We start from the raw sequence: 136,844 nt of genomic DNA on the forward strand, positions 1-136,844 counted from the left end.
CACTGATTGGCTAGACTGGCTGGCCCTGGGGATCCCCTTGTTCTGCCTCCCGATGACAACATATACATTAGTGCCTGACTTTTGTTTTTTGGTAACATGGTTGTTGGGGATCCAAAGTTGTATCCTCTAAGCACTCTACTAACAGCCATCTCTAGCCCCATAAACTGGGTATTTGATTTTAAAAAGAAAAAAAATGTTCTTTGCTAGCTGGGGATTCAGCTCAGTGCTAGATCACATCCTTAGTGCCCCCACCAAAAAAATGTTTTAGGAGAATACGTGCTGGATATTTATACATGAAATGTTTCTGGTATTTACTTCAAAATAACAGTCAGGAGCCTGGATGGGAGTAGCAATGAAAAAAGAAAACATTGTTTGGACTAGAAAATTACTCTTATGAGCCAGATTCCAGTGATGAACCGCCAATTCATGAAGACATGCAAGAATGCATGAAGACAAGACTTATTTTTTAAACATGTTGCACTCTTTTAGGCAGGCTGTCCCAGACTGGCTTTGAACTACTGAGTTTCCTGTCTTAGCCTCCTCGGTGCTGGGATTACAGGCATGAACACCACACCCAGCTCAACCTTTTTCATTTTGAATGTGTGTTACAGGGAATCAAACATGGCCTTGTACAAGCACTCTGCCACTGGGCTACATCCCCAGCCATTAGGCTCATAGATTACCCCAGCACTTGGGAGACAGAGGCAAGGATAGAGGATCAGGGCTTCAAAGACAGCTGTGGTTAATACCACAAGTTTAAGGCCAGCCCGGTCTCAAAAAGAAAAAAAGGATCCCAGATTTTGATGATCTGAAGTGTAGCTAGCATCCAAATTCCTTTTTTTTTTTTACTGCCTTCTGGGAAGGTTTGGGCAGTTTTTGGACAACACACATTCAAAAGTCTACATCTGCCTCAGTCTGCTTCCTCGAAGCAGAGACAGCCAGATAAGTATCTGTGAAGGCCCGGCTGACTGCCTGACAGGAAGGCAGGGTCTCCCCCCCCCAACCCTTGTGCCAGGCACCTCGCTGGAGAGCTGGCGCTGAGGCAAGGCCAGTCGGCAACTGAGCAGTCTGGTAGAACAGAGGCTGTTGGCCTGGGAACAGTCACGAAACAGGCAAATCTGCTTTTAACATTTATTAATCCAAAAATATATTAAAATCTACTTTCTACCCCAGCTTCTTAGACTCTGAAGGAGGGCAGCTGTCAGCACAAGCCTAGTGACGTCCTTGTCAGAAGGAAGACGAGAAAGACTCAAACTAGGGAACCCCCAAATCAGGTCCATTCTCTGCAGAAGCCCCAACAACACTCCTTGGCCCTTTTTGCTAGAGAAATTGGGGCAACCATAAGAGTTGGCTACCCTGGGGTAACTGGACCTGTGTATCTAGGCTCCGGGCTAGTGATGTTCCCTCCCTCCCGCTGGGGCTGCTGGCCACGTTTCTTCAGAGCCAAACAGATCAGAGAAATCACCGGAAGACAGTGCTCAGATTGAATTTTAGGGAGAATGTGGCCTGGGGCCTCTTGTGTGTCCTTGTTGGCCCTACTCTCCCTCCAGGAGACTCAGAGGTAGAACCCTGCAGCCAGCCAGGCCAGCTGGGGCCACTCCATTGCCATGTCAATCTCCACAGTTGCTCCAGGAGGCCCAGGACAGCCACCATCTGCAGCCTTGTTACTGCATGCCAACTGGGTGCATGGGCCAGGGCCCTTGGCCGGCACCAAGGCCTGCCACAGGAGGGGCCTGGACCATAGGCTGCAACCGCTGCTGGGACTGCCAGATGTGATGGAGCTCTTTGAACTGCTCCACCATGTGGTCTTTGAGATCTGGGTTTGAGATCTGCAGCCGGATGCTGTCTGCTGACCAGGAAAGCTCCCCAGAGAACATCTCCAGCAGCAACCGGGCTGCAACAGGTACCACCTGGGGAGCAAAGGGAAGAGGGCATGGGGAATTGTTGCAGGGCTGTTCAATCACGCTGGGCATGAGGACATCCAGAGGCAGATGTGGACTGTCTCCTCCAGCCCTAGCAACCAAGTCCTCGTGGCCCGGAGGGCCCCACCTCTACCCTGGGCCAAAGGTCCAGCCCCATGTCTCCTAATATTGAAGCCGAGTTGGCTAGGGGCACACCTGTACAGTAATGAGCTTCTTCTCTCGGGGCTTGAGGTCAGGCCATTCTTCTCCAAAGCAGAAGAAGATCTCAAAAGGTGGTGGAGTGTTGGTCTGACCCTTCTGGAACAGGATGAGTTCTGCATCAAGATTAAGGCCTCTAGTTAGAGGTTAGAACCCTGAGTGAGGGACAGCCAGGAGGAGCATGGAATGGACCTCACCATTGAGAAACTGCTCTAGGCTAAAGAGCTTTGTCTTGACTTCTCGCTGGATGGGGTTGGGGCGTGAGCCATGGGCTAAGGCGCAGGGCCCACTCCAGAACACCTTACACTGGCACAGACGGATGGCATACAGGTCCTGGCCCTGCAGCTGGAGGATGAGCCCACGGTCCAGGACGTCTAGCAGCTGGTTTGTATAGAAACGCTGCTTGTCGCTGGGGATCTCCTCCGGGCTAGGGAAGCGCACTTGCTCCAGGCTCACGGGGCCAAAGAGTTCCACTTGTTCCTGGGTAGCCTCTAGCTGGCTATAGAAGAGCCTACAGCCTTGTGGGTTGCTGATGGTGAGGGCACGAGGTGGACGACCACGGTACTGGAACTTGATCTCCAGGTCAGTCACTGTGAGCAAAGCATTGGGTTGCCCAGGCTGTGAGCCCCATGGCTCTTTGGGCAGTCAGGTGTAGGCCCAGCCTCCCCAGCCTCCCCAGTTTATCCCTGGCCCAGGAAGACTGGCCTAAAAGCTTATTTTCTTTGTCATCCTTCCGTATCAACCCTGCCCCATTCCCACTTCCGCTCTGCCCTGCCAACCTGCCCAGCCCACCCGAGTTCTTACAAGGCAGCATGTGGGGGCTGATGAGCAGGTCAGGCAAGAGTTGTTCTGGAGGGGCCTGGCTGGGAGCCAGCGGTCCAGGCTCCAGGTCCTCGGGGAGAAGCTGCCTGAAGCCAGCAGGGTTTCCAGAGGGAGGGGCCAGGAGATTTGGATCTGGGGCCGGGGGACCCAGCCCTACAGATGGCTGGAGAGCAGGTGGCCACTTGACGCCTTCTTTGGGTAAGGAGTAGGGTGCTATGGGAGGCCCAGGTAGCACAGGATCTGCAGAGGATGTGGTGAACGCAGCTGTTAATGCCACCTTGAAGAACTCTTCCAGACCTGATCCCCAGACTTGCCCCCCCCATCCTCCCTCAACACCCTCCCAAGTACCTAGGATACCTGTCACTTCTTATACTAGACCCCACCCCACCCCACCCCCAACCACACCACCTCCCAGCCCCACCTGTGATGGTCAGGCTTGGCAACATTCTCTGGAGCTGAAGGGGAAACAGGCAATGGACGAGGGAAGGCAGGTTAGTAAATCTGTATGATGCTGAGAACACAATGCTCAACAGACACAGCGTCAGTCCAGTGGGGGCCAGACCCCACTGCTGGTCCCAGATCTGCCTTCTTCAGCAGTCATGAAAGCTGTCAGAGTCCCCATTTCCAAATGTGCGTTCTGCAGGCAGCAGGTACCCACCAAGCCCAACTGTTGTGGAGGTCAGGGAAACCTGCCACTGTGAAACAACAAAACCCTGGGAGGGACAAGATGGGCACTCTGTCTTCCTCAGAATCGTCAAAGGACAACCCGGAAAAGAGCTGCAGAAGAGCATGAGCTCCAGAGGAAGGGGCTTCTCAATCCTAAGGTGGGTCAGGGCAGCAGAGACCCCACCAGGGCCAGCCAGCCCCATCAGCTTAGTGCAGAAGCTTGGTAAATAAACACTGCCCCTCTTCCCACCACCCAGCCCCACACACCTCTTCCTCTTCCTCCTCCTCCTCTTCTCCAGGAATGTACTCGTCAGTGGGCTGGGACTCTGCATGTTGAGGGAGACAGCAAGACAGGAGGTCAGTGGCCAGGCCAGGCTTTGGCTCCATCTGAACAGCCAGAGAAATGGCCTCAATCTCCTGGGGTTCCATGATGCATAAAGCTGCCCAAGTACGGCTGAGTCAAAGGACCGAGCATCAAGAAGCAGCAAAGAGACCTCCCCCGAAGCCAGGAGCCCAGAACAAGGGCAGTGGTAAGGAGCAGCAGCCGGGGTCCTTGCCCCACTCCCAGATCCTCCTTAGGAGCCCTGGGATTATGACCTAGCACAGCACTCCCTGGAGCACTTGGCTGGAAGGTCCTTGGACTTTCTTGCACCCAGAGGTCACAGCTTCCCAGGTGTTCGGTCGCACAGGGCCAAGCATCATACCTGTGGGAGCAGGGCCATTGGAGCAGACCTCGTAGATCTTGTAGGGCTGAGGTGGCATGTCTCGAGGGCCGTCGTAGAACAGACGGAAGTCACGGCTTTTGTTAAGCGCGCAGCGCAGGTTGGCCTTCCACTTGGCTGGGTCAGCCTCGTCCACCCCCTCGGTGTACTTCCCTGTCTCTTGAGCCCAGGCCTACGGAGGGAAAGGAGGACTGCAGGGTACAGGGCACTGTACCTGTCACGGAGGCCCCAGCAAGTCTCTTTTCCTACAGGAGTCACGGCTGAGAATCTGGGCCACTAGGCTAAACCTTGCTAAGGCTTCGTCTGTGTTAGCTGATATGACCAAGCCTTGTCCAGGCCTCAAGAGTTCAAACAGGCTCAATGAATTCTCTGTGCTACTCGCTGCTGCTGGGAGGGCCATAGGTACAATCTCAAAGGAGCACAAGAAACCATGGCAGATATGAGCTCGTGACTTGGAGCCAGGCTGGGTTTGGAGCCAGGCAGGCCAAATCAAGCTGCCTCTGTTTTGGACCCTCCTTGACAGTGCCTGGAAAGACTCAGGGAGTCTAAGCCTTTAAGGGACTCCGAACTGTGCCTACATGTGGGTATGCTTCAACAACTGGTGTTATTCTTGTTGGTTTTGTTCTTTTGAGACAGGGCCCCATGTAGCCCAGGCTAGTCGTAAACTTGCTAAGTAGCTGAGGATGAGCTTGAACTCTTGATCCACCTGTCTCCATCTCCCAAATGCTGGCATTATAGGCCTGCAGCATCATTGTCATCGCTGTGGTGAGGACAGAACACAGAGCCTCACACTGGCTAAGCACATTCTCTTTACCACTGACCCTCGACCTCCAACTGACATTATTATTTTGCATGGCAATCTGGTGACGTCAGGATTATAAGTGTTTCTTCTCTTTAAACTAGCAACTTAATTCCAATAGAATTATATAGAATATAGAAATATCCACACAAATTGTGATAAGAATCAAGTATAAAAGCTAAAAAATACGATTTCAAAGTTTTTTTAGAATCAGAACCTCTTTGGTCTAACTCCGGACTGCAGACCTAAACCCACCATTAAAACAAAGGGTAGAATTTAGGAGGAATTATGTTGTTTTTTTTCCTAACAGAGAAGCACAAACAGTCCGAAGTGTCCAAAAACGGAGACTAGGTGAGTTATACCAAATCCTTCTGGTGGCTACTCAGTGGTCACGCAAAGAGATGCAGACGTATGCTGGAAAGCAAAGCTAATCCTGATGCTGGGTGAGAAGGCGCAGGTTACCAATCAATACCTGTAGGCCAGCGAAATGGCCTACTCATGGAAGAAAGCACTTGCCACGGTGTTTGTAAGGCCTGACGAGCCGAGTCTGATCCCTGGAATTCACACTGTGGAAGGAGAGACCCAACTCTTGCAAGTGGTCCTCTGACCTCCACACACATGCTGTGGTACTTGCACACTCCTCACAGATAAGTAAATAAATAAGAAAAAATTAAAGCATAAGTGTGGGTTGAATGTCTTGGTACACATCTGTCATCCAAGCACTTCAGAGATGAGGACAGGAGGATCAGAAGTCTAAGGCCAGAATCAGCTATACATCGAGTTTGAGGCCAGCCTGGGCTATGTAAAAATATTTCAAGAAATATAAAATAATAAATAAATAAAACACAGGGTGGGGCTGTCCCTAGTGGCTGAAAGTGTGCATAGCATGAGGCTTGCCTTGATCTCTAGCATAAAGATTTCTTTGAGCCGGGCGGTGGTGGCGCCTGCCTTTAATCCCAGCACTCGGGAGGCAGAACCAGGTGGATCTCTGTGAGTTCAAGGCCAGCCTGGGCTACCAAGTGAGTTCCAGGAAAGGCGCAAAGCTACACAGAGAAACCCTGTCTCTAAAACACACACACACACACACACACACACACACACAAAAAAAAGATTTATTTGAAAAGTCAGCTAGGTATTGTGGTACATACTTGTAATCCTGACATTCTGGAGGCAGAGGTAGGAGGATTTCCACAAGTTTAAGGCCAGCCTAATCTATACAGTGAGTTCTAGGCCAACCAAGACTACACAGGGAGACTCTATCTCAAAATAAAACACATTAAACATTCTTAAAATATGACTAGATTCCAATTTTGCCTCTCATATACAGAAACCTTAAGACATTACAATTATATATTCTATTGTAAAACTATTGTAGTGGGGCCTGTCCAGCATTAGGATTAGAAATTGTTGGACATGGTGGTACATGCTTTTAATCTCAACCCATTTGAGGCTGAGGCAGGAGGATGACAAGTTCAAGGCCAGCCTTGACTACAACAGAGAGTCTGGCCAGCTGGGCATTATACAGTGAGACTAAAACTAAAAGATTTGGTGTTTAAAAGCTGAGTTGGTGGCTTCATTCACATGTGTACTAAATGTGTACTTGTATGTAACAGTGAGTCAAGAGCAAGGAGCATTACAAGGAGTTACAGGAAGGTCTCCTAGGGACCTTGAATGTCCACCCTGCTCTCGGCTACAGGTTAGAAGAGATGATCCTGTGCCTAGGTGTTGGATCCCCTGAGCACTGTGGTGGGCAGAATGGACAACCTCCAGGAGATGATTGTGAATCTCTTTACTGGGGAGCGGCTGCCCCAGAGAGGTCTAGACAGCACCTTATACAAGGCTTACCTTGAAGATGGTGTTGTCTCCATCCTGGCTGGGACCATGCCTTGTGGCATGGCGCCAGGGGATATAGAAGAGTTTCCTTTCCCCATTGACCCACTGAAGTCCTGGGTACTGGCAGCTGTTCACCTGGGCCACCAACCAGGGCTTCAGCCTCACACGGCGTGGTGGTGGGGCAACCCCCGGGGCTGGCTGGTTCATGGCAAAGGGCTCTGCAGGAGAAAGCAAAGTGGAGTTCAGCAGATTCACATCAAGATGCTCCATGCCCTGAGGAGGCGTCATGGGGATGTCTCTCCAGTCCATTTGGGTATCTGAGGCCAAGCCTGCTTTCCAACCATCAGCTTTCTCGACAAGGCTCACTCAACCGATGATTTCTGTTAGGGGAGAAGGAGATTTCTGTGCTAGTGGGTACTGTGGGTCCCTTCCTTCAATGGACCATCCGTTTTCCAGGTACGATCAGTACCCAGCTGCTGCTTTACTGGAGGATCGCCCCAGTTGTCCCAGGTGAAGCCACCCATCACTCTGGAGTCACACACAGTCAAAGCTGGCTCCCTTGCGTGGCGGTGGGCTAACAGGCGACGGGCACTGGGGTTGGCTCTTCCGCCACGCCCCGTCCCTCCTGTCGCTGTTCAGCCTTTCCCTCTGCAGCTTATTCAAACCCCTTCCCCCGAACTGCCCTTCCCCATGCCCAACAAATCCTCTAAACTAGAGTCCTACCTCAGGCTTCTGACAGAGGCCCGCTTCAGACAGAGGCAGACCGTGTGGATGGGGGGGGGGGTGGGGAGCTCATGCCCAGCTCACAGAGCTCTTCCGTCACTTTTTGGCCTTTTGGCCAGGACCGCGTGCCGCACGGGTATTGCTCCTCAGTGTCTCTCAGGGATGACGCTTTCTTCCCCCTTGACCTCTACAGAAATCCCACTAATCCACAGATGTCACTGGGCACCCAGCTTAGATGGCACCACCCTGAAGCCATCCATGTCCTAGCTTCGGTTCCTGCTGCTTTTCTCACATCGTTCGGTGCTCAGGAAGCCTCTAGAGCAGAGGTTCTCACCCTTCCTGGTGCTGTGACCCTGTAACACAGTTCCTCACGTTGTGCTGACCCCTCCCCCCATAAAATGAGTTTCCTTGCTACTTCAGAACTGTAATTTTGATACCATTGTGAACTGTAATGTAAAGCTCTGCTATGCAGGATATCTCACATGGGACCCCTGTGAAAGGGTCGTTTGATCCCCAGAGGGGTCACAGCCCACAGGTTGAGAAATACTGCTCTAACGTTTACAGACTTGTGTCACACACATGGTGGCAGGAAGTACAGCCCAAGGCCTACACTGGAGGCAAGCCCCCACGCAGGCCACAGTCTCTGCCTCCCTAGAGTCAGGTCCCCAGGACACACGCACCCTGGTGCCCTCCCCTTCACCTGCTCACTCTCTTCTAGACAGAACCTGAGACTTGCAACAGTCTAGTGCTCCCTCTTACCCACCCTCACTCCTGGGAAGGTCTCTCCCTCCCTTGTCCAGGCCTTTGGTCTTGAACTCTTGAACCCAGAGGCAGAGGCAGAAAAGAGGGAGGCCACCGTGCCACCAGCTCCTTAGAAAGGAGTCACTGTTCAGCAAGTTAAGGAATAAAATTGAGCAGGCTTGCTTGGGATTTGCAGTATGGAGCCTCAGTTTCCCCTGCAATCCCCGGCTGCTGCATGCCACATCCAGGCCAGCAAGAGTGTCACGCTACAGACTTGAGAGCAGTGCATAGCTCAACTGTCAGTGACCCGTGAAGAGCAATGCCAGCTTTGGACGGGCAGGGTGCAAAGGCTCCCAGCCCTGCCCCCAAGCTTAAGAAGACAGTGGCTTAGTTCCTCTTTCTACACCAGCCTCCACCCTGACCTAAGGGAAATGAAAGTGGCCTAATGGGACAACTCAGAAATCTGACTCACTGGACTGACTTGTGGGCTGGCGGAGGGAGGGGACGTAGAGAATATTCGTGAGTCTCTGCAAGCCCATCTCTGGATCATTCCCTGGCTCTAAGCCTACTGACCTTCACCCGTGTCTCTAGTTAGCTCTCAAGAAGCTCTGATCCTCGAATGGAGGGAGCAGCCGGCAGTTATGACCACAGGAAAGTGGACACCAGGATAGGCAAGTTACCCTTAAGACACACACACACACACACACACACACACACACAGAGTCCAGCCAGCTGGCCAAGGGTGGTATGAATAGGGAGACCAGAAGGACTCACTCCCCTGCTCCATGCCTCAGGGATCAAGGAGCCAGGGACCACTGCGGCTTTCTGCCCCAGCCTGATGTTTAATTCAGAGAAAGGTTTTGAAATTGTTACTCTGGCCTCAGTGCTAGGAAGGGACAGTCCCTTCAGATGGAATAGGGACACAGAGAAAAGACCCCACAGCAAGCCAGGCCACCAGGGCCAAGAGAGGGTGTATTCACTTAGCCACAGAAGGTTCCACCTGCAGCTAGGTCCACAGGATCCTTCCCCTGAGCAGGACCAACTTCAGCATCCATCCCCCGAAAATATCCCTTCTCCCCAAGAGAAGGCTTAGATCTGAGTCTGATCCTGTTCTCAATTTCAGTGTCTAAACATGGCTGCCTTCTCCTGGGTTTGGAGGAAGATGGATGCAACACCCAGACTGAGATTTGTGACTATCAACCTGTAAAGGAGAAACCAACAGAGGCGCTACCATCTTCCACGGAAGTGTCAAAATGGGTATAGCCTGCTGAAAACCCAAGGGAGCATCCCACATATAACTAGGCACGGAGGCATCCTGAGAAGCAGTCCTTGAATTCCAGCTAAGATGAGGAGTCCCCCCAGCTCACTCCAGGGTCCTGAAGTCCCAGGAGAGGCCACCTGGGCAGTCAGCTCACTGAGAGTTCCCGAGGGCTGGTGGGGAGAACTTCAAACCCCTCCTGTCTCTCGGATTGTCTGGTTCTAAACCCCACACCCAGTTCAAGGAACCTGCAAGGGGTTACCTGTATCAGCCTAAGTCCCGCCCTCTCCAGGTGAGTGACACACCCGGGCCCTGCCCCTACCGAGTGCAGACAGGCTTGAGATTCTGGGGCAGCAGGTGCGGCAGGAAGAACCCTCTCTCAGCTTCCTCCCAGGGGCAGGTTGGGGGAAGGCCAGAGTGCAAGGGAAAGCCCCGAAGCAGCATTTTTAGTTATAAGGGGTGGTTTCCTACCTCTTTCCTAGTCCTAAACCAGGAGCGGAAGGAGTAGGGACGGATACAAGGTCCTCACCTGAAGGCCCCCAGCTTCTCCAGCTTCCTCCGTCAGCCCAGCCCACGTCCTTTCTGGTCCCTCGTGATCATCCCTGCAGGTTCCACCCGGGACAGAACGTGGGGGCTCTCTGAGTCAGCCCCTGAAGTCACCTCAGGGTTCTGGCTTAGTATCCGTTCCTGGACCGTTCCTCTGGTTGGGGATGCCCCATTCTGCTATGCCAAGAGGAGGCTAGGGAAGCCCCAACTTCCACCCCTGCTCCTAGGTACCCGCTCTGGGCCCTCTAGGGGTTTGAGACACCCGCGCTGCGGTTGGATGCCAACCCAGGCCATCTCCCCGCCTGCGTTGCGGCCACACTGCTAACACTTCTCCACTTTCAGATTCTTAGTTGTTTCCTTCTTAAGTTTAGGGGCAGGCCGTCAAGAAACCAGACCAAGCATTTGCGCCCCCGATTCTTCTTGATTGCTAAGAAAATTGGCGTCCTTTTGGAGCCACGAGTCAAGGGGTGGCGCCACTATTTGACACCATCTCCCCCCAAACCCTGTTTCCACAAATTCCTGTCCTGGCGTTTAAGATCCTAGGGAGGGGTGACTGTTGGAACCTCCACCTCTTACTCGAAAAGGTGAGGTGCGGCAGGGGAGGAAGGACGGACTGAAAGGGGTCAGGGCCGGAGCCTCGCTCCTCGGTGCCAGACTGGGGCCCTGCGCCAGGGCGCTTCGCATCCTTGACCCTGGCCTGGCGCGGCAGTGATGCGCGCTCGTCCCTCGCCTCTCGGGGCTTTCCCTGGGCCGGTGGGACGATGGAGGCCGGAGCCCTGCACCACGGGCTGGCCAAGGTGTGGGTCGCCTTGGAGACTTTGGCGTCGGTGGGCGCTGCCCACCGCGAAGAAGCGGGATCGCGACCCCGCCGGCCCTCCTGGCAGGCGTCCCCGGGGGCACAGGCCACCTCGGGGCGAAGCAGTAGCTCGGGACGGTTCCCACCGCTCTCCGGGCGCGGGACCCAGCACAGCCCACAGCTCCCGGACCTACCTGTCTGCGGTGCGCCCGCGGGGAGCCAGGAGCCCCGGCCGGGCGCTGCGGCCGGTCTGAGCCCTCGCCGAGCTGCGTCTCCCGCGGGTCGTCGAGCCCGCCCCGCACTTCCGCATCGTGCCGCCCCCGCCTCGGGCAGAGCCCCGCCCCGCCCCACGCAACCACCCCGGGTCCCCTGCACCGACCCGGCCACCGCCCACCGCGAGGAGCGCTAGCCAGGCCCAGGGCCTCGCCGACCTCGTAGACAGCTCGGCGGCCCGCACGGGGCTCCTTCGGGAATCCGGAGACAAAGTCGCCCATCACCCGGTAGCCCGTCCCCACCCAGTCCGCGCCCGCCTGGAGCTGGAGATCCGCTGTGCCCAGGCGTCAATGGAGCCACACTCCAGGGCGTTTCGAGGCGACTGAAAGCACCCCCCACCCCCGGCCCTCCGCTCCCTGTTTCCCACCGCGACCAAGCCGCAGGCTGCGGTACCCAGAGCCCCCTTTCAGCATACCCTGGGTCACTGTCTCTTTTCAGCCTACCAGCCGGCTCCGACTCAGAATGTGGCTGCTGCGATCCCGCCTCTTCTTTGGCCCCGACCTTCACCATGGGTTTGCATTTGAACTTTTTTTTTTTTTTCGGTTCCATAAACCCGCCTCGCGGCCGATGCCCGCCTCGCGGCCGATGCCCGCCTCAACCTGCACACATCCTGACTTTCACTCTTCAGCTTTGGGGTCAGCATCACATTGTCTGGGAGTCTAGGTGGCTTTTCTGGAAGGTTCTAGGCTTTGAGTCAGCTTCTGGTTGTGTTGTGTTTGGTGTTATTTGTTGGTTTGTTTGGGGGTGGGGGTGTAAATCAAGGGACAACTTCTCAGAGTCCTGGGGATTGAACTCAGGTTGTCTTGCTTTGTGGCAAGTGCCTTTATCCAATCAACGATCCATTTCACAGGTCCCAGTTTGTGATTTTAATGTCCGATTTCCACTGAAATTCAGCTTAATGGGGACCAGTCCTGTCTTGCACCATTCATGACCTGTGGTAATTTTTATTTTTATGTTTATTTGTTACTGATGGTGGACCTTCACATGCTTGGCAAGTGAATACCTGCCTGCTCTGCCCACCATCATTTTAAAAGGTTATTGTGTTTGTTTGTTGGATTTTTTTGTTTCTTTTTTCGAGACAGGGTTTCTCTGCAGCTTTGGAGCTTGTCCTGAAACTCACTCTGTAGACCAGGCTGGCCTCGAACTCACAGAGGTCCACAGAGGTGCTGGAATTAAAGGCGTGCGCCGCCACCGCCTGGCGGACTTTTTCTTTTCTTTTTGTCTTTTTTTAGGAAAAAGATCCGTTGCCTGTGCTGCTCTCCAACTCCTGGAATCAAGCAAATTTCCTGGCCCAGATTCCCTGAGTAGCTGAGATTTCCGGTGCAGCATCACAAGAAGCTTAACTAAAGATAGATATACGTATGTATGTATATTTAATTGTATATATATTTTACCATCTTAATACTTTTTAATGATTTGTTTATTTTTATTTTGTGTGTGTGAGTATTTTGTCTGCATTATTCACATCATGAATATGCAGTGTCTGCAGAGACCAGAAGGGGAGTTAGACCTGTGGAACTGGAGTTACAGACAGTTGTGAGCCAACAGGTGGGTTCTGGGAACTGAACCCAGGTCCTCTGCAAGAGCAGCAAGTGCTTTTAACCACTGAGCCACCTCTCCAGCCCTGAAGAAGATACTTTTAATAAAGAAATGTTCTGGCCGGGCGGTGGTGACGCACGCCTTTAATCCCAGCACTCGGGAGGCAGAGCCAGGTAGATCATTGTGAGTTCGAGGCCAGCCTGGGCTACCAAGTGAGTTCCAGGAAAGGCGCAAAGCTACACAGAGAAACCCTGTCTCGAAAAACCAAAAAAAAAAAAAAAAAGAATTTAATAAGGGACTCAGAAAAAAAAAAAAGAAATGTTCTGAATTAATTGTTAAACTACATTTTTGTTAAATTTATCTTGTATGTTTATCTGTGGGTGCACATGAGCATGCATAAGTCAGAGGACAGTTTGTGGAGTTATTCAGCACCCTCCTTCACCATGTGGGGCCCAGGGATTAAACTAAGGCTGTCAAGCTCAGCAGCAGTCTCTTTTGCCTGCTGAGCCACCTTGCTAACGTGCCCCACCCTCGTTGTTCACTTTCAGATAGCAAATAAAATACATACGTTCGAGATATGCTGTTTACCCTTTACATTTCAGAGCCTTGAGTTGCTAACAGACACAGTGGCACTGTTCAGCTGAATTAGAATTTTGGCTTCTCGTCCACCTCTGCTGGCTTTCCAGGAATGTCTGGACTGGGCTTCAGTGAGTAGAAAGAATCTTTCGGGTTTATTTTGCGTTTCCTCCCCTCCCCTCACTGTAGCCCGAATATAAAGTGGAAATATGTACTATTTGTATCTGCCGAATACAGCACTATCTCAGGTATGCTAGGCACCCTACCATTGAGCCACACCACCTTCTGTTTCATATTTTTAAATTTAAGCCATGTGTGGATCCAGTCGTGTGGGCAGCAGCTAAGCCAACCTTGGACTGCAGAGAGAGACCTTTTCTCGAAAAGTAAGTAGTGAAAGGGGTGAATGGGTCGGTTTTCTTTCTTTTTCTAAAATTTCATTCATTCTTTCAAATTTCTTTTTATTGCATTTATTTATGTGTGTGCATGTTCCTATATGTATGTGTGTATGCACACAAGCATGCATGCCGCAGCGTAAGTGTGGAGGTCAGAGGACAACTTTCAGGAATTGGTTCTCTCCTTCCACAATGCGGGTCCCGGAGATTAAAATCAATCTGTCAGGTTTGGTGGCCAGTACCCTTACCTGCTGCGTCATCTCTCCAACCACCACACCACCTCTTCCCCCCTCCTCCGATTCCTTCTTGTCCCCTTTCATCTTAATAAGAGAGAGTTTCTATGCAGCCCAAGCTGAGGTGGAACTTGCAACCCTCTTCTCTCAGCCTCCAGAATGCTAGCATTGCAGGCGCCACCACATCCGACTTTTTCACTAGAACAGAGAACATCTTAGGCAGGCATGAGCAATACCAACATGCAACAGGGTGTCAGAAGTTCCGCCGTCATCCCTGACTATGTAGTGAGCCGGTGGCCAGCTTTAGCTCCATGAGAGCCTGGCTCACGGCAAACTGCTGGCGTCCTGTGGGGGCATTTCCCCACACCCCAATAGTTGGAGGGCTGAAGAGAGGATGGCTGAGGGTCCGAGGACAGAAAAACTGCTACAGAATTGAATGCTGTCCTCCACAAAATAAGAATCGCTTTCATTGGAGGTCAGTTACATCTGGCTGTGGTAGGGACTGAACTTTGTGCATGCTAGGCAAATGCTCCACCACAGGGCATTCTCTCTTTTTTCTCTTACGTTTAAGAGAAAAATATTCTGTTGGTTTAGAAATGTGTCTGGGGTAATGGCCAAGAAAAGCCTTTTTATTGTCAAATGTTCCCAACACACACACAGCCCCGGGGACCATGAGCTTCCAGGCATTCTGTACCATGTCCCCATCCACTCTCTATTTTTCCCAGTTGAGGCCCACCCATAGAGCCTTGGAACGCCACCAAGAAGCAGCAGGGACTCTGTGCAGCAGAGGCGCCATTCATAATACACATCCTTGGACAGACCTTGCGTGTCGGGAGGAAGGAGGGGTAGTGCTCGTTCAGCGAGCAGAACTCCAGCGCTTCCAAGAAGGAAGGCTGGACTTCTCTAGACTTCTTGCAGCATCACAATCGAAGGGGAAGTGAAGCCCCGCTCTGCTGCTCGAGACCAATCTCAGTTCCTGTTGCTCAGTCAGGGGCCGGGGAGGGTGCAGAGAGACTTGGCCTCCGCAGTCCCCCGAGCTCATGAAGAGCCCTGGTGACTCCCCACCAGTGACATGACCCTCTCACTCACTTCCTCTGAGCATGTGATAAGAGGTACGTTTGTGTGCTTTGGACAAAGCCATGGTATGAGTAGAGGCACAAAGTGGGTTAGAGGAAGCCATGCCACCAGAGGGAACCGAAAGAAACCCAGGGTAGCGGCGACGGAAGGAGAGCAGAAGCACAAGGAGAAGCCAAACTGACTCCCACCGCCGCCGCGGCCCACTGCAGGTAGGGCCTGGCAGATGCCGGCTGCCTTTGCTGCCCAGCACCTCCCTACAGGAACCCCAGGCTTTGCAGGGTCTCCAGGCTAGCCTGTTTGCCAGACACACCACATTTCCGAGAACTCACGAGCTGGACATCAGACTGAGTCCATTTGGGGATCGAATCCCAGATCTACCCTCCAGGAAGTGTGAGACATGACACACCTCCTCTGCTGGACCCCCCTCTCCATAAGTGAGAAGACACACTCCTCTGCTGGAGGCCCCTCTCCATCTGTAAAGTGAGATGGTCTTATCCCTGTCACAGATGGAGAATGTCAGGTTGCTTGCTAAATCAAGCACCTTGCGCCTGCCAGGACAGAGTGTGGTAAACAAATCTATTCTGTCCCAAACCTACTGTCCCAGAGCTTCCAGTCTATGGGTTGAGACAATTAGATCAACCCCTGCCGGGCAGCGCCCTGGGAGAAGTGTTGTGGGCCACCGCAGGGGCGGCTTTGCTCAGGGTCAGCGGAGAACTCAGAGCTGAGACAGATGTAACCCAGCTGCTCTGGCCTGGAACTTTCCAGTGGTTTTATGACCTGTGCTGTGGACGCTGCTGTCAGAGCTTCCTCTCTGTTTTTACTAACTGCTGCCTCCTCTGAGCCTTCTGAGGTATGACTTGGAAGTCCCCCATTCAGTCAGAGCTGTCACATGGGCCCTCCAGACCTGAGGTCCTCACCTTTGCCAACCCACACTCAGTCTCTCTTCCACAACCTGGGGCCTAGGAAGTTGTGCAGACACCACTTCATCCCGGGGCTGGCTCTCTGTCTTACTAAAAAAAGAAATGCTACTTCCCTTTCTTTCCCTAGCTGGTCGCTTCTCCTCTCCCTCATGTCCTGAGCGGACGCCATTTTGACTTTACCCCTTCGCCTGGGCCTGGGACTTGCCAGCTCAAGTTGGCCCTAAGCCTTCAGGAACACACCCCCCCCAACTCCAGTATTCCTGACCTCACCTCTTGGAGCTCCCAATTTAAACTCCCACATCCAGGGTTGTTTTTTTATTATTCCCTTTAATGGCTGTGGCAGAGATGTCTCCCTTTCCCCTGGGATTCCTCTCCTGTTGCCCTTCCTTGGGCCACCTAGCGTTAGCACCCTCCCCACTTTTGACCTGCTTAGAAAGGCACCCAGACTCCGGTGGGTTAGATGGCCACCCTTCCCACACTCCCTGAACTTGGTCATAGAATCTGCTAAACTCAGCATAAGCATTGCCCCACACACTTCCCTCCCCATCGCTGGACTCTGTCATCGAAGGGACAGGGCCTCCCTGTTGGCACCCGTCTAGAGGACAGGCTGTGGTTCATGCAGCAGGTACCCAGCAGGGAGGAAAGGGGAGAGGAGGAAGTCCGGATGACCTTCTGGGACACCTGCAGTGGTCATGGGTGGGCCTCACACAGGAACCGGCTGAGGAGCTCCTCAGAGTGAAGAAAGCAGAGAACCTGGGAGCTAAAGGCCCCGGGGAGGCTTGCAGCCAGGGCCCTCTCCTTTCTTTGGTGCTTTACAGGAAGAGGAGGGTGCCAGGCCTCACTAGAGTGGACTAGAGTTGAGCCCTTTGAAGGCCAGTGTCCTGCATCCTCGGTGTTTTTTGCAGTTTTCTAAGCTAAGATCCTGATGCCCAACCAAACTGTGGTGGTGTGGACACACTGGACCATGAAGGAGCTGAAGGGCCTAGAGAATAGGGAGACCCTTTGCCCATGTGGGTGGGTCCTTCCAACAAGGCCTTTCCTGTTTCCCAGGCTCCATTTCCTCACCAGTACTTCCGAAGTCACAGAGGTGCTGCCAGGCCTGGATGGCTTGACCAGGAGTCATTTCTGGAAGATGGAGATGCAGGGAGGGTGGGAAGAAGAGACTTCCCCGGCTCGGGCCTCTTCCACAGGCCTCTATACCAGCTGCGCGGGGGGGGGGGGGGGGGGGGGGGGGGGCTGCCCCCCCCCCAGCCAACTCTAAGAGCTTTTCTGTGCAGTAGCAGATTATAGGAGGCCCGGGCCTGGGCACAGGAGCAAAGGCAAACATCCCCAGTTCCCTTGGGTCTTGGCAAGTTTACTCCATCCTGGGTGCCTGATGCAGTTCTGAGGTTCAGGGTGGGCAAAGCAACAGTACAGAAGTGGTGACCCTTGCACACGACAGCCTGTCCTAAACCACCCAGAAGCAGGCATGAGCCCGACGCCTTCCCTCCACCCCCAACCCACACCCTCATCAGGGGGAGGGGAGAGAGGATTGCTGATGAAATCAGATGCTGGGTTTTGAAGTCAACTAAACCATAAGTGACATTTTAACCCTTTGGAGTCAGACAGATACACGGTTACACTAATAAGATCTCAACATATGCCAGACACACGTTAAGCTCTTCTGACATCTTAATGCAGTTAATTGTAGCCAGTCACTAGACAGTGGATGTTATTTGTGCCACATTTACCAAAGAAGTAAGCTGAGTTCCCTGGTAAATAACTTCATGGATTTTCAATTTACTTCTGTGAGGGTGATGTGGGGGAGGGGTGGTAAATTTTATTGCTGGGTGGTGGTGGCCACACCTTTAGTCCCAGCACTAAGGAGGCAGAGGCAGGAGGATCTCTGTGAGTTTGAGGCCAGCCTGGTCTACAGAGTGAGTTCCAGGACAGCCAAGGTTACACAGAGAAACTCTGTGAAAAAATCAAAACAAAAACTGTTATTAATTTATGTTTTTTTTTTTTTTTTTTTGAGGCAGGGTTTCTCTGTTTATCCTTGGCTCTCCTGGAACTCGATCTGTAGACCAGGCTGGCCTTAAACTCATAGATTGACCCGCCTCTGCCTCCCAAGTGCTGGGATTAAAGGCGTCCACCCAACTAAAATAACTTTAAAAGTTTGTTTACTATTATTGCTATGTGTGTTGAGTGTGTGTGTGTGTGTGTGTGTGTGTGTGTGTGTGTGTGTATGATATGTACACAGGGAAGTGCATGATGCCGTGATCTTGTAGTCAGAGGACATCTTTCAGGATCTTGTTCTCTCCTTCCAGCATGGATTCCAGGCATCGTACTCAGGTCCTCAGGCTTTGCCCCACATGTGTGTGCACTGGGATTTCTACCTCAGGTCCTCACACTTGTGCAGCAAGTATTTTGACCCACTAATATTGCTCCAGATCCTTCTTTTAAAATGGTGTTGAGGACAAAGCCTGGACCTGGCTGTACACCACTGAGCAAAGTCGTCCACCTCATCCTGCGCATTCTCATTACTGTCTCTGAAGACCCTCTGCTGGTAGACATGTCACCAGACCTTCGCCTTCATCCTCAAAGTCCAGGCATCCTCTCTGTGGACATGACTCTGCACCCACGTGTCCGCCTTTTGCAGCACTTGGGATCACACCAGGGTCTTGTGCGTGATAAGCTAGCACGGTACCACCGAGCTACACCCTCAGCCTCCAAAATGCCCCCTTTATAAAGACACCAGTTGTAGTGGAGCACAGCCCCTCTGATGACTTCAACTTAATTACTTACATGTGCAGTGACCCTGTTCCCAAAGACAGTCACGTTCTGAGGCATTAGAGGGTAGAACTTTGATACACGAATTCGGGGAAAAAGGGCGCAACTCGACCTATGAGAATATTCCACACATCCACTGCCGTTAAACCTGAGGCCATATTTCATTCTCATGCACAGGGCAGGGTCTGCTTGCTCTTCACCTGAAGACACCGAGACTCAGCAAGACGAGGTAGTTAACCCGAAGGCACATGGCAACAGGGCAAGGAGACACTGGGACCTGATGCCAACTGCACCGTAAGTGATGCCAGCGCTTGACCTTAGCTTCCCTTGCAGCCTCTCTGCATCTCAGTCTTCTCATCTGTAAAGTGGACTCGATACACTGTCAGCAACAAAATGCACTGCTCGGGATGAAGATGTGGCAAGTCCAGGGCCTTGCACACAGTGCAGGTGACAAGAATAAGCACATCAGCAGTTATTCCATAGGGCGAGTCCTACATTCTGTTGCTTCTCAGCTGCTTTAGTGACCGCCCATCCTGGCTGTCTTAGTTAGGGTTTTATTGCTGTGAAGAGACACCATAACCACAGCAACTCATAAAGGAAGATATTAATTGGGGCTGGCGTACAGGTCAGAGGTTTAGTCCATTGTCATCATGGCAGGAAGCATGGTGGCACACAAGCAGACATGATGCTGGAGAAGGAGCTGAGAGTTCTACATCTGGATCCTCAGGCAGCAGGAAGAGAGAGCAACACTGAGCCTGGCTTGGGCTTTTTTTTTTTTTTTGGTTTTTTGAGACAGGGTTTCTCTGTGTAGCTTTGCGCCTTTCCTGGAACTCACTTGGTAGCCCAGGCTGGCCTCGAACTCACAGAGATCCGCCTGCCTCTGCCTCCCGAGTGCTGGGATTAAAGGCATGCGCCACCACCGCCTGGCCTGGCTTGAGCTTTTGAAACCTCAAAGCCGGCTCCCAGTGACACACTTCCTCCAGAGGCCACACCTCCTAATAGTCACTCCCTATGGGCCTATGGGGCCATTTTCTTTTTTTTTTCTTTTTTTATTTTATATAAAAGATTTTCTAGTCATGTTACATATCAACCACAGATTCCCCTATCCTCCCTCCTCCAACCCCCCAGCCCTCCCCTCCAGTCTACCCCCCATTCCCACCTCCTCCAAGGCAAGGTCTCCCCTGGAGAGTCAGGCCAGCCTGGTAGATTCAGTTGAGGCAGGTCCAGTCCCCTTTTCCCTGCACCATGGCTGAGCAAAGTGTCTCAGCATAGGCCCTAGGCTCCAAAAAGCCGGCTCATGTACCAAGGACAAGTCTCGGTCCCACTGCCTGGGTCCCTCCTAAACAGTTCAAGCTAATCAACTGTCTCACTTATCCAGAGGGCCTGGTCCAGTTCCATGGGGGCTCCTCAGCTATTGGTTCACAGTTCATGTGTTTCCGCTAGTTTGGCTATTTGTCCCTGTGATTTTTACAGTCATGGTCTCGATATCTCTTGCTTATATAATCCCTCTTCTCTATCATTGATTGGACTCCTGGAGCTCCACCAGGGGCCTGGCTGTGGATCTCTGCATCTGCTTCCATCAGTCACTGGATGAGAGTTCTATCATGACAGCCAGGGTATTCGGCCATCCGATCACCAGAGCAGGTCAGTTCAGGCACTCTCTCAACCATTGCCGGTAGTCTACAGTGGAGTCATCTTTGTGGATTTCTGGGGACCTCTTTAGCACTCTTTGGGGCCATTTTCATTCAAACCACCACACTGGTTGTATATCCAGAGGAGGTGGAACCAAGGGGGCTTGCAGATCCCCACACTCTGAGAGCCTAGAGCTTCCTGACCCCATGACAGGCTGCCCCTGAGACATGCCCCCACCTTTTGCTCTCTTTTCCTTCCCTTGAGCCAAACATAGCAAGAGAGAGGCCAGAGGGACCCAGCTGCTGGCAGCTGCCTTCCCCACATTTGGGACCCAATATTGTCTGTGCATCGGAGGTGGCTTTGTGTCCTTGAGATGCTGTGGCAAGTAAGAGTGAGCTGCCTTAGCTAGAAAGAGACCCTTGAGAAACCAGAGAAACAAAAAGAGACCCAGGGAATATGGGATTGGCTGATCTCAAGGGGAGAGTCCGAAGTGACCAGCATGGTTCCCATGTCTTAACATAGCTGTGCCTTTGCAAAAACTCAGGTGGTGGGGAGCACACCTTTAATCCCAGCACTGGGGGCAGAGGCAGGCAGAGCTCTATGAGTTCGAGGCCAGCCTGGTCTACAGAGAGAACTCCAGGACAGTCAGGGCTACACAGAGAAACCCTTTTTCAAAAAAGCAGCAGCAGCAGCAACAACAACAACAAAAACCCCTCAGAACTATAATCGACAAAGGGTGAATTTGACAATAAGTAAACTAAAAATAATTCATTGAGACAGGGTTTGAGACCAGGCTGGTCTCAAACATATCTGCCTTCTGAGTGCTGGGATTACAGATATGTGCCACCATACCTGGTTCTGGGGATCAAACCCAGGTCTTCATGTGTGATGGGCAAACATTGCAACTGAACTAAAACCCCAAACCTAAAAAAAAAAGTGAAGAAATTTGTCAGGCAATATGGCACACCCTTGTAATCCCAGCAGTTGTGAGATAAAGACAAAATGATTGTAGTTCAAGGCCAGCTTTGGCTACATGAGGCCTTGTTTCAAAAAGAAAAGAAGGAAAAGGAGGAGGAGAATAAAGAAGAGGGAAAAAGTTAAAAATAAAAAAATTAAAATAATTCTACCTGGCTTCTCTGGGTTATACTTCAACTTGCTTCCCTATGACTTCCTCCCCAAGGATTTCCAGGACTCTTGAAAGTTCCAGAGACCCAGGCCCGCCCTCGTGTGGTGGCTTTAGCTGACAGGCACTTGAATTGAGGACTCAGAAGAACATGGGTGATATTAAATGGAGGTGAGTTTTGTGAAGGGAGCATCCACGAAGGCATGCCCAGGGAAACAAAAAGCACGTCGGAAGTCCTGTGAGTGGAGAGCCAGGCCTCCCCCGGAAAGGCTGCCCTCAGAAGCTGGGGTCCAACCAGATGGCGGCAGAGAAAAGAAATTCTACTTGGGCTACTCTCTTGTGCTCCTGACTACAGCAACTGTCTCTCATGAGCCAGACCCAGAACCCACAGGGCATCTGGCATGTAGGCCACTTTGAGTAGGAGTAAGGCAGGAAAAGGCAGAGGGTGGCACAGGGAAGGATGGCAGATGGAAAGGAGCTGAAGCCGCATGGGGAGAGACCTTAGGACCCACTGTCACCCCGAGCTTCACCCCAGGAACAGCCAAATATGCCAGCTTTGTTCAGCCTGGGAGTTCCTGAACGAATGATAAACTTGTGAATGGAAATATGACACACGGGTGAGGAGGGCCTGATTCTCACAGGCTCTAAGAACCAGGTGAGTAGTTCCCCAGGCCACTAAGGACAATTTTCTGCGACCTCGCTCTGGGCCTTACGTAAACTGTGGACATGAGAAGGGGTCACGGTGGAATGGGGACCAGGGTACCTGCACTAGGGGGTTTATTTGCTGCCATGACTGAATATGCGATGGTTTGAGGGTTCAGTCCACCGTGATGGGGAAGGTGGAGCGGCAAAAGGGCAAAGTGGCTGAGACCTCACGGCATCCACAAGCAGGGAGGGGGTAGTGTCAAAATGACCCCGGCACACGGGATGATGCCACCCATATTGGGGACAGATCTTCCCTCTCCGGTTAAGCCTTTCTGCAAACAGCCCCGCAATTACACCCAGAGGTATGATTCCTGGTGATTCTAAACCCAGTCAAGTTAACAAGGAAGATGGGCCACCACGGTACCCCTGCCAGGCACCGGGGAACCTGTAAGCCCTTCCCGGACACCTCCTCAAAGGATGGGTCCCTAAGAACGACCTCCTCCATCTGGGTTTCTGGGATTTGGCTGGGTGTGAGTTCCTCAGGAGGTAGGAGGGACAGCTGTGTGCAGAACTGTGGTTAGCACAGTGTGCACATCTGCAGGGCAGCTGCTGAATTCCCCCACGCACGCCTCCTGGTGGGAGGAACAGAGAATGACCACAAATATTTTCAGACTGCCACGGAGACAGGGCTGGTGGCAGCTGGTGGGACAGACTTGCCTCCCGCCCCTGGCAGGACAGGGAAGGGCCTGGCATAGTGATCGACACGTGCAGAGGTGTGCAGGTGTATTCTGTCTACCACATCTCCACAAGTCCTGCTCGGCTTGTGAGTCACACCTCCAGACTTACTACAGGAGGCGCCAAAGCTTTGAGGCATAAAGGACAGCCCTATGACCAGGAGGGAGGGGGAGGGACAGAATGGGAGGTCGACGGCCCAAATCTAGTCTCCCCCTTAGGGGTCTCTCCCCTGGGTCCTCAGACTGTGTGCCTCTTCCTCTACCTTGAACCAGACCTTGGCCAGTAGCAACTCTTGTTGCTGGATTTCGCATTCAGGAAGCTGAGCATCACTAAAATGAGGGGCAGGGGCCTGGCTGAGGGCTGGAGGACAGAACCCCAAAGAATAAAGAAGTCAGGAACCCTCAACAGCCCCTTAATTCCAATGCTCCCTACACTCAGACCCCATGGTGTGCCCTTCATTCCCCTACCTGCCCTCCAGCGTGTCCCAGCTCCGCCCCATGTTTTACAGTGCTCAGGAAAGGAGGCGCCCGGCTTAGGTAACCTTGTTGGACAGCTCAGGGGTCCATTCTGGTACATGGTCGGGCACAGGATAGCAGGAGTGATCACCAGGGGAACCTGACAGCAGCCATTGCTGCAGTCAACACATGTATTTCCAAGGACATCGACACTGTCCTTACTCATACGATCTGGGGTGATTCCTTGAGTTGTAGAGCTCTGTGAAATCTCACCAAAGCTACCGCTCCTGCATCCCTAACTTCAGCATCTCATGGGCATCTCAGTGTCTCAGTCCTACTTCCTGGGGACCTTTGACCCAAGGACAGTTTGCCTAGATGGGACAGGAATGTAGTATAGTACACTGTCCATGGGTAAACGCAAAGGAAGTCACTGAAAAAATAACTGATATACTTGGATCTTAAATGTGCCCCCAAAGCACATATGTTTAAGGCTTTGGTCTCCGGGTAATGGTGTGGGGAGGTGCTGGAAACTTGAAGGACGAGGCTCATTTAAGGGTATGCCTATCTGGACCAGAGTGCCTTCCACTCACCAGCATGCCTATACACCTGGCACTCAGGGGTAGAGACAGGAGGCTCAAGGCTAGTTAGGGTCTAGCCTGGTCTCCATAGTGAGCTCATCAAGAAAGTTAAAAGATCTTGCTAAGATGAGGAAATGACAGGAAGTCGTCTCTCTCCACTTCCTGTCAGCGCTGTCCTAGAAGTCTTAGTTAATGTGGCAAGATGAGGAAAGGGTATAAAACACACACAAACCAGGAAGGAAAAGATAGCATTGTCCTCGCCTGCGGATGACGAAATTGTCTCTGTCTAAAATAGGAGACATTAAAAAACTGAGACTGCTAACTGCTTATAAGACAGGATAGAAAAGCCAGGAAAATCTTGGGGAAACGAGAAGGGGCAAGAAGATCCCAACCTGCAACCCAACTGAAGCCTCTACCAGCAGCAGGGAAGAATTATTATTATTATTATTATTTTTTAGAGATTGATCTTTATTCAAAACTCTGATCTACCAAGTTAGCATTTTCCACCAACTCGGGGAGCAGAGACCTTCACAGGCTTCACAATCTTTTGTTTAGGTGCTGCTTTGGTAGGGGCCTTGGCAGCAGCCATTGCTGTCTTCTTGGACGCCTGCTTAGCCGTTTTTGCTTCCTTGGCAGCCCTGATAGCCTGTTCCCGCTGAGCTTTCCTAACTTCGGGTTTCTGATTCCTCTTGGCCATTATATCAGCAAGAGATGCACCAGTGATAGCTCGCTGGAATTTGACTGCACGGCGGGTTCTTTTCTTTTGAATTTCTTCCGACTGTCCCTTCTTGTATTTTCTTCTGTAGAGGACAGTCCAGTTTATCTGCCGAGGATTCCTTTTGGAAAGGAACGCGGACTCGCATTTTGCATTGAGAAACTGGAAAACCTTCCCGTCGGTCCTGGCCTAGCGCCGCCCGTGTCTGGGGTAGATCTTGTAGCCACTGAAACTGCACAGCTTGACCTTCATGGCGAACGCTGCTGGCCAGCCGGAGGAAAGATGGCCGCAGCAGGGAAGAATTCTAACACAATTAGCAACTACTTGAGGCTGTCTCCCTTCCCAGCCTTGAGCCTACAGTTTTCTAGGAACCTCACCAAAAAATCCCACTTAGAAGGAAGAGATGTATCCAAAACCCCTTAAACAACTCGTGTGCCTTCTGGCTTTACCTTGTCGGGTCATAATGCCATCAAGGTGTCTCCAGGGCCGCCTCATGTGTCTCTCATCAAATGAGAAAGAGAAGGGAATCGGCTCAGCAACCTTTTGAGATGTAACTTAAGAGTCAGTTAATGACATGTACGGCCAATGCTAAGACAACTAACTACTTACACTTTTTTGGAGATGTCTGTTAAACCCCATTGAGTATGTCTCTCTTCAGGTCTGACTTCTGCGGCTCCAACCGGGCATCCCAGGTTAGGGATCAGAAGAACCACTGAGTTTCAGGATCCCCACTTCATCCTCGGGCTTAGGGGCAATGAGAAGAAAGGCCCCATCCAGGGAGGGGCAGATGGCAAAGACCTTTAAGGGGTTCACCCCAGCCAATGGGGTGGGGTGAACCCAGAGGGTCAGCCAGGATCCCCAATAGAGGGATGCATGGTGTTGGAGAGCTGGGAATAATCACAGAGACAAAGCCATTGATATAAACTATCCTGAGAATTTTATGAATGCACACAAGTTGCCTTATGGTTAAAATATGAATATAGCTATTTACCTTGCCATAATTTAATTATAACGTAAAACACAGATTCTCCATGCAGTAGCCTATTACAGGCACTCCATAGCATCACTTGGCCACACTATTGCATAGCCCAGATACAGAACATATCTACCAGCACCGAAAGTTCTCCTGGGCCCCCAGGAGGCATTGCAGAAGGCTGAGAGCAGGGCCTGAGGGATGAGAAGGAAGTGGAGGGAAGGAACAGGAACTGTGTAGACAGCCATGTCTTAGCCATTAACGGATCTAAACTCCAACGGATCACCAGTGCCCAGTCCCTGGGAAAATAAAGTCAGAAGGGACGGGAAGAGAGTGAGATTGGCACCAGCCACCAAGCCTGACAACCCAAGTTTAATCCGCAAGACCCACATGATGGAAGGAGGGAACTGATTTCTGAAAGTTGTTCTCTGACCCCCATGTGCATGCTGTGGTACACACCTGTCCCCACTAACAAATGAATAACTATTTAAAAAGAGGAGAGAGATAGAAACAGAGATACAGATAGAGAGAAAAAGAGAGACAGAGACACAGACAGACAGACAGACAGAAGCCTTGGGTGGTGAAAGACCCTAACCCTTCAGGCTTACACCCCCAAGCCCCAGGAGAATAAGGAACTAAAAAGAAAATCTAGTTCCAAGGGCAACCTGACTCAGCCATTATTCAACCACCCCTGCCACAATGTAACAACGTAAAGAGATCCCTGGGTCTGGGATCTATCAGTGGGAATAGGCATGCAGCTGACTGACCTCCTGGGCTGGTGAAGCTTGCCTCCAGCTTCAGAACCCAGGGCTTGGAGGTCACTGCCAGCTCTACAATGTGCCCACCCACCAGGGTTGGCTATAATGTGAATTTCAGCCTGACTACATTGTTCTCTCACGAAAGCAAAAAAAGCAAAAAGCTCAACCACACTCCTAAAATCCCAACAGGTTCTAGGTGACAGAGAAGGACAGCCCTAACTATATTGTCCCATGAACAGCGGCTGGTGGGGGCACGGATTGATTTTCATACGTCAGCGGACATCCTGAAGCTTGGCAGTGTTCCTGGAGTCCAAGATGGTGGACCTGAAGTCTGCACCGGGAAAGGGAAGCAGGCAGTTCAGCCATGGGAAGCTCATCCGTAAGAGAAAGCTCAATTTGAGCCCCAGTTGACTGCTCAAATTCTCCATCGGTTTCTGCTGGGTGTGTCTGAGTCGATAATGCTCCCTCTCTGCCGTCATTGTTGTTTGACTTGGAAACCTGGCCCAAAGGGACACTCGGCTCCCGAGGGGACACCCGGCTCTGCCCAAGGCCCTTTCTATCGTGAACTCCAGCTGACTGCCTTAACAGGACTTCCCGGCTGATATCCACTGGATGTCTTCCTATCTATCGATTGGTGTATTTATCTGTATACTTAATAGATTCGCTCATTCAGAATGAAAAGATGGCGGTTCTAGAACACTTTTTGAATTGCACAGCACATAATGGACATAATAAGTAGGCTCTACGAGATGCCATTTCTGTTTTGAAGGAGTGACTCTTAAAAAAACGAAAGGTGGCTTACGGGATGACGGTAAGGCTGCTGGTGAAGGGAGAAATGATACCCGTGACCCCCAGCCTCCTACACGTCAGCAGCTGGGTTAACAAGGGGATCAGTGTGCGTCTGCAATTCTGCAGTTACTGAGTTGGCATGTAGAGGTTTGGGGATCTCTGTGCACTTCCTTTTCTGCTTTTTCTTGTTTACAAAGACTGTTCATTGATCAGGATCACTGATATCGTCACAGACACTTGCTAGGATGTAAAACTTCCTGTGTATATCAGACGCTGTGAGACCACAGTGGGGAGACAAGAAAAGGGGGGGATGCTGTAAAAATCAGGGGAAAAAAAAAGAAAGAAAAAAGCTTGGTAGCTTAACAATGTCTATGGGCAGGTGATCTTAATATGCCACATTGTGCCAACTTGGATTCGACTCTTGTTTTAAAAAATGAAGTAAGAAAGAAGCAGTAGAGGCTGGAGAGACGGCTCATCAGCTAGAACTGACTTTGATCCCAGCACCCACAAGGCGGCTCAGAATCATCTGTAACTCCACTTCCAAGGGATCCAGCGCCCTCTTCTGGCCTTCGAGAGCACTGGGCACACACACGGTGTACAGACAACAGACACAGCATGCAGTTAAAACACCCACACACACCAAATAAAAATAAATAAACCTCAAAATTAATGTTAACTAAGAAACAGTGTGTGTGTGTGTGTGTGTGTGTGTGTGTGTGTGTGTGTGTGTGTAGAGAGAGAAGTTGAAAGGGAGATAATATGAGGCATACTTTTTATAAAAGGAGGAAAAAAGAAAAGAGAACAGTTTAGAGTAGAAAAGAGTTTGTCTGGTAAAAGATAAAATGATGGAAGTTTTTCAAAATGGAAAAGAAAAGATAAAAAGAAAACCAAAATCCTTAAAGCCAAGTTACAGAAAGATTAAGTTATACAAGATCTGTGGGGATGGGACAAAAGATGATATATATTTTATAATTTAAGGATATAAAATACCTAAATCAACTCAAGTTAACATTTATAAAAGCTGGCTTAAAAGAACAAATGATGTATATCTAATAGAGATAACTTCAGGGAAACTGAGTCATGACAAAACTCAAGACTGATTTAAAACTGTTTTTTTTTTTCTCTAAGCATTATCCAAATGTCACACTGACATTCCAGAGAAGTTTCAGCATCTACCAAGATCACTCAGAAGGGCCAGACTACTAGGCACAGGAGTTGCTTGTGTGAGGAAGGGGGCGGGGTGCAGCTAGGGACCTGTCCTTGAGCCTGGGCTCTGTGACTTGTGCTCAACAGGACCTTGAACAGCTTACTCCAGACCTCTCAGATAAATGGGGAAGAGACACTGCCCCCGAATTGTTGGAGTACAGATTAGAGATCATAAAAAAAGATGGGTACTTGTTCCAGGATTAATGTGTGTGTGTGTGTGTGTGTGTGTGTGTGTGTGTGTGTGTGTGTGTGTGTTGTGTTTTGTTTTGTTTTAGAGACAGGGTTTTTCTGTGTAGTCCTGGCTGTCCTGGATCTCACTCTGTAGATCAGGCTGGCCTTGAACTCACAGAGATCTGCCTGCCTCTGCTTCCTGAGTGCTGGGATTAAAGACGTACACCACCACAGCCAGGTTGGGATTAATATTTTTCAGTTGAACAAATAGTTTCTGAGGAGAGTGATTAGAAGTTAGGGCCAAAGATAAGACAAATTGGCTTCTGTGGGCTGGCGAAATGGCTCTGCAGATTAGAATGCTTACAGAACGAGCCTGTTGATTTAAATTGGGTCCACAGTGGAGAGAGAAATCTGATTGCTGCGATTGTTCTCTTAGGTCCACACACATGCCATGATGGTGTGGTGTGCACATGCCTAAACACATGTCTCTCTGTGTCTCTCTGTCATACACACACACACACACACACACACACATACACACACTAATAAATACATCTTAAAAGGGACAGAAATCAGTCACTGAAAGTGACTCTCTTGTCTGAGGTCACACAGCAGTGAGCAGTGGACCAGACCCATTATATGGCCTGGCATCCCTGCTCCTGACAGGTCTGGGGTCCTAGCCCCGTGACTCTCCCACTGCTTTGCAAGAGGCACCCAGTAGATAGAAACACTCCATTTTCCCGCTGCAGATGTGGCTTAGTTGAAAGTGCTTCTTTGCATGCATGAAGCCCTGGGTTCCATCTGCAACACTCAGTGTAATCTTCATGGTTGTGGGTCCCTGTAATATCAGCACCCAGAATGGAGGCAGGGGAATCAGAAGTTCAAAGTCACCCTTAGCTATATGTGGAGTTCGAGGTCAGTCTAGACCGAAGATTTGTCTCAAAGATTTTCCTTTCTCTGTCTCTTCTCTCTCTCTCTCTCTCTCTCTCTCTCTCTCTCTCTCTCTCTCTCTCTCTCTCTCTCTCCTTTCTCTCTCTCTCCTCTCTCTCTCTCTTATTACTTTCGGGATTGGACAGGAGCTCCTAATTCCTGGTTCTGTTGGCTTCGCTGGCTCTGGCTTTTCCTCTGCTCTGTGACCCGAGCTCCAGGTCACAGAGGCAAGGTTGATTCACAGCCTCTCTTCTCCTCGCTCAGCCCCAGGAGCCCCCCCCCCCCCCCCCCCCCCCCCCCCGCACATCTGGGGAAGAGACCCTGCCCTCTTTTCACTCAAGCCTTGACCCTGAGGGAGACCTCCAGTTCCTGCCCTGCCTCAGCTGGGGGAGGCTGGCTTCACATTCCAGGTCTTCAAGGCCTTTGGCTGGATCCACAGCCCCACCCTCGATGTCCCTCTGCCTGTGAACATGGGGCCCCATCCTGGCTCTCCAGCTGCACTGAGCTCTTTCCCAGTCCTAGGCTCCGGGGACAGTTTTTCCCATTTGCTCACTTAGGTCTCCTCCCTGCTAAGGAAGCCCAGGGCCCACCCCTGCTCCCAACTGGGGCTGAGCCCTGAGGCCTGCCTGAGTTCAGTGTCCGGAAAGGGGGCTCACGCAGCCAGAGAAGAGAGGCCTAGGCATTTGGGGCCAGGCCTGGGTCTGGGGTAGAAGTGGTGGGTGGGGTCCAGGAAAGAAACGTGTAAGTGAAGAGTGGGTACTCCTGATTGAAACTGACCATCATCTGTCCACTCCCCACAGTTTTTCTCCCTCTCCGTGTGTGTGTGTGTGTGTGTGTGTGTGTGTGTGTGTGTGTGTGTGTGTGTGTGTGTGTTGCTTGTTAGGATCTCGTTCATGTGTCCCAGGCTGGTCTCAAACCTGCTATGGAACCTTGGAACCTCTGATCTTCTTTCCCCAACTGGGAAATCGAGGATTGCAGGTGTGAGCCACCACACCACTGTATACCCAGGCTTCCTGCATTCCACCCCCCCAGATTCTTCACTTGAGTGACGTCACTTGCTCGTCCCTGTACAGTTTTAAGTGGGTGACGGGTGTCACTGCTTACAAACAGGAAAGCAGAGGCCCCGAGGGAAGGAAAGGGTTATTTAAAAGCGCTTGGAATTGACTACATAGGAATTGAGTGGAATAATATTCGTTTATTTTATTTTAATAAATACGTATTTATTTTATTTTATACGTATGAGGTGTTTTGCGTGCATGTATGTATTGCATGCCTAGTACTGGAGAAGTTAGACATTGGATTCTCTGGAACTGGAATTACAGACGATTGTGAGCAGCCATGCGTTGGGAACCAAACCAGGTCCTCTACAAGAGTAGCAAGGGCCCTTAACCACTGAGCTTTCTTTCCAGCTTCTTGCTTAGAGTTTTGAACCCAGCTCGGCCTGCTGTTCTTACAACTCCATAAGGTGGAGGAAGAAAAGTCACTCGGAGCCTTTGAAGGATGAGCAGGGTTGGGTGGCTCTGACCCCCCGACCCCGCGCTCAGCTTCCTGCGGAGCTTGGAAGGCTGCTATGGGTCAGGACCCGCAGGGGCCCGGGGGCGAGAAGCCCACGGTGGGGTGGGGGAGCGGGCACCAAGGGGCGGAGAACTGCCGAGCCCTTCCTGAACAAAGACTGGGTGGGCGGCGGCTTGAGTCTCGGCAGCCCGCCTCCCGCAGCGCCCGCAGCACCGACCCAGAGCGAGGCCGGCGGAGGGAGCATGGCGGGGGCCAGGGCGGCGCTGCCTTCTCTGCTCCTGCAGCTCGCGAGCCTGGCGCTGGCCGCGCGCGGTGAGTCGGGGCGTCCAGCGTGTGCCCCCACTTCTGTCTCAGCCCCGCAGTCCGTCGGACGGGGCCAGACCGCTTCTCCAGCCCCGCCTGGGCTGCCTGTGCCCGGCCGGCCTCGGAGCTCTCTCTCTCCGTACTCCCCGTCGGTGGGCGAGCAGAGTCGGGGGAGGGGAGGTCAGGCAGGGGATCCTGGATCGGGCCGGGTCCTCATGCCGTCCCTGCCAAGGAGTCCTGAGCAGCAGCGAAGCAGAGGCTGTCCTGGTATCTGGGTGTCTGAAGTTAATTATTTGTATTGAGAAGGGGAGGGGGAGGGGGCAGTGCTCTCTGTGGGAACTGACTTTGTCCTGTCAGGCTTTGGGGCTTGCACGAATGGATGGTCTCTGCAGGAAAAGGGTTAGGAGGAGGCTAAGGGGGAACCCGGATTCAGTTTCTGGGGTGCCGCCAGGCTTGTGCCACATCCAGGAGGACTTCCTGCAGATCTTCGAGGAAAAGGACCAGCCCTGTTTTCAGCTGAGGATTCCAGAGGACGACGTCCCCCACACATCACCGCACACACTGCTTCCTTGACTCCTCTGTTGTGCCTGCTTAAGCAGAAATGGGGGAGCTGGCTGAGATGCTGGGGCTGTGGGGGTAGGGTAGCTGGAGGAGGTCATGCGTGGGTGCAGGTTTTCAGATACTGAGACCCCTATCCATGAGCATCCTTCCTGGGGCTGGAAGTTGGGCAGAGGGACAACAAGACAGTGCGGATTTCTGGGGCCAGGATCTCCTGCACAGGGCAGGAGATGAGGACAGGCTGGGTGGGCTGCTTATGGTGCTGAGGCAGGAAGGTTAGGACCTCTGGTGGAGAGAGCTGCAGGGCAGGATGGAAAGCTGGGCAGTGCTGTGGTGACAAGTGACATCTTAACCTGCTCTGGGAGCCTTGTACTGTGTGAGAGAGGGGAGCAAACTGAATTATGGGGCTTTCTCTTCCGGCTCGTGAAGACGGTGGGGAAAGGAGAGGATGGGGTGGGTTACGCGACAGCTGAGAGGGGACAGTGGAGTCGTACTGAGTGAGCTGGAGTGGTATTAATTGAGACATGGACTGGAATGCCCCCCCCCGCCCCCCGTGGTGACAGTAAAGAAAGAAGTAGGTGACGTCTTTCTGCCTGGTGTCCCTGGGAGAAAGGCCGTCGTTACTCCAGCTTGTCCTGATTGAGTTCCCACTGTGGGACACTCACAGCCACCTCCTTCAGCCTCCCTCATCGGCCTCCCACTCCCCGGATGTCTGTGGGAAGAGGCCTTTGCCCCTACCTTCCTGACTTAGTGGGGGTGAGGTGAGGGGGGTTGGCTGTGCCCACCCCAGGCCCAAGCTCAGACGCACATTCTTCCTTCCTGGACATAGTGTTATCTAGAACCAGGGACAGCTGTCTTCCCCATGCCTGGAGTGCACAGCACAGCTGCGTTCTGCTTTCCAGAGCCCACCTCATCCAATACGGGGGCTCCCGAGCTTCTGCCACACACCCACAAACAGTGGGGTGGGGAGCCCCTTTTCCCAAACCAATGCCTTTACCGACAGGTATAGGTGTAGACCGGTGGGGACATGAGTGAGCACACACACACACACACACACACACACACACACACACACACACACACGACCCCCAGCTAATTAAAGAGCCCTCCTTGCACATATCCAGCACCCTCCCTGGCATTTCAGCCTGTGTTGGTCTCTTGTTAAACATAACATGTCAGATCTACCTCTGGCCACAGTGGATGGATGGTCCAGACACCACAGCTCCACGACTCAGGATCCCCACAGAGTCCGAGCAGGTTGCAGGGAGGCCTTGGTCTGGAGCCTGCTTCGTGTCCCTTCAGGAAATTGATGTAGGTCCCCAGGGTGCTCTGAGGGCTTCTACCTCTGATTTGCGTTGCCGTGGTCTTCCTCCTACCTGCATCTGTGCCAGCCCCTTCACAGACCATGTCTCCTCCCCGCCCCCCACCCCCGCCATGGTGGGATAGGGGGACAGGGTGGGACACAGGGTGACTCTTCTCCCATGTGTGGTTTAGAGGACAGAACCCAGGAGACCTTCCCAGCCCCTGCCCACAGGCCAAGCTGGCTTCTTGTGCCCTTTAGGTGGAGAGGTCTCCAGAGAGCGCCCTAGGCTCGCTGACATTCTTGACTATCAACAGCAGGCCCCCTCCCGCTCCTTGGCCCCTGCTGGGGCCCAGCAACAGCAATGGTGCCCCCTGGAGGAGAGGCTGGAACGGCTGGAAGCTGAGGTGACTGACCTCAGAAAGCAGGTACCATGGAGGCGGACTGGTGGGGATGGGGCAGGAGGGGCTTGGTTTGGAGGCCCCAAGGACACTAAAAGAGGGTTTGTTTGTTTCATTTTGTTTGAGATGGGTCTCTCTACATAGCCCTGGCTGTCCTGGAACTCACTATGTAGACCAGGGTAGCCTTGAACTCACAGAGATCCACTTGCCCTTGGCTCCTGAGTGCAGGAATTAAAGGCATGCACCACCGTGATCAGCTTTTGTTGTTATTTTTTTAAATTTATTTTTATTTTACATGTATGGGTGTTTGTACATGTGTTTGTATGTACAGCATGTGTGTGCCTACGGCTTGTCGAGGCCAGAAGGGGGCTGTAGTGGGTAGCTGTTCTAGCTATGACCTTGAAGCACTGCCTCTAGTGAGGTAGCAGGTAACTGTTACACCTGCCTATGACCTTGAAGTACATGCCCCTGGGGCGTGGCCACCACGTGACCCCTCCCTTCTCTCTTTTAGCAAATCCTACCAGTGGGCACCACCACAACCTGCTTTTTTTTTTTGAACAAAGGAATTTATTTAGGGTTAACTCACTATCATGGGAAATTGATTGTAGGGTCTGGGAAAGCTGAGCTTTGTGCCATGCTGATTTGCCTGGTCCAAGATCTCAGCACCCAATACCATGAGGAGGCAAAGAGAGACCCGAGTACATACATTCCAGATCTTAAGGGTCCCAAGTGGCATGCACTTCAAGGTCTTAGGCAGGTGTAACAGTTACCTGCTAAAGAGGGGTGCAGTTAAGAGCACTGACTGATGTTCTAGAGGAGCCGGGTTCAGAGGGTGTCAGGTCTCTTGGAACTGGAGTTATACGGACCGTTATGAACCGTCATGTGGGAGCTGGGAACCAAACCCAGGTCCTCTGCGTGAGCAGCCCGTCTTGTAACCACTGACCCATCCCCAGCCCTTGTTTTGTTTATTTGTAATTGTTTTGACGGTGCTTGAGACTGAACCCAGGTCCTCACACAGGCTAGGCAAGGGCTGTGCCACTAAGGTATATGTCCCCAGCCATTAGAATTCTGTTGCAAATGCACATAGAGAGGTTCTTATCTGACTAGTCCTGATACCTCTTCTTCTTGGAATGTGGAGCCTCCAGGTATGTGTTTTTGACCCAGGTTTACGTATTTGTTCATGCATTTGGCAAAGAGAATGGAATACTCCAGGTGGCAGTGGCACACATCTTTAATCCCAGCACTCAGGAGGCAGAGCCAGGTGGATCTCTGTGAGTTCAAGGCCAGCCTGGTCTACAGAGCAAGATCCAGGACAGGCACCAAAACTACACAGAGAAACACTGTCTCAACAAAACAAAACAAAACAAAATAACCTTAAATTTTGGGCTAGAGAAATGATTCAGAGATTTTAAAAAAGAAAAGAAAAAAGAAAAACAAACCAAAACACTGACTACTCTTCCAGAGGTCCTTAGTTCAATTCCCAGCTACCACATGGTGGCTCACAACCATCTGTAATGAAATCTAGTGCCCTCTTCTGGCCTGCAGGCATACATGCAGGCAGAACACTGTATATATAATAAATAAGTAAATCTTTTTTTTTTTTTTTTTAAGATTTATTTATTATGTATACAGCATGTACGACTGCAGGCCAGAAGAGGGCACCAGATCTCATTACAGATGGTTGTGAGCCACCATGTGGTTGCTGGAAATTGAACTCAGGATCTCTGAAAGAACAGTCAGTGCTCTTAACCTCTGAGCCATCTCTCCAGCCCAATAAGTAAATCTTTTTAAAGAGAGACAGAGAGAGAGAGAGAGAGAGAGAGGGAGAGGGAGAGGGAGAGGGAGAGGGAGGGAGGAGGGAGGAGGGAGGAGGGAGAGGGAGAGAGAGAGAGAGAGAGAGAGAGAGAGAGAGAGAGAGAGAATGGAATGCTCCCTAAGCGTAAGATACCACTAGGGAAGGTTGTGAGTGGTAATACTGACTTTAAAAGCCAGGCAAAATGGTGCATGCCTGTAATCACCCGGAAGACTGAGGCAGAAGGGTTGGCATGAATTTACAACCAGACTAGGCTTTATTACAAGTAACCACCAGCCAGGGTTTTATCCTCCACTCCAAATTACTCTTTAATTACTAGGGCAGGGAATGAGTCCTGGGTTTCTCTGTTCAAGCACCAGTTTTACATTCCCTGGAACATGCTCATGGAAGGGCACTCACCTTTGCTCAGGAGTCCTCATTCTGCCTCAGTTTCTCCATCTCACAATCCTTGAGGAATTACCCATGAAGGAAGCTGAGCCAAGCCTGCCCCTCCACTCTGTTTCCCCAGAACAGGGACCTGCAAGCCAGGGTGATGCAGCTGGAGTCTTGTGGCTGCTGCTCAACTGCCCCCCAGTGTTGGGGGCTGGGACGCGCCTGTCCTGAAGGGGCTCGCTGGGAACCTGACGTCTGCACGGCCTGTGTGTGCCGTGATGGGGCCGCACACTGTGGCCCTCAGCCCAACCTGCCGCACTGCCTCGGTCAGTATCACCCCACCCACCCACTGCAGCTGTTTGGGGGCCTGGAAAACACACTAGGGTCCCAAATGACATTACTGTCTCCGCCTCAGGCTGCAGCCACAATGGCCAGTCTTATGGTCATGGGGAGACCTTCTCCCCAGATGCCTGCACCACCTGCCGCTGTCTGGTGAGTGCTTGAGAGCCACTTGGCTATCCCACAACTGTCTGTCTGCTTCTCTCTAGCTACTTGTCACTGACATGCTGTGCCCGTTGTGTTATGGAGTCTCTCTGCCCTTCCTGGCCAGACTTTCATCCATGACCTTGGGATTCCAAATGGTTCGACTTTGCGGAGCTCAATCTCCTCATGCTTGTTGGGCCCCCAAAGCTTCCTGGTGGAATTGCACTAGAAAGAGGAATGCTTAAGAGTCCTCTGTATTCAGGAACAGAGGTGAGAGAGACATGTGGCAGGAGTCAGTCTAGGCAGAGCCAGGATACTGCCAGCCATGCAGTTTGGATTTCCTTCTGTGGCTCTGGGATGCCGCTGAAGTCCACAGAGCCAAAGAAGAGTGTTAGGAATACCCCCTAGTATGGGATGGATGCAGAGACCAGCTGGAAGGCTGCTTCAGCTACTGTCTAGACACAGGGTCGGAGAGGGCAGGGGCCGCAGGCAGGGTCTGTTTCTACAGAGCAGGCAGGGGCTGGTGACCAGTTAGATCCCATGGAATAACAGAGGTCAGACAGGAAGCTAGGAGGACAGTGATGTCAGCGACTTGAAGAGAGCTGTGGCTCTATGGGAATCGTTTGTTTGTTTGTTTGTTTGTTCGGAGACAGGGTCTCACTGTGTAGCCCTGGCTGGCCTGGAACGTGCTATGTAGAGCAGGCTGACCTCAAAGTCGCAGGGATCCTCCTGCCTCTGCCTCCCAAGTTCATTGTTTCTTCTTTAGCTAGTCTTTGCAAATCTGAATTTCAAATAACACATGATTTAAACACACACACGCATGTATACATATATATGTGTGTGTATATATATATATGTATATGTATATAAAGTATACTCCATACAATATTTAGGACATTCTCTTTGTTCTTGTTCTTTTTTGTTTGTTTGTGTTTTAGACTGTTTCATGTTGCTGAGGCTGGCCTTGAAGTCCTGATCCTCCTGTCTCCACCTCCCAAATGCTGGGATTCTAAGTGTGTGCCACTGTGTTTGGCTTCTTATTTGTTTCTTGAGATAGGCTCTCACACTGTAGTCGGAAACTTACTGGGTAGCCCAGGCTGGACTCAACTCACAGCAGTCTTCTGTCTTGGCCTACAGCGCAGGAATTATAAGTATGAGCCACCACATTGGGCTTGGATGTGTGTGCGTGTGTGCGTGCGTGTGTGAGTGCGTGTGTGCATGCGTGCGTGCGTGCGTGTGTGTGTGTGTGTGTGTGTGTGTGTATGTGTGCACATGCACACACTCAAGCACAACTGGCCATTAAACCAAGAGCATCGGCGTGCTAGGCAAGCACTCTACCACTAATCTGTATTCACAGACCTCCTTTTTTGTTGTCTTTGCTCGCTTGCTGCTTTTGAGTCACAGTCTTGCTGACTTGCTCAGGCTGACCTTGGACTCATTCTATAGCCCAGGCGAGTGTTGAACTGTTGATCCTCCTGCCTCAGCCTCCAGAACACCTGGAATGAGAGAGAGACCTGCATCACCAGGCCAGGCTGGGACATACTAAAAAACACAGAGTGTCACCTATCTGGAATTCCGTTGTTTGAGCGCCCTGTACTTGGTCTGGTATCCTACCAGGAGGGGCATCCCAGTTGGTGGTCAGTTAGGAGGGACAAGGACTCCAGCCAGCCCTTGGATAGAGACCAAGACTGGAGTCCTGGGAGTGGATGGATTTTAAGGGAGCTCGCGGTGTAGCTCATTGGCAGAGTGCTTGATGAACACCCAGGGGGCACTGGTTTAGAGCCCTGGCATCCTTCTCATGTCCCAAACTGTGTAGTTCATAGACATGGACACAGAGAGGGTGCCTCAGGGCCACCGCTGCTCTGTATGATAATAGCCTTTGACGATGGTGTCCCGTGCGGTGCAGAGATGGAGTGGGGGGGGGGCAGGCTCACCTTTCAAGACACTTTCCTCCCACCTATTATAAATAGAGGCAGGGCACTGTGTCAGAGTCAGACCCTTGGTTGTCTCTTGCTGGAAAGGTGAAGGAACTATAAAATTAACCCATCCAGCTGTTTGATGTAGTCCCAGGCATCTGGGTCTCTTACTTGGGGATCCAGGCCTGGTTTTGAAGGCTGCTCTGGGGGCCACAGGGCTGTTGAAATGTGGTATCCAGAGACCTGTGTCATCTTCACTTGCCAGGTAAGAGGACTAAGGTATAGCCCCCCATCACTGTTCAAACCCCCACTGCTCTGCATTACCCGAGGCCTGGCCGTGCCTCTGGGCATCCTGGTCTGGAGCCTGCTAGGCCTTTGAGGTCTGCAGAGTACCCCAGCTTGGACAGTGGAGAGGGCTCAGGGGAGGACTTGGTGTCTGCTCTGCAGGCAGGAACTGTGCAGTGCCACGGGCCCTCATGCTCTGAGCTCAACTGCCTGGAGACCCTCACCCCACCTGGGGAATGCTGCCCTGTCTGCCGGCCAGGTGACAGCCTGATCTTACCCATGGATCCCCTCAGCCTCAGTGGGTCCACACCTACTTGGGGCCATGCCTTCCCTTGGGTATTGTCCCCCACCCTGCTCTCTGGTGACCCTTGCCATCCTGGCAACCTTCCAGGCTGTGAGTATGAAGGACAGCTTCATGAGGAAGGGGCCAGCTTCCTGTCCAGCTCCAATCCATGCCTCCAGTGCTCTTGCCTGGTGAGTCGCTGCAGCCTCTGCCCAGGCCCGCTTCCTTGGGCCATCTCTGCCCCACCCCGCCACGTCCGTCACTGTTAGCCCTGTACATGCCTTCTGAGCCTGGTGCCACTGACACTCTCCTCCGTCCCCGCTGGACACCTGCCCACCCTGAGCCTGCTGGAAGTCACACCCCGGGCTGTCACACTGTCCATTGTAGAGGAGCCTGGTTCGATGCGTACCGGTGAAGTGCCTGCCAAGCCCCTGCCCTGAGCCAGTCCTGAGGCCTGGACACTGCTGCCCAGCCTGCCGAGGTGAGAACCCGCGACACTTTATTCGTTGATTTGTTTGCTGTGTATGGGTGTTTCGTCTGCACGGCCATCTGTGCACCGTGTGTCTGCAGTGCCCGTGGGGGGTGCTGGGGATCGAACTCAGGTCCTCCCAAACACTGGACTGTCTTTCCAGTCCCCGTGACTCTCTCTTTGTAGAGTCCCCAGCAGACGGTCACACTGTTTCTCCAGAGCCCTCCCTTCTAGACCGATGTTTGATCAGTGGGCAGGCAATGCCAGGCCAAACACTCTGGAGCTACAGTACCCGAGTCCAGATGTTTCCGTTGTCTCTTAGTCATTGTTTCTCTGTGTGTTTCCCATTTGTAAGGTGCACGTGATGTACCTTCTAGTATTGTCTAATAAATGACTATTAGCTACCTGCTTTGGGCACCCAGACGCAGAATCCTCCCTCGGGGATTACCACTAGAGGGGACCCTGAGTCACAGCCACAGGATAAACTAGTGTGACAGAGGCAGGAGCAGAAGCCCCTAGGGACCAGGTACACTTAAGGAGACCAAGTCCATCTGGGCCCAGAAGGGAAGGCATTCCTGGGGGATCCTTGCTGGAGGGTGTGCTGTGCTGTCTAGGAAAGGCATGGAAGAGCAGGCTGAGAAGCAATGGGGGGACCCTACCCCCAGCCCCCACCCCACCTGGGGTATTGAGAGTCTCTGAGAGTCTAGACCAGTGGTTCTCAACATGTGGGTCGCGACCCAATTGGTGGTCCTCTATCTCCAAAAATATTTACGTTGTGATTCATAACAGTAGCAAAGTTACAGTTATGGAGTAGAAATGAAAATAATTTTGTAGTTGGGGGTCACCACAACACGAGGACTGTATTAAAGGGCCCGCAGCGTTAGGAAGGTTGAGAACCGCCGGTCTAAACAGAGGTGAGCACATGAGAGGAGAGTGGAGAGCAAGGCAAGATGGGGCCCCGGATGATTCCCATTCCCTGTTCTCTGTCCCCAGCCCCGGGCTGCACAGAGGGTAGCTCTCACAGGGACCATGGCCAGGAGTGGACCGCTGCTGGAGACCCCTGCCGCATCTGCCGATGCCTGGTGAGCCTGGGGCTGCCCTCGACTGTTCCTCACCCTGCCTGCCATCGGGCCTGCTGATTTCATTCCGTGGGCCACATCCGTGGGCACCGAGAAGAGACAGAGACAGAGACGGTTGTATTGTGGGCCCCGTGAGCACGTGACCTGGTGGGCTTGCCTGTTCGCCGCTCTATTCAGCAGGCTGGTCATTTTAGCTCAAGAAGTTCATGGGTGGGTGGAGAGCCAGCAGGGCAGGGCACGCTGGGTGGTCAGAGCTCCAGAGAGGGAGGAATACAGTCGCACTTGCAGAGGCCAATCCTGTGACACCAGAGCCCTTAAGATGTGGCTGGCCAGAACTGCTGTGGGCTGGATGTGATGGCAAAAGGCTTTAAACTCAGCATTTAGGAGGCAGAGACAGGAAATTCGTGAATCTGAGGCTAGCCTGGGCTACATAGTAAGACCCTGTCTGGAAGTAGTTACATCTGCCTGTGATCCCCGTTCTTAGGAGGCCGAAGCAGGAAGATCATGACTATGTGAACAGCGTAGATTATGCAGTGAGATCTTGTTACAGCTGTCCTCCCTCAAAACCAAAACCAACCAACACACACACACACACACACACACACACACACACACACACACACACACACACGCAAAAAAAAAAAAAAAAAAAAAAAAAAAAAAAAAAAAACCAAAAACAAAAAAACCGAAGAGAGGCACAGTAGGATGAAAAAGGAATGCAGAATATCTCATTGGTACTCTGTGTTGATTACATGTTGAAATAGTATTTTACATGTGATAGATAAATGGATTATAATATAAAATTTTAATTTCTTCGTTTCCATTTACATTTTAAAAGTTGGCCTTGGAAAAATAATTTACACAGCTTAATGTGGCTTGTGTTATCTTGTTCTTCCGAAGCTTGGATCTAGAATTTCATGGGTGGGGGTGCTGTCCAACTAGGCCTTGAAGGGGAAGTGGGGAAAGATGTCCTAGGAATAGGCAGAGGGCAAAGTTGCAACAGGTTTTAAGTACCAGCTTCCTGAGGTAGATGCCCACCTACACTTTTCATTTCAACCCACAAGCCCATGAGCAGCGGACTACTATTGTCTGTTTTGGTTTTTTTTCCAGATAGGTAGACTGAGTCACAGATAGTTAAGTAACATGCTAGGTTGTCCGTCTGTGCCAGCTTCCTAAGGCTTCTGTAATTGAGGATTACATACTAAGTGACTTAAAACACAAATATTATGCACAAATATACTCCATGTTTCTGGAGGCCAGAGATCAAAGACCAAGGTGTGGCAGATTTGGTTTGCATAGACAGCTGTGAAGGAGAATTTTTGTGCCTTTCCTGGCTTCTCATCATTGCTGCCATTCTTTGGCTTCTATAGCATCCAAGTATTTTTTTAAAGATTTTATTTTTCATTTATTAAAAAAATTTTTTTTGAGACAGTCTCACTATATAGACCAGACTGGCCTTGAACTCAGAGATCTGCCTGCTTCTGCCTCTCAAGAACTGGCATTAAAGGCGTGCACCACCACAGCTGGCCTCATTTTTCTTTTTAATGATGTGGATACATGTGTGTCTGAGTGTGGGTTTGTGCATGTGAGTGCAGTCCCCATGATGACCATTGACAACAGGTCCTTTGGCGCTGGAGTCCCAGGTGGCTGGGGCCACCACTTCCCCTACGATAGCAGGAAACACTCTTAACTGCTGAGCCGTCCCTCAGCCAGCCGCAACATCCAAATCTGGTTTTATCTTGTGGCTCTTTATCTCCCTATGTGAATCTGAGTTCCCCTTTATATAGGGATGCTAAGTCATAGTGGGTTAGGGGAACGACCTACTCCAGTAATACCTCATTAACTAACTACATCTTCACCAACTCTGTTTCCAAAAGAGAAAATAATCTGAGGCTCCAGGGGCAACCACTTCAACGTATGAACCTTGGGGGTGGGGGTGCATTTCATCCCATAGGAACATCCAATGAGTGGATGGCTGGGATTCTAATGCCATTTCTGTTTCTTGGCTGAACCCTGGGGGTGGGTCTTTCCTTTGCCTTCCCTTGCTAGGAGGGCCACATCCAATGCCGCCAGCGGGAATGTGCCAGCCTGTGTCCATACCCTGCCAGGCCCCTTCCGGGCACCTGCTGCCCAGTGTGTGATGGTGAGTCAGGAGTCGGGAGTGGAACGGGAACCCTAGAGAGGTCGGGAGTGCTGATGGCTGCCCAACATGAGTTATCTGGACTGGGGTGGTGGTGTCCCCTGAAGAACATCTGAGGGCGCCTGTTTTCCCAATAGGCTGTTTCCTAAATGGGCGGGAGCACATCAGTGGGGAGCCTGTGGACTCCCAGGACCGCTGTTCCAGCTGCCGCTGTGCTGTGAGTATGGCGGCCTGTCAGGGAGGGCCTGGCTTCAGGGTCTGTTCCCTGCTGACTGGGCCCTGTTGGCAGAATGGGAGTGTCCAGTGTGAGCCTCTGCCCTGCCCACCTGCACCCTGCAGATACCCGGGCAGGATTCCCGGGCAATGCTGCCCTGTCTGTGACGGTGAGTGGGGGCAGGGTCACCATTCACCACCTAGGGACAGGCTCTGGATGATGGTGAGCTTTGCTTTCCTGCACCCACGCCCCTACCCCACAGCTGAGTCCTCACCTCACTTCTCGTGGCACACGTCTCCGTGGTGTGTGTGGTGGGTGCAGGCAAGGGCCTCCTAGAGGACATGCCTAGGTGATCTTCCTCAAGGTGGGGGTAATATGCCTTGGGGTGGCATGATGCTTCCTGCTCAGCAACTAGTTCTGTCCCCCAGAGCCCTGTCCTCCTGTCCAGGCTGTCAGTACCAGGGACATGAATATCAGAGCCAGGAAACCTTCACCCTCCAAGAGAATGGCCGCTGCCTTCGGTGTGCCTGCCAGGTGAGTGAGTGAGTGGGCCCACCTTCCGCCCAGGTCTGTGGCACCCCTTAAGGGCCTCTCACTTGGCCCTCTTCCTAGGCCGGTGAAGTATCCTGTGAAGAACAGGACTGCCCGGTCACCCCCTGTGCACGGTCTGCTTCTGGACCCCAGCTCTGCTCAGGTGTGTATGGGGTGGGGTTCAGGGGAGAACTGTACCCCAATAACGAGGGCCTACCAAGTATCTCAGGGTTTGCTCAGAGGCTATGGTGGCGTGCAAACCAGGGCCCCCATGGGCTGGGAAGGACAAGGACGGAGGAAGCTATTTAGGTTGCCATGGTGACAGACCCTCTTGCTGTAGCCTGCGTGCTCCATGGTGAGGAGTTTGCCGAGGGGATCCAGTGGGAGCCGGATGGGCAGCCTTGCAGCACCTGTTCCTGCCAAGACGGAGTGCCTGTGTGCAGGGCTGTGCTTTGTTCTCCCGTACCCTGCCAGCACCCTACCCAGCCACCTGGTGAGTGCCCACCAGATCTCACCCTTCTTCGCTGGCTTTGACCAGCCCACCTTGACCAGCCCGTCCCACCTAGGTACCTGCTGCCCTAGCTGTGAGAGCTGCACCTACCTTGGCCTAGTGTATGCCAATGGGCAGAACTTCACAGATGTGGACGACCCTTGTCATACCTGCCACTGTGAGGTACGTCCCGGGCTGAAAGCTGCCCGCGGAGCCCCTCCTGGGCCCTCTGCCACTGTCCCTCCCCTGCTCCCAGGATGGGACTGTGAGGTGTTCCTTGGTCCACTGTCCTTCCACAACCTGCGCCAAGCCCCAGAATGGACCAGGCCAGTGCTGCCCCAAGTGCCCAGGTATGTGTGCATTGTGTCTGACTGGACCGAGGACAAGGACTCCGTTGTCACACAGCCAGGTGGGACCAACAGCTGTCTTCCAAAGCTGTGGCTTTCAGAACTGTTTTTGGTCCTACACAACTAAGAACCCTACGGAACTCAAGAGGGCATGGGTGGGGGGAAAATGAAGACTTTTGTGTTACCAGACCACCTTTCTCTGGGACCCTACATTCCTCTCAGATAACACAGGTTCCTGCAATTCGGGGGCTTGGGGCATGGTCCCTGCATGCATGGATCTGTGTCCTAGGCACACACATGTGTAAGCTCTCCTTAGCATCCTCAGAGACACACGTCCATCTCCATCTGCTAGTAAAGGAACTCAGAATTTTTCACACCAGTGAGAGAGAGAGAGATGCATTGCTACCCCAGCCCCCTTCCTCCTCTCCCTGATTGGAGACAGCCTCCACACTGGCTCTTCTCAGTTACTGTGGTGGCTCTGGATTCTGGGAGCATTGGAGAGGCTGCAGGCGGCACCTAGCACCGTCAGCCTCTGCCAGAACTGCTGTCTCCACTGCCTGCTGCCCAGACTGCGTCTTGGAGACACAGGTGTTTGTGGATGGAGAGCGCTTCCCTCACCCAAGAGACCCCTGCCAGGAGTGCCATTGTCAGGAAGGCCAGGCTCGCTGCCAGCCCCGTGCCTGCCCCAGCGCCCCTTGTGGTCACCCTCTGCCCAGCACCTGCTGCAGGACAGACTGCCAAGGTGAGGTGGCCCAGCTGCGGGAGGGGTGCACCTGGCATGGAGAACTCCCCGACAGGTCCTTACCCCTGGGGACAGCGGCCCATAGCTGCCCCCTCTTCAGGCTGTGCCTTTGGTGGGAAAGAGTACCCCAACGGAGCGGACTTCCCTCACCCCACTGACCCCTGCCGCTTGTGTCGCTGCCTGGTGAGTGTGTGAACCGGAGGAAAGGGGGTGTGTAAGGGGTGGGGACCACTTCGCACTAACCTGACTTGGCTCCGTCTGTCTGTCCATCCTCAGAGCGGCAACGTACAGTGCCTGGCACGTCGCTGTCCGCCGCTGTCCTGTCCCGAGCCAGTCCTGCCCCCGGGAGAGTGCTGCCCGCAGTGCCCAGGTAGGCACCGCTCCCTCGGGCGCCCCTCCCCGCGGCTCCTCCTGCCCCTCGTGCCCGTGCCCGTGACCGTGACGCACTCTCTTCGCAGATGTTCCTGCTGGCTGCCCACGGTCAGGGGATGCGGTCCCCGCCCGCCACCAGGAGCACTTTTTCCCATCGGGAGACCCCTGCAGCCGCTGCCTCTGCCTGGACGGCTCGGTGTCCTGCCAGCGACTGCCCTGCCCGCCCGCGCCCTGCGCCCACCCGCGCCAGGGCCCCTGCTGCCCCTCCTGCGATGGTACCTCCTCTGTGGCACCCTTTGAGATCCGGGTGGCACCCCTTACCCCGCTTTGCCATCTGCTACCCCTCTCCCAGCCTCGATGTCCCTGCTCCCCAGTTGTGCCTTCCCAGGGGTCCTTCTTCCCCGGACGGTCTCTCCTGCCTGGGGGCTATAATAAGAATGTGAGGAACAGGTCCAATAGCAGGGTCTGGCCACCAGCCACCATGGTTCCCGGTCCCCACTCTTCCCCCTAGGCTGCCTGTATCAGGGGAAGGAGTTTGCCAGTGGGGAGCGCTTCCCATCTCCTAGCATCGCGTGCCACGTGTGCCTCTGCTGGGAAGGCAGCGTCAAGTGCGAGCCCAGGGCTTGTGCCCCTGCACCATGTCCCTTCCCCACCAGGGAAGACTGCTGCCCTGCCTGTGACAGTGAGTTGGGGATTGGGGGACAACAGGACACACTGCTGGGGCGGGAGGGGTGCTGGTGAGAGAGCGGGGTGGGGGTGGGGAGCCAGCCTGCTCTTTACTGCTCAAAAGCAGATCAAAATAGTAAAACAGTGTTTACTGTGAGGAAAAGGGGAGGCGGTGGTGGTGGTGCATGCCTTTAGTTCCAGCACCTGGGAGGCAGAGGCAAATCTCAGAGTTCGAGGCCAGTCTGGTCTACCTAGAGACTCCCAACAGCCAGGGCGACACAGAGAAACCTTATCTGGAAAAACAAACAAACACAACAACAAAGTCCTGTGCCGACACCTGCATTTTCTCCTGTCCTTGAAAAAATTTAGGAGCGTGAACTTGGGCAAATTACAAAATCCCATGCAGTCTAATTTTTAACTCCTTAAAAAATTTTTTTTCTTCACTCTTTGTCACTTTTGTATTATCTCAGTAATCTTTAATGTTTGAAACAGGGTCTCATGTCGCCCATGTTGACCTCCAATTTGCTGTATAGCGGAGGATGACCCCGCTTCTCCTTCCTCCCAAATGCTGGGAACAGGCTGTAACCAGCAAACCCAATCTATTTTAGCATCTTCTACCAAATGTAATTTTATGTATTTAGTGCCTTTCTTCACATGAACGTACTAGTTATGTAGCTGGAGGTCAGAGGACAACTGTCAGGAATCAGTTCCCTTCCCACCAGTTCCGGGGGACTGAACTCAGATTATCAGGCATGGTAAGGAGCCCTTACCTACGGAGCCATCCCACCAGCCCCCAGAGGGGTTAAATGAAAAAATTAGACTTGTAGCAAATAGGAGATTTTACCATTAAAATGAATACAGTTAAAGCACAATGCTGTTAAGTTCTACCTGGGTGTGGTGGCTCATGCATGTGATCCTAAGACTGAGGTGGTTTAGACTGCAAGATCAGGAGTTCAAGGCCAACCTCAGCAATATGAGATCCTATTTTAAAAAATTATCTATCTATCTATCTATCTATCTATCTATCTATCTATCTATACATACATACATACATACACACATATGACATATATATGTCATATGACATGTGTGTATGTGCATTCAATTCTAAACTCTTAATTTTGTGTGTATGAGTCTACTTTATGTGCATGGGTGTGTAGAGTCCAAGCACTATCATGCTCTGCCTTTTTTATTTGAGACAAGATCTCTTACTGAAACCCCGAGCTAAACTGGCCAGGTCAAGCTCAGGGAATGACTGCTTTCCTCTCTCCGCCTTCCTCTTTGGTTCCCCTCTCTGGCAGACTGTGAGTATCTGGGGGTATCCTATCTGAGCAGCCAGGAGTTCCCAGATCCCCGGGAACCCTGCAACCTGTGCACCTGCCTTGGAGGCTTTGTGACGTGCACCCGCCAGCCCTGTGAGCCTCCTGCCTGCAGCCACCCACTCATCGGACCTGAGCACTGCTGTCCAACCTGCCAGGGTAGGAGCCACCCGCCTCCCCCCTACTCCTGCTGGGGCTCCCTGGGGCTAGGCACCAGTGGACAGGAGGTTTGTCTACAGTTGAATCCTGTCAACTCAGCCCTGAGATGGACACAAACAGATTCTCTTACCCCAGAACCCCCATATGCATGATCTGCCCTCTTCCCTGTCCCCACTGTCACCTCACCAAATGGTCCCTTGTGTTCTAAGCTTTCCTGCTCTCAAATTGTCTTGCTGCCTTCCTAAAATGTCACCCTCTTGAAAACTGTACAGTGGTTCCTGAGTCACCAACCAGGATGGGCAGCTTTTCCAGCCCACCCCCTCTGACCCAGCCCACCCCCTCTGACCCAGCCCACCCCCTCTGACCCAGCCCACCCCCTCTGATCCAGCCCACCCCCTCTGACCCAGCCCACCCCCTCTGACCCAGCCCACCCCCTCTGACCCAGCCCACCCCCTCTGACTCAGCCCACCCCCTCTGATCCAGCCCACCCCCTCTGACTCAGCCCACCCCCTCTGACTCAGCCCACCCACTCTGACCCAGCCCACCCCCTCTGACTCAGCCCACCCCCTCTGATCCAGCCCACCCCCTCTGACTCAGCCCACCCACTCTGACCCAGCCCACCTGGCCACATATCCAGGCTGCCTGTGCCACCCTGTCCCCTCCCATGCAGGCAGGACATTCTCCTTGGTCTTTCATCTCCGTTCCATATCCACTGTCTTCCAGCCTCTTCATGCATGCAAATCTCTGTGCAAAATCCTGCAGCCCTGATGATAGCTTTCCTCACACACACCCCTTCCCTGCCCCTCTCTGCTACACTAGCTCTAGCTCAGCTGTGTGTGTGTGTGTGTGTGTGTGTGTGTGTGTGTGTGTGTGTTCATGCATGTGACAGGGAGGGCTCTGTTGACAGTGGCCTACCTATCACATTCCCACTCTGCCAGGATGCCTGTACCATGGGATCACTGCTGCCCTTGGAGAGACCCTTCCTGATCCTCTTGACCCCGCCTGCTCCCTCTGTACCTGCCAGGTGAGGTGACTCTTTGGGGTCTTGGCATCTCTTCATTCCTTACCTTCCTCTCTGGCCAGGAAGGAGCTGTCCACACCTAGGTTGCAATAAATATACTTTGCTTGTGATATCTGATAAGACAAGGGTGGGGTCTGGTCTCTCTGGAAGAGGGGCCCAAGGCCTTATAAGCTCGGTAGGGTACCTGCCAACCAGGTAGTGCAGCCTGATTGCAAGGTGACAGGGAGGTCCAAGTAACAGTGCGCTCTCTCCCCCAGGAAGGTTCTATGCGCTGTCAGAAGAAACCGTGTCCTCCGGCTCTCTGCACCCACCCCTCTCCAGGCCCCTGCTTCTGCCCTGTTTGCCGCAGTGAGCATAGTTAGCCTGCACCTTTCTGTGTGCCTGGCACCTGTGCCCTCTAACTCCCCTCTCCTCTGCCAGGTCGGAGGTAGGCCAGGGTGGCACAGACCCCCACCCCACAGAAAGTGTGTCTCCCATAGGCTGCGTCTCTCAGGGCCGGGAGCACCAAGATGGGGAGGAGTTTGAGGGACCAGAGGGCAGCTGTGAGCGCTGCCGCTGTTGGGTATGTAGTAACAAGGCTGAGCAAGGATGGCCCTGTGCTTCTGGGTCCAAGCCTCCATGGCAAGCCCCCGACCTGCATCTCCTGTCTGCAGGCTGGCCAGGTCAGCTGTACCAGGCTTCAGTGCCCGCCCCTGCCCTGCTTGCTTCAGGTCACAGAGCCAGGGAGCTGTTGTCCTCGATGCACAGGTACCCAACCTCGTACCCACACTTCAGCCCCTGACCTTATAACCTCCCCTTTACCCCTCCCATGCCTCAGTTCTTGGCTGTCCCCTTAATCCACATTCAGCCTTTCTCTTGCCAGATCAACACGCCCTTAGTAGGCCGGCTAGATTCCTCTCAATGCAGTCTCTCTCCCTATTTCAGTAGTAATAATAACCATGATTAATAACGCTTATTGGAACTGTATATATACAGTGTACCAGACCCCCCCCACACCTCATTTTTTTTTTTTTTTTTTTTTTTTGGTTTGGTTTTTCGAGACAGGGTTTTTCTGTGTAGCTTTGCACCTTTTCCTGGAACTCTCTTGGCAGTCCAGGCTGGCTTTGAATTCACAGAGATCTGCCTGGCTCTGCCTCCCGAGTGCTGGGATTAAAGGCGTGCGCCACCACTGCTGCCGCCACCCGGCACACCTCATTTTTTAACAATTTATTTATCTTTATTTTATGTGCATTGGTGTATGCATGTATGTCTGTGTGAGGGTGTCAGATCTTAGAGTTACAGACAGTTGTTAGCTGCCATGTGGGTGCTGGGAATTGAACCCAGGTCCTCTGGTAGAGCAGTTGGTGCTCTTAACCACTGAGCCATCACTCCAGCCCCCACACACCTCATTTTAAGAGCAGAGCGAGCCTGGGCTACCAAGTTCCAGGAAAGGTGCAAAGCTACACAGAGAAACCCTGTCTCAAACCCCCCCCCCCCAAAAAAAAAGAGCAGAGCAATCTTAGCTGGATATGTTGTCCTCACTCTCATTTTTTAATAACATTTATTCATTGATTTTGGTTGGGGAGCACATCACAGCCTGCATGTGGGGATCAGAGGCCACTTTACGGGCATCCTTTTCTCCCTTTACCATGTGGGCCCCAGGGACCCAACTCAGGTTGTCCAGCTTGGTGGCACGTGCGTTTATTGGCTAAGCCATCTCCCTGGTCCTCTTCTTCCCACTTTTTAAGGATGAGAAAAGGAGACACAAGGAGGTAACATAATTTTCCTGGCTGCTGAGCTTGCAGGTAGCAAGGTCAGGATGTACACTCTGGCCTCTGGCTCCAGAGTCTCAGGCTTTCTCAGCCGGACTGCTGCCCCTCACCCCACCCTGTGTAGCCCAGAAACCACCTTGCCTTGTAAACAAGACAGGACAGATACAGTCCCCACTGGATACAGGAGAAGACTGAGGCTTGGAGAGCTACCTGGGGTGCATGGGTAGTAGTAGAGCAGTTCATGCCATGTGCAGCTATTAAATGCCTGCTGCATACCAGCAGTGCTCGATGGACTTCCATCAGCAGCGCCTGCTGCTCGCAGCTTGATCAAGCAAGCAAATGGCTCCCTACACCCCCACAGACATGAGTTCTGCCCTAGCCCAAATCCGTGCCACATCCCTGCCATATTCACGCCACACCCCTATCCTGGTGCCCCCATATCTTGCTGATCGCAGGTGGGATTGGGGGGTTCAGATGTGCAGATCTCAGACTCAAAGCTTATGCCTGCCTGCCTGGGACCCAGGCTGCCTCGCTCACGGGGAGGAACACCCTGAGGGTAGTAGCTGGGTGCCTGCCAACAGCCCCTGCTCCACCTGCGTGTGCCACAAGGGCGTCATCACCTGTGCCCAAGTCCAGTGTGTCAGCGCCTGCATCCGGCCCCAGCAGGGGCCCAGTGACTGCTGTCCTCGCTGTTCTGGTACTTGGAACCTGGCGTGGGAGAGAGCCCTGGGCAGGAGCGAGCACCTTCCTGCTTTTGCGCTGGGCTCGGTGGCAGGGGTGGGTGAGGGGGGGCTCCAGGAGAAGTAGCCTTCATTCTTGTACACTCCTCAGCCCCCGGGTGGGGGATGGGAGCTGGAGGGTGGGGGGGCCCCCACCTGGCATGGGTGCCGGCCCGAAGGTTCCTCCTCCTCCTGTGTTCTCATCTCACCTCAAGGCTGTGAGCATGAGGGCCGGAAGTATGAGCCTGGGGAGAGCTTCCAGCCTGGAGCAGACCCCTGCGAAGTGTGCATCTGTGAGGTAGGAGAGGGCAGAGTTTGGGGCTGGCCACTTCATGGAGCATGACCATGGGGATCAGACAAAGTGTGTCTTAGTCTCAGGACTAAGGCTGAGCTTGGCCAGTGGGACCGGGTCTGGATTTAGACAGAGCACAAGGTCAGGATGGGGAGGCTGTCAATGGACCCCCTGGCTGGTCTTTGGGGGCGGTGCTCAGGGGTAGTGAGCGACCCACATACAAAGTGTTTACATTCTACTTTAAAAGTAATGGTGAGGGCTGGGGCTGTAGTTCAGTTGGTAGAGTGCTTGTCTGGTATGCCCAAAGCCCTGGGTTCAGTCCTAAGCACCACATAAACAGGGTAGTGTGGCATATGTCAGTAATCCTAGCACTGGGGAGGTAGAGGCAGGAGGACCAGGAATTCAAAGCCAGCGTTGGCTACATGTCAAGTTTGAGGCCACCCTGGGCCACATGAGACCCTATCATCAAAAAAGAGATGATGAATGGTGTCATGGGTTAGGAGACAGGCAGTGTGTGTGTGTGTGGGGGGGGGGGTATGAAGAGCGCCAAAGGGTTAAAGGTCACATGATGGTTGAGGCCCCAGTCAATTGAAAAAGTAAGGGGCATCATCTCCAGATTAAGAGCAAGGTGACATGCCCACAGTGCCCGAAGACGGGGATCCTGGCGTCCAGGAGCAGCAAGCAGTTCATGGCCTTGGACTCACCTCTGCTCATTCACTCTTGCTGTAGCTGCAGCCCGAGAGGCCTCCCAGCCTTCACTGTCGCCGGCGGCAGTGCCCCAATCTGGTGGGCTGCCCACCGGGCCAGCTTCTGCCCCCTGGACCTCAGCGCTGCTGCCCGACCTGTGCCCGTGAGTCCTACAGTGTGGGGTAGATAAGCCAGAAGGGCCGGGCTGCACCCTTAGAGACATGCTGAAAGAGCCAGCTAGCTCTCCCCGCTCACCTCAGCCCTCTCCTGACTCAAGTGTACTGTTTTGGAAGCTCTTGCCTAAGTGGTGAAGCCTGTTCTGCTCCTAAGTGAGCTGCACGGGAAGCTGGCGGGGACTGCGGGCCTCCGCGGCCAGGTGCGGGGTGTGGAACATCCTGCCCAGCAGGTGGCGCTGCAGGGTAGCAGTTGTCTGCCTGCTCTTTGGGAGCTGCAAGGCAAAGACCATACCGGGAATTGAATGGTTCAGCAGCAGGGACAGGGAGAGCCATTCTGTTTCTTTTCTTCAAATAAGAATCGATAAAGATATGTGGGAGCAAAGAGAGTTGTATTTTTATTATAAATATTGGAAAACAGCGCACTAGTCTCCTCGATTTAAGACTTGATGCTTACCCAGCCATCTCCTCTTTGCCTGTGTCGTCCGTGGAAGTCCAGCGCCATAGACTCGATGGCTCGGCTTTGCTACGCACACTCACATCTTCCTACATACAGACAGGAGTCTCCGGTGGGGACTGCTTGCCCCTCTGTCCTCTTTTCAAGTTCTTATTGTAAAGACGAACAGCTCTTGGGTAACATACAGTTTACCACTTGGCTGTGTTTAAGTTACAGCTCAGGGGTGTTCAGTACATTCATAGTATTGTGAAACCATCATGGCCTTCCATCGGGGTGATAGATTCTTATGGCACTGTTGTTGGGTTTTTTTTGAGGGGGGCTCTTTTTGGGGGGGCCTGCTACTCAGCTCCCAAACAAATCACACACGGAGGCTTATTCTTTTTTTTAATATTTTCTTTTCTTTTTTAAATAATTTATTAACTTTTATTTTATGTGCATTGGTATAACAGTGTCAGATCTCCAGGAACTGGAGTTTCAGACGATTGTGAGCTGTCATGTGGGTGGTGGGAATTGAACCCGGGTCCTCTGGAAGAGCAGTCAGTGCTCTTAACCACTGAGCCATCTCTCCAGCCCCATGGAGGCTTATTCTTAATTATTAATGCCCGGCCTTAGCTTGGCTTAGTTTCCACCCAGCTTTTCTTAACTTTAAGTTAACCCATCTACCTTTTGCCCCTGGGCTTTTCCCATTCTCTTACTTCTGTAAATCTTACTCTTACTCCATGGCTTGCAGTGTAGCTGGGTGGCTGGACCCTGGAGTCCTCCTCCTCCTCTCTCGTTCCTAGATCTCCTTTTCCTCCCAGATTTCTCCTTCTATTTATTCTCTCTGCCTGCCAGCCCTGTCTATTCTTTCTCCTGCCTTGCTATTGGCTGTTCAGATCTTTATTTAGACCATCAGGTGTTTTAGACAGGCACAGTAACACAGCTTCACAGAGTTAAACAAATACAACATAAACAAAAATAACACACTTTAAAATAATCTTCCCCAACATAGCACTTGCTAGGATGAATTGCAAGGGGTAAGAGGAAGACTCCTTTATTAAGCACCTAATGTATACCACACACTACTTGCTGCTTCTAATAAGCTGCATCTCATTTAATTTTCACAGTGACCCAGTCAAGTAAAGTGGTATTATTTCCTTTTTACACTTGAAAAAACTGAGTCTCGGAGAGGTAGAAGCATTTGTCCATCTAGTGTGGAGCCAGGACTGGAACCTGGGATGCCTCACTACCTCCCCCTTTGGCCAGTTCATATGAAGGGAAGTAACAAGAAGAATAGGCCAGGCAGCTTGGTCATGATCCATGCTTGGTGACCCCAGGTTGAGGAGCCACGCTGAGCCCTACCCCCCTTAGTATCGAAGTTCTCCCAAGGGGCTAACCGTCGCTTGCTTCAGCAGCACATGTACTAAATTTGGCTTGGTGAATGACAAATACATTGCTGTGGGGATTGTCATGGCCCCTGTTGCAAGGATGATGTGCAAATTCGTGAATAATTCTGCTTTTTCTGTCTCATTGAGCTAACCTACAAAAACCACCACACAAAAACAGGAGGTCCAAACTTCTTTGTGTGGAGAGAGCTAGGACTGCGGTTTCTGTCCCCGACCCCTTCACCCCACGCTGGCTTCTTGCCTTCGCAGAGGCGCTGAGTAACTGCACAGAGGACCTACTGGGGACTGAACTGATGCCACCAGACCCCTGCTACACCTGCCGCTGTCAGGTGAGTCCTCCTGCTGGGGGGACTCTCAGAGCCCCCTTCCTCCTGGCCTCTCCCCCACGGCTACTCCTGAGCTCTTGCTCACTCTGACATTTGCCCGTTTGTCCTGAATGCCTTCTCCCGCCCACACCCTACTCCCGACTCTGCCCCCACACCTCCATGAGATCTGCTGTCTTCTCCATATCGTGTTTACATAACCACAATAGGAGCTGACGTGGCTCTGTACTCGCCGGGCTTGTCCTGAGCTCAGCTGTTCTCCGTCGGAGCACCACACCCCCCCTGGCAGCTGCTGCCCCGTGTGTAAGGGTAAGTGGCCAGGCTTGGTCTCCCCATCAGAGAGGAGCCTGGGGATGGAGGAGGGAAGGCTTGGCATGTGTGCGTGCCCTGGGGGCTGAAGGCAGAATGCAGCTTTCATCCTTTTGTAGAAATGGAGGCACTATCCACTGGGGGAGACCCATGACGCCTACATTCTCAAGTGCATTGCACTATGCAGTTGGGAGCTGGCCCAGTAGAGGGTTCCAGGGACTGGCATTTTGGGTCTCCAGGACTCCATAACCAACCAGCCTGAGGGCAAGGCCTACTACCCAGCTGACTTGCCAGGCTTGCTGAGCAAGTTAACATCTTCAGGGTGCTTGTGGAATGGGACGATGAGTTCTGAGAAGGGAGAGTGCCCGGGGAGGGCATCCACTTTTCCTCCTTAGCCTGAGCGATGGAAGCTTCCGGCAGGAGCATGGCAGATGGAGAGCTGGCAGGACCCCCGGCAACACTTGCATTACCTGCACCCGTCATGTGACCTGGGGACAAGGACATAGATAGGTAAAGGGAGGAGGAGGGCCCAACACCCACCAGCAAACCTGGGCCGTGAGTGGCAGCTGCAGTGTTCTGGACGAGGCCTGAGGCCTGGGCTTCATTCCCTCCTGCACTGTTGGGGGCAGACAGAAGGGACAGATGGAAGAGACACCGCCTAAGACCCTCCCAGAAGGCCCACGGAAATTGCAACCTTGGTTCCTGCAGGAAATCCCTAAACGATAGTATCTGTCTTCAGCGGGGCCATTTGGAGAATCACCTCAAGGAGTGCCAAGAGCAGACAGAAGGGATCAGCTGTCACCCGTCCTCATCACAGCAGGTGCCAACTTTAGGCACCCCGGCCAGCTGATCCCTTCTGTCTGCCCCACAAGAACACCCAACATCCCAACAGCGCAGATGGGAATGAAGGCCTTGCTCCTTGTCCAGCACAGCAATGCGTCTACCACTCTCATGGCCCCTATTTGCTGGTGGATGCTGGACCCTCCTCCTTTTACACACCCACTTGTCTCCAGGTTACCTGACAGGGGCAGGTAATGCAAATGTTGCAGGGGTCTTGCCAACTCTCCATCTACCAGTCCCCTGTGGAGCTCCTCCACCACCCAGTCTGAGAAGGAGAAATGGCTGTCTTTCCATCAGTACTGAAGAGTTTGAGTAGGGCCCTGACGCTGTCCATCTCATTTCCTCTCAGCTCCTACCCAGTCATGCATGCATCAGGGCCGCCAGGTAGCCTCTGGGGAACACTGGGCCGTGGACGCCTGCACCAGCTGCTCCTGCTTGGCTGGCACTGTGCGCTGCCAGAGCCAGCGCTGCAGTAAGCTCGCGTGTGGCCCGGTGAGTGTCTTGATCCAAGGTGGTAAGAGCCGGGTGCTCAGGGCCCTGCTATCCCAGAGCCACGAGAGGGGGCTTGGGCTTCTGTTGCCGTTCATGAGCGGTTAGTGGAGACAGAGATGGTGCTGTTCCGGGAGTGACCACCAGAGGGTGCCCTGACCCTCTCTCAGTGAACCTGGGTTCAAGGGGTCAGAGAGAAGATGGGCGGATGCTCAGACTTCTATGAGAGCCAGCTGAGACTTGACTAGGGAGTGTGTCCTGTGAGTGACCGTGTTTGGGTCTGAGACCAGGATGAGGCTCCTGCCCTGAGTCCCGGCAGCTGCTGTCCCCGCTGTTTGCCCCGGCCGGCTTCCTGCATGGCCTTCGGAGACCCCCATTACCGCACCTTCGATGGCCGCCTGCTGCACTTCCAGGGCAGCTGCAGTTACGTGCTGGCCAAGGACTGCCAAGGCGAGGACTTCAGGTATGCACCCTTCTCCCTTCCCCCGACACCTAAACCTGACGCCTCTGACCTCCGGCACCCGGGCCCTTCCTCCCCATAGTGTGCACGTGACTAATGATGACCGGGGCCGGAGGGGTGTGGCCTGGACCCAAGAGGTAGCGGTGCTGTTGGGAACCGTGGCTGTGAGGCTGCTGCAGGGCAGGACAGTCATGGTGAGCCAAGGGCCCAGGGAAGGTCAGTCCTGCACAGTTCACCTGTCTGCCCCAACATGGCCCCTCCCTCCTCCCTCTCCTTTCCAGGTGGACCAGCACACGGTGACCTTGCCCTTCCTTCAGGAGCCTCTGCTGTACATTGAGCTTCGTGGGCACACTGTGATCCTGCATGCCCAGCCTGGGCTTCAGGTGTGGCCAGAGGGCAAAGCTGGGTAGGCCTGGGAGCCTATGCTTCTGTAACTACAAAGACAGGTGCCCGCTCCCTCCCGCCTGGTGGAAGGAGGAAGCAGAAGTGAGAGAACGAAGCTACATCCTCAAAAAGCTCTGTCGCTAGCCTGTTTTCACTCAGCCATCCATATACTGAGACTCTGGGCCTCAGTTTGCTTGTCTGTAAAGTGGGGAGTTGGTAGGAATGGGGAGGCTGTCAAGTGAGGTCTAGGTGGTCTCTGGAAAGGTGACTTGTTCTCTGCTTCCAGCCAGAGTCATAACTTACAAACCCATGCTTGTGTGCACGCGATCCAGACTCTGGGCCACAAGATGGTGATTCTCAGGAAGTGGGTTTTGTTCTACCTGAAACCCATGGAAAGATGCCTGGGGGTAGTGGGCAGGTCTCCCCACCATCAGCATTTGGCCAGGCTGCACAGCGATGTGCATGGGCTAGGGAAGTGGTCCGCCAGTGTGCACTGTGCACCTGTCCATCCCGCAGCAGGGGGACTACCAAATTAGCACATGAGCTCCTTGGGGTCTCTCTCCTTCCCCTCTCCTAGCCCCAGGCCTCTCGCACAGGTGCTGTGGGACGGGCAGTCCCAGGTGGAGGTGAGAGTTCCCAGCTCCTACCGGGGCCGGACTTGTGGTCTCTGTGGGAACTTCAATGGCTTTGTTCAGGATGATCTGCAGGGTCCAGATGGGAGGCTCCTGCCCACAGAGGCTGCATTTGGGAACAGCTGGAAGGTACGTGACTTGGGAGTGAGGAGCTGGGGCAGGCTAGAGGAACTGGGCACAGGCCTTGCTGTGAAAAGGGACCCAAGGTAGATTTTTGGGGTTTTCATGGCAGTTGGAGGCTTAAAGCCTGTCTTGATTAATAGCGGAGGTAGGATGGTCTGTTGGAAGCCTCGTCACCTGAATCCCAAAGCCCACTCTCATTCACTGGCTGTGTGACCTTGAGCAAGTCATCTACCTACTCTAGTCTTAGCTCATCTCAAAAAAGAGGCGGCAAACACTCTTCTTTGTCTTTTGGTTGTACGTTTGCTTTTGATTCGGGGTCTTGCTAGGGAGCCCACACTGGGCTCCAGCCTATGACTCTCTTATCCAGCCTCCATTGTACGGGATTACAGACCTGAGCGATGGACACTTTTGACTTTCTGTTTTGTTTTGAGAAAGGGTCTCAGGTGACCCAGACTGTCCTTGAACTCAACTCTCCGTGTAACTAATCCTCCTGCCTCTGTCTCCTGAGTGCTGAGATTACAGACGTGCACCACCATTACGGGTTTTTGGTGGGGTGCAGAGTATCAGACTCAGGGCTTTGTGTGGGCTAGACAAGCACTCTTGAAGGAAGAGCTTTGACGTATTTGCTCGCTCTCTCTTTCTTTCTTTCTTTCTTTCTTTCTTTCTTTCTTTCTTTCTTTCTTTCTTTCTTTCTTTCTTTCTTTCTTTCTTTTTTCTTTCTCCTTCCTTCCTTCCTTCCTTCCTTCCTTCCTTCCTTCCTTCCTTCCTTCCTTCCTTCCTTCCTTCCTTCCTTCCTTCCTTCATTCCTTCCTTCTTATTTGGCTGGAGAGACAGCCATGGGTGCTGGGAACCGAACTCTTACATTTTTAGTTGTGAGCCTGGCCTTTAACGGCTGAGCCATCTCTCCAGCCCCCTCTTTCTTTTTTGATAGAGTCTCACTATGTTGTCCAGGTTGGCCTGGGCCTTTCTGTCTGGCCCAGGATTCTTCTTCCCCAGCCTTCTAGTGCCGGGATCATAGGTGTGGGCCACTATGCATTGCTCTTTAAAAAACAGTTTCCAGCCGGGCAGTGGTGGCGCACACCTCTGATCCCAGCACTCGGGAGGCAGAAGCAGGTGGATCTCTGAGTTTGAGGCCAGCCTGGTCTACAGAGTGAGATCCAGGACAGGCTCCAAAGCTACATAGAGAAACCCTGTCTCAAAAAAACAAAACGTTTTTATTAGCACATATTAATTATACATAGTAATGTGTTTCGTTTAGACATTTTCATACATGCATATACTGTATCTTGATGACCTCCCTATCACCCTCTGTTGGTCTCCCCTGTTTTGACTAATCCCCTCCTCTTCCCAGCTGGCCCCCCCACTTCCACTTTCTTGTCTTTTTGATTATTTTTCTCTGTCCAGTGAGTTCCGTTTAAGGTTGTGGGTAAGAATTGGTTTACAGGAGCATGGCATGTCCTGCTCGAAGGGAGATTTTGGCCAGTGATGCTTTCATAGCATGGCTGCTCTCTCCATGTAGGTCCCCGAGGGGCTGGGTCCTGGCCGGCCCTGTTCTGCAGGCCGAGAGGTGGACCCATGTCGGGCAGCAGGCTACCGTACCAGGCGTGAGGCCAATGCCCGGTGTGGGCTCCTGAAGACCTCGACGTTCAGTCAGTGCCATGCTGTGGTGCCCCCAGAACCCTTCTTTGCTGCCTGTGTCTATGACCTATGTGCTTGTGGACCAGGCTCCTCAGCTGACGCCTGTCTCTGTGATGCCCTGGAAGCCTACGCTAGCCACTGTCGCCAGGCTGGGGTGACTCCCGTGTGGAGAGGCCCTACACTCTGTGGTAAGGGGGTGATACACGTTTGCGTTGAATGAGGGCCCCGTACAGAAAGGAGGGGGGGCCTGACAGACTCAAGTCTGGGCAGGGAGGGTACAGGGAGACGGAACACAAGTATGTCGTAACGAGCGGAGAGATGCTGGGGGACCTCTGTGACGCGGCTTTCCTCTGCCTGCAGTGGTGGGCTGCCCCACGGACCGTGGCTTTGTGTTTGATGAGTGTGGACCGCCTTGTCCCCGTACCTGTTTCAACCAGCACATACCCCTAGGGGAGCTGGCCGCTCACTGTGTGAGGCCCTGTGTTCCAGGCTGCCAGTGCCCTGCAGGCCTGGTGGAGCATGAAGGCCACTGCATCCCATCTGAGGCCTGCCCGCCAGTCCTGCTTACTGGCAACTAGCTCACACGCTGTCCAGTCCCCGTCAGGAGCAGCCTCTGGTCCCACCCTGAGTTAAGAATGCCCTCGGCCAGGACTTGTCTGGTCAGAGGTCACCCCTGGGTGAGCAGCAACCTCTACAGGCCACAGCTGTAGAGACAGTGCCCTGCTCAGACAATGGGATCCCAGGCCTGTCCTCCAGACATCCAGAGTCTCAAAACACAAGAATAAACTCTATACATTTGCCCATGACTTCCTTGCGTGTGTATTTCTTCATGGCACTCGTGTGTTGGCTGGGCTGCTTGGAACGTGGGGCCTGGTGATCAGAGTCATGTATCCCTGGGCTGCCCCAACTGGCCACTTCCTGATGCTGTCTGGGAAACTTTGAAATGAAAAAGGTGACCCAAGTGCCTTGGTCCCCGCCCTGTGCCTAGTCTGTGTGGTAGGCATGGCTGACACTCTTTTTTTTTTTTTTTTCTGAGACAGGGTTTCTCGGTGTAGCCCTGGCTGTCCTGAACCCACTCTGTAGACCAGGCTGGCCTCGAACTCAAAGATTTGCCTGCCTCTGCCTCCTGAGTGCTGGGATTAAAGGTGTGCACCACCACCACCTGTGACTCTTACATGAGACCCTCTGTGGATCCTTGTGGGACCTTGCAGGGGCTGAAGAGCCAATGAGAAGAGGCAGAAACCATGTCTCGCCTTCCTGTTTCTTCTGGGTTTGGTAGTACTGGGTGCTTCAATATCTTCTTGGTCACACTAAGAACTGGAGACACAGGTCTCCATGCCTAGGGAGAGAGAGATAATAGGACAGCTTCCTGTGCATTTGTGCATATACATGAGTACCCTTAGACACAAGTCATGTGTGTGTGCATCTGTGTTCACAGCCACAGCATCGAGGGACATGTAGACAGTAAAAACAGCTTGCCAAGCCAGGTGGTGGTGGCGCACGCCTTTAATCCCAGCACTTGGGAGGCAGAGGCAAGTGGATCTCTGTGAGTTCGAGGCCAGCCTGGGCTACAGAGCTAGTTCCAGAACAGCTAGGGCTGTTGCACAGAGAAACCTTGACTTGAAAAACAAAAACAAAACACAAACAAAACAGCCTGCCAAGATGTCATTGTAGGGGAGGGAACATAGAAATAGTCCAGAATGCCATATATGAGCTGTGTGACCTTAAGAGTTTTGAGAATCTTGGTTCTAAGATCGGGGGAGTCTATAGTCATTAATGGCTCTAATATTCTAAGGTAAGTGAGGGCTCAAGGCCCCAGGAAAGGAAGCAGCCTGCCCTTCATTAGTTACTTAGGCAGCAGAGTACTAAGTTGAACTGGAGCCCACCCACCCTTCCAGCTCAGCCTTTTGTAGAGAGAGGCCATTTTCATTGGGGGGCCAGAGAGAAAAGTTTGCCCCGGCAGGCTTGGCGAGGCTGTAAGCAAGCCATGCTGCTCAGGACAACACAGACTGTCAAGATCCCAGGCTCTCTTAGTCCGCTTTCCATTATTAGAATGAAATGCCCAAAGCATTTAATTTATAAATGAAAAGGCTTCTTTTGGCTCACAGCTCTGGAGGCTCCCATCCAAGACCGGCTTGCTCTGTTGCTTTAGGCCTTTGGCAAGGGCGGCAGATGGCAACAGCAGGGATTAGTCATTGGAGCAAACTTCTTACACCATGAGCCAGAAACAAAGACAGGACAGGGCAGGGGTCCCAACGTAGACTTCAATTGCCAATGACCTAAGGATTTCCTACAATACTTCATCCTTTAAAAGCCCACAGCATCTCCCAACAGTGCCAGCCTGGGGACCAAGCCTCTGACACATGGGTCCTTGGGGGATAGCGGACATGCCAAGTGTAGAGCAGACCTTTCCTCTGCATTTGGTCCTTTTCTTACTATAGTTTACCTGTGTCACGTGAGTATAGCAACAGCATGTATCTCGCAAGGAAGAGGAATGGGTGGGATGACCTCGAACAATGTTGAGCAGATGGACAGGGCTGTACTATTGCTGGACCCCCTCTGCTCCCACGCACCTCTTACTGATTGTCCCTGGACCATGCTTTCCCAGAGTGTGTTTGTCATGTCCCTCCAAGTGAGGGACCCGTTGCCGTGAATTATCAATTGGAACCAGTCTCACGATGTGTGAATAAGGATGAGCGTAGCGTGGGCTGTGAGAAGGAGTCACATGCAGAGGTGTGTGCGTCCTGACACGTGTTAGGACTGCCAGGAGCTGCCACTGACACCATGACCCATACATGGCATATTTATATGGAGGCCATATGGCACAGTTGGAAAATTCTTGTAAGCATGGATGTATTCACGTGATGATTAATTCTAATTTTCAACACAACCTACAATCACCTGGGCAGAGCACCGAAATGAGGGGCTGTCTTGATCAGGGGCCCTGTGGGCACGTCTGTGGGGTACTGTCTTGATCGGGGCCCTGTGGGCACATCTGTGGGGTACTGTCTTGATCAGGGGCCCTGTGGGCATGTCTGTGGGGTACTGTCTTGGTCAGGGGCCCTGTGGGCACGTCTGTGGGGTACTGTCTTGGTCAGGGGCCCTGTGGGCATGTCTGTGGGGTACTGTCTTGGTCAGGGGCCCTGTGGGCATGTCTGTGGGGTACTGTCTTGATCAGGGGCCCTGTGGGCATGTCTGTGGGGTACTGTCTTGATCAGGGGCCCTGTGAGCACGTCTGTGGGGTACTGTCTTGATCAGGGGCCCTGTGGGCACGTCTGTGGGGTACTGTCTTGGTCAGGGGCCCTGTGGGCACGTCTGTGGGGTACTGTCTTGATCAGGGGCCCTGTGGGCACGTCTGTGGGGTACTGTCTTGATCAGGGGCCCTGTGGGCATGTCTGTGGGGTACTGTCTTGATCAGGGGCCCTGTGGGCACGTCTGTGGGGTACTGTCTTGGTCAGGGGCCCTGTGGCACATCTGTGGGGTACTGTCTTGGTCAGGGGCCCTGTGGGCACGTCTGTGGGGTACTGTCTTGATCAGGGGCCCTGTGAGCACGTCTGTGGGGTACTGTCTTGATCAGGGGCCCTGTGGGCACGTCTGTGGGGTACTGTCTTGGTCAGGGGCCCTGTGGGCACATCTGTGGGGTACTGTCTTGATCAGGGGCCCTGTGGGCACGTCTGTGGGGTACTGTCTTGATCAGGGGCCCTGTGAGCACGTCTGTGGGGTACTGTCTTGATCAGGGGCCCTGTGGGCACGTCTGTGGGGTACTGTCTTGGTCAGGGGCCCTGTGGGCATGTCTGTGGGGTACTGTCTTGGTCAGGGGCCCTGTGGGCATGTCTGTGGGGTACTGTCTTGGTCAGGGGCCCTGTGGGCACGTCTGTGGGGTACTGTCTTGATCAGGGGCCCTGTGAGCACGTCTGTGGGGTACTGTCTTGATCAGGGGCCCTGTGGGCACGTCTGTGGGGTACTGTCTTGGTCAGGGGCCCTGTGGGCACGTCTGTGGGGTACTGTCTTGATCAGGGGCCCTGTGGGCACGTCTGTGGGGTACTGTCTTGATCAGGGGCCCTGTGGGCATGTCTGTGGGGTACTGTCTTGATCAGGGGCCCTGTGGGCACGTCTGTGGGGTACTGTCTTGGTCAGGGGCCCTGTGGCACATCTGTGGGGTACTGTCTTGGTCAGGGGCCCTGTGGGCACGTCTGTGGGGTACTGTCTTGATCAGGGGCCCTGTGAGCACGTCTGTGGGGTACTGTCTTGATCAGGGGCCCTGTGGGCACGTCTGTGGGGTACTGTCTTGGTCAGGGGCCCTGTGGGCACATCTGTGGGGTACTGTCTTGATCAGGGGCCCTGTGGGCACGTCTGTGGGGTACTGTCTTGGTCAGGGGCCCTGTGGGCACGTCTGTGGGGTACTGTCTTGATCAGGGGCCCTGTGGGCACGTCTGTGGGGTACTGTCTTGGTCAGGTGCCCTGTGGGCATGTCTGTGGGGTACTGTCTTGATCAGGGGCCCTGTGGGCACGTCTGTGGGGTACTGTCTTGATCAGGGGCCCTGTGGGCACGTCTGTGGGGTACTGTCTTGGTCAGGCTGCCCTGTGGGCATGTCTGTGGGGTACTGTCTTGGTCAGGGGCCATGTGGGCATGTCTGTGGGGTACTGTCTTGATCAGGGGCCCTGTGGGCACGTCTGTGGGGTACTGTCTTGGTCAGGCTGCCCGTGGGCACATCTGTGGGGTACTGTCTTGATTGCTGTAACTGCTGTAGGAAGACATAGTCTGAAAGTGGATGGCATTGTTCCCTGGTTTGAGGCTCTGGACTGTATAAAGGTAGAGAAAGCTATCTGAGTACTAAGCACAGGTATTTCTCTTCTCTGCTCTTGACTATAGATGTGATGTGAGTAGACATCTCCTGTCATTGTGACCTCCCCACAGTGATGGGCTGGAACCTGGAACTTTTCTCCCTGAAACTGTTTTTTTAAGATGCATTTATTTTTATTTTACGTGTATGTGTTTGCCTGCATGCTTATAAGGGCGCTGCGTGTGTGCCTGGTGCCCACAGAGATCAGAAGAGGGTGAAGGATCATTTGGGATTGGTTTTACAGATGGTTGTGAGCTGACATGTGGACGCTGGGGGCCTGACCTGGGTCCTCTTCAAGGACAGCAAGTGATCTTAGCTGCCGAGTCATGTCTGCAGCCCCCCTAAGTGGCTTTTAGTCAGGCCATTTTATCACAGCAATATATAACGATGCATATGTAAGACAAATATTCATTAGGGTTACAAACAGGCACGTGTCCTGAGGTCTCTGGTGTCATGTTCTGCATTCCCAGCAACCTATTCGAGAGTGAGCTCCGTGTCTCCAGGAGGCTCCTGCACAGCCTGGCCTGCTCAGGTGTCAGGGCCCTGCATTATTGAGATCCCAGCTTCTGTTCCTTGTCCTTTGTCCCCCCACCTCTCTTGAGGCCTTTGTGGCAGATACAGATATGGAGGAGGGAGAGGACATTTGTCCTGTTCTCTTCCCCATGGCACAGGCAACCACTCCTGGGGGCCCACCACTCCCCTGCAGCCCCAAGCAAGCCTTGACCCTGTACCAAGTTCTCTTCCAGCGCCCTGCAGGTCTAGGCCAGCTCCAGACTGCATTACAGCAGGTACGGAAGGCCACAGGCTGCCTCCAAGGGACAAGCAGACAGAGGCCTGACTCCACCCTTGATCCCTACTCCAGGTTCATGAGGGCCGGGACTGTCCCCCAGGACTGGAGCTACCCATGATACTGCTGGAGATGGAGCAGAGCCTACGGGCCCAGGAGAAGGTAGGGGCTGATACACGGGGAGGCAGATGCAGAAGGCAGAGTGGATCCCCCCATTTCCTGGCTTTCCATTGTCCTGCAGCTTCTCTGGGACTTGGAACTGCTGACTGGGCTTGGGTTGGGCCTCTTCTGGCCCCCCTGGGCTAGATTCTGCGGCCAGAGGGACCAGACTCAGCATGCATGGAAACAGTGCACCCAGTCCCGGGGCAGGAATCTCCAGGGGGCCTCTGAGCAGCTGGTGAGCGGGGTGAGTAGGGTTACCATGTAACACTGAGATGGTCAAGAGTGAGGGGAAGTGGAAGATGCATGGGCTTTGAGGACTTACAGGCCTAGGTTTAAATTTCTGCTTTGTGGTTTCCTGTGGACTCCAAGCTTCCAGTGCCTCAGCTATAAATGTGGGTGATGATAGGTCTTTCTAGATCTTTCTTCAAAGGCCATTGGGAGAACCACTGGACTCACTGGAACAAAAGGGTTCCCACCATACCCAACAAACACCATGTTCTCCTGACTGGAAGACCACACAGTTACCAAGCAGCTGGTGAAATCTACTGGGGGCCATATGCAAAGCCTTTCCATGTGGCCCCAGAGGGAAGGGCGCCACCTGCCGGTCCAGGAGGGTAGAGGCACTGACGCCCAGCATGGCCCTGAGACAGAGATGCTGAGCATCCTTTGCCATGGGCTCCTCCATGCAGGCTCAAGCTGGGCTGATCCTTTGGATAGGTGACCAGCCCCAAAACAGAGCTGAGAGCTGGGGAAGGCATCACAGTCCTGTCACTGAGGTCAAGCTAGTGGCTTCTCAGGACTGAGGCATCCTCTGTGGTAACAAAAGGTTTGTTAGTAGTGACCACTAAGGAAGAGTTTAGCCAGCCTTGAGGAAGAGGTGTCACCAAGGGCATGAATGCTAGGGGGCAGGAGACATGAGGGCCTGCTGGAAGCTTCCCTCCACCCTCGGGGAATGCTACCCTATGGGTCTGGGCTCACTTAATCCTTGCAGAGTTCCAAGCTGCACCCTCCACCCCAGGCTGGGGAAACCCCGAGTGACAGCCATCAACTAAAGGGGTGAGTCTTGTTCCCTGGGGACTCTGTATTCTCAGTGCTGCTTCACAGTGACAGAGAAGCCACCTCCTGTCACAGTCCTCCTAGGGGCCCTCCTCCTGCCTCCACTTCCTTCTAGACCCTTGCTCAGTTGTACCCACACTCAAGTCCCTGGAAGATCCCCTGGGTGCAGGGCTTAGGATTGGAGTTGAGTTACTGGGCAGCCTGAAGGGTCCAGGGAGTCTGGCAGGCAGGCTGCTCCCCACTGCAGCTGCTGAACTCCCGCAGGAGGCAGACCACAGATCCTTCGTGTGCCTCAGATCTGGGGGAAGCCGGGAACGATGCAGACCCAAGGCTGGAGGGCCCCATTATGCCTGTAGACATGGAGCCTGGTACACCAACAGGCGTGTGTCAAGAAGCCAAGGGAGCTGGCACTCCTGGAGCTGGCACTCCTGGAACTGGTAAGGCAGACTAGACTGGGAGGCAGGGGCAGCCTCATCCCAGGTCATTCTTCATCTCATCCTTTTCACTGAATGTCAAGTCAGCTGGGGATGGCAAATAGTATTTTTATTTATTTATTTATTTATTTATTTATTTATTTATTTATTTATTTATTTATTTATTTATTTATTGAGACAGGGTATTGCTGTATAGGCTATCTTTTTGGTTTGGTTTGTTGTTCTTTCCACCCCCTCCCCCCCAGCAGCCATACCCCACCCCCACCCCACCCCACCCCCCAAGACAGGGTTTCACTGTGTAGCCCTGGCTGTCCTGGAACTCATTCTATAGACCAGGCCAGCCTCAAACTCAGTGATCTACCTGCTTTTGCCTTCCAAGTGCTGGGACTAAAGGCATGTGCCACCACTGCCCAGCTTTGTAGAGGCCATCTTAACCCGGAACTTGCTGTACAGTCTAGGCTGATCTCGAATTCACAGTCCTCCTGTCTCAGCCTCACAAGTGCTAGGATCACGGGTGCACCACCATGCTCAACTGAAGTAGGTTTTATTTGCAATTTCTCAGTTGGCACCAGCTGTCCAGGCACTGTGTTCAGTGGGATTCTGAATTGAATTGGGGCTCAGGCAGGAAGAACCAGCAATTGAAGGAACAGGGAAGCTGGAAGGAACAGATAGCAATCCAAGGCTATTCACTGCTGCCCTTATGCCGAGCACAGGGGCCACACAGAGACATGGAGGACTTGGGCTAGTCTTTGCGATCACAACCTTATGAGCGAGTAAGGCATAAAGTAGGCAGACAGGACTCGGTGGGACAGATGCCCTGGCCTCCCCTCCCTGAGCCTGTTGACTTGATTGATTCTCAAATTATGCATCAAACAATACATCTGTCAAATCTATATCCTTCCAACTCTTTTATCACTTGGAAGAGTGATAATGGTTCTTTTTTTGATTGACAGAGTTTTTACAAGCATGTTGTCTCTTGGGAAGATATGGATACAAATTACACTGTATTACCTAGAGGGGGGGTGCTCTACACTGTATTACCCAGAGGGGCGGTGCTGTCTACACTGTATTACCTAGAGGGGGGGGTGCTGTCTACACTGTATTACCTAGAGGGGGGGGTGCTGTCTACACTGTATTACCTAGGGGGGCGGTGCTGTCTACACTGTATTACCTAGAGGGGGGGGTGCTGTCTACACTGTATTACCTAGGGGGGCGGTGCTGTCTACACTGTATTACCTAGAGGGGGGGTGCTGTCTACACTGTATTACCTAGAGGGGGGTGCTGTCTACACTGTATTACCCAGAGGGGGCGGTGCTGTCTACACTGTATTACCTAGAGGGGGGTGCTGTCTACACTGTATTACCTGGAGGGGGGTGCTGTCTACACTGTATTACCTAGAGGGGGGGGGTGCTGTCTACACTGTATTACCTAGAGGGGGGGTGCTGTCTACACTGTATTACCTAGAGGGGGGGTGCTGTCTACACTGTATTACCTAGAGGGGGGGTGCTGTCTACACTGTATTACCTAGAGGGGGGGTGCTCTCTACACTGTATTACCTAGAGGGGGGGTACTCTACACTGTATTACCCAGAGGGGGCGGTGCTGTCTACACTGTATTACCTAGAGGGGGGGTGCTGTCTACACTGTATTACCTAGAGGGGGGGTACTCTACACTGTATTACCTAGAGGGGGGGTACTCTACACTGTATTACCTAGAGGGGGGGTGCTGTCTACACTGTATTACCTAGAGGGGGGGGGTGCTGTCTACACTGTATTACCTAGAGGGGGGGTGCTGTCTACACTGTATTACCTAGAGGGGGGTGCTGTCTACACTGTATTACCTAGAGGGGGCGGTGCTGTCTACACTGTATTACCTAGAGGGGGGTGCTCTCTACACTGTATTACCTAGAGGGGGGGTGCTGTCTACACTGTATTACCTAGAGGGGGGGTGCTGTCTACACTGTATTACCTAGAGGGGGGGTGCTGTCTACACTGTATTACCTAGAGGGGGGGGGTGCTGTCTACACTGTATTACCTAGAGGGGGGGTGCTGTCTACACTGTATTACCTAGAGGGGGGGTGCTGTCTACATTGTATTACCTAGAGGGGGGTGCTGTCTACACTGTATTACCTAGAGGGGACGGTGCTGTCTACACTGTATTACCTAGAGGGGGGGTGCTCTCTACACTGTATTACCTAGAGGGGGGGTACTCTACACTGTATTACCTAGAGGGGGCGGTGCTGTCTACACTGTATTACCTAGAGGGGGGGGGTGCTGTCTACACTGTATTACCTAGAGGGGGGGTGCTGTCTACACTGTATTACCTAGAGGGGGGGGTGCTGTCTACACTGTATTACCTAGAGGGGGGGGTGCTCTCTACACTGTATTACCTAGAGGGGGGGTACTCTACACTGTATTACCTAGAGGGGGCGGTGCTGTCTACACTGTATTACCTAGAGGGGGGTGCTGTCTACACTGTATTACCTAGAGGGGGGGTACTCTACACTGTATTACCTAGAGGGGACGGTGCTGTCTACACTGTATTACCTAGAGGGGGGGTGCTCTCTACACTGTATTACCTAGAGGGGGGGTACTCTACACTGTATTACCTAGAGGGGGCGGTGCTGTCTACACTGTATTACCTAGAGGGGGGTGCTGTCTACACTGTATTACCTAGAGGGGGGTGCTGTCTACACTGTATTACCTAGAGGGGACGGTGCTGTCTACACTGTATTACCTAGAGGGGGGGTGCTCTCTACACTGTATTACCTAGAGGGGGGGTACTCTACACTGTATTACCTAGAGGGGGGGTGCTGTCTACACTGTATTACCTAGAGGGGGGGGTGCTGTCTACACTGTATTACCTAGAGGGGGGGTGCTGTCTACACTGTATTACCTAGAGGGGGGGTGCTGTCTACACTGTATTACCTAGAGGGGGGGTGCTCTCTACACTGTATTACCTAGAGGGGGGTGCTGTCTACACTGTATTACCTAGAGGGGGGTGCTCTCTACACTGTATTACCTAGAGGGGGGTGCTGTCTACACTGTATTACCTAGAGGGGGGTGCTGTCTACACTGTATTACCTAGAGGGGACGGTGCTGTCTACACTGTATTACCTAGAGGGGGGGTGCTCTCTACACTGTATTACCTAGAGGGGGGGTACTCTACACTGTATTACCTAGAGGGGGGGTGCTGTCTACACTGTATTACCTAGAGGGGGGGGGTGCTGTCTACACTGTATTACCTAGAGGGGGGGTGCTGTCTACACTGTATTACCTAGAGGGGGGGTGCTGTCTACACTGTATTACCTAGAGGGGGCGGTGCTGTCTACACTGTATTACCTAGAGGGGGGGTGCTGTCTACACTGTATTACCTAGAGGGGCGGTGCTGTCTACACTGTATTACCTAGAGGGGACGGTGCTGTCTACACTGTATTACCTAGAGGGGACGGTGCTGTCTACACTGTATTACCCAGAGGGGATGGTGCTGTCTACATTGTATTACCCAGAGGGGGCGGTGCTGTCTACACTGTATTACCCAGAGGGGGCGGTGCTGTCTACACTGTATTACCTGGGGGCCTCTCTACACTATTTTACCTGGGTGGGTGCTCTCTACAACAAATTACCTGAAGGAGCTCTCTACATTATATTTCCTGGGGGGGGGTGCTCTATCACTATATTACCTGAAGGGGTGCTTTCTACACTATATTACCTTGGTGGGGGGCTCTTTAAGACCACAGCTCAGAAGGAAGAGGGTAGGAGGCTGTTTCCCACTTTTTGGCAATGATTTCTAAAGCCAAGAATCTTAGAAGACTCCTTTGTTCAAAAGGCCCTTTGAAGCCGCATGTATTTCCATAGAAAACACACCCCTGTGGTTACTGTTGTGAATGTTCTGTTTTCCTAGCAAGAGAAAGATGTACCAGTCTTGCAAAGGAGCTGGATTGAGGAGCTATGAAATGCGGCCCTGGAACCGGTTCTGTGGCTCTTTCCCACAGCTGCGGGGAGCAGCAACAGCGCTTCCCTCTTTTTAGATTTCTTTTGTTAATTATGAAGACTTGGCAGTTTTTAAGCCAGGCTCTGGTTTAAAATTTCATCGTGAATTTCCTTTGATTTTATTGCCAGAAACAAAAAGCTAAGTAGGATTTTCCTTCGTAACAGGGAAAGTATGGCGCACACAGTGGGGCTCTTCTGTGGGCCTGAACCAGCATACTGGGACAAAGTTGGGGTCCTAAGAGGACCTCAGCAAGTGGGCCCTTCTAGTGATGTTCTTGGGGGAGGAAGTGCGCCGGTCTCTGAGCTAAAAGGATGAGGAAGTTGGGGTTGGCTGTTTGCAGACACAGGTAACAACAGGGTCTGCAGAGGGAATGAAGGTGTGTGAATTGTGAAGCGCCGCCCTTGGGACTCCTCACTCACCCCTGCATAGGGCCCGCCCACCCCCGCCCACCCCCGCCCACCCCAGCCATCATTCCAATTCAGGTGGAATGGGTGAAGAGGCTAGACACCAGTAGACATTAGTCAATGTCTGGCTTTTCACCCTAGGTTGCTCCCTCACCGGCAGCAGCTTCAAGGAGCCAGGAAACTCAGAACTTAAGGTGAAAGGGTCAGAGGGTCATGGGCGAGGGCCTCTCTGCCGGGGCGAAGGCTGTGGAGGGGGGGTGGGGCTGCCTCCCACAGCTAGGTGGAAGGAGGGGCTATTGCTGAGACCCTTTACACCACACAAATGGGTTCAGCGCACTCGGGGGTCGGCAAGAGTGGGTGGGTGGGCAGTGGTGGTGATAGTGAATGTGAGATGGAATGCCCCGGGGGAAGAGCACAGACTTTTTGGGCCCCAAATGTTTTTCCTTCCCAGGACCCAGGCAAGATGGAAGAAAGCAGTCAGGAAGAGCCAAATGTCCCGAGTTCCTGTGGACAGACTCTCAGAAGCCCACAGGAGGGAAAGCTGGGCCACGAAGCCCCAGAGCCCTCTGGCCTGGCTTCCCAGGGCTTGTCAGCATCCCAAGATCCCTCCGAGGGGCTTGGCGCTGGCCTGAGCCCTGAGAGCGCAGAATCCCAGACACTGCTGACCCACTCTCCTCAGGGTCACCCGGAGAAGACGCCACAGGGTCAGCATGGGCAGTGGCCTCGGGGTTATAACGGAGAGTCGATCCGGGGACCAGACAAAGGGGCTCCTCAGAGTCAAAGAGAAAGGAAGCGGGCTCAGCAGGGCCAGGAATTCAAAACCCCTCAGTTTGGGGAAGGCAGTAATGTAGAAGTCTGCGGGGACGCTCAGGGAGAAGCGACAGCGTGGCGCCAGGAAGAGGGCGACTCTCAGGGCCATTCCAGGGACTTCTGCAGGTCCCCAGGAAAACCGACCCTCCAGCGTGTGGAATCGGGGATACCAGGACCCCTAGGTGGTAGCACCCAGCTGACACAGGCGGTGGCCATCCAGGAAGGGGCGTGGGCCCCTCCCCCTGCCGCGGTGCCTCCCGCCCCGCCTGTGCTCCGAGGCCCTGAAGGTGGAATGCCGGCCTCTGGGGCGCAGGAGCCCCAGGCGAGGCTCCCTGGTGCACTCTGGGAGCAGAGAGGCCCTAGGGGTCCCAAATCCTCGAAGGCCGCGTGGCCCGAGCCCGGGAGCAGGGAGGATCCGCTGGCCCTCGAGGAGCAGGAGGCTCTGCAGCGGCTGCTGGAGCTGCACCGCGCGGCCAAGGAGAAGCGGCGGCGGGACCGCGAGCAGCAGAGGCTGCGGGTGCGTGCCCAGGCCCCGCCTGCCGGCGGTGGAAGCAGTGGGAGGGTCGCCGAGGCGGAGCCCGGCTGACTGCAGCTTCCCCAGGTCCTGGAACGACTCCGCATCCTCGGGAACCACCATCGTCGGGTTCACCCGCTGGGGTTCCCTCCCAGGGTGGCTCAGATGGCACCACAGGCAAGAACCTGGGGAAAGGCCACTTGGTCACCATGTCTCTGCCCCTGGAGGGGAGGGCAGGAGTCCGCGGCTTCCAAAGGTGCTCAGCGGGAGAGGGGAGGGAGCCGGGCTGCACCCTGCTGGCGGTACCGCGGGCTCAGAACTTTTGCCACCTAGGAGGATGCGGCAGGTTGGAGACACATCTTGCGGGAGCGGCTGGCACAAGCGCACCGAGGCAGGACTCAGTGGCTGCGGGCACTCGGGGCCAGGTGAGGGGCAGGCAGGGAAAGGCAGGTGCTCCTTTGCCCTAACGTCTGACTGACAAGCCACTGTCTTCCCAGGAACACCCAGAACTTCCAGGAGCTACTGTCCCCTGGCACCGAGGAACCTAGTCCCGGAGAATAATGCGCACACCCCCGGGCCTGCTCTCGCCCTTGCTGGGTCCCCATGGAGACAGGGAGATGATGGTTAAGGAAAAGGTTAAAAGGGTGACCTCAGATGTGAGGTAGTTTCAGAAAGGTCCAGAGGAAGCATCCAGGCCAGGGGGAACAAAAACACACAGCAAGGCAGCTGCACCAGAAACCCTATTATTTCTTCTTTCTGCACCTAAGTCACTGCCTGGCCCAAGGTCAGAGGGCCAGGTCTCGGGGGTCCAGCAGTGCAAAGGCCCCATTCTTCCGGAAGAATGACTCAATGCGGCACATCTTGCAAGAGACCATTTCTTGCTTTGTGGCGGGGCCTGGGAAGAGATGTCAGATACTAGGATTGGGTTTCCGGGGGAAGGGTCTCAGAGCACAGTCACCCTGTCACACAGCCCCCGACTCTGCCCATGTTGTATCTACTCCGTGTGAATAAATGAAAAGGGCTTCTGGACAACTGGACTCAGCAGTGACAGCAGTGTGGCCTGAAGCTGTCTGCCATGGTCACCCAGTTCTAAGATGTTCCACCAGGGCCTTCTTTTTGGTACCTAGATAGGTGACAGACCACTCTCTCCCCAGGGCCACCAGGTCAGAGTGTGCTTCTAGCTATGACTGTCACAGGGACAGACTGTGGAGACATGGGACCTCCTTCTACCTGCACCCCCTTCTGGGGCTTCCTCTTGCTTTTGTAGGGGAGCTGCTGCCCTTACTTGCCGGGGGTGGGTGGGGTGGGTGAGGGAACTGTGTCGCTCTCCAACCACCCAGCTTTTCTGCACACACTCGGGACACACTGCCTAGAAATTCCCGACGGGCAGTAAACAGACACTCCAGAGCCCGCATCAGTGCGACAACACCCACGGCCTCATTGCTTTCCCCACACTTCTGAAGAACCACTGGCTTCTCTGCCCCAGCTGATGACCTACCTCCAGCCTCAGGGGGGAAGAAACCTCAGGTGGCTGCCTTCCTGCCAATGTCTTCCTCACCTTCTATCCTTTGCTTTAAATAGCTCTTACACTCTAGTGACTCCCTCTGACCTAACTCCTGAAGGCCATGTCTCCACACACAGCTGCCTCAGTGGCATCTGGAACCTGCCAGGACCAACCCCCATCTGTCTTCACCCATCTCCAGCCCTGTCTCTTCTAATCCTACCAGCAAGTACGACGAAATCTGTGTATTGCCATTGCTGTCCCTGTCACATTTAAACCATCAATGAGCTCCACTGAGCTTTGTCCAAAACATCCTTGATTTCAGTTGCTAATCCTAACCACATCTTGCCAAGATAACACAAAACAAATGCCTAACTCATCTGCTAGATGCTTCAGTTTCCCAAATCCAGTATGACTCATCTGCTTAAAACTCTCCAATGAGGATAAAATCCAAAGCCCTTCCCACATCATTTACCCTCAGCCTCAAAAGCCTCAAGAAAGGCCTTGGCTGACAATCCAACCCGAGGCCCCTCCTCCCTTCATTTCACGGGGCTTGTCCCTCCCAGGTCTATCTCCTCGCCCTGTTTACACAATCTGGCATTCCCCTAGAATGTTGTGAGGTGACTTATTTACGGGAGGTCGGGGCTCACCCAGCTGCCAGCCATATGTGAAGTTGGTGGTGATGGGGAACAGGTAGCGCGTCTCTGGCAGGTGCAGTTTTCGGGTGTTGAGATACTGGTAGCGCCCCTGAAAGTCATGGGAGATGCCTTCATACAGCAGGGCTTTGGTGTCGGGTGACACTGGGTACATTTCTGACTGAAAATGAACCTCTGGGACAGGGCTAGGGGCCTTAGAAGGGGCTGTTTTGGAGACAGGCGGTGGTGAGTCTGGGGCCTTAGGCATCAGGGTGGGCAGTTTGAGGGGAAGACGGGCCGCAGCCTTGGCTTTCTGCTTGGCCTTCACCAGAGTCCCATACTTGCGATGCCATTCACAGCGCAGCTTCATCTCTCTGAGGTATTCCTCCTTCCAGAAGTTTTGCCGCAGAGTGTCCATGTTGAGTTGCCTCGACATGGTGACAGGGAATGAGCAGTATGGGTGGCTATTGCTGAGTGAGCACAGCAAGCAGAGACAGAGGGTGGATGCCCTGGGACAGTCACCTGGCAACCAGCCTCACCTCACACAGGGCCAGGGTTCTACCTGCCATTGCCCTCAGCAGATCCTGTGTTGCCCTTTCTGAGGCAGCCAGGGCAGGGCTCACTAACGAAACACCTGGGTCCTCAAACCCGTAGGCCTCAGCCTCTATCTACAACAGTGGTTCTCAACTTTCTTAGAGCTGTGGCCCTTTTATACAGTCCCTCCTGCTGTGGTGACCCCCAACCATAAATTGATTTTGTTGCTACTTCGTGACTGTAATTTTGCTGCTGTTAGGAATCATGATGTAAGTACCTGTGTTTTCTGATGGTCTTCGGTGACCCCTGTGGAAGGGGTCTCGACCCACAGGTTGGGTGAGAATGCCAACCTAGATGACAATCCTCTGCAGTCGCTTTTGTCCCTTGGGCAGGGCCCCTCCCAGCACCATGGAAGCTGAGTGACGGCACAAAGGTCCCCACTGGGCTCAAGCTCTGTCCTCCTCCCTGAAGCCAGTCTATGATCCAGGTGACCAGTCCTTGAATTAGACACCCCCCACCCCCCTCAACTCTTCACCTGGATCTCTGGTAGCCTCCTCATATTCGCCAATCTCATGTCCCCCAACACTGCACATTCCAGCGTCCACCTGGAGAGAATATTCCTTTAATACCAACAATGACACGTTTAACAGTGCAGGGACTGTGGAGAGAGAAGAGGGTGGGGCTCTCTTTCCCTAACCAGCATGGACCTCAACAGCAGAACCCCACAGCCTAGGAGCCCCTCAGTGAAGAGGGAGGGAGGGGCTGGAACTGGCAAACTGGGAGAGGCCGGGCAGTGAGAGCGGGGTTGGGGCTGAGGAGCCCTAGCGCAGGTCTTCAGCCGTGAACATGCCCTTGGCCCTGCGCAGGATGGAGTCTTTGGCTGCATCGTAGGGATGCTCCTTCGATGGGATCTCCAAGACAGCTGGAATGGACCGCTGGTGGGCATCAAGAGCATGCCGGACCATCTCTGCGATGTACTGGTTGATGAGGATGATGCCAATGTCATCCCTGTTTAGAAACTGCCTGTTGGGGAAGAGGAGGAGAATGCCAGTGACCTGGGGGCACAAGGGTCTCAACCTTATCGTTCTTGGATGAACCACTTGGACACCCATCATGTACTCATGGGGGGAAATGGTATGAAGACCAGGGTGCATGTCAGTGTGGCCTATACACTGCCCCTGGGTAGGAAAGGGGAGGAGAGGGAAATAGTATGAGGCCCTTTGTATCAGCATAAGAAGATTCTAGAAACATAAGAATCTTACTATTGAGGGAGGTGGAGAAGGGAGAAATATTAAGATATCGGGTTGAGGAGACCACCAAAAAGTCTGTGCTGGTAGGGGCAGGGATGGGCCAGGGCCAGGATGACATTTGCCATAAGCCAAAGACAAGATGGAAAGAGGAAACCGAGCAATGAAGGAATCACAGTTTCCAGACAGAAACCACCGTCATTATGGCCTTCCTCTCATGTGATCACTCCCCCAAAGATGTACACATTCATTCAGCCATTTACTCATTACGAATAATTTACTGGGGAAAAAAAAAAAAGAAAGCCAGGCGGTGGAGGCACACCCTTTTAATTTATTTATTTTCTCCTTTCCGAGACAGGGTTTCTCTGTGAAACAATCCTGGCTGTCCTAGAACACACTCTGTAGACCACGCTGGTCTCGAACTCACAGAGATGGCCTGCTTCTACCTCCTGAGTGCTGGGATTAAAGGTATGGCCACCACCACCTGGCTGAGGCACACCTTTAGTCCCAGGGCAGCCAAGGCTACACAGAGAAACCCTGTCTCAAAAAAACAAAACAAACAAAAATAATATACTGGGCACCTACTTTATGCCAAGCATGGAATAGATTTGACTTGATCATTTCAGGATTCCTTCTTGTTGCAAACATGGAAAATTCTTGGAAGTAAAAATCTCTCCTCCAGTGACAATGGAGGTCACTTTTACCATATTGCTTAGAGATCAGCTGACCGCACCAGGTCAGAGCCTGCCACATCGCAGGCAGTGGGAACTAGTCTCAACCAGCATCCAGCTGGGCTATTTAGGGAAAACAGGTGAGGGCAGTTGATTCCTGAGACTTGGCAAAGTAACCCTGAAAAGGGAGAAAAAGAATTGGGAGTTGGCACCCTCGATTGCTGTCAACCAGGACACTTCCTGGCTTAAAGGAATGCCTGCACCCACTTTTTTGAAACTATGATCTTTGACCCTGGGCACAAAGTGAGGGCTTGAAGTACAAGGTCTTTGTGCAAGGCCATGCTTTCCAGAGGGTCTGCCCACCGTACTCAAGACAAATGGAAACCCCAAGGCAGACTGCAGAAAGCTGCACAAACAGAGGAGCTACTAGCTTAAGAAAAGCAGAAGGGCTATCAAGACGGCTTGGTGGGTGCAGGTGCCTGCTGGCTACGTTAGTTCTGTCCTCAAAGCCCATGGAACGAGAAAATTGACTCCACAAAGTTGGCTTCTGACCTCCATATGTGTGCAGTGACAAGCACGCCTCCCCACGGACACACATCACACACACAGACTCAGTAATTAAAAATAAAAGAGATGGGAAGTGGTGGCGCAGGCCTTTAATCCCAGAACTCGGGAGGCAGAGCAAGGCGGATCTCTGTGAGTTCAAGGCCAGCCTGGTCTACAGAGCGAGATCCAGGACAGGCACCAAAACCACACGGAGAAACCCTGTCTCGAAAAACTAAAAAATAAATAAGTAAGTAAATTTAAAGAGAGAGAGAGAGAGAGAGAGAGATGGGTAGTGGTGGTGCAGGCTTTTAATCTCAGCACTCAGGAGGCAGAGGCAATCGGATCTCTGCGTTCGAGGGCAGCCTGGTCTACAGAGCGAGTTCCGGGACTACACAGAGAAATATTATGTTAAATAAACAAACAAATAAAAGAGAAAGAGTTTGATCTAGGTTCTGCCTCTTACAGCTGGCCTGTCTATCTTTGTGCCTGTGCCCTAACCTATCCCTTCCTCATTTTTCTCCCCAGTAAGGGGGAATAACCACTACCTTACAGGACAGTTGTAAGCCTCTAAGATAAATGAAGCATGTATACACACACACACACACACACACACACACACGAGCCCACTGTCCAGACCCACACTGGATGTGGTTTGTTTAGGGTACGACTCGAAAAGACTACAAGGTCCAGAGAATGCGCTACAGGTGAGGGTCAGGGACCCCGGAAGCGGCGCTGCGCCCGCGGGTCTCCACGGACTGGAGGCTCCAAGCATCTAATCACAGCAGGGGCGGATCACAAGCTCGGATCACGTGACTGGGCGCTCGGGAACCTGACTTGCGCCGGGCCCCTCGGAGCCCCAAAGGGAACTCAGGCTGCGGAGGCCTCTGCTCCGGATGGGCTGACGGCTTCCAGCACCACCCCGATCCCCATCACCGCTTGACGCCCATCTCCTCGCGCCTGTACCACGCAGAAGGACCCATTTAGGCCTCCCGGGCTACCGTACCTGAAGGTGTCTTCGATCTCATTGATGGTGGTGTCCTTCTCCACTACCAGGAAATTAGGGTGGCGGTTCTTGTTGAGCTCCCCTATGCCACCCAGCAGGAAACCCGTCACCGTGTCCTCGTCTCCAATCACCGCGATTAGTTTACCCCTGCCCGCCATTCCGACAGCCGAGCAGGCCGCTCCCCAAACACCTGAGATGCTCCGCCCCGCAGCCGCCCCTCCCTTCGGTCATGCGCGGGTCCCCGCCCCCGACATGCGCATTAGCCGGAACACGCTCGGCGGCGCCATAGGGGACGGAGCCACGGAACTACGTCTCCCAGAAGGCTGAGCGGCACAGCACCCTCGCTGGCGTTCTGTCCTTCGTTCCTTCCTTCTTCTGGAAGAAACGTTTTTTTTGAACCTAGAGTTATTAGAGGACGAGACTTCAGGGAGCAGACCCAGTTTTTTTGTGTATATTTATATTGTTTTTTTGGCTTTTTGAGACAGGCGTCATTTAGTCCAGGCCGGTCTTGAACTTGCAGTGTAGGAGAGGATGGCCTTGAATTCCTGATCCCATTGCTACTTTCCACACAGAACAGAGTGTGTATATAGTTTGTTTGGTTTAAAAAAATTTTTTTTGGTTACATAAGTTCTTTCGGAGGCTCGCGTGGGGCGGCGGTGGTGGAGGGTGCGTGTGTGTGAGGTCATAGAACACCCTGTGGGAGTCTCTTCCATTATGTAGGCCTTTGGGTCATCTGGTTAATTTCGGTGTGTGTTTTTTTGGTTTTTGTTTTTTGTTTCTCTCCCTCCCTCCCGCCCTCCCTTCCTCCTCTCTCCCTCTCTTTCTCCCTCCCTCTCTTCTTCTCTCCCTCCTTCCCTTCCTCTCTCTCTCTCCCTCCTTCCCTCTCTCCCTCCCTCCCTCCCTCCCTTCCTCCCTCCCTCTCTTTCTCTCTCCCTCTCTTCCTCTCTCCCTCCCTCCCTCTCTTTCTCCCGCCCTCTCTTCCTCTCTCCCTCCTTCTCTCTCCCTCCCTCCCTTCCTCCCTCTCTCCCTCCCTCCTTCCCTCTCTTCCTCCCTCCCTGCCTCCCTCCCTCTCTCCCTCCCTCCCTCCCTCTCTCCCTCCCTCCCTCCCTTCCTCCCTCCCTCCCTTCCTCTCTTTCTCCCTCCCTCTCTTCCTCTCTCCCTCCCTCCCTTCCTTCCTCTCTCCCTCCCTCCCTCCCTCCCTCCCTTCCTTCCTCTCTCCCTCCTTCCCTCCCTCCCTCCCTCTCTCTCTCTTCCTTCCTCCCTCCCTCCCTCCCTCCCTCTCTCCCTCCCTCCCTCCCTCCCTCCCTCCCTCCTCTCTTTCTTTCTTGTTAGGGTCTCACTATTTAGCCTAACCTGGCCTCAGCCTCTCAAGTACCAGGGTTTAAGTCTTGTGCCACCATGCCGCATCCCTGCCCCTTTGTTTGGTTTTATTTGGTAGCTTGTTTTTTTTTAAACCTGTGTTGTGTGGTCTGTGCTGCCCGGAACTCAGAATGTAGACCAGGCTGGCCTTGAACTTGCAGTGAGTGATCCTACTGCCTCGCCCTCCTGAATGCTGGGATTGCAGGAGTTCACCATTTGCTCCTGCCTCCTTCGTTTGTTTTGCCCACTCAGGCCTCAAACAACCCAACTCCACAATTGTCCAAGAAAAGATTTCCCAGCTGGAAGGTCAAGGTCTAAATCAGTACCATGTACACATGCAGGTTAGCTATGACTATTAACAATTACTCAATAGATATTTAATTACTAAAGAAAAGGGCAAATTAATGATGACACTGTGTAGTGCTGTAGAGTCAAGGCCTTATGTTAGTTGCTAAATTCAGAGAACTCTATAGAAGTAATCCTAGCATTTAGGAGGTTGATGCAGGAGGATTGCCACAAGCTCAAGGTCATCCCTGGACTGTATATTAAGACTGTCTTGGGCCTAGCAAGATGGCTGAGTGAGTAAGGGCATCCGCCACACAGTTGGTGACCGGAGTTCAATCTCTAGAACCTACATGGTGGATGGAGGGGAGCAAGTCTGCCAGTGTCCTCTGACCTCTGCATTGTGTCATGGGACACACATGCGCATACCCAGAGGCACACTAAAGTAACCAAAAAAGTGTAAGCAATTGTTTTAAAACCCATCTTAACAACAACCCCCCCAAAAACAAACAAACAAACAAAAACCCAGGCTGGGCAATGGTAGCGCACATATTTAATCCCCGCACTCGGGAGGCAGAGGATCTCTGTGAGTTTGAGGCCAGCCTGGTCTACATAGTGAGTTCCAGGACAGCCAGGCTACACAGAGAAACCCTATCTTGGAAACAAAACAAACAAACAATGAAAGAATCTAGAAGTTTTCCTGAGGAGTAAAGGGTAATTGTCACCAGACTCACGCATTAGAACTTCCTGGGACTATGCTGTGTGTGGAGGCAAGGCTGAGGGGACCAAACAGAAGTGATGGTGGCCGAAATGCAGGGAAGGTGGAGTGGATGGAGTTGAGAGGTCCTTAGAGTCAGAGTACACAAAACTGGTTTTGAGGTTGGATGTGTTGGAGCAGCAAGGAAAGAGACTCTCTTGTAGCCTGTGCATCTGTTGGGATAAGAGGAACACTCCTGACCGCACACACTCTGAAGGAGCAGGATGGAGAGGAAAGGACCACTGACCTTCCAACACACCACACGCACATACACAGAAGCGGGCGGGGAAGAATTGGGCTTGGAGTGCTCGGCACATCCACATGGTCTAGTCTAGTGGTTGTATGTATGTATGGCAGTCAACTGGGATTGAGAAACACTGGTCCCAGGGCATTAGTGAGACATACCTTTGGCCTCCCAGCATGCACGGTGAATATGGATGACACCCACCATCACAGACGATGGGGTCCAAGACTAAGTAAAAAGCCTAACGATGTCTAATGTGATCTGAGCAGCCCCGATGTGTTCTCTGCATCCTGATCCTCCCCATCCATGGGTGTGAGCCTTGGGCTCCTAACCACCCCAGCCAAAAGCTTCTTGTTGCTGTGTCTCCTCCCCCACAGCAGACTGACACCTCAGGCTGTGAGCCGAAATTAACCCGCCAGCCCTTCATTGCTTCCTGTCAAGTATTTGGTCACAACTGCAGGAAAAATAGAAGCAATGTGGCCTGGGATTTTAAGGTACACTCAGGGTTCTCTCTCGGCTTGGCCGTTTCGAGGCTTGTTTTAGACTCAGCACTGACGTTCTCGGGGCCATGTCACAGGACTGTGAAAGGCTTGGGAAGAGGCCCACAGCTGCTCAGCACCTGCTGCCCCACCAAGCCTGGGTGAGAGCAGCTGACCCACTATGTGTGAGTACTTCAAGTCACAGGGAGGGCAGCAAACCAGCTCAATCTGGGGCAAAGAGGGACAGATAGGGAGTGAGGGCGTGTGGGGTGTGGACAGGACCATTTGCTCCAGCACCTGGCACAAAAGTCCTGTGTGAGCACAAGGGGCTGGGTGCTAGCACCAGAGAACAAACCTGCCTCTAATGGGCTGAAGGAGCTTTAAGGAGCCGAACGGTGAGTGCCGCGTGCATCACAGCTCCTACGTTCAACCACGGTCTATCAAAACGGGACCATGATTAGGAGCTGGGGATGAATGATGGATAGAACAGGATTTCTGTTCTCAGGAGCTCCCTGCGGGGAGAAGGGGAAGGATAAGGGGAGAGTGAGAAATCTCAGTGGGAAGAGCAGGGATGCAATAAAGAGAAGTTCCAGAGGGGCCTTGGTGGCAGGTCCAGAGAGAGCGGAGGAAAGTACTTCCTGTCACCTACAGTGTGACGGGGACAGGAGACATAGTTCTATACTGCCATCTGCAACGGTCTGAGAGGTTTTATTTTCTGAGACCTCTCTTAGGTAAAGCTGTTTTTGTTTTTGTTTGTTTTTTGTTTTCATTTCAGAAAAGAATTTCAGGAGGAGTCAATACCAAGCCGAGTTCTAATTTATTAGAGAGATTCTCAGGGGCAGGATATTCAAGCATGGGTGTGGGCTTCTCAAGAGAGATGACATGTCTTAACCATAGCCATATGCATTATTTTGGTGACTTCTGGAGTCACATTTCGAAGGGTTACTAAGGAGCTGAAATGAGATCACAGGATGGTTCCTGATAGGTTTACAGCTAATAACCACCATCCTGAGTCACCGGGGAAGCGTGAGGAAGATAAGATGTTTTTATTGTTAACAACAGTTCAGTCTTACTTGTAAGATCCCCAGAAAACTTCCTGTTTGCAGCTGGGAAGAGAGGCCATGCATGCTTAGGCCTTACGCATGGCTCATTGCCATGTTAACGTTTTTATTTGAAATATCTCTACATGAAAGGAGTATTGTCTCTGTGTTGGCAGTCTTCACAGAAAATGTGAATTGTGCTGGAATTCTTGACTCCTGGAGTGAGGAGGCTCCCTTCCCTTCCCATGTCCCACGAGTCTTTCTAGCCTGTCTCATTCTTGGGTCAGGAAGGGAAAGGAGAAACGGAAAGAGAGAATGAGGGGGCAGACAGGCCTCTGGATGAAGCCAGGTTTTGGGGCTGGGCTCACTGTCTCAGTCTTGGTGGCATCACTGTGGAGGGCTTGGGGATGGCTCTATTGTTAGGGGGGTCCATCTAGTGAAGTGAGCTTGTGCCCTGCTTTGAACATGTTCACACATCACCATGCCTGTGTTAGAACTCTCAGGGTCGGGGGCTTAGAGTAGATGTGGAGGCCGTGGGTATCTGGTCACAGATCAGGGTAATGACCATAAGCAGAAGCGTGGACACTGGTAGTGGTGACTCAGGAGAGGCCAGAAGCAGCTCAGGAAAGTCTCCTGTCGGCCAGGAAGATGAGTGTGGGAAGGCAACCATGTTCCAGGCAGAGGCCAGAACTGCAGCATAGGTACCCAGGAAACCACGGAGCAGAGGGAGGTGGAGAGTGCAAATGGGGATTGGATGCACTGTCCAACCACATGTGGTATCTGAACTCAGGGGAGCGTGGAGACGACCATCTCCTCGAATGAGACCAGAGCCATAAGGGCCCTGGATCTAAACCACAGGGACATGGGGCCTTTAATGGGAAATGGAGGGAAGGGCAGGGCCAAGAGATTAGTTCAGAAGCTGCTTTGCTGCTTGGGCAGTGGTCACAGTTCTTTGTTTTGTTTTGTTTGAGACAGGGTCTCTATGTAGCTCTGGCTGTCCTGGAACTCACTTTGTAGGCAAGGCTAGTACTGATCTGCCTCAGAGAGATCTGCCTTTGCCTCCCAAGTGCTGGGATTAAAGTGCCTTCCAGTCACTCTTAACACTGACCGCTCTCATCTGCCATCTTCCAACCTTCCAGCTAGAGGGAGGAGACTACTTCTCCACCGGGTCCTCTTTCAGCCAGCATTCCTGACTTCCTGTCTTGCCCAGGCTCCCACCCTCAGCCTGGAGTCAGGTCTCTGGGGAACAGCCGTCTCCCCTCTGTGTGGTCCTCTACCCCAGGTCAGGAGGCAACGATGGACAAGCGCACACACTCAGGAAGAACAGCCAACTCTCCGCGACAGCTACACTTTATTTGGTGTTTTCCACATGTGCAAAAGTTTCCCAGAAAGCTGGGCCCCACAATGTGTAAAAAAGACCCCCAATAGGGCAGAGCTGTGCAACCATAAAAAAATAATAATAACAAGAGAAATCAGTCCCCCAGGAAGCCTGGCTTGGGCAGAGCACGTCACTCAGGGCCAGTCCACGTGCCATGAGCTGCTTGTTCTGGCTCTGTTTTCTTCCGATTGTTCTTTTTCAAGTCCCTCCCTCTAGGGTTGTGGCCACCAGAGGGGCCTGGTAGAGTCCTCAGGCATGGTGGTTTGTGAGGGTGACTTCTCCCACACACAGACACCCCGACTCAATGCTTGCCCGCTATGATCCTCGGGGCTCCCACAGACCCCCCCCCCTCTAGCCCCTTATATCACAGTCTTCCCCTGAGCCTGACTCCAGTCTACCCTCAGGCCACATTTGAGGGACACTGATCCCAGACGGATGAAGGCCCTCCACCCCTCAAGTGCACAGTGGGGTGGGAGGTTGTGCCACTCACCTCACACCTCAGGCAGGGGTTTTAGTGTCTGACTGCGAGTGTGCATATGGATGGGTGTGGCACGTTTGTGTGGGTGTGAGTTTGGCAGGAAGTGGGGGCCTGGGCTCGGGGAGGCGCTCCTGGGATTCAGGGCACATTGACCTTGAAGGGGCTTCCAGGGACACTTTCATCACCCCATTTGACAATGAGGATGTAGTCTCCTTTTTCCTTGACAGTGTAGGTGACGTTGTATATCCGGTCTCCCATGTGCTTCACGTATACCTCTTCACAGGGGGTCTTGGGCCCATGCACACCCACCATCATCATGTTGGTGCCTGGAGAGGGAGGCAGAGAGGAGTGACTCACCCCAGGGCCACAAGCAGCTCTCACCCCCACCCCCCCGTCCCTGGACAGCTTCCTGCCCCCCCTTCTCCCCCAGAGGAGCCTCTTTGCTGGAACATACCTGCTTTGCTGCAGTCCACAGTGAATGAGTTCTTCTGACCCACAAAGGCCTGGGACAGACCGGGCCCCCTGGTCACCACTTTGCTGGCGTCGGAGGAGAACTTGGGGATGGAGCTATAGCTGGCCCCGCGGCTGGAGGAGGACTTCGTCACCGTCTCCACCAGAACCGTGGACGTTTCGTGAAGGCTGTGGCCGCCGGACAACCGGGGACCTGAAGGGCAGCGTTGGCGGCCAAGGGCCTAGTCAGAAGGACTTCCTGTCCTTTTCTAGGACCCTGACAGTCTTCTGGGATGGGTCTTGGGGGGCCCTGAATGCACCAGGCCCCCCCTCCTGTCCTCAGCTGCAGCTTTTGAAGAATGAAACCTATTCCAAACAAGCACCTCCCGGCCTGCTCCAGTTCCTGCTTATCCCTGGACCCAGCCACCTCGGGTCCGTCCCTCACCCTTCCAGGCTTCCCCTGGGGAGTCAGGTTAACTCACAGGGCAAGAGTATGGCTTTAAAACAACAAACTGGGAGTATATCTCAACAGCCATCACTTGCCTAGTATGCACATGGCTCTGGGTTTTAAACCCCAGCCTTGAAAAAAAGAGAGTTGTGTTTTTGAAGATGATTATTCACAGCTCTACAGAACGGAATGCTGCCTAGGCAGGCCCACCTCTATCATGGTTACTTGACCACAGCTGAGGGCAGACTACAGTCAAATGTGAATGGCCACTAGAGCCAGCCAGGCTGGGTTGGGCTGTATGAACCTTCTCCACCCAGGGTACTCACCTGTGACCTTCGCCTTGAAGGGGCTGCCCACAATGTGCTGAGGGCCACCATACTTGATGGCAATGAGGTAGTTACCAGGGGCCATGGGAGTGTAAGTGACTATGTGGCCCTCAGGACACTCCCGACAGTCCAGCTGCACCTTAGAAGGGCCATCAATGGTGACAGACAAGGCCCCGGAGCCTGCATTCTGGGTATTCACAATGAACTCTGAAGACACACCTGGAGGACAGAGGGAGTGAGGTTGAAGGTCAGAAAGAACACGGCCCAGAGTGGGGCCCTGGGTTCCTTGCGTAGCCCTGCAAGTCGGTACCGGTACCACCGAGTATCTGACCACCACCGAGTGTCTGACCACCTGACCACCGAGTGTCTGGCCACGCCCCCCGACCTAACCCTGCTCCCCGCCCAGCCCCACACACTCACCGGTAGTGCCTCCCTCAAGCCCAGGCCCATAGGCTGACACCAAGCCTGGGTCCCCAGCTTGGCTCTGCTCCCCAACGCGGATCTTGAAGGGGCTCCCAGGGATGTGGGCACCATTGAACTTGACATCAATTGAGTGGACGCCATTCTCGTGGGGGATGAAGCGGATGGTATGCTTATCTGTGAGGCAGAGGATTGGTGAGGGAGCGTCCATCTTTCTCTACCCCTCCCCCAGAGAGCCCCGCCCGGCATGAGGTGGGGGGGAGGGTAAGGGGGTAAGGGGCAGGGCCAGCTCACCACTGTCCAGCTCAGAAACATAGCACTCCTCCACAGCGCCTGAGGGTGTGTGTACCCTAGCATCGATCACGCCACGCGCCCCGTTAAGCTGCACCGCGAAAGACGCCGGCTGGTTCACCTTAAGCCCCGTCTCCTGCAGAGACCACAGAGCATGTTCAGAGTCCCAGGAAGCTGGGGCTAAGGCGGTTTTCTCTGCAGCTCAATGCTGCTCTACTGTATGGCCTGCCCAGTGCTCCCACCTCTCCAGCATGGCCCCTGCCTGCCAGACCAGATTGCAGGGAAGGGCTGAGAAGGCAAAGGCAGATCTGCCACTCTCTGCATCCACCTGCAGTGAGGTAGGCACCATGCTGGGTACCACAGGGGATGAGGAACTACGGATCCCCGTCTGAGGAAGCAGAGGCCAGATGCTGTGCAGTGCAGGCCTGTTAGCAGAGTTTGGCAGTACCGTGTGTGTTGCAGGCATGTGAGAGTTTGGATGGGGCAGGCTGAGTGCAGACTGCCCCAAGAACACTTTTGAAGGAGGTGGCCAAGGGGGAGAGCCGGAGAGAGCGCAAGAACACAAGCAGGGCTGGGGGCAGCAGGGTGGAAGCTTGGGCTAGAGTGGAGGGGTTCACTGTGGGTTGAGAGGACTGCACTGCCCGGCAGCTCCTTACACGGCAGCTCCGGGACACTGTGTCCACGCTGGGACAGTGTGGCTTGCTGAAAGCCTGTGTGGTACACATCCCCATACGGCAGAAGGAAAGGAGGGGACCTTTCTAGATGTCACACCAGGGGAAAGTAGAGCTGGTCCCAGTGGCCAGGAGAGGGGCAGCCCAGACGCTGTGGCTACATGGACCTGCTCAGGAGTCCTTTGCAGACTAGCTTACACCTACTTTGTACTGATTTTATGTACTTATTCTCACGAAGTCGGTAGCTGCAAGCGTTCTGGAGAAAGTGGGACACACACAGTGACAAGAAACGTCGCCTCTCGGGAAGGACGGGGCTTGTAAATAGCACACACAAGGCAGGGAGCCAAAGCAGAAGCGTCCACTGGGATGCAGACATGCTCCCCCAAGGGCCCTGACCCATGCATATACAGTGGGAGAAGGGACTCCGGTCCACTCATGTGCCAAGGTCACTGCTGAGTCACTGGCCGCATGGGCCTGCCCTCCCAGACCCCTGCCCGTCTCCTGGCACAGACCTGGAGGCTGGTGACGGTGAGGCGGCGAGCATCATCTGAGAGTGAAGCCACAGGCACCACGAAGGGGCTGTCTGGGATGTGCTCATCGTTGAACTTGATGGAGACCTCATAGTCACCTGGGGAAGGAGGCTAGTCAGCACTTTCCAGAATCCAGGTAGAAAGGGCAAACCACATCCAGCCCGGTCTGATCCCAGGGCAAACTCATTGGATCAGAGCTCAGCTCTGAGTGGGTGAAGGGGAGCAGGGACAGACTGAGGGGAGTCCCAGCGCCCCAGGCATCTTTGGGCTGGTCAGCAAGTAGAAACCCAGGACAGATGAGGGCAGCTGGGGCAGCCCCCCCAACCCCAACTGTGAACATCTACCTGGCTCCTGGACAACATAGGAGACGCCACAAGAACCATCTTTGCGGTCTTCAAATGCAATCTCTGCCTTGCTTGGACCTTCCACAGCAATGGACAGGCCCCCGGCACCAGCTTCTCGGGTCCAGATACTAAACTCCGCTGGATTCGGGGCAACAGGGTAAGGGTGGCGTCTGAGAACAGGTGCCCCCACATTGGTTGCCCTGGCCCCAAGCTCCCCCCCACCCCGCCCCCGGCTTCTGCTCCTTACCTGGCACCCCAGCTACACCTCGCTCCAGCCCGGTGCCTCCAGCCCGCACCTTGTGGGCACCACCTTCACCTAGTGGACCCACGGTGAACTGGAAGGGGCTTCCAGGCACGTGTTGGCCACGGTACTTGACTGTGACTGTGTGGGGACCCATCTCCTGGGGCACGAAGCGCACACTGTACGCGCTGTCTTCGCCCTCGACGATCTCGGCGGCTTCCGTCTTGCCAGATGGGCTGGTCACCTGGGCTGTCATGTCCTGAGAGCTGGCCTCCCCTGAAGGGTTGGAATGATGTCAGGCCAACAAGAGGCTGTATCTGGTTTCCACGGCCCCCTCCCTCCTCAGTGAACCCCTTTCTCTGCTCAGACCCGCCCTGGCCGTCAAGGCCAAGGTGGCCAGGGATAGGGTCATGCTGTCTCACAAAACAGAAGGCCCCAGTCTCCCTGTGAGGACCCCAGGTCCCAGTGCTCTCTGCTCACCTTCCTGCTGCCGGGTGATGCTGCCGAAGGAGCCTAGGCGTTCCCGGCCTAGGAAATCACCGAAAACAGCAGGGAAGGGGTCTCCGCCAACCTGGGTGGACTCTTCCACCCGGACTTCACGCTTGGTCTCTCCACCCCGCGTCTTGCTGATCTCTGTCCGCTCTGTGCGGGTGTATGTGTGGCTGCTGCGTGTGAAGGTACGCGTCAGGCGCTCCTGGGCGGACACCATCTGAAACCAGTTTCCTATAGAAAGCCCAAAGCCAGGAGGTGAGGAGAGAGGCGAGCAGGACAGAGGCTCCCCCACCCCCCCACCCCCAGTAGGCTCTAGGCTGCAGGTGCATCCCCTGGCCAGCCCTGCCCCTCCCTGGCTCCTCTCTGTCTTTGCAGAGTCTACCTGGGATCTTGAGGTTGAGGTCGCAGGTGCTGCCGATGGTGGCGATGGAGGGTGCCTGTCTGCGCCGGGTGATGCTTTCCTTCATGCGTCCCTCACCAGTCACCTTCACGGTGAAGGGGCTTCCTAGAAGTGAGAAAAGGAGAATCGGGTTCAGGGGTCACCGGCTTGGTCACCAGATTTGTCCCCCGGCCAGCCCCAGCCCGGACGGAGCCTCACCAGGCACGTGCTTGTCAGCAAACTTGATGTTGATGATGTAGGTGCCGGGTTCAGTTGGGCAGTAGGTGACTTTGCATGTACCATCTTCCATATCCTCACAGTTAATGTCCACCTTGCTAGGACCTTCGATGCTCAGCCCGAGGCCTCCATATCCTGAGAGAAGGAAAGAGAGGAAAATGTCTCCCCTGAGCCTATGACACCCGCATCCACACTGCTCTCCTGACCGGTACTGTAGACTCTGCCTAAAACAGATGAGTATAGTAACCACTAAGAGAATGGCACCATGGGAGGTAGAGAGGCGGGCCAACGGTTTGTCGGTTTGTCGTCAGGGCCTGCTAAGGAGGCCTTCTGGAAACCCATACTACAGTCCTGGTAGGTTCCAGTGAGCGGGGACCAACAGGCTCGGGATAGCTGCGCTTTCTCTCAACTGTGACAGAGCTGACTGGGGACATTCACTTTCCCCCCAGTGGGCTCCAGGCTGAATCCCAGCAGGCCCAGGAAGACCAGGGGAGGAGGGTGTGGCCAGAGGGGGAGGTCCTGGGCAGGAAAGAGGGAAAAGAATCTGTGGAGTGCCAACTTGATGGGGCGCGGATTCTGGGGCGAGACGTACCTGCATTGCGAGTGTCCACGATGAACTCTGCCACTTGGAAGGTGTGTCCCTCGGAAAGACCCTTGCCCCAGACTCGAACTTTGCTGGCATCGCCGATCTCCGAAGGCCCCACCAAAATCTTAAAGGGGCTGTTGGTGACGTGCTTGCCGCTCTTGCGAACGCTCACCACGTGTTCACCAACCTCCTTGGGGGTGAAGGAGATCCCTGCGGAGAGGGGACATTGAGCAGACCATCCCCGAGGCCTCCCCCACTCAAGCACCCCCATGTACCCCTGTGCTCACCAATGTGTCTGTTGGGCAGGCGCTTGAGCAGGCATGGTTCTTCATTGCCTGACGGGGCACGGATGCTGGCCGTCAGCTGGCTGAGGTCGCTCTCAGTGATCTTCAGCGACACGTCCGTGGAGGTGCCCACGTTAAGCTGTGATGTTCTCATCGAGTCGTCACCTACGAGGGAGTTGGGATGGGCCAGGCTGTCAGCTCCAGACAGACTCTGGCATCCCTGGTCTGCATCCACCTTAACTAACAACCACGGAAGGCCCAGCATCCCTGTTCTCTGTGCCTGTCTCAGTCCAGGAAGGGCTAAGTCCCTCCTGGAACCCTGACATATTTAACCCTGAGTCACATGGTGTGCTAGAACAAGACAGCAGACTAGACTGTCAGTGTGACTCGGTCACAGGGCTAAGCTGTCTCAAGGTACCAAAGGAGTGCCAATGCCCTACCTTTTCAAGAGTAACTTGAAAGTAAAATGACTTATTTTTTCTTTTCTTTCTTTCTTTTTAATTTTTTTTTCTTTTTTTGGTTTTTCGAGACAGGGTTTCTCTGTGTAGCTTTGGAGCCTGTCCTGGATCTCACTCTGTAGACCAGGCTGGCCTCGAACTCACAGAGATCCACCTGGCTCTGCCTCCCAAGTGCTGGGATTAAAGGCGTGCACCACCACTGCCTGGTTGATTTCTTTTTTCAAGACAAGGTTTCTCTGTGTAACAATCCTGGCTGTTCTGGAGCTCACATTGTAGACCAGGCTGGCCTCAAATTTGAGATCCACCTGCCTCTGCCTCCTGACTGCTGGGATTAAAGGCTTGCACTACCAAGTCAGGGTCTTTCTGTAGCCTTGGCTGTCCTGGAGCTCACTATGTAGACTAGGCTGGCCTTGAACTGACAAAGATGATTCTGTCTTTTAAAGCATGATATGGTGGGATGTTTTTTGCCCATTATGAAGAGCAGCATCCTTACATTTATCTCAAGATGCTCTCCTCCCCAGCAGTCTCTGTCCAAATGTCCCGAGTGAACTGACTTGAGTGTGTGCGTGGCAGGTTGTGCATGCCCGAACGTGCACCTCACCTGTGATCTTGGCCGTGAAGGGGCTCCCTGGTATGTGCTTGTCGTCAAAGCGCACGATGATGCTGTAGTCTCCAGGTGCCGTGGGTAGGTAGGACACAGTGCATGTGCCGTCCTTGTTGTCCTTACAAGTGATCTCTGCCTTGGATGGGCCCTCCACAGCCAGTGATAGCCCCCCTGCAGGAGACGGTGGGCTGAGGTCAGAGAGTCTGCCCTTGTGCCCGTGCCTGGCACGTCCCCTCGCCTCTTTGGGCAGCTTTCCTCACCTTCCCCAGCGTCCTTGGTGACGATTGTGAAGGTGGCAGGCTTGTTGACCATGCCATGGCTCAGGCCTGGTCCATAGGCACTGACATGGCGGCTGTTGATGGCATCTACGTAGAATTGCAGAGGGCTCCCTGGGTAGTGACAGATGGGGCTGGGTCAGCACAGGGGCAGGGGCTTCCTGGACCCATGTGGGCCCCTGGCATCTTTAACAGCTTTGGTTGCTGTGCCCCGTGTCTCTGCCATAGGGACCTGGCTCTTAGGCGCCCATCACCCACCAGGACACACATTTTCCCAGGAGCTCCCTTAGTGCCTGTGTGTGGCAGGTGCTGAAATACTTATTTAAAGGAGGAAGGCAGGGCCGACATGGCGTCTGCTTCCCTTGCCACAGCCTCACCCTGCCCCCAACTCACCAGGGATATGGTTGCCATCATACTTGATCCCCATCTGGTGCAGGCCTTTCTCAGTCGGCGCGTATCTCACTGTGATGGTGCCGTCTTGGTTGTCGGTGATGTTGGGACGAGCTGTCTTGCCAGAGGGCATTCGCACCTCCCCTGAAGGGCAGACACACTTACATGTGGGCTGCTGGTTTCTCCCACCACCAACCCCACCCGCCCCAGGGCCTGCTCTTGTGTGGCTCCACTTTCCCAGAGGCCAGACACTGGGAAGCAGCCTCTCCTGGAACAGAAGGATGATCCTGAACTGGGAGACAGAGGGCTTGAACCTGAGTTCTAGCTCTGCCCAACTGTGGCACCCAGACTAATAGGTTTTCTCTCTCTGGGCCCCAGTGCGCATCCCTACGCTTGATCTTAGACGAAAGGCCAACAGGTGCTCTCAGTTCTCACCAGAGCCCCGTGTGGGCAGGACCCCTTACCTGTCAGCTCCCCTTTCTGCACAGTGAAGGGGATGACCAGGTTGAAGGGCCTCAGCATGGACTCCAGCGGCTCCACGGGCACCACGGGCTCCTCTGTGGCCTGCAGCAGGTGAGAGGGGAAAGCGCATTGGCGGGGGAGGCCCGGGGGCGCGGCCCGCCTTGTGACTGAAGTCAGAGAGAATGAGGAAAGAACAAGAAGGTTAATAATGCAACCCGAGTGACAGGAGAGGTGCGTCAGCTGCAAAAGAAGGGGTGCCACACCCAGCCTTGGGCTCCCTCTGCCCATCCTAATGCCTGCCTGTTCCCCAGGAGGCCCAACCACGGCCCAAGCCTGCAGAAGAACAGAAGGAAGAAACGGAGGAAGTGGGGAAGAGGAGGATGGTGAGGCCTGTCCCGGGGAGCTCTATACCCAGTGTGTGGGGCAGGTGCCAGGCCGAAGGGGGGCATAGGGCTGGCGCAGCTGCAGCACTTCCGCAGGCTCCTCCACGTGAGGCAGGGGGTCGCATGCCTGGGAAGCAAGGCACAGGGCACACAATGTGGTGGGTCCCGGAAGTGACTCAGATTGGCCCAGGACTGAGGTCCTGGGTGGGTATCTCAGGTGTTCCACCCTTGTCCTGCAGGGCTACCTCTGTGGGAACAGAGGAGCCAGCGACAGAGAAGGGTCAGAGAACACAGTGAGCTCCTCCAGAGAGGGATGGCACCCCTGAGGCCAGAGGTGGAGCTGTGCCACCTCCTCGCAGTTTGGGAAGACAGCAGGGACCTCAAAGACTCAAGGCTAGAGTACTCTGGTTCCAGGGTCCACTCGTCGGACATGGGGACAAGTTCTCTGTTTCCTCGAGGACAGCTTCTAGGATCCCTTGCAGCTACTGGGAGTCATAGTCTGCACTCCCTACCCCTGTCCTCCAGCCCCACCGTGGCCATGCACTTACCAGCACGTGGAAGGGGCTGTTGGGGATGTGTTCACCCCCAAAGCGGATGGTGATGACGTATTTGCCCGGCTCCGGTGCGGTGTAGTAGATATCGAAGGTACCGTCGTGGTTCTCAACCACATCCACGTCCAGCTCTGCCCCGTCTGGCGTGGACACCGTGCAGGTCACCTTCCCCTTGCCCGCTGCCTTGGCATCCACCGTGATCACAGTCTCCTCTCCAATCTGGATTCGGGGACCCAGGCAGGCACCTGCCGCAATGAAAGAGCCAGATCAGGGGCTGTGGAGGCCATGCCTGGCTCTCTCTTCTCCAGCCGCTCCCACCGCCTCCAGCCCCTAGCAAAGGAAGGAAAAGGTTACTCACCCAGTCCATGGCCTCCAATGGACACTGGAAATAGAAAAGAAAGTCAGGCCATAAAGGTTCAAGATGAGCTAGTGTGTGTGTGTGTGTGTGTGTGTGCTGGGCGCAGGGCTGGGACAAAGGGGACTCTTGGCCAGCATCCGCCAGGGACTGTGCTGGGGGCCTAAATGCACTCTGGGGGCACTGGCTGGTGAGAAGGGGTGGAGAGTTGGTGCTCACCCGTAACAAGGCACTTGCTGGCATCCCCCGTAGGCAGGGCATGGATGCGGAAGGGCGAGTAAGGGATCTCATCCCCGCCATACTTGATGGTGATGGTGTAGCGACCACTCATGTCTGGCAGGTAGGACACAGTGTATGTGCCGTCCCCATTGTCTCGGATGTTGGCCTTCTTGGGTTTACCCTCAGGGTCCTAGGGGAGAAGGAGGGGTCACGTCTGCCTGTGTCCACAGAGTTCAACTGGGAAGGGGCTGTACCTAGACTCACCAGGATCTGGACAGTGAGCAAGCCCTCCCCAGCATCCCGAGCATCAATGGTGAACTCCACCGGCAGGCTGGCAGGGATGCCGGAGGCGTTGAGGCCAGGGCCACTGGCCCGCACCTTGCTAGCATCATGGGCTGGAAGCACTTTGATCTTGAAAGGGCTTGAAAAACAAGGAATGGACAGTTAGCGAGGAGCTGGAGCTTGGGCTTGGGAGCCTTCCCACATATGGGTCGGAGGACTGACTCTCCAAGGGCAGCGTGGAGGGGCCGTTCCCAGGACCACGTGACATCTTGAGTCTTGAGGAGGTCTCTGAAGGACCCATTTAACCTAGTCTGAGCTTTTTTTTTCCTCCAAAGGAAGATGCTGTCATTTGTTTAAAGAGGTGGGTCCCTAGACTTTCTGTGGCTCTTTTCCTAGATGCTGATTTGGTGTCAAAGCTCCGGGGGTGATATTATCTTCAGGGCAGAGACCCCTGGAGTGCAGCAGGATGGGGTAGTCCCAGGAAGGAGGTTCAGACAAATAAGGGGGACTGCCAAGTCCTGGCCCTGAAGGCGTGGCCCCAGGAAGACCTCTCCAGAGCTCAGCATGGATTGATTGCCCAAGGCTGGCCCTCACCTGCGGGGCACCTCCTGGTCAGCATACTTGACGGCTACTGTATAGGGTCCATCAGTGGCAGGTGTGTAGTGGACAGTGTGGGTCCCGTCGCCATTGTCACGCACCTCCACAGGCTCAGCCACACCTGGACAAAGGCAGATGTGGGGGGAGGTCAACAGAGCCTCCTGGAACCTCACTCCATTTCCCTCTCTTACCCCAGACATTCCATACCTGTGGGGCCCAGCACGGCCACCTGCAGAGGGGCCCGGCCAGCTTGACTGCAGTCCACTGTGAAGGTCTGAGGTACTCGAGCCCTGACACCGGTCCCTAGCCCTGGTCCTGAGCATTTCACCTTCCCAGGGTCCACCACATCCTTCACAGGAACTCGGAATGGGCTTCCTGGGAGGAAGAGGAGGAGGAGGAGAGGGTGGTTAGCCTCCACCCATTGCTTGGGAAGGTCTGTCTCCCTGGGCTGAGAATCCAAGGAGAAGGCAAGCACCCTGCCACTGAGAGGCCCAGAGGGACAGCAGGCCAGCACGGGAAAGCAGTTTGGAACTTGCTAAGAAATAAGAGACAAGAGCAGGCAAATCTGACTGCAGAATGAGGCTGGGCAAACCTCACTGCTTGAGCTCAGCCCAGGAAGGAAACCCTCCTAAGTCATTAAAATGTTAAAAATGGAATATTTTAAAAGCGACTTAGGTTTCTGACTGACACTGTGGTTGAAATATGAAGAGGCCATGCAAAATTCAATAAGGAGGAAACAGTGTCTTGTTTCAGCAGACCCAGTTCCTGTAATGACGGAAGAAGACACCACCCACCCAAGCGGCTGCAGGACAGCAGATCTGGTGAGTGGGCCTGCATGACCGAGAGCTGGTGCTGCGGGCGAGGGCCTCTGGGAATGAACCGGAGCGCTAGCACACGTCCACGACACCTCCTACCCTGCTTCTCTCCCTCTGCAAGTCTCCACATCCACCTTCCCCCCCAGTTCTCCTCGTGGCCCCAGCCTCCTGGCCCACCTGGGATGGGCTGGCCCCCGAAGGTGATGTTGACGTCGTAGTCTCCAGCGGTGAAGGGGATGTACTCCACCGTGCAGCTACCATCTTTGTTGTCCTTGCAGGACATCTTAGCTTCTGAGGGGCCCTCGATGGCCAGGCCGAGGCCTCCTGTGCCAGCCCCCCTGTAAAAGAACACTCCCGTCAGCTCCCGTTCCAGAGCCAGCGAAAGGTACGGAGGGGCTGGGGGCAGGAAGGACAAAAGAGCAGGCTGCTGGGGACCCCGTGCTGGGGGGAGGGCCTGCACGGGCCCTTTGGGAATGCAGGGAGAAGAACGATCCCTGGCCACCCCGGAAACAGGAAGAATGAAGTGGGTGACAGGGAAAAGGGGAAGGGCAAACAGCAGAGACCAAGATGGCTGTCGCTTTGGGTCAAGGTCAGGCCAAGAGAAGGCTACCTGGTTTCCACGGTGAAGCGGTTGGCCTTGTTCACCAAGCCTCCCTCCAGGCCCGGCCCAAAGGCCCGGACGCGGGTGGGGTCACAGCCCTCAGTCACGCCTACTCGGAAGGGGCTCTTGGGCACAGCTACCTCATCATAGAGCACCTCCACCAAATGCACACCTGGAAGCCGGGTACAGAGTCAGCCGAGAGAGCAGAGCCCTCCTCCTCCTCGCCCTCCTCCCCCTCGGCCTCCGGAGCGTGCCGTGACCCACGCCCACTCTCAGGGACTCCTTACCCTCTTCGTAGGCGGTGTACTGCACTCGGTAGGTGCCGTCCCCGTTGTCTGTCACATAGGTGTCTGTCTTAGCACCCGAGGGGTTGAGTACATGAGCTGTCACGTGGTTGCCGCCTGTGGCTGTCAGAGACCTCGCATCCACGGTAAATTCCGTGGTCACCTCCCGCAGGACACCTAGATCCGGGGAGCCAGGCTCAGCCTGCATGCCGGGCCTTCCACACCCCTCTCTCCACACTGTTCTTCCCGCAGAGCCACCCCTCTGCACCCTGTGAGTCTCAGGCCTTTGCTGGGACCCTCTGCCTCTCCTCCCTTCCCCGCTGAGTGCCGTCCTCCGCCCTGGTCAGTGCCCCGCCAGCCTGAGAACTGTGTCGGACTTGCCTCTGCTCAGCTTATTCCTAGTCGAGCCTGGCTGTCTCGCAAGCAGCCCATTCGTGTAACTCTCCCCTGATTCTTGACACCCCCCGGACCTAGCTTTCTCACTGTGCCATTTTACGTCGTCTCGGTTTCATTGGGTCCGAGATGCCTTACACTGACGAGTCCAAAGATCTTACCAGGGAAGTGCCCAGGGGCAGAGGCTGTTTGGTCACAAGAGCAGAGACAAAGCTTCACGCCCCGTTGCACCCCCCCCTTGCTCCTTCTCTGGGACATTGAGCCGCCCCCCCAAAGCTCCATTTGCTCACCTCCCAGCTCTCCCCCCTCCTTCCTGACCTCATCCCAGAACTCGACACTGCGGGCCGCCCTCTCTTACCATGTGGCTCCACGCCAGGCCCGGAGACCTTGACGCCACTGGTATCAACTGCAGGCTGCACGTGGACGCGGGTGGGGAACTTGGGGATGGGGTGGCCGCCATACTTGATGGTGATGGTGTAGGTGCCCGGGAAGGCGGGGCTGTAGGTGATGTGGTAGGTGCCGTCCGCGTTGTTGTGGATCAGCACCTCAGCTTTGACGCCAGCGTCCGACAGGATCTCAATGGTCAGCTCAGCCTCGCCCGCCTCCGAGCAGTCCACGGTGAAGGTGGCCGCCTCTCCAGCCTTGCCACGCTCCAGGCCTGGCCCGCTGGCCCTCACCTTGCTTGGGTCGAACACGGGCTGGATGGTGGCCTTGAAGGGTGAGCCGGGGATGTGGGCTTCAGCAAACAGGATATTGATGGTGTACTCGCCTGGCTCTGTGGGCAGGTAGCTGACGGCACAGGATCCGTCACCATTGTCCTGGCACTCGATCTTGGCTTCGCAGGGACCCTCAACAGTCAGCCCCAGGCCTCCGGTGCCAGCCCCTTTGGTGTCAATGGAGAATGGGGCGGGAGTGCCTACAAGCCCACCCTTGAGACCAGGGCCGTAAGCGCAGACCTAGGAAGATGAACACACACGTCAGTCCCCTGAACTTGGCGGCTTCTCCTAAGCTCCCAGACTCTGCGGCTGTGACCTAGCTAAGCACCCTGGGCCGTAGCAGCAACTACAGAGTCTTTACGACTCCAGGAAAGGACACTGAGACAGATGAAGTAGGGGAATTCAAGCTCAGGTCTGATTCCAAGGCCAGGCTCTTAACTAAGCTGTCTCTAAGACAGGTCCTACGTAAAGGATGGTCCTGGCCCTGAGGTGCCTACCCCAGGCCCATGTGTCCTTCTGGTCTCTGCCTATAACTCACCCATCTTTCCCACCAGCCCCCAACTCCGGGATCCCACCAGCCCCTAAGTATTTACCTTGGAGGGGTCAGGGGGCAGGACACCTTCCACAGCAAAGGGGCTGCCAGGCACCGGGTGACCATCATAGGTGATGTCCACTTTGTAAGGTCCCTCTTCGGGGGGCATGTAGCGCACAGCCTGGGCTTCTGCCCCACCCCCAGGCTCCAGTTTGCAGGGGATAGGTCGTCGGGAGGGTGAGGTCATCCGCACATCTAGTTGACCCTGACCGCCAGCCCCTCTTGTGTTCACCGAGAATGCCTGTTCCTGTCCCACAGCTACCTCTGTGTTGAGGGCAAGGGACACCATGAGCAGAGACTCCAGCCACTCACCCAATACCCCGCAATCCCAGGGTGGCTCTTCACTTACTGCTGTTAAGGCCCTGAACTTTGACTTTGCTAAGGTCCAATGGGGGTGCCACATTCACCACAAAGGGACTTTTGGGGACCGGGTCCCCACCGTAGGTCACCGTCACTGCCATGTTGCCCTATCGGGTACAAGAGAAAGTCAGAATGGAGTGGCTTGGGTTCAACCTGGTAACAGCTCCTTGGACTCTGCAGCTCACTGATGAAAAGCAGGAGCAGACGGGAGGCAGGGAAGGGCCTAGGACCCCATCAGCAGCATGGGGAGGCGTGAGGGAGTGAGGTATACCTGCTGGACGGCGGTGTACTTGACAGTGTATGAGTAGTCATGGTTGTCAATAATTTCAAAGTCCCGCACAGCCTCGCCCTTGGCTGCCCCCGCGAAGTGCACATTCAGCTTGGCCTTGCCGGCTCCCTTGGTCAGCACGGTGAAGTGAGTCGGCTTTCCCACTTCCACACCTGGAAGCCCCCACCGAGAGACGCAGTGAGGAACCCAGCTAACCCCAACCCCAACTCACGCCAGCCCCATCCTCGCCCAGACATCTAACCTGTGCGGCTCAGCCCGGGGCCCTCAGCCTTGACCTTGCTAGCATCATGGGATGGGTCCACCTTGATGTGGAAGGGACTGGCCGGGATCTCCTGGAGGTGGAAAAGTCTTGATCAGGTTTCCCAGGGGGCAGTATTGAGCTACATGCTGGTCAGGACACTCAGGGACCAATTCTGGGAAAGGCAACCTCTAAAAGGCACTCCTGTGCTGTGTGAGGCCCCCCCCCCCCTCTCTCTCTCTCTCTCTCACACACACACACACACACACACACACACACACAAAGGACTCCACAGCCTCTGTGGAAGTGTGCCTTCTGCCCCAGACACAGCTCATTTCCAGCCACCTTCCCAGACCTTTAACATGCAGGCCCGCGACTGCCAGCAGCCGAGGGTTGCAGTACCTGGTTGGCAAAGAGCACCATGATGGTGTAGTGGCCGGCCCCCGGAGGTGTATACTTGACTGTGAAGGTGTCATTGTCATTCTTGATGATGTCGAAGTCGATGTCAGCTTCCACAGGCCCCACCACACCAGGCGCGCACTTGATGCCAATGCTCACATCACCTGAGAGGAGGAAGGGCAGGGGCTGTGTGTGAGACCCAAGAGCTTCTCCCACTAGAGTCTCCTGGAACCGCACCAGCCAACTAGGTCCAATGGTTCCAAGCCCTCCCCACCCAGAACACGCCCCCAAGGGAGTTGCGCACCTTGTCCAGCTTCACTGCAGTCCACTGTGAAATAGGTGGGCTCGTTGGCCTTAAGGCCTGTCTTCTCCACTCCGGGGCCATAGACCTTTACCCGCTCAGGATGGCTGCCCTCTCCCACATTCACCTGCAGGCAGAGGTTTGGTGCTCAGGGAGTAGGCCTTGCTCAAGGCTAACCTTTCCCAGGGGCTCCCCACCCCAGCTCAGCTTAGGTGACCAGTCTTCTTTGCCTCTTTGTTGAGGCCTTGAGGCAGGAAAATGTGCAGAGGGTCCATGACAGCCTGTATCTGCTGCATGGGGCCCAGACTCCTCTGGGACTCCTGGTAGTGCGTGTACAAGGGGCAGGGTTGGAAGACATACCCTGAAGGGGCTCTTGGGCACGTTGACGCCTCCCCAGGAGACGATGATGGTATGCTTGATGGGCTTGGTGGGCACGTAGGAGCAGCGGAAGGTTCCGTCACCGTTGGGGATCACCTTGATGTCGATGGGGCAGCCATCTGCATCCTGTGGGCAGCAGCGAAGCAATGCTCATAAGGGCAGAAGCGGCCACAGGGTCTCTCAGTGCGCCCTCTGCTGGATCGGGCATTCTCTGCACCTTTCCCATGCAGTATCTACACACCCACTCCAAGGCCCAGCCACAGAGTCTATGCCACGTGCTTTGGTGGCCACTACCTACCCCAGGAGCCAAAAGACTTGGCCTGAGGCCACCTGGTGGCCTGCTTCAGCTTATGTTTAGCTTATGTGTTAGTCAGGGAGAGGCTGGGCTAAGCCAATGTTCCTAAAATTGACTAACAAGCCTTTCAAAGAACAATTGTCTCCTTGGATCCTCAAGACCTTTAGGGGGTCAGTGGACACTAGTTTGTGAAACTGACTTGAAGCCAATGTCATATGTGGTGAAATCATCTTTCAACTGCAAATTATTGACTCAGAAATGAATTCTGGGCAATATGTTTTTAAGGTTATCATCAGCAAGAAAATAGGGTTTTAATTTTCCATAGAACTATGGCTACATGAGATCCAATCCCGCCTTTCTGTGATGTTCCAGCCTCCCTCCTGGAGGCCCCTGTCTGTGGTCATGGGGCACAGTGGAGACAGTGAGTGTCCCACCTGGGCATACAGCTTCAGATCTCCCTTGCCAGCAGCCCGGGCATCAATGGTGAACTCGGCCGGCTTGTCCACGATGCAGCCAGTGGGTTCCAGGCCAGGTCCGAAGGCTTTCACCTACGCAGGGCAGGAGAGGAGGGCTGGGTTGGGGACCGGAGGAGGACCAGTGCACTGGAGCCCAGCCCAGCAGATATGGGGACTAGGACCCCACCTTGTCTGGGAAGCAGTCTGGTGGGGCTGGCTGAATGTGGGCAATGAAGGGGGAGTCCCGGATGTCCTCGTCATCACAGATGACATGCACGGCGTACTCCCCGGGCTCCGTGGGCCAGTACCGCACATCACAGGATCCATCACCCTTGTCGTCACACTCTATCTTGGCTTGGGAAGGCCCCTCGATGGAGAAGCCTGGGGAGAGGTGGGAAGGGTCGGAGAGCATAAGAGGCAGCCAGGCCCCCATGTTTCCTTCTGCTCCCACCCCAGTTACTCCTATGCCCCCCGTCTATGCTTACCCTGATGCCCTTCAACGTTTTTACCTCTTCCCTCAGCCCTCAGTATCAGTCCTTTGTCTCACACTCCCCTGCCACCCAGCCACTTACCCAGCGTCCCCACTTCTGTGCCGATGGCTTCCACCACAAAGTCAGCAGACTTGCCCACCTGGCCAGTCTCCAAACCAGGACCCCATGCCCGCACTTTCTGGGCTCCGGCCTCTGGGCTCACCTGGACCTCAAAAGGACTGGGAAAAGGAAGGACTTTGCATCAATGTTAGGAAGTGCATCTGTCAGAACCACCCCTCTTCCCTCCTTTCAGATCTGCAGGGAGTGACTTCTGTCCTGGCAGCCCGTGACACAGACAGGAAGACCCAGACCAGGAGGGGGCACTGTGCTTACCTGCGGGGGACGGCATAGCCACCCCATGTGATGGTCACCACGTATTTCCCAGGCACCACGGGGTAGTACTCGCAATCGAACACACCGTCCCCAGCCTCCCGCACTTTCACTGGCTCCTCTGTGCCTTCTGAGGAAATACGTGAGGGTCAGAGTCTGGGGGCCCCAGGGTTTTGGTCCCCTCAAGGGGTCCTTGGGACCTAGGCCTGTCTGAGGGAGGTGCTGCTGGTGGGCAGAGCTGAAACTAGTGTCAGGACCATGTGTCATCCCCAAGCACAGCAGCCCGTGTAGCACCCGTGGTGGAGAGAACTAGCTCCAGTTTTCAAACTGGGCAACAGGCAGAGAGGAGTCCACGGTGTCTCTGGTCACTGTGAATCTTGGGGTGGGGTTGTGTGTGTCGGCTGCCATTAGACCCCCCTCCCCGGGCCCTGGCACTCACTTGGCCCCTTGACTGTGACCTTGAGTTCCCCGCTGCCAGCACCCTTGGTGAACACCTTGAAGTCGGCCACCTCTTTCACACGCACGCCTTTGGGCTGCAGGCCTCTCCCAGAGGCACGGCAGGCATTGGGATTACAGGCTGGGGGCCGGGGGAGAGAAGAAACAGAAGGATTGGGTGCTGAAGGACCCCGGAGAAAGGTCAAGCTCCTCGTCACTGACCACCTCCCAGGAACTGGGCATGGTCTCATGCAACCCCATGCCTTCTGTGTCCACCACAGAACTGAGGCTGCCGGGAGCAATGCTGGGTGCAGGTCCACGTCAGGGCCTTTCCTCAGAGACAAAGACATGGCACAGTCTGCACTAAGTGGGCTGAGAGACGAGGAAGACTCTTTACCCACACCTAAGGCCTTCCACCTTTAGCCTCAGGTCTCCTCAGGACCACCACAGCTGCCTCACAAACTGTGGCAGGCCACAAAACATCCAGCACCACCATGGAACGCGAGGATTTCCATGTAGCGTGAAACCTTCCGCTGCGCATGGGCAATGCATGGAAAACAGCCTGCTTGCTAAATACAGAAAACGGCATGGAGCTCATGGCATGGGCACCACAAAACTAACAGCCACACAGAATCCAGGCCTGCCAGAGAACACAGCTCGTGGCACAGAACTCAGACCCTGCCACAGAATACGAGCAGTGGCTCAGCAGCTGAGGCCAGGCATGGGACACTGATAGACAGTGAGACACTTTCTAAATTTTAGGACAGAAACTACCAGGCAAACAGCAAAAGAAAATAGACCTGTCGGAGAACACAGGCCGTACCATGGGATTCCAGCCTGCCCCAGGATGCCCCAGGATGGGGGCCATCCACACCACGTGGGCATGCCACAAGCACCGGTGAGGCCAAAGCTCCGGCCACGCCCGGCCACACCTCCACTGGCGAGTACTAAGGTGGCGGCACTCTCTTGGCCTGGGGGACGATGGCCACAGAGGGAGTGGGCGGCAGCAAGGGCACTGAGTACAGGGAGAGAACCAGTCGGGGGCGGGTTTACCTACGGAGGGCCTTGCACGCCATGTGTGTCTGCTGTGGGTAAAGCGTGCGTTTCTCATCAGTCCTAGAACGGAAGTCTGGGGCAAGCTTTCTGTGTCTGGCTTTGGGGAGGTGAAGCGCCCTTACCTTCTGCCACATGGACAGGAAAAGGGCTTCGGGTGATGGGGGCCCCAGCAAAGGCCACGTGCACCGTGTGCGGTCCCTCCATCACAGGCCTGTATGTGCAGCGGAACGTGCTGTCACCCTTGTCCTCCAGGGCCACCTCGACTGTATCTCGCCGCCCCTGTGGGTCCACGATCACCACAGCCACGTCCCCAGTGCCAGCCCCTGCAAAGGACGGGCGGTCAGTACCCGCTTAGATACCCACCTCTGACGGGGCTCCCTCATCCTCAAACTCCCTCAGTGCCGCCTAGGAGCTCTGTCTCAGCCAGTTCAGCCCCACACCCATACACGGCCAGAGGCTGCCCCTCCATCCACCGTGGCTGACCCTTACCTGCAGTGTAGATGTCAAAGTAGGTGGGTTTGTTGGCCACATTACCCACAGGTTCCAGGCCAGGGCCACGGGCTGATACCTTGTTGGCATCCCCGAGAGCCATGCCCACATTCACCTCAAAGGGACTGCGCTCGATGTTCTGGCCAGCAAAGAGCACGGTCACCTGGGACGAGGGGGGTCAAAGGTTAGTTTGGGGGACACTAGTTCTGAGGGAGTAGAGGCAAAATGAGGGTGAGAGGTGGGCAGTGGCAGTGGGGTGTGGGCCGAGAGGGCAGCAGTGGATAGCCAGGAGGTCTGGGGGCCTCCGGGGAGATACCTTGTGTAACCCAGCAACCTTGGGCACATAGGAGACAGCGTATGTGCGGTCCTTGTCATTGTTGGGAACCACTTTGGCCTATTGGGAAGGAAAAAGATTGAAAACCACACGATTGTTAACCTTTACTGATGTCATAATCCCGGGACTCCTGGGTCCCAGGTAGCCTCTGGTTCCAATCCCCTCATCCCCAGCACTCCACTGTACCTCCTCAGTGTGGCCCTCGGGGTCCTCGATGTAGACCAGCACCTCACCCATGCCAGCGTCTACTGTCTGCACAGTGAAGTGGGCCGGCTGCAGCACCGTGTTGCCCTGGGGCTCGATGCCTGCAGACAGAAGCAGAGCTCAGATCACTCAGCCACCCTGCACCTGCCCAGGTGCCTCGGGAAGGCCATTGGGACTCAACACGTACCGGGCCCATAGGCAATGGCTTTCTTGGGGTTCAGCTGCTTAGAGCGAACAGGGGCACCAGGTTTGAGCTTGGCCTTAGGAAACTGGGACAGGTAGGTCATGACAGAGTGCTCATCCACGTTGGGGTCCACGATTTCTTCGGGGGCAATCACCTGCCACAGGGAGAGATGATGGCTGCACAGTGCCCTCCCGGTTCGCACCTGCTTCCTGGCCGCTCACCCCAGGGTCCTTCTCTCTCCGTCACCCCTCCCACCCTGTCTGCCCGTGTACCTGGGGCACCCCAAGCCAGTCATCCGCTTGTTGCATGGCCTCTCTGGCATTCTGCACAGGCTGGTTGGGATCCCAGGCTTCCCAGTCAGGGCAGAGACCTAGAAAGATGGTGGAAGAACGTAACAATAAACAATGGAGCTAGCACCAGGCATTTGCTTGGCCAATAATCCCAGAGTCCGAGGCTTCACATCCTCTCTGGCCAGTTCTCGGCCCTTCCCCAGGCAGGTTCCCGTTGTCCCCTGACGTAGCAACCCATCACCATGTCAAGGCTTAGAGTCCTTGCTAGCATCAACAATGCATCCTTTCTCTCCCCTGGTGACGCAGCCTGGTACCAGCCCTGCCAGCCAGCCTCCTGCTTAACCCGAGACCTAGCGGAGACCCTGAGCACCAAACCCCAACCAAGGCCCCCTCCACTTCGTGCCAGCTGCCTAAGGGTGGGTAGGAGGTGAGAGCCCTGTCCCCCACGACCCCACGATGAATCTTTCCATAGGTGCCAGGAAGTCCCACATCCCTAAGCTGTTCCGCACTAGCCTTAGGAGTAACTCTCCCATCTTAACTGCCTTTGGAGAAACTGAGGCATCAAAGCAGTTGCTGGAAGATAGATTCTTCTGTATGGACATAAAGAGCCCAGCCTCCCAGCAGGTGGGATGCTGATGGAGTCCCAGATCACCCTGTGAAGGGGTGGCTGTAGGGTCGGGGTGGGGGTAGGTGGTCAGCTTGGCCCAAGACAGAGATAGAGGGTCTGGCAGCACTGGTGAGGAAGGGGCCGCTCGCAGGCTGGAATCCGTGACTGGCTGGAACAGCTGAGCTCACTGCTGGCAGCCACACCAGCTTTGGGCAACGGCTCAGCAGCTGGGAATGCTTCCCAGGCCGCATGCCCCCGCCTCCCACCCCTGCTCCCCAGCTGACCCCAGGGCGGGGGAGGATTCCCCCAGGGGGCTGAAGCTCCTCAGGCCAACCGGCCCCCCCCACGGTGGACGGGAGGAAGGAGCTGGTTGTTGGGTGGGGCTGCTCAGTCCTCTAAGGGCCCAACCAGGCGGACCCAGAAGGGCAGGCCAGGGTCACCTGCCATTGGACAACACAATGACACCATCCTGGGCCTCACCCTTTCTCAAAGCTATCTCAAGAGTCATAGGAAGACTGACTCCTTTCTGTATCTCACTCGGGGTTTCTTGCTCTAAGGCCCACCTAGTTCCTTTCTTTCTGCTGGAATAAAGGAGCGGTGTCCGTGTGACAAAATAGCCCTGGGCCCTGAGGTCACTTCTGGAGTGTGTTCTTGGACAAATCACTAGCCCTCTCTGGACTTCTAGGCTTGCCTATAAAATGATTGGTTAGAATCCTTTGCTTGCTCCTATTCAATCTAGCCCAGCACCCAGGAACAGCTTGACTCCAGCAGTGACTTCCGGATGGAGCAAACCCCCCAGGGGATCCCCATCCCTTGGACTCCAGGTTGACATTGTGGCAAGCACAGTGAGCCTCAGTATCTCCAGATTGTCCCCCACTCTCCTACTGGACTAACTGTTCGGCGGCGCGCCCACCGGCTTGACTCACCAGGGGCACAGTTGTCCACCAGGGCACCCAGGGCCTTGCCATCCTGCCAGTCTCGGTTAAAGTTGGTGATGGGCAGCTGGGGCACCTTGTTCTGGATCCAGCCAAGCAGGCGCTGCTTGGGTGTCTGTTTGCGGGCATCCTCATCATCCTCATCCTCCCACATGGGCATGGAGATGGAGTAGTGAAGGATCAGCGTCCAGATGAGGCCCAGGATCAGCTTCAAGTTCCCATCCACGATGGCCTTGCTGTCTGCAGAGCGAAGAGAACAAGCCAGCTCAGAAGGGCACCCTGTGGTGGTACCCTCCATCCCCCCAGGCCCCTGGAGCAGCTGTGTGAGCGCCAGGGTCGAGCCCTCCTCCCTCTGGGACTTCTCTCTGCCTACCTTCTCTTTCACTCACTCCTGCGGCCCTCGCCAGATGCCAAGTCCTTTCCGGTCTCATCTTCAGAAGCAGGCTGCTTCCCTTGCTGACACCCTTCCTCTACCCCAAGACCATCCTCAGCACTGGGGTCTACCTCCCATCCAAGCAAGTGCCTCCCCCCCCCCGCCCCCCCCCGCCCCCCGCAAATGCAGGCCTCTTAGGGGCAGACACTGGTTTTGTTTTGAGTCAGGGTCTTATGTAGCCTGGACTGGAGAGCCTTGAATCCCGATACCCAGCCTCTCCTTTCTGAGTCCTGACATTACAGGTGCAAGCACCACACCCAGTTTACACGGCACTGGGATCAAACTCAGGGTCTCACGTACGTGAGGTGAGCACTCTACCAACCAAGCCACATCCCCAGGCCCTTGTCTTAACTGTTTGACGCACAGGAGGCTCATATTAGAGAATACAACCTGGTAAGCTTTGACAATAAGGCATGCCCACAAACCATTGGCATAAAATAAAAAATAATAAATATAACCATCACTCCTCAAATCTTCTCACATATACCTTCCTGTGATCCTCCCTCCTGCCTGTCATGTCCCCGCCTTCCCTCTGCTTTCCAGATAGCTTGCATTTCCTAGTTTTATATCAATAGACTCAAGGGGGACATTTTTTCTTTTCTTTTTGTTCTAGCTTCCTTCACTGTAGACCTTGAATGTCATTGTGTGTGTGTGTGTGTGTGTGTGTGTGTATGCGAGTGTGTGTGTATCTATGTGTGTGTATGAGTGTATGATGTGTATGTGTGTGTGTATGTGTATATATATGTGAGTGGGTGTATATGTGTGTACATTTGTGTGCATATGTGTATGAGTGTATGTGTGTATATATGTAAGTGTGTGTGTGTGTGTGTGTGTGTGTGTGTACCAGATGATGTCGGGTATCTTCTTCAATCATTTCCTACCTCATTTTTTGGACAGGACCTCTCTCTGAACCTGGAGCTAACCAATTTGGCTAGCCTGGCTGGTCAGGATTCTTCTCTCTCTGCACCCCAGTATTGGGATTACAGGTGTACCAGCTTTTTACATGGGCTTTAGGGATCTGAACTCAGGTCCTCACTTGCATCACAGGTACCTTACCAACCTAGGCATCTCCCTGGGATTTTGTTTCTCCAGGGGAGCTCGAACTGTCGGAGTCTCAGTGAAAGTGGACTATTTTTAAAGCTTAAGTTGAAGTTGAATGGAACCCGATCAATCCTGCCTACATCCTTGCCTGAAAGCTAAAAGGACTTCTGTAACATCCAGGGTCTGGGAGGAGAGAAGGGGTACAGTATCTGCTCAGCTAAAACTTGGAAGTCATGCTGCCTAATGCTGGGGGTTAATGGCATTTCACAGGAGGCGGGGGAAGTATCCCACTGTGGCCTCGACTCTCAAGGTACACTTTGGACCCAACTGGCAGGCCACAGATTTTGGAATCCTGCTTATTTGTATAGGGAGACGGAGGTCTGAAGTCTATCAGCTTCCCTGAGCCCTGCTTGTTGGATGCACGGTGACAGAGACTCAGTTTTGTTTACTGCTGTTCCTGAGAGACAGAAAAGGGAGAGACTGGAGGCTCCCCCTTACACATCATTTCCTGTTCTCCTTTCCTCCTATTTGGGGGCGCTTACCAGGGGACAAGGGCCTGGAGAGCCTCAGTCACCCTCCACTCTGCCCCACTTGCCCCCAGGGCACAGGAATCTGTGTTCCCCGCCCCGCCCCCAGGCCCCACTGATTCATTCTTCCTTCCCCAGCAGCTCCGCAGCCCGCCCCTTTCCCCTGGCTTCACGGCAGCACAATGGTTTGGCAACTCTCAGATTCCATGACACACGGCCTCCCCCGCAGCTCTCAATCGCGGGCTCACAACACTTTCACACAGTCCGACCCGGGTACCCCGCAGCCGCTCACTCTCACAGCTGCCCGGCGCCCAGACCCAAGAGGCTTTTATTTGCAAACTGGAGCCACATCCCTGGGAGGGAGACCTTGAAGCTGCAGTGTTGGGAGGGGGTGGAGCTGGAGGGGGGGGTGTCATTCATGTTTGCTGGAGAGAGAGGTTTCTCCCTAGCAACTGGCCCTGGGCCAGACAGCAAGTGGTCCCCCCAGCTTGGGGCAGGAGGGGGCGGGGTAGCCGGCCCGGAGTTCCACCCTGGGAGCCATGACCTTCTCCTTCCATCCTCTTCGAGGCCAGGCAGGGAAGAGGCTGGTGGAGTCCAGCTCAACCCAGGCTTCTCTTCTTCCCCCACAGCATCCCACCAAGACCCGGCCTGTCTGGGGAGAACCCCAAGGGGTGGGAGGGGCCAGCCAGCTAGCTTGTGACCCCCACCCTTCGCCTAGAATAGAGGGGAGGCGGTAGGGCTGGCCAAGGGAGGGCTGGAGGGACAGCTGCTGTGCCCCCGGCCCCTCCCTCAGCTATTGGCTCTAAGAGAAGGGTTAGCAACTGGGGAACAGCTGTGAGACAGAGCTGCCTGTAGGCCTCTTTGTCTGGAGGGGCCGAGAGGGTGGGGGGGGTGCGCCCCGTGCTGGGGGTAAGAAGGGCAACCTTAGCCCTCCAACCCAAGCCAGGCCTAGAACCCTTCTTCCAGGTGAACTTTTCCAGGCCCCGACTTTCCTTCTAGTGAGAAATCTCTGAGAACCCCACCCTCAGGTGCCCAGATGTTCGTTCAGTCCTGAGACAGTATCTGGCCCGGAGACCCCTGCCCACTTCTAGCTAGGATGGGGAGCCAGAGTAAGTAAAATGACCCCCTTGCGGTATTCCCTTTCCATCTCCTAGGGACCGCGCTGGCTGGCGCTTGGGCCCCTCTCCCGCCTCAGCCGCTGAATTGCTGACAGCTTATCTCATCAGCACGGGGTGAGCTTGGCCCAAACAGGGCACCATTCCCCTTCCTCTCCGCGGGAACCCTGGAGCTTCCCTCCCGCCCCCAGCCCAGCGCTGGTTTCTTCCCCCCTCTGCTCTGGGCTGGCCCCTCCGCAGCAGAGCCAAGGGGGCTGGAGCCAGGCACCGCCGTGGGGGAGGGGAGAGGTGCGCAGGGGAAGGATGAGGCCTGGAGAGGGGCCCACCGCCCCCGCAGCCAGCAGGGAAGGGAGGCTGAGCCACTTCCTATAATGTCTTACAGAGGCTGCAGACTTTCCCCTGGAGACCCCACCTAGGACAGTCAGTAACTGCCTCTCAAGCCCCAGTGAGAAGGGAGGTGGAGGGGGGCGGCAGCCCCGGGACTGGCTGGTCCCGAGCCCCCCACCTCCACACCCATACAACACTCGCCTAATTCTTAGCTCCACCACACACACCAGGGCCCCCTCCCCCACCCCTTGTCCTCAGGCTTGTCCTTCTGGAAAGCTCAGAGACATCTGCTGTGTCACGGAGACAGGGCTATTTCCAGGCCAGAGCAGGAGGGTGGGGTGTGTGTGGGGGGGGTTAGTACTGGGGCTAGAAGAGGTAAGGCCCCGGGAGAAGCCTGGTCAGGGCAAAGGGCCCCAGACTGATCTCAGCTGCTAATTCAGGAGGCCTGGAGCTGGTCCTGAGGGAGACTAGAGAGTAGACAGACATCTAGTTAAGTAGTGAAATCTCTGGGGGCATCCTGATGTGGGGGGCAACACCTGGCACCATGTACAGTTCCCCTACTAGGGCCTGGGGTACATCCTCCCAGTGGATCCTCCCAGTATATCCCAGTAGGGCTCTAAGAGTTCACCCAAGGTGCAAACTGGAAACCTTAGTCCCAGAGGGGCAGGGCTGTGAGGAGCGGGAAGCCTCTTGCCACTCAAAGCCCACCCTGGGCTTCTGGACTGCCAGGACTAGTGTGTCTCCCCACCCCCACCCAGACCCGACACACCTTCCAAATCTGGTTACACTCAATGACTTCCTCTCTTCCCCGGCCTTCCCCTCCCTCTAGGGCAGCTTGACCCTTAGCTGCAGCCAATCGCAGGCCAGGGGGTGGGTTGGAACAGGGCATGGACACTCAGGAGTCCCCCTCCCAGGCGACTGAAGCGCCCAGGGCAATCAGGAGTTAAAGCTCCCGGCCAGTTGCTCAGCGCCTTTTTAGGTTTCTGAGGCTGGGCTCTGTTTGCCCTAGCCCGGCCTGATCCCAGATGGGGAGCACATGCCTGCAAACAGCCTTGGTGGAGCTTCGGGCCACTAGTCTCCCTGGCCTCAGGGCCCTGAGGACTCAGAGACGGTTGGGACCTGTCTTAAGTCTGCTTTTGCCCAGCGGCGAAGGAGATGGGAAGCCATTTGCTTTCACGGGGGGTGGCGGGAGACGCCCCCAGGACTTAACAATGGGTACCAGCCCTGTCCTCGCAAGCATGCGCAAGGGTTACCCGAAAGGAAAAGGAAGGGGACACTGAGCAGGTTGGTAGGATTGTAGGAAGGGAGGCTAAAACTGAGAGGTTCGGAAAAACTTCGGAAGGGCTGGGCTTCCCAGGGGTGCCCTCTGTCCCTAGAGGGGTGTCACGGCTGCAGCCTGTGCTGGTGAGCGAGACACCCGACCAGGGTCCTCTCGTGCCAGGGGAACCGCTCTCCCTCTCCCGGCTCTCGGTAGCGGTAGCCACAGCACCTGTGTACCCCGTTCCCAACCCCCGCTGTGACCGGGCCCCGTCGCCCGCACTGACCGATGGACACGAGCTTGATGTGTTCGCGCTCCAGGAACTCCAGGGCCACAGACACATTCTCCAGCTTCATCTGGCGGAAGTTGGGGCGCGGGTGGAACTTGCGGTACATGCGCTTCTGGCTGAGCACTTCGAGCAGCGCGATGAGGCGCAGCCCGTCGCTGAGGTCGCGCTGCAGGTCGGTCAGGCGCTTGCCCACGCACTTCAGGTGCTCGTTGCACCACCGCGTGAAGGTGTTTTGCTGGATCTTCTTCCACGGCGCGTCCTCCGCTAGGTCCTTCTCGGTCGACGGCATCTCGTCCGCCTCGTCGGCCAGGCCGAGGCCGGAGGCGTCCGAGTAGCTGCTGTTGTTCATCATGCTGGCGCGGCGGGGGGCCGGGGACGTGCGGCCGGGGGTCAGACTGCGGGTGCTGTCGGGGCGCTGTCGGGGCGGGACACGGCGCTCTCGGAAACTTCTCCGGCGCTCTGGCTGGCGGGGCTCGCGGGCCTCCTGGGCTGAGCTGCTGGGCTGGCTGGCTCGGGCTCTCTCTCCCTCCCGGGGCGGAGCGGTGCTCGGGAAAAGTGCGGGCCGGGCCCGGGCAGGGGGTTTAAGAAGCCCCCGGGCTGCCGACCCCCCCCGCCGCGCCCGCGGCCCCGGGGTCCACGTCAGAGCGCCGGCCTCCCAGGAATGCCGCCCGGCCCGCGGGTGGGGGCCGCGCTGAGCCCCACGGCCCCGCCTCCGCCCGCCCCTCCTCCACGCAGCCCGCAGGAGCGGGATGGGGTGGGGGCGCTTGCCCTGCGCTTCCCCATGCGCATGCTACACCCCAAATCTAGGCTCAGTCATTTAGGGGGTGAAGTCCGCTCCTTCCACACCCTGACTGGGTTAAAGAAATGAATGGGGAAACTGAGGCAGTGGCTAGGGCTGAACACATGGATCTGGTGTTGACAGAATTTTCTGGAGCTGGTGACAAGGCTGTTGACACAGCCTAGGAGTCCTGGCTTCCAGCCTGGTGTATTGTCCACCTGTGAACTCAGAAAGGAAGTAAGAGTGAGTGAGCGAGCGAGCGAGCGAGTGTGTGTGTGTGTGTGTGTGTGTGTGTGTGTGTAGACAACCCCAGAGGAAGCAGGGGCACTGACCAGGCCATCTTGGGGGGAAGACCGAGTTCAAGGGGCTTCCCTTATTTTGCCACTTTACAAGCAGAAACCCCTTATTTGGAACCCAGACCCAGGGCCGCAGGAGAAAGACCAAGGCTCCTGACCCTGACTCAGTATCCCTGTCACTAGCCCATTTAGACTTGCTGGCTCAGAATGAAGGTGAGCTCAGGAAAAGGGTACTCACTGAGTCACTTGGTGTGCCACCCCCCCCCCCAGTCTGACTCAACCAAGCCGATGAGGGGAGGGAAGACTGCCCCAGGACCAGGGAGCCCCCTGGGCAATCTGCCCATATGCTGGGCAGATCTTCCAGGGAAAGCAGGAGTGTGCCAGATATCGGGGAGGGGAGCCAGGGGAAATGGGACTGGGGCAAGTGGGCAGGGCCAGGGGCAGGTGGGCATGAAGGGAGGCAGGCTGGGAGCCGAGGCAGGACTGGGCAGAGTGTAAGCCCACTGAGGCAAGAGGCATGGCGTGAGAGCAGAGAATCTGAGGCAGTCACAGCTGTCGCAGACTAGGGGAAGAGTTACAAAGATGCATCTGTATATTAAGGAGAGGTCAGATGTCCTGACCTCTCCACTTTCCCATCCTTCAAAAGCAAGTCCTTAACTCAAGCCATGCTGCAGTTGAGGCTTGGGATGGTTCTTCGACCTTATAGGTAAATCATTTTATGGTATTCCTCTCCTCACAATCACAGTGAAAAGGAAGGGGATAGGGAACATCTTTGGGGGCTCTTCCCCCAAGGGCAGAGTGAAAGCAATGCCAATGTGGACTTAAAAAGGAGTTTAGGGAGCCGGGCGTGGTGGCGCACGCCTTTAATCCCAGCACTCGGGAGGCAGAGGCAGGCGGATCTTTGTGAGTTCGAGGCCAGCCTGGGCTACCAAGTGAGCTCCAGGAAAGGCGCAAAGCTACACAGAGAAACCCTGTCTCGAAAAAACCAAAAAAAAAAAAAAAAAAAAAAAAAAAGGAGTTTAGGGGCTTTGAGGGAGGCGGTGCTTATGATGACATTTCCATCAATCATTTCTTTTTCTTCTCACCTACTGAGAAGGCCTGGTCCTTAGGCGAAGGGGGCTGGGGGGGAGGGGCCAGAAACAGGGACCTGTAGTGTATGGTGTGTGTGTCAGGGGGTGCCTCTGGGGCCCTGATAATGACAGGAGAGGTATAAATAGCTTGGGCCTGCAGCTCATGTTCTCTTGGCTGCCTGTGACGAGGTGCTCAGGAATTCCACTCTCCTGTTGGCAACCCCTCCTTGTCTCCCCATTCTCCCCAAGCCACCTTCCTCCCACAGCCAAAACCCCAGCAGGCAGACTGAGCTCTCCTGTGGAGGGCTGCCGAGCTCTGGACACACAGCTGGGCCTCACAAGGGAAGCCCTCTCTGTCTCTGTGTGTGTGTGTGTGTGTGTGTGTGTGTGTGTGTGTGTGTGTGTGAAGGCAGACTTCTGATAGCCGGCCCACAGATCCAGGAGCATTAGGCTCTTCAGTGGAAGTAACCAAAATATAGATCTAAAAAAGAGTGGATGACTCTCTGAGCTACTGGAGAGGGAGAAAGGAGGTCGGGCGGAGTACCCTTATAGTCAGTCCCTCATGGATCTTAGTCTCATGTGGGGGGTGTTTTGGGGGTCCCTAGTCAGGTCAGGGACTCTGTAGGGATGGGAATGTTCAGAGAGAAGCTAGCAAGGGGAGAGACATCCCACGGATAGCTCCCCCCCACCCCCGGAAGATCCGTGTGCAGGCCCCACACAGGAGGGAGCGAATGGTCAGCAGAGCAGGGCACAGAGTGCCAATGGATGATTCCCGGCACCCCCCTGCCCGAAACCTGAGCCTGTTGCTCTCCAGGATAAATCGGGGCCTGAGTCAGGCCCCGGCAGCCTGTCACAGTCAGCCTACCCCGGAGCAGGCTGGTGACTCAGCCCTCAATATAGCCCATGAGCCCAGGCCCAGGCCTCAGCCATGCAGGCAGAACAGACCGTGCGCAATGCTGTCCTGGGGCCTGCCAAGGGGGGCCCCCACCCTGAGAAGAGCTAGCGTGTTCTTCCCACAGGCCAGGCAGAGGTCCCAAGGGGGGCTTTACAGGTGGTTTCATCAGCTGAGTGTGCTTGAGAAGTGTCGGCTGGGGCCACAGGCTGTTTATAAACCCCTGACTATCTGTTGACCTATCTCAGGAGACCCAGTTGCCCGGCTCATCACCTGGGCCTGCCTCTCCCATCGAGGGACACTGCTTATCAGTCACCAGCAGTGGTGTTGACTTGGGTTGAAGCCATTGGAGTGAGTCAAATGTTTGAAAATGTTGAGTTTGGGAATCAGGGACATTCCCATGGTCACCTGTAATGCTGCTAGGCCTCCAGAGTCGGGATCCTGACAGTCAGTGATACTGTGGCCTGGCCTGGGTGTCAGGCAGGGTGGTAGAGGGGACAGATAGAGCACTGAATCCCAGTCTCTGCCCTTCTAGCTCTGCAGGTTACATAACTTCAGTGGGTTACATAACTCTTTTGAGCCTCTACTTCTTCATCTGTAAAATGGAGTTAATAGCATCCTCAAAGGATGTGTAGAGACAAGAAACAAACAAAACAAAAAACAAAAGCATGGACGATGACTAGTGTGGTACCTGGCACTTATTAGGGGACTGCAAGATCTCATCTGCTGCTAGGACACTAAATTCCTCTGGGGAGTGGAGTCCTTCCTCACAGCTGGGTGTCCATAGTCCAGATCTCCATGCTGTTCCCCTCACCTTTTCCCTGCATCCTCATACTTGACCTGCCAGAAGCAGCAGTACTGTGCTCTTTAGAGACACCTACCCGGGCCTCAACAGCAGCTGTCCTTGGCAGAAGCTGCAGGTGTCACTCTGCAGGGGACTGCATGGGGAGCCTGGCCTGCAGCCAGTGGGTGGGAAGCAGGCAGCTATGCAGGGCACGGGCTCTTCATTCTAACTGTACCCCGATTTCGGTGCCCGCCTGCTTGTGGTTTTGAAGACACACTTTCTCTAGATTTCAAATCAGCTTCTGTCTTTTAAAGCTAAGTCAGGTGAACGTTTCACATTTAAAAGAGACCTGTCTCATGTGCTCTGGGAACACAGGGTCAATAAGACCTGAAGGCACCAAGTCCAAGCCAAATGAAGAGGCAGAAGGGGTGTGTATGTGTGTGTGTGTGTGTGTGTGTGTGTGTGTGTGTGGTGTAAGTGCCTGCGGAAGCCAGAAGAAGGAGTTGGGTCCCCTAGAGCTGGCGTTAGAGGCAGTTGTAAGTTGACCGATGTGGGTGCTGGGAACTGAACTCTGGTCTTCTGGAAGAGCAGAAAGCACTCGTAATTACTGAGCCATGTCTCCAGCCCTAGGGCAAGGCTCTAAAATGGGGAGAAGGTCAGGTATCCTAAAGGGAACAATTGTTCTTTGTGGGGAAAGTCAGGCCATATTCTGTCATGATCCGGGCTTTTGGTGCAGGTCTCTTGGCAGATGGACTGCCTACCAGAACCTTCTCCTCTAATTTCAAATGGTATCGGTGGTCCTCCGGGTCATCTGAACTGCAATCTACTGTTACTGCTATGTGGCTCACACGGAGTAGAGCCAAGCTGCAAAAAACTCTCAAAGTGTGGAGCTTCCGTGAAGATTCAGATGAGCTGAGCTACAAAGGCTCTGAGACCAGCCAAGCTACCCGGAAGAGGCTTAGACCAGCTGAAGAACTTGGAGAGGACACTCTCCGACACTCTCCAACTGCCTGCAGGCTGTGCAGTGTGCTCCAGGTTCCCAGCTTTTGTGAGCTGTCAGCCATGCTGGGGTGGGCTCTGGTGATGCAGCCATCTTTGAGTCATTTCTGCTCCTGTAAGTGACCCCTCTCCCATACTCCTATAAGTAACCCCAATAAAACTCATTGGTTCGCCAAATTGGACTTCGGTGATATCTGTATTTAAGTTTGTCATGAGTTCCCTAGTGAGTAGATGGATGTTGTTGCACCTCCTTAGGAAAAGTCTGTCATATAACAGAGGCAGAAAGAGGGGATTCAAGGTCATAAAAGCCATTCTGTTCACTGTGGTTTAAGAAAGCAGTTGGGGGTCTTGCATGTGGAACAATACTCTTGAGAACAACCCATCATAAAGGAAGGGAAGTAAATAGAAGCCTGCATAAATTGTCCCAGCCAAGCTGCTGCTATCTCCTTTAAGATACATTTTCTCTTTCTTTCTTTCTTTCTTTCTTTCTTTCTTTCTTTCTTTCTTTCTTTCTTAAGATTTATTTATTATGTATACACTGTTCTGTCTGCACATATCCCTGCAGGCCAGAAGAGGGCACCAGATCTCACTACAGATGGCTGTGAGCCACCATGTGGTTGCTGGGAATTGAACTCAGGACCTTTGGAAGAGCAAGCAGTGCTCTTAACCTCTGAGCCATCTTTCCAGCCCCTTTAAGATACATTTTCAATTCTATCCAGCATTAAGCTCCAGGAGACTGACCTTGAAAGATTACATCACCTTGGTATATCTGCTCTCTGGTTCACTGATAGTTTCAGCTAATGAAATGCCACTGGGATACAGGATGATGGGAGGAAAGGGTACTAAACTTCCCTCATCATCATAGATCTGGTACAGAACTCCTTCCTGTCAGGATCCCTTCTCAGGGCTCCAGCTTCTAAAAAGTATGATTTGCGTGTCAGGTGAGTAAAGGTATGCACACCATGGTGCACATTTGGAGAATCGGTTTTCATTCCACTGTGGGTTCGGAGAATTGACCTTAGGTCGTCAGGCTTGCTCAGTATCCTACTTAGCTTCAGCTGTCAAGTTGAAGTAGCCTAAAGTCATCTGAGGGAGTCTCAACTGAGGAGGATTGCTAGGATCGGGATGGCCTATGACTGTATCTGTGAGGGACTGTCTTGACTGATGATTGATGTGGCGGGGTCCAGCCCACTGTGGGTGCCACAGTGCATGGCAGTTGGGCCTGGGCTGCACAAACAGCGTCCTTCCACGGGTTCGGATTTGGGTCCATGCCCTGACTTCCTTCACTAATGGAGTGTGACCTGAAGTGTAAGTCCCTTCTTCCTCCTCCTCCAGCCTAGGGTGGTCACAACTTTTCACTGCTGTTAGGACCCGGGTACTTGACAATTTCTCCTTGGTTCTCCAGTTTTCCACACATAATCGCTTCATGAAATTCTCTTCAGTCCAAGCGTCAAGTATCTTATTTGCTGCCAGGCTCATGACTAATTAAAATGTCTCCAAAGGTGAGTCCCTGGAGTCAGAGGGCTAAGGTACAAAGGCTCCCATGAAGATCTTCTTAGGGCGCAGAAGCTAAGAGGCCTTTTCTTTTGCCCACTGCCTATTGCCCCTTGCCCCACACATGGGGTACCCAGTTCACTCCAGTTCTGTTCTTAAAGAGTTCCCTGAGATAGGGTTAAACAGGTAGAGCACAGTCTCTGTGATTCAGCTGGCAGCAAAGAGAGCCAATCTCATTTCTGCAAAGTTATATTTAAAAGGCAGACTCTTAGGTGGGACACTCGGTTGATTGCTCTGTTCGGTGTTATGTGAAACATTTTTTAAAGATTTATTTATTACGTATACAGTGCTCTGCCCGCATGTGTCCCTGCAGGCCAGAGAAGGGAGCCAGATCTCATTACAGATGGTTGTGAGCCACCATGTGGTTGCTGGGAATTGAACTCAGGACCTCTGGAAGAACAGCCAGTGCTCTTAACCGCTGAGCCATCTCTCCAGCCCCCATTATGTGAAACATTTAATGAAGAAAAGGCCACACAATGTCTCATGTAATTAGGTTGACATTTAATTACAAGGAACCCAGGTTCTTACACAAGGCAGGTGGTTAGGAGCCAGCAACTCCCATAAGCTTTTCCAGTCTGAGTGGCTGAGGCAAAGGAGATGGGACACATGAGTGGGTCGGGGGCTCTGCACAGTGTGTTCTGCCCAAAGGGGAGGGTGGCAGCCTCTGGGGTCCGCCCTCTGGGCTGGCCGGGTGCGCCATCACTTCATGTAGCAGTATTCTGTTTCTTGCGGTCGCATGTTGGGTAACACATACAGAGCCACTGCTGCTATCGCCAAGAAGACCACAGGCTTCCACATCCCAAACATGTTCTGTGGGGCCAAAGGAAACAGTGAGTGCCACGCCTCTGAACCCCTCTAGAAGGCTAGAGGGCACGCCTCAGGGACAGTATAGCTTAGCCTCTCTCACCTCCCGGGTAATCATGGAGACTACGAACTTTTCATTCTGGCACCACTAGTCTGTGGCTGGATACTGTGTGTATCACTTAGGTTATTCCTGAACCTGTGCTTGATTGTGTGTGTGTGTGTGTGTGTGTGTGTGTGTGTGTGTGTGTGTGTGTGTAGAAGTGGGGTAACCCGGGCCTTTGGAGAAGGCAGGCACATCTCTTGAGCTTTCTGTAGAAGTGAGATCTGAGGTAAGAGGAGGAGGGGCGGGGGCATGAGAGGAAGTGACCAGAAGTGACCAGATGCACTGGAGAATGAAGAAGTAAGGAGTGCATTGGTAGCCAGGGACTTTATGTCAGAGGGCGTTATTTCTAGGAAGTTCAGGGGAACCTGCTGCCGGTCCTGGGAAGCAAGTGTCAAGAGCCAATGCATACACTCCTCACCCCAGCTCCCCACATTCAGTCACCAGGTCATGGACTGACCTGTAGCACGCACTTAGAGTGTGCTAAGGCTTCTAAACACTCCAACTGCTGGTCAACCCTGATGATTTATGGGTAGCGAACGATACCATAAGAAAATATTCAGGAAACATGAATTCTCTTGGACATGAAAATAAGAGAAATGAGAGAACGTGTTCCTGTCCTTACTCTTCTTTTTTACTGTATTGTTTAAAGGACAGAATTTGGATTTTGAATCATAAGTTATGGCATAAGGGAAAAGAAAGGTGGCTTGAAGAAAAAAAAATGGAGTATAGCCCATTAAAGCTAACGACATATTTGCTTAGAGAGTAACTGATCTAAAGGAAAAATTTAAGTTAATTTCAAAGAGCAAAGATAATCTCCCAAATTTGTAGGAATCGTTACTAAGAACAGAATATGTAAAATGAAAAAAACTTAATCCTGAAGTGGATGTACAGAATAATCCATAAAAGAGCCTTGAAGCAGAACCCGGAGGACATATGACTGCTGTTGCCTGGTCTACATGTCAGGCCCTCTCAAGACAAAGGGACAATCTAGAAAAAAATGGTGACATGACCAGTCGGAGGCCAGTCTGGGCTTCATGAGACCCTGTCCCAAACCCCAGAAAACCTCCAGATACCACTGCTAGCTGAGGAGCTATTGATAGCTGATGGGTGCTGCGAGATGGGTAGCCCCCCGTTTTTTTTTTTTTGTTTGTTTGTTTTTTGTTTTTTATTTTGCAGATGCAGCTACTGTTAATAGCTCAGGTGGGTGGCCCGACACCCGTGTGCACACAGACAACACTGAGTTGACTTAGTTGAGTGTCCCAAAGAGCTTCTGGGCCTTCTGGCAGCCACAGGCTTCTGGATGTATCACCAGACTGACAGACTAAGGAAATCATACTTGAACTTCAGCAAAGTGTCTGACAAGATGTCCTTGAAGCCCTCGCAGACACAGGCACACGGACAAGTAGGATAACAGTATAGTCTGCTGTACGGTCATTTCTTAAGTGGCCAAACTGCTGAATAAAGGGACCTTGGCAAGACAAGCCTCTACAGGCTGGGTCCTTCCATGCAATCTGGCTGGGCACAAAGGCAGCAGCCCTGTCACCCCTGAGGCTGTGAATGAGGCTAGTAGGAAAGAGGAATATTGTAAAAACACAGGGTCAAGGTAAACAACCAACCAAACAAAACCCCACAAAAATTCAGGGGTCACAGGAGTGAACTGCAGCTAACAGAGAAGAATGGAAAATTCGGCCCAAACAGTCAGGTGTTAGCACAGAACGGGAGAGGATACTTAGTGTGCACAGTATACAAAAGAGTTTGAGAAACAAGCCCCGAATGAATTAACATTAGTCACCAGGAGAGCCACCGAGGGTGAAGGCTGCGTAAGCAGAACCGGGTAACAGTCTAGTGTGTTGTGTGTCTGCTGTGCCTGGGGGCCACAACGGTGGTGCTCAGAATGAGAAGAGGCGGTCAGTAAGGGCTGGGGATGGAGTCCAGCTGGTAGAGTACTTGTCTAGTGTGTATAAAGTCCCGGACTTTACCCCGGCACCCCAAACCTCAGTGTGGTGGCACACACATACAATCCCAGTAACCCAGAGGTGGTGGCAGGAGGATCGGGAGTTCAAGGTCACCCTCCTCTACATATAATTTGAGGCCAGTTTGGGCTGCAAGAGACCCTGCTGAAAAAAAAAAATCACAAAACAAAATGTCGGGGGAGGAAGTGGGGTTGGTGAAAGCGCTAAGAAACTGACAGAGGATTGATTGTTTTTTCTGAGACAGGGTCCTTACTTGTGGCCCAGGCTGGTCTCAAAGTCCCATCTCCCTGCCTCTCTAACTGAAGTGATAGGATTACAGGTACACGTCAGCACAGCCTGCCTGCCAAGAGTCTAACTTTAGAACTGTTAATAACAACTCCTTACAGTCATATCCACAACTCCTGGCTGTAGTCACTGTCTACACTTTAGTTTGATCACGTGTAAAGTGAAGCAGTAAGGGCTTCCTCAGGGGATTGCTGTAGGGATTAAATTAGCCCATATATACCCTGTGACGACAGAAGTGCCTGGCACACAGCACTGTTTAAGTGCATGCTTTTTGGTTACTCATATGATTTTAAAAATTGAGTTTAATCTACTTTTCTAATTTTAAAAAGTATTATTTATTTACTGGGGTGTGTGTGCATGTGGGGTCAGAGGGCAACTTGTAGGAGCAGGCTCTCTGTTTCCACCTTGTGGATCCCAGGGAAGAAACCGAGGCCAGCACTCTTGCCCCTGAGCCATCTTTCTGACAGGCTTTATGTTAACTCATCTGCTCCTCACAGAAACTGTAAGAAAGGCAGGGTGGAATCAGCCTTCATTTACCATGGAAGAGACTGAAGTCTAAACCATGCATGTTGTTCCCTGGGACCAAGCTAGCAGGGGAAACAGGCTTGGTCAAGCTCTTGTCACTATGTCACCCTCTACACTATGGTGCCTCAAGATCTGGGCAGAAGCTGTACACTGAGGACCTGGCCAGAGCTCAGGGCACAAAAGGCGCCCAAGAGCACTCTTAACCACAGCTCCTTCCCTGCTCTCGGATGGGGCGTGGTGGAGCCTGGCAAAAGGCTGTGGCTGAATCCCTTGTGTCTCATTCCATAGGGACTCCAGAGACTTCTGGAAGGCTGCAGGGAGAACAGGTGTAAGCAGAAGTCCCTCATGGGAGAAGCTAAAGACTGTGGTGGGAAGTAACTGAACAGCCTAAGAGAGAGAGAGAGAGAAGGACTGAAGAGCAGGGGATTGTGAGAAGACTGAGGAGAGAGAAGAGGAAGCCAGCCACCAGGGGAGGTAAGAAAGGTGGCTCAGCAGGGAAAGTCCCTCGTTGCTAAGCTGATGACCTGAGTTCCATCACTGGGACAGACAGGGAAGAAGGAGACCCCTGAAAGTTGTCCTCTGACCTCCACACACCAGCTCACCAAATACATGTGGTATATATATGGAAATGGTGAGGGGTGTCACCAACCAAAGCTGTCACTCTGAAACTTTACATTAAGCCAACTGCACTTTATTTAGAGAGGCAGGAGAAGCGGAGGGAGAGAAGTAGCAGCGTCTGAGAAGGAAGTCAAAATCGAACTTACAGGTTTCAGGAGGCAGGTGGAGCCACAGGCTCCTACCTTAGCCCATCAAACAATCTTCATCCTAAACTGGCAGTTCTGTCAACAGACCGGATTACATGAGCTAGGCCAATGGAGAGGTGCCCAGAACACATCAGTCTTGATTTCCTGAGAACATTTACATCTCGAGTCATTAGGAACTTTTCACCAATATCACATCCTCTCCAGAAGCCTGGCTTGAGAAGCCAATTATAATGGAATCTGGTTCCCCAAAGGAATGAACACAACTGTACATAATTTCGTGGGATTTTGTTGTCATTTTTTTCTGTTAACCAGAAGTTCCAAACTAGAGACCTTTCAAGGTGGGAACATGTAATATAGCAGGGATTCAGTTTTACTTCCGTCAAGGTGGAAAGACCAACTGAGGGTTCCCTCATCCAAATGTTCCTGAGAGGATCAGAAGGATCACAGCTCTTTGGACCTCCTCTGTCACCCTTCAACACAGGGAGCAATTCCTTCTGGACTGAAACAATGGCAAAAGCTTGTCTCTGGGGTTTAAACAAAGACAAAGCTCAGGCCTGCTTTGCAGGCAAACATCAGCTCATCAGAAGTAGCTTAGGAGCTTTGTCGGTAGCAATGGAGATGTGCCAAGGACAGAAACTCAAACTGTATCTCTGGTAAGCATTCCAGCTACCTGTGCATCATGTACCTCATGACATGCTCAAGAAGGCTGGTCGGCTTTGCAGCAAGGAAAAGCCAGGGCTACAACTCAGACCTGAGCATTGCCTATTACGTCATGGGAGAAGTAAGAGCCGAGGGGAGAGGAAGCTATACCAGTACCTGGGTTAGGACGCTGTCTCAGCCCACCAGCACCAGAGCAGAGCTGATATGACCACCAGGCCTACAAGAGGCAAGGAGAATATGGGGGGATCTGGGGCAGGGGATGGCTGCAACACGTCAAATGAGAAGCACAGGAGAGACCGGGGGACGCGGGGTTGTATGAAAAGACACAAACACACAAACCCAACAGATAATGAAGATGAGAAAACAAAGGGAAAAGAGAAAAGAATCAAAGGTTAAAAACCACATAAGCTGGAGCAATAGCAGGTCTTCTCTGCTCCCAGAGCCTTGAGACGAACAGAGGAGTTCCTCCGACTGGCAGCCTGCAACAGTTGCAAAACTGAGTTAAGCAGCAGACAGGTCCAAATTAGGTATCTGGGCCAGTTTTCTCTCCAGCCATGTGCAGCTCACATCTGGTCAAGCAGAAGTTACCTGCACCTAGATCTTTCTTGAGTCAGACACTGGAGAAGTGAAGCTTCAGAGAAGACAGTGGACTTCCTTGCAGGAATTGGGTAGATACTTTTTCCTGGATCACTCCAGGAAGAGCTGTCTTCAGCGAGGCCACCCTACCAGCTTTACTTCCACCAGTTTTAGTGGTATGCAGAGCTCTGGTTCCTATGATCCCCTAGGAACCTAATTCTTTTGCTTTGTGAGACAAAATACACTACTTCAACCTAACAATGGAGAAAGTTAGTTCTTTGACTACAACAAGTTACACAGGGAAACTGAACTTGTACACAATAACATGAATACCAGTGGAGCTGTCTGCAGAAGATTCAGGACCCACTGGGGCAAAAGGGTACCTACATGTGTATTTCAACAGTGTATGTGAAATACAAAAGTCAAGCTTAGATTTAGAAAAGTAGTTCCTGAAGTCAAGAAGTCTACAAGCTCTGAACCTGTCTGTGGTAGAATATGGTATGTCCCAAAGAAATATTGGCCTGAGGAAGGGCTACAGTCACTCCTGTTTACATCCTAAGTAGCAAGTCCTCCACCTCATGGTTAATAGGGAACTGTATACTGGATCATGAACCAGTCATGCAGACTGAACTGCTAGAAAATCCCAGGTACCTATAAAGTGAATGGGATAACCCATCACAAGAGACAGTTTTCTGCACTGTGAACTTGGGACTTGGCTAGCTATCTAGCCTTAGAGTAGGAATTCAGCTGACGCATACCAATGGAAATGTGTCAGTTGTTAAAAGATGAAAATACGTCTGTAAGCAGCTAGCTTACCTTTGTCATCTGCATACACCCCAAGATTCCTCCCCTCCAATCTCTCAGAGATCCAAGGACTAAAGGGTTAGAGCAGTGGCTAATGTCAGACTGGCTAGTGTCCCTGCTGTGCAGACAGAAACTTCCAGTGTCACCTGTTCACTTCCTCCCTGAGGCCCAACTCTCACATCCTATGACATGCGAAGCCTGGCGGGTGATAGAAGCCTACATGCCACAGCACTAACAAGGGTTAACTCTCACAGGGCATCATGGGAAAGAGGACGAAGTGATTTGCTGAGGCTAGCAGAATGAAGGGCTAACACCATCAGGTCCTCTGTGTCAGGGAGAGGGATGAGGGACACTGCTGATGTAGGGAGGGGATGGCAGTGTACACGAAAGGACACACGACCTCCACCTTGGTTCCAAAAAAGGGAGTCCCTGTGCCATGGCTCCTCGGCCAATTAGGCCAAGCCTGCCATTTCCTCGGGAAGACTACCTTCGCCAACCCTTCCCCATCCCCACGCCCAGCACATACTCGCTGGCCTCGACTCTTGTCAAAGTATAGCCTGGCAGGGCCCCTCCTGAAAACCGGGGCACCTGGGCCCAGGCTCGTTCCCACTTGGTCAGCCTCGGCTGCAGATCAGCCTCGGCTGCGGTTACCTTTCTGCTCTCGGAAAGCGTAAGCGGGGTGCCTTCCTCAGCAGTCTCAGGAGACTCCTCATCTCCATTATCCTCCTTAGGCTCCTCTTCTCTGTACTCCTCGTAGTCTCCACTCTCATCTTCTGTGGGCTTGGGCACTTCCCTAGGCTCAGCTGGCTTAGGAGCTGGTTCACACAAATCCTTCTTGTCTTGTTTTTCCTTCCTTTTCGCCTCTTCCAGCTCCTTTTCCTCTTTCTCTAGCTCCTCTAATTTCCTCTGGCTGGCCTTATAGTACAGCACCACCTCCAGACTCTGTGGGGTGGATGCAGGGCGGGGCGGGGCTGCGGTTACCTCGAAAGAAGCTAACCCTCAAGACAGGGCTACTCTCCCTCCAGAAAGCTCTGCTTGGACACATCAGAGCCCCACTGCGCAGGACTGTGTTTTGGGACTACAGGCTAATCTTTCCAAGAGTGATGTGGAGGGCAGTCACATTTAGTACGGTGAGCAACACTTCGTATTTGGCCACGAAGCCATTTTAAGCAGTTAACCATGATTCAAGAGTCTTGGGGTCTGCTCCTCAACTGTTACTTTCTACCCTTCCTGGTGATTTTTATCACACCCAATCCTCTTGAATAAATTTCTTTCTCTCTATCTATTGACCATGGAACTAGGAACAACAGGAATCCCTGAGATGGGTTTAGGCTAGTGAAAGCGGTTACTGGTCAGTCTCCCCAGAGCACCCAGGAAACTGGGCAAACTCTTATGAAGACGGAACTCCTGCAAAAGCCTTCCTCAAAGTACCGTGCTTGGCGGGAATTGTTAGTGGAAACGATGTTTCTCCCCGGGGCCTCCTCCATCCACCGGCCTCCCTGGCCACTAAGGATGCAACTCACCTTTTCTTTCTCAGAGCTGCTCTCGGAGTTCTCTGAGCAGGCCCTGCTCACCTTCTTACTTTGAGCTCCGTTGGCATTCTTGTTCATGTTCTTATTGCCGTTCTTGCCCCTGGGTTCTGAGCTAAGGGAGGGCCTGTTCTCTTTGAGCTGGCGGAGCTCTTCCTGGCAGCATTGCAGCTGCCCCTCCAGCTGCTCCTGCACCGCCAGGAGCCGCCCCTGCTCATCCATGCTAGCCTGGTATTGCAGCTGCAGCTCCCGCAGCTTAGTCTGCAGTTCTTTGATCTGTTGGTGGTGGGATTCCAGTTACCCACAGCAGTCCCACCCAGTCAGCCCAGGCCCTCAAGGAACCACTGCCTCGAACTCTCCCTGCTAAAGCTCCCAAGGACGTGGACAGTAAGAAATTCAAGTAGACAACGAAACCTAAGCAGTTTCACAGAGAGCTTCCCCTAAGTTGAGGTACCCGAAGGTCTGCATCTAGCATGATAAAAAAAATAGTACTAAATCTAAATATTATTATTGTTATGTTTTTGATCACGACCTCTCTGAGGAATAACTACAGAACTACAGACCTGCCACCACTTCTGAACCTCAGGCATTTATTATTATCTAATTCTTTCCCCAGGATCTCCTGCCTCACCCAGTCCATTCCTCTGATAGATAGTCACTTAGGGAATTGCTGCATACACCTGGCAGGATGCTGGGACCCTGCACCTCCCTCCTGGTAACACACAGTTATAAGCCTGTCCCCTTAGTCTCAGCTTGTCTTCCTGGGCTGATGGCAGCCTATGGTCTGTTCAGTAAGCACCATTAAGACTAGGCTCTGCGGCCATCACTCTCTGGGTCTGTTCCATCTCTCCCAGGCACACAGGCAGGGACCCTCCCACTGGACAGTGAACCATGGCTGGTCAGAGTCCTGTCCCTGAAGTGTATATAATCTAGTTAAAAAAAAAAAAAGACAATGAATTCAAAATAATAAAAGAATATTGGCAAGTTAAAAAAAAATACAGCTCCATTTACACTTCCACAAGTGCTCTGGGGCACAAAGTCAAAGAAGAGAAGCAGCAAAGGGAGGAGAAGACTGGTGGGCCTGGATGTCCCAGTACAGTGAGCACTGGGGAGACACCCTTCACCTGACAGTGTCCATCAGCTGCAGCGACTGCCTGGCCTCCTGGAGTTGGTTTCCCTGCACGCCCCTCCCTGCCTCAGTCTCTCCAGTGGTTCTAGGGACTTCCAAGAGGGAAGCCTGCCACTGGCTCAGTTACCTCGCTCTTGTCGTTCTGGGGAGCTGCGGGCTTCCCGAGGCTCTCCATGCACTCCTTCAGCTCCTTCTCACAGTTCTCCAGCTCCTCCTTGAGCTCTTTCTGCTTCACCAGCAGCTTGCTCATCTGCTCCTGCAGCTGGCTGTGGTCCTCCTGGCTCACCTGATACAGGGCCTTCACTGCCTGCAACTTGGTCAGCACCTTGGCCACTGTTTCCTCAAAGTGCTGCAGGGATTGGGGGAGCGATGGAAACCCCAAAAAGCATTTGATCTTTGCCCTACACTTGGCTAGGCCCTTCCCTAGAGGTGCCTAGGGGAGACTGTATTTCCTCCCAGAAAGAACATCCTGACTATGTTCAAAGTCCTGAACCCTGGGATCTTTGTCTAAATCAGACCACCTCTGTCAGGAGTGAGGGGAAGCAAGGGCAACCATGCGCAGAAGCCTTACATACTTCAGGAAGTCTTCCAGGCCAGCTCTGACACTACTCCTCCCTCACTCCTTATGCCCTGCCCCTGGTGATGTTTCTCTCAAAGATGGAAACCCATCTGCCACCTCTGACCAACCATCTGGCCATGGTTACCTCTATGTCTTCAGGCTCAGCTGGGTCCTCATCAGCACCACTGCTAACGTAACTCTTGTGAAAGGTTTCAGAGCTGGCAGCACTGGCAAAACTCTTCTTGTAGGTGACACTTGTGGTGCTGGAGCCGTAACTCTTCTGGAAGGCCTCACTGGAACTGGTGTTGCTGTCATAGCTCTTGAGGAAGCTTTCGTTGCTGGCCCTGGAGCTTACATAACTCTTTTGGAAACATTCATTGTCCTCAATGGTGCTGTCATAGCTCCTGTGGAAGCTCTCACTGCTGGGGGGCATGCTGCCCGAGTTCTTGCGGTAGGACTCCAGACTCATCTTTATGGTGGGGGACTGCGTCTGGAGCAGCTGTATCTCCTCCATGCAGAGCTGTAGCTCCGCCTGCAGCCTCTTCCGCTCCTCCAGGAGCCGCCCATGCTCCTGCTGCAGCAGCTCCTGCTGCTTCTGACTGGTGTCATATAGCACCTGCAGAGCCTGCAGCTGGTCCATAAGCACCTTGGACTAGCGGGGGGGCAGGGGAGCAGGAGACAGCACCATTACTCTGAGACATTTCAGTCCTTCTAGCTGCCCCTCTCCCAGGGGAGATGGGAGTGCTTACCTGAGAGAAGTGTACACACACACCTCAGTCTCACAAGGCCTTTGTCTTTGACTTAACCTACAAGTGACTGGTATATGTCAGCATTCTGCTCCTTTGGGAAAATCTCCCCAGGGCAGATACTCAGTGACCTTAGGTGTGGAGGCCCACAAAGGTTTCCTAATGAGATCTGAGCTTGCTTTACCCAGCAGAGCTGCATTAGAGGATGGCTTGACCACGTGCAAGGTTACCAGGTATTTGGGATGGTCTGCACTTCTGTGCTGGGGGAGGTCTTTTGCTCCACCCCTTGGCATTCCTTTAAAAAGTCCCTTAGTAGAGACAGAGGGGGCTGGTGAGTTGGGACCCAGGCCCTCCTGAGCTATCCTGTGTTTCTGTCTGTCCTCTCTCCTCTATCCTTCTGTCTACAAATTTCCTCGCTTCCCCCTGCTCAAGAGAACCCTGGGGGAAGAAGAGGGAGCTGGCCTCCCTCACTCAGGGCTCCTGTTTCTGTTGGTTTCTGCACTCTGGCACATCTTCCTCCTTGAAGCAGTGTAAGTGGATCTCAAGAACACTCTGGCTCCCTACTACACCATCATTTTAAGTCAAGTGTACCCACTATCCTGATCTTTAGGCTCAGTCCTCTCCCCTACCCTTCGTGGTAAAATCAGCCCAGCTGGAAATGTGTGAATATGAATCCCTTCCTTGGAAGATACAGGCTTGGAATCAAAGTCTCGCTACCCCATTAGTCCCTGTACCATCTGCATGGATTATGTATCTGGCTTTGAGGTATGTTTCCCAGGCCCAGTGAATATTCATTCAGCATTAGATATAATTGATTAAGGAAATAGTTTATACCTGGTTTCCCAGTCTCTATGTTACGCAGGCCTTTTATTTTTAGTCTGGATAACTGACAGCCCTGGAATGATCAGGCCCCATAGTGTGGACTTCTGCTACTTCCTGGCTCCCCTTCTTCACGTAGCCTGAACTGAAACTGTCTACCTCAGACCGAATTTACTCTCCAACTCTGAACAGACGTGTACAGAAATCTCTACCTATCTCACCTCATAGGCACGACCACCTGGCAGTGCATGAGAAACACTGATTACCTGCTAAGTCCCTGTGCCCTGGACAGCGTGGTCAGTACCACAAACCTGTCGGTTGCAACTGCTTTCCTTGGAGAGAACTGGGCCCAGATCTGTTCATGGAGCCTCAAAGGGGTAAGAACTCAGAAAACTGGAGTAGCCTTTCCAGCTCTTACAAAAAAGATGATACATTTAGGGCCAGTGCAAAGGAACCAAAGCAAACACTGAATTGATCCCACCACACATCTTGAAAATGCCATGTGGACAGGACTGAATGCAGTGGTCAGACAGACTTTTGGACCACTTGGGCTCTGTTCTAGATGCTGATTACACTTCAGCTCTTAAAGTTAAATCATCCTATAATTCCAAACACCAAACCAGAGTGTGTGCCTCTGGAGAGATCCTCAGGGCATCTAAGTACAGCGGCAGCTTACTGGCGCCCATGGAGGAGCCTGGCACTGCTTCCTATCCACACAGGCCTCCCTGACTCCTCTTCCCCGGAGCCCGCTCCCCCTGGCACACTGCTGTACTCGTGAGAATGAGAACCATCCCCTTCCTTGTGCTGTGGTTACCTTATTCTCACAGTTGGAGGATTTAGGCCCTTTGGCATCATGAGGGCTCACCAACACTTCCTGGAAATTAGAATCTTTGAAACTTCGAAGTTCATTGTGTGCCTCTAACTGCTCCTTTAACACACTCTCTTGATTCTTTATCAGTTTTCTCTGTTCATCCTGCATGCTTTGGTAGAGCAGCTGCATTTCACACAGGTCTTGCAACTTTGAAAGCAGCTCCTGACTCTGAGTAGGGCGGAGGAAGGAACGTGATGAGTAATGGAAAGTCCCCCTCCTAGGCCATCCCTGTCAGGCTCCATCTCTTTATTGATTCACACAGCCCTTCTTTCTACGGAGCTGCGCTAAGTGAATAAAAACGATTCCTATGTGTGGACAGACTTTCCAGTTTACAAAGTGATTTCAGGTGCGCTTGCTCCAGATGGACCAAACATCTAAATATACAGTGCTGCACAGATTTCAGAATATAAAATATATTTTAAGGATTAAAGCCCTTATGAAGAAACACCCAAATCAGCTCTGGGGTCCAATGGTGAGGAAGGAAGAAGGGCTTGGCCAAGGAAGGAGAATGCTCACTCTCCCCTTCTCTTTTTCCCATGGGCGGTCAGACCCGAGCTTCTCCATGCAGCCTCCCTGACCGCTGGTCTCACCCTGGCAATGAGTACCTTCTGCAGGAGGCCACACTTGGGCTGTGGGAATGTGAGCCTGTGCAGCTCCTCCTGCAGCTGGCCCTGCTCCTCCTGCAGCCTCCTCTGGTCCTCCAGGATTTCGCACTGCTCCCTCTGCAGGTGCCCGATCTCCTGCTGGCAGGCTTTGAACTTGTCCTGCAATTCTGTCAGTCTGGACAGCAGTGCATCACACTACGGGCGGGAGGGGTGCAGGGCATGGTTACTGTGTAAGGTATATTTTGGACGGATCACCCTGTGCAGACCAGACCGCTATACAAAGGGGGACCCCACTGGGTAGTTTTGAGCAATCCGCCCTGTACTCTCAATGTCTAGGCTCTGAGTTTCATCCGCCGGTTCCCTCTGAGAAACCGTGATCTCAATGCCCTTCCCTGTTCTCCAGCCCTTTCCTGTGACACACTATCTCCACCTCCCCACACTGGAGGGAATTCCAGCTCAAGCCACTCTGTCAATTGTTTTTAGACTTGATTTATTTTCCTCATCTTAATTTTGATCTAATTTTTCCTAGTTTTGTTTTCCTCACTTTTATCCCCACCAATACTGGGGATTGAACTTGGGGCCTAATGAATGCTAAGGCAGTCAGTCAGTGAGCTACATTCCCAGTCTTAATCATACTGTAAAGCCTTTAGAAAAATATGAGCTATTGCTGAATTTTGGTTAAGACTACATTATCCTATGATTCTCAAAACCAGTTATTTTATTTTATTTCTTTATTTATTTGGTTTTTCGAGACAGGGTTTCTCTGTGTAGTTTGGGTGCCTGTCCTGGACCTTGCTCTGTAAACTAGGCTGGCCTTGAACTCACAGAGATCCGCCTGGCTCTGCCTCCCCAGTGCTAGGATTAAAGGCGTATGCCACCACTGCCCAGCATCTCTCACTTCTTATAAGCTATACCACTTAAGAGGTATTGAGTAAATCACAGATCCAGCAGGTCTCTCAATCCAGCGGGGGTGAAAACAGCAGGCAAAATGCAAGCCCTGGGCAACTAGACTGTGATCTTCCCACTCCTCTGTCTCAGGGAGGCCTTTCCCAGGGACACAGTCTGCTGCCGGGAGAGGCAGAAGCCCGAGGATCCCAGAAGAATGTGACCAGCCGCCCCATCTCCTAAGGCTCTTGTGTCTTTCCAGGTCCCATTAGTAATGACGGCTGACAGTGCTCAACAGGGGCAATGGCAATGGCTGACATGTTGCACACCACAGGAAAAGTGAATAAACCCTTCTGTATCACTGCTGGAATTCCTTTCCTCTTTTTGTGTCTTTTTTTCAAGACAGGGTTTCACTCTGTGGCCTAGCTGTCCTGGATCTCACTCTGTAGACCAGGCTGGCCTCCAACTCACAGAGATCCCCCTGCCTCTGCCTCCTGAGTGCTGGGATGAAAGGCATGCACCACCACCACCTGGCCAGAATTTCTTTCTTTCTTTCTTTCTTTTTTTTTTTTTAAAGATTTATTTATTTATTATGTATACAGCATGTATGACTGCAGGCCAGAAGAGGGCACCAGATCTCGTTATAGATGGTTGTGAGCCACCATGTGGTTGCTGGGAATTGAACTCAGGACTCTGGAAGAGCAGTCAGTGCTCTTAACCTCTGAGCCATCTCTCCAGCCCCCAGAATTTATTTCTTAAAGAAAGACAAAAATATTGTTCTGTACCTGGCCAGGTGTGGTGACACACCTGTAATCTGAGCAACTGAGATGGAAGCAAGAGGCTAGCCACCAGTTCAAGGGTAACCTGGTCTACACAGTGAAGACTGTCTTAACCCTTCTCCCCACAAAAAAAAAAAAAAAAAAAAAAAAAAAAAAAAGCATTTGGTTTAATTTGAAGAAAGCAAAATTTACTCCAAGACCGACAGCATCATCCTAAAAGAGCACCAATTCTTCTAATACTCGACCAGCATTCTGGGTGCAGACCACACCCCTAAGAAGATCACTCGCATCTTGCTTCAGAATCTGGCCCTATTCTTTTTAGTTTAGTTAAGCGTATATGGGCCTATGTGTATGTCCCTCCCTACAGATGACAGGACATCAACACAGTTACAGTACCAATGTAGAAATGCTTGTATACATGGAACAGATGTTCATACTGCGATCAAATGCACTGATCTACTAAGCTATGGCTCTTACTCAAGTCAAGTTCAAGACAAACTGTTTTAAGGACAGTAGATACGGGTGTGCCGTTGTCTTCTGCCTTAGCCGGGTGATCTCGTCTCTTGCCTTTGTACCTCCTTTCTCCCAAGGGGTGCCAGAAGCCTTCAGCACTCGCAACTACAATTACCTTGTTGGGACACTCGCCCTTGTCGTCACAGACAGAATGGCTGCTCTTGAGCTCTGTCAGCTCCTGCTGGCAGAGCATGAGGTCCTGCTCCAGCTGGTCATACATGTGCTTCTGCCGCTCCAGCTCCTCCTTGCTGGACTGATACAGTCCCTTCATCTCCTGAAGCTCGGTTTGCATCCCTGTATTCTGGGTAGGGGAGGCGGAGCCATCATCCCATGTACACCTACTGCCTCACTCTGGATCTGTCCTCCCTAACCCTCCCAAGCCCGACTTCATCTAGCCAGGAAGAAGCAAACAGACCTATCTCTAACAGGCTTGACACCCTGACCTTGAGAGACTGCCTCAGGAAAGAAGCAATGGAATTCCTTTCTGTAGACTGATCTTCTGCTTTAAAATAAAAGGAAGCTGTGGCTATCTCAAGCAGCTCTCTCTACACGTCTCTGGTCCACCTCACTAACAATTCCTCCACAGAACTTGTACCAGGCCCACTGTGTGCTCACCCTCACAGAAGATCCCGCCTGGCTGTGTGCTCCTAGCCTAGTCCTCCTTTTACCTTTTCATTTTTCTCTCGCAAGCAGTCCACCACACCCCGGAGATGCTGCAGCTCTGTCTCGTGGCACCTCAGCTTGTCCTGCAGGTGATACTGCACTTCCAGCAGCTTCTCCTTCTCATTCACACTGCACTGGTGCTGGATCTGCAGCTTCTGGAGCCTGCACATTAACTCCTGCATGCAGGGGGCTTTGGGTAGCAGTGCTGGGTTTTGTGACTCTGCTCTTGTCCTAACTCGGCCACCGACCACCTGAGACTCTCTCTCCTCCTTTCACTTGCCCAGGTCTTCCCACCCAAGCAGCAGTTGAAGGAGATGGTTTCCTTTGTGGTTTGTTCACTTGTTTATAAATAAATGTAACCCAGTCTCACATAACCCAGGCTATGTAGTTGGGGCTAGCCTTGAACTCCTGATTCTTCTGCTTCTACCTCCTCAGTTCTGTCATTATAGATGTGCTCCACCACACTAGGCTCAAAAAATGTTGTCTACTTTTGTTTTGTTTCAATGCTAGGGATTGAACCTAGGACTTCATGCATGCTAGACGGGCAGTCTACCAAAAGTCACACCCCCAGCTTTGGAGTTACTATTATTGTTACCTTCCCCCAGAACCTCAGTCCGGTGCTCCTGGCCCCTCCACTGTCCCTTCACCTTTGGTGCTGTTACCTTCTCACTCTGGCTCTCTACAGGTGAGCATCTGGTGACTTTAAGCTGCCGGAGCTCAGTCTGAAGCTGCAACTGCACCTTCAGAAGCTCATTCTGTTCATCCTGGCTAGCATCATACTTTTGCTGCAGGGCACAGAGCCTGCTCTTCAGTTCCTCATTCTGCAGTGGGGAGGATGTGGGCAGAGCAGTCACTCTCAAGAAGCAGTAGGGCTCTATCCAAACCACGGGGATACTTTTCTGGTACAGAGCCCTTGAGAAGCTTTCTGGATCTATGGCGGGGTTTCTTCAGTGATGAAGATACTCAACAACGACCACCTTTCTATATGCCATCCTATGTGGCTTCTATATGCAGGGGCTTTGGGTGATGCCGTTGGGTTCTGGTCACAGGGTAAGAGTCAGCCGAGTTCAACCTCACCCCTGGAGGCAGTGACTCTGAGCCTTGTGCCCTTCCCCCAGCACTGTTTACCTGGGCCACGCTGTGGGAGGTCTGAAACCGGAGCATCTCGTTCTGGGCACACTTGAGCTCCCTCTGCAGCCTCTTCTGCTCCTCCTCGCTGGCCCGGCGATGATGCTGGAGCTCCTCCAACTCACAACACAAGTCCTTACACTGTGTGGGAAATGGAATGGGGCTGATTTGTGGCAGATGACACACGCACACTAGGAACAGGGAAAATACGTCCTTCGTTTGATTTGAATATAGCCAGGTGTCACAGAACAATGTGGAGTCATGCTGAGAAATTTGTCATTAAGCTACTGAATCATTATGTGACCATTACAGAATATACCTACGCAAACTTAGTACGGCATGCTTGCGTGTGTGTGTGTGTGGGGGGGGGGGGGGTGACCATGCTTTCCTGTTCCTAGGGTGCCAATGAACAAACACCCCGAAACTGAACTAAGCACAAAAGAAAATGATGCCATTAATAGACACAACAAGTACGAGATATTTGAAGATGCTGTCAGTTTAACATGGCATCCTGGGTGTTTTCTTTGTTTGGTTTTTTGTTTGATTTTCTTGAGACAGGGTTTCTCTGTGTAGCCCTGGCTGTCTTGAAACTCACTCTGCAGACCAGGCTGGCCTCGAACTCACAGAGATCTGCTTATCTCTGACTCCCGAGGGCTGGGATTAAAGGTGTGCGCCACCGCCTCCCCCCAGCTGGCATTCCTGTTTTAAAAAGAACGTTTTTGGCTTTGGTTTTGTTTCTAAGGAGAAAGGCTTTTTTAAAATAAGAAGTTGAAACATACAACATTGGCAGTCATTTCCCATCAAGGCGTTGTACTATACGACTGTGTATGTTACACTTGCACACAACTGAGAGGCTTGTTTGCACCAGCATCACCACACGCCCATGTTTGCACCAGCATCACCACACACCTGTGTAGTAATGTACTGCACTACAGCATCAGTACGGATAAGAACTTTTCAGTACTCACACAATCGTATGGAACCGCTACCATGTGTCTGGTCCATTTTTGTTTTTGTTTTTATTGAAATGCCATCACATGACACATGACTGTATTTCTACCAGTCAGGCAAGTCCCCAGGATACCATACCCTGCATAGTGCATGGCTCCTTTGTTAGCCTTAATCTTACTACAGGCCAGGAAGAGGTGAGAAAGAGTCAGCAGCAGCCTGCCACCCCACCCTTTGCAGCCTACCTTGATCTTCATGTCCTGCATCTGCTCCTCAGCTCCCAGCAGCTGCTGGCGCAAAAGCTCCATCTCAGGATCAGGCTCTGGGAAGTCCAGTTCTGAAGTCTGCGACTCTGCTGACGTCATGCTCCTTATCATCTGGGATTCCAGCCACCGTTCTGTTGCTCTTCGTGTCCTGGAATCCAGAACCCAGGGCTCTGTTGGGAGGAGCTCTCTGCCTGGTATCACCAGTTAAGTGTGCTCAAGCCCAGCACTTCCAGTTTAGGCCAAAATGACTAAAGAGCCTTTTATTATGATTCACCTCTCTAATAAATGTGTTTAAAAGATTATACAAAACCTCCAGCACCTCAGTGCATGGGCGTTTTGACTTCGGGACATCCTAGGATCTTAGTTTCAAGACTGGGCCTGAAAGCCACCTACAACTTGAAGATTCTATGTCAGTGATTTTCAACCTGCAGGTCATGAGCCCTTTGGGGGTCGCATATCAGATATCCTGCAGGGCACACACTTACAATTTATAATAGTAGCAAAATTACAGTTACGAAGTGGCAACAAGAATAATTTTATGGTCAGGGTCAGCACAACGTGAGGACCTGTGTTAAAGGACCGCAGCATTAGGAAGGCCAGAGAACCACTGCTCTATGCCATTAGACCGAATCCCATGTGTGGACAACAAAGGGTCTATCTGGGCTGATCTAATATAAAGCAGAGCTAGCTGGCTTCCAATGCCAAGAATAAGGGAAAACTACATTTTATAGCTCACTTAACTACAGTTCTGCTACAGTTTGGTGACATTCTGAGCCATGCCCTTGGGATAACATAGAAGTGACTGCTCTCCAGGAGCAAAGGACCGGTCATGACCCGGCCTCTGCCTTCCGGGAAGGCCCAAGACAGAGTGCGGTGCTCCTCCCTCCCCTATACCTGTCGCTCTCCAGCTGGGCGAGCTGCCCTGTGAGGCTGCTGTTGCTCTCCTGCAAGGTCCGGTACTCCTCGTTCAGGAAGTGGTACCGCTCCCGAAGCTGGTGCAGCTCCTCTGCAGAAGAGAAGCAGAGAGAAAGAAGATCTTCAGTGGACGGAAGCACTGGTGAACATCCCCACGTTTTCCCGGATGGAAACTCAACAGCGAAGGGCGACATTGTCTCTCTTTTCCTGAGGCACAGAGGACAGACCCTGTGTGTTCATCCGGAAAGCCCCAACTGAAATATCGTCTTGGGCTTTTAGGAGCTCTTGATGGTTTAAGTAAGTTGAATTTATTGTATTTAAGTTTCTAGTGAACTATTTATAATTACCTCCCCCTAATCCTTTTTTTTTTTTTTTGACAGTGCCTCGGGTAGTATAGGCTGGTCTCTAACTAACCTTAAACTTCAGATCTTCCTGCCTCTACTTCTGAGTGCTGGGGTTACCGGTATGAGCCACCAAGACTGTTTTTTGTTTGTTTTTTAATTTAAATGTGGTACTGGGGATCAGACACAGAGCTTCACGCATGTTAGGCAAGCACTGTGGCAACTGAGGCACAGCCACAGCCCCATGAGGCTTTTGGTACAAAACCCTGAGAGATGTGACCTGCCAGGTCTGCCTTTCAGAGACAACCCACTCATTCTGAGTGTCCTTTATTTCCTGTATCATCACAATGAAGACACTGGCCGGAACACAATCCAAATAGTCCTTGTTGGTTT

At 53.4% G+C, this 136,844-nt stretch overlaps 7 protein-coding genes and 1 pseudogene across 15 annotated transcripts in view; 2 read left to right on the top strand and 6 right to left on the bottom strand.

Annotated features, from left to right (window-relative positions):
* Positions 1 to 1,117: 1,117 nt before the first annotated feature.
* Positions 1,118 to 11,822, bottom strand: Irf5 (interferon regulatory factor 5). Of its 3 annotated transcripts, none has more exons than XM_015998061.3 (9): positions 11,715 to 11,822; positions 6,975 to 7,180; positions 4,313 to 4,502; positions 3,876 to 3,934; positions 3,364 to 3,397; positions 2,925 to 3,182; positions 2,318 to 2,710; positions 2,118 to 2,236; positions 1,118 to 1,910 (listed from the first exon to the last, which is right to left on the bottom strand). In XM_015998061.3, exons 2-9 carry the CDS (start codon positions 7,167 to 7,169, stop codon positions 1,665 to 1,667), a joined length of 1,494 nt encoding a protein of 497 aa, XP_015853547.1. In that variant the 5' UTR covers positions 7,170 to 7,180; positions 11,715 to 11,822; the 3' UTR covers positions 1,118 to 1,664. The 3 variants fall into 3 exon arrangements, with proteins under 3 accessions (XP_015853547.1, XP_006979458.1, XP_076422701.1); XM_006979396.4 differs by lacking the exon at positions 11,715 to 11,822 and adding an exon at positions 11,221 to 11,328; XM_076566586.1 differs by lacking the exon at positions 11,715 to 11,822 and adding an exon at positions 10,214 to 10,980.
* Positions 11,823 to 24,417: 12,595 nt separating this feature from the next.
* Positions 24,418 to 24,945, bottom strand: LOC102925885 (large ribosomal subunit protein eL24 pseudogene; annotated as a pseudogene).
* Positions 24,946 to 31,158: 6,213 nt separating this feature from the next.
* Positions 31,159 to 59,761, top strand: Kcp (kielin cysteine rich BMP regulator). 2 transcript variants are annotated; one of them, XM_006979394.4, is made up of 38 exons: positions 31,186 to 31,342; positions 33,453 to 33,619; positions 35,914 to 36,103; positions 36,193 to 36,269; positions 38,624 to 38,720; positions 38,853 to 38,935; positions 39,132 to 39,225; positions 40,207 to 40,295; positions 42,342 to 42,435; positions 42,570 to 42,649; positions 42,722 to 42,815; positions 43,095 to 43,180; positions 43,259 to 43,340; positions 43,518 to 43,670; positions 43,744 to 43,850; positions 43,924 to 44,017; positions 44,583 to 44,756; positions 44,857 to 44,939; positions 45,033 to 45,126; positions 45,215 to 45,403; positions 45,640 to 45,810; positions 47,096 to 47,272; positions 48,211 to 48,296; positions 48,551 to 48,641; positions 48,773 to 48,855; positions 48,947 to 49,040; positions 50,568 to 50,741; positions 50,979 to 51,061; positions 51,785 to 51,905; positions 54,007 to 54,086; positions 54,290 to 54,389; positions 55,579 to 55,721; positions 56,009 to 56,181; positions 56,261 to 56,372; positions 56,460 to 56,561; positions 57,159 to 57,323; positions 58,837 to 59,143; positions 59,316 to 59,761. In XM_006979394.4, the coding sequence occupies exons 1-38, from the start codon at positions 31,273 to 31,275 to the stop codon at positions 59,531 to 59,533; spliced, it is 4,677 nt and encodes a 1,558-aa protein (XP_006979456.1). In that variant the 5' UTR covers positions 31,186 to 31,272; the 3' UTR covers positions 59,534 to 59,761. The 2 variants fall into 2 exon arrangements, 1 of the variants encoding a protein (XP_006979456.1); XR_013049789.1 differs by lacking the exons at positions 56,261 to 56,372; positions 58,837 to 59,143; positions 59,316 to 59,761 and having other exon boundaries at positions 31,159 to 31,342; positions 57,159 to 57,288.
* An 11,271-nt stretch (positions 59,762 to 71,032) lies between these two features.
* On the top strand, positions 71,033 to 72,031 carry LOC143272213 (uncharacterized). Its single transcript, XM_076566091.1, has one exon. It carries the CDS (start codon positions 71,099 to 71,101, stop codon positions 72,029 to 72,031), a length of 933 nt encoding a protein of 310 aa, XP_076422206.1. The 5' UTR covers positions 71,033 to 71,098.
* Positions 72,032 to 72,686: 655 nt separating this feature from the next.
* Positions 72,687 to 75,304, bottom strand: Spmip1 (sperm microtubule inner protein 1). The gene is made up of 3 exons (XM_076566587.1): positions 75,165 to 75,304; positions 74,111 to 74,565; positions 72,687 to 72,854 (listed from the first exon to the last, which is right to left on the bottom strand). Exons 2-3 carry the CDS (start codon positions 74,529 to 74,531, stop codon positions 72,745 to 72,747), a joined length of 531 nt encoding a protein of 176 aa, XP_076422702.1. The 5' UTR covers positions 74,532 to 74,565; positions 75,165 to 75,304; the 3' UTR covers positions 72,687 to 72,744.
* Atp6v1f (ATPase H+ transporting V1 subunit F) lies at positions 75,236 to 78,322 on the bottom strand. The gene is made up of 2 exons (XM_006979392.4): positions 78,097 to 78,322; positions 75,236 to 75,652 (listed from the first exon to the last, which is right to left on the bottom strand). Exons 1-2 carry the CDS (start codon positions 78,252 to 78,254, stop codon positions 75,451 to 75,453), a joined length of 360 nt encoding a protein of 119 aa, XP_006979454.1. The 5' UTR covers positions 78,255 to 78,322; the 3' UTR covers positions 75,236 to 75,450.
* Positions 78,323 to 83,591: 5,269 nt separating this feature from the next.
* Flnc (filamin C) lies at positions 83,592 to 111,498 on the bottom strand. Of its 2 annotated transcripts, XM_042272950.2 has the most exons (48): positions 110,886 to 111,498; positions 105,890 to 106,138; positions 104,339 to 104,436; positions 104,070 to 104,220; positions 103,865 to 103,983; positions 103,661 to 103,738; positions 103,345 to 103,507; positions 102,978 to 103,178; positions 101,804 to 101,941; positions 101,368 to 101,494; positions 101,077 to 101,213; positions 100,692 to 100,885; positions 100,484 to 100,597; positions 99,737 to 99,880; positions 99,380 to 99,503; positions 99,079 to 99,239; positions 98,680 to 98,770; positions 98,421 to 98,590; positions 98,139 to 98,256; positions 97,791 to 98,053; positions 96,840 to 97,437; positions 96,092 to 96,265; positions 95,814 to 95,976; positions 95,381 to 95,541; positions 94,596 to 94,763; positions 94,386 to 94,509; positions 93,774 to 93,930; positions 93,510 to 93,699; positions 93,294 to 93,317; positions 92,933 to 93,180; positions 92,413 to 92,511; positions 92,004 to 92,103; positions 91,543 to 91,683; positions 91,135 to 91,263; positions 90,872 to 91,045; positions 89,816 to 89,977; positions 89,535 to 89,738; positions 88,925 to 89,077; positions 88,709 to 88,831; positions 88,315 to 88,557; positions 87,841 to 88,110; positions 87,594 to 87,731; positions 87,232 to 87,347; positions 86,052 to 86,184; positions 85,758 to 85,934; positions 85,338 to 85,556; positions 84,568 to 84,777; positions 83,592 to 84,439 (listed from the first exon to the last, which is right to left on the bottom strand). In XM_042272950.2, exons 1-48 carry the CDS (start codon positions 111,238 to 111,240, stop codon positions 84,252 to 84,254), a joined length of 8,181 nt encoding a protein of 2,726 aa, XP_042128884.1. In that variant the 5' UTR covers positions 111,241 to 111,498; the 3' UTR covers positions 83,592 to 84,251. The 2 variants fall into 2 exon arrangements, with proteins under 2 accessions (XP_042128884.1, XP_006979453.1); XM_006979391.4 differs by lacking the exon at positions 92,413 to 92,511 and having other exon boundaries at positions 110,886 to 111,391.
* A 6,244-nt stretch (positions 111,499 to 117,742) lies between these two features.
* Positions 117,743 to 136,844, bottom strand: part of Ccdc136 (coiled-coil domain containing 136) — a 31,570-nt gene continuing 12,468 nt past the window's right edge. For 2 of the 5 annotated variants that reach the window (XM_076566588.1, XM_042272953.2), the window contains 13 exons: positions 136,090 to 136,201; positions 135,175 to 135,343; positions 133,982 to 134,122; positions 133,516 to 133,674; positions 132,859 to 133,029; positions 132,306 to 132,491; positions 130,014 to 130,208; positions 129,352 to 129,576; positions 127,118 to 127,624; positions 126,541 to 126,762; positions 125,279 to 125,560; positions 124,407 to 124,697; positions 117,743 to 118,071 (listed from right to left, as the gene is read on the bottom strand). In XM_076566588.1, coding sequence (XP_076422703.1) covers positions 117,961 to 118,071; positions 124,407 to 124,697; positions 125,279 to 125,560; positions 126,541 to 126,762; positions 127,118 to 127,624; positions 129,352 to 129,576; positions 130,014 to 130,208; positions 132,306 to 132,491; positions 132,859 to 133,029; positions 133,516 to 133,674; positions 133,982 to 134,122; positions 135,175 to 135,343; positions 136,090 to 136,201 — 2,771 coding nt within the window. In that variant the 3' untranslated portion in view covers positions 117,743 to 117,960. Of the gene's footprint in view, positions 118,072 to 120,975; positions 121,330 to 122,531; positions 122,639 to 124,406; positions 124,698 to 125,278; positions 125,561 to 126,540; positions 126,763 to 127,117; positions 127,625 to 129,351; positions 129,577 to 130,013; positions 130,209 to 132,305; positions 132,492 to 132,858; positions 133,030 to 133,515; positions 133,675 to 133,981; positions 134,123 to 135,174; positions 135,344 to 136,089; positions 136,202 to 136,844 lie in introns of those variants that run through there. The other 3 variants (XM_076566591.1, XM_076566590.1, XM_076566589.1) reach the window with 3 other exon arrangements.

This window comes from Peromyscus maniculatus, chromosome 3 (assembly GCF_049852395.1).
Source record: "Peromyscus maniculatus bairdii isolate BWxNUB_F1_BW_parent chromosome 3, HU_Pman_BW_mat_3.1, whole genome shotgun sequence".
NCBI lineage: Eukaryota > Metazoa > Chordata > Mammalia > Rodentia > Cricetidae > Peromyscus > Peromyscus maniculatus.

Bases quoted from the DNA above. Each gene is read 5' to 3' on its own strand.
- Irf5 (XM_015998061.3), bottom strand. From the start codon at position 7,169: ATGAACCAGCCAGCCCCGGGGGTTGCCCCACCACCACGCCGTGTGAGG. The intron at 4,503-6,974 runs GTAAGCCTTGTA...TTCCCTCCGTAG, and splicing joins GAGACAACACCATCTTCAAG to GCCTGGGCTCAAGAGACAGG. The intron at 3,183-3,363 runs GTGGGGCTGGGA...CATCCTCTGCAG, and splicing joins GCCAAGCCTGACCATCACAG to ATCCTGTGCTACCTGGGCCT.
- Kcp (XM_006979394.4), top strand. From the start codon at position 31,273: ATGGCGGGGGCCAGGGCGGCGCTGCCTTCTCTGCTCCTGCAGCTCGCG. The intron at 31,343-33,452 runs GTGAGTCGGGGC...TGTGCCCTTTAG, and splicing joins CCTGGCGCTGGCCGCGCGCG to GTGGAGAGGTCTCCAGAGAG. The intron at 42,816-43,094 runs GTGAGTGGGGGC...CCTCCTGTCCAG, and splicing joins ATGCTGCCCTGTCTGTGACG to GCTGTCAGTACCAGGGACAT.
- LOC143272213 (XM_076566091.1), top strand. From the start codon at position 71,099: ATGGAAGAAAGCAGTCAGGAAGAGCCAAATGTCCCGAGTTCCTGTGGA.
- Spmip1 (XM_076566587.1), bottom strand. From the start codon at position 74,531: ATGTCGAGGCAACTCAACATGGACACTCTGCGGCAAAACTTCTGGAAG. The intron at 72,855-74,110 runs GTGAGCCCCGAC...ATCTCTTCCCAG, and splicing joins CACATATGGCTGGCAGCTGG to GCCCCGCCACAAAGCAAGAA.
- Atp6v1f (XM_006979392.4), bottom strand. From the start codon at position 78,254: ATGGCGGGCAGGGGTAAACTAATCGCGGTGATTGGAGACGAGGACACG. The intron at 75,653-78,096 runs GTACGGTAGCCC...CTTCCCCAACAG, and splicing joins GAGATCGAAGACACCTTCAG to GCAGTTTCTAAACAGGGATG.
- Flnc (XM_042272950.2), bottom strand. From the start codon at position 111,240: ATGATGAACAACAGCAGCTACTCGGACGCCTCCGGCCTCGGCCTGGCC. The intron at 103,984-104,069 runs GTACGTGTTGAG...TTCTGTCTGCAG, and splicing joins AGCCATTGCCTATGGGCCCG to GCATCGAGCCCCAGGGCAAC. The intron at 95,542-95,813 runs GTAGCCTTCTCT...GTTCTTTTACAG, and splicing joins CGCTTCACCGTGGAAACCAG to GGGGGCTGGCACAGGAGGCC.